Source organism: Strongylocentrotus purpuratus, unplaced genomic scaffold (assembly GCF_000002235.5).
Source record: "Strongylocentrotus purpuratus isolate Spur 01 unplaced genomic scaffold, Spur_5.0 spur5_scaffold_20, whole genome shotgun sequence".
Taxonomy (NCBI): Eukaryota; Metazoa; Echinodermata; class Echinoidea; order Camarodonta; family Strongylocentrotidae; genus Strongylocentrotus; species Strongylocentrotus purpuratus.
Window position 1 is genome coordinate 471,548 of NW_022145606.1, and position 144,179 is coordinate 615,726.

The 144,179-nt window shown below is 36.4% G+C and overlaps 6 long non-coding RNA genes across 7 annotated transcripts; 1 reads left to right on the forward strand and 5 right to left on the reverse strand.

Annotated features, from left to right (window-relative positions):
• Positions 1-60,609: 60,609 nt before the first annotated feature.
• Positions 60,610-89,926, forward strand: LOC115927136. Its single transcript, XR_004065441.1, has 4 exons — positions 60,610-60,632; positions 62,957-63,066; positions 63,466-63,596; positions 89,858-89,926. It is a non-coding gene; the product is annotated as an uncharacterized LOC115927136 (long non-coding RNA).
• LOC115927134 lies at positions 65,239-67,665 on the reverse strand. Its single transcript, XR_004065439.1, has 3 exons — positions 67,555-67,665; positions 66,944-67,080; positions 65,239-65,361 (listed from the first exon to the last, which is right to left on the reverse strand). It is a non-coding gene; the product is annotated as an uncharacterized LOC115927134 (long non-coding RNA).
• Positions 80,159-87,471, reverse strand: LOC115927135. Its single transcript, XR_004065440.1, has 4 exons — positions 87,351-87,471; positions 82,303-82,529; positions 81,649-81,874; positions 80,159-80,209 (listed from the first exon to the last, which is right to left on the reverse strand). It is a non-coding gene; the product is annotated as an uncharacterized LOC115927135 (long non-coding RNA).
• A 6,909-nt stretch (positions 89,927-96,835) lies between the features above and the next one.
• Positions 96,836-99,922, reverse strand: LOC105441634. The gene is made up of 3 exons (XR_004065732.1): positions 99,805-99,922; positions 97,400-97,515; positions 96,836-97,122 (listed from the first exon to the last, which is right to left on the reverse strand). It is a non-coding gene; the product is annotated as an uncharacterized LOC105441634 (long non-coding RNA).
• Positions 99,923-110,449: 10,527 nt separating this feature from the next.
• Positions 110,450-112,062, reverse strand: LOC115927137. Its single transcript, XR_004065442.1, has 2 exons — positions 111,913-112,062; positions 110,450-111,521 (listed from the first exon to the last, which is right to left on the reverse strand). It is a non-coding gene; the product is annotated as an uncharacterized LOC115927137 (long non-coding RNA).
• Positions 112,063-121,346: 9,284 nt separating this feature from the next.
• LOC115927138 lies at positions 121,347-124,352 on the reverse strand. Of its 2 annotated transcripts, none has more exons than XR_004065444.1 (3): positions 124,067-124,352; positions 122,651-122,799; positions 121,347-121,960 (listed from the first exon to the last, which is right to left on the reverse strand). It is a non-coding gene; the product is annotated as an uncharacterized LOC115927138 (long non-coding RNA). The 2 variants fall into 2 exon arrangements; XR_004065443.1 differs by having other exon boundaries at positions 122,636-122,799.
• Between the last annotated feature and the right edge of the window lie 19,827 nt (positions 124,353-144,179).

Genomic DNA, 144,179 nt, shown 5'->3' on the forward strand with positions numbered 1-144,179 from the left:
AGGTAAATGTTACGATATATGACACTATAGGTAATCTATTGAAGTTTCAACAAATTCCTTTGTACATTAAATCCTTTGACGCCATCTATTTTGAAGTATTTTTAATCACGACATGTTCTTCAACAGTGCGTGCATTACGTGCTGTATTTTCATTGCCTTGAAAATTAAAATATATTTTGTTGAATTGACATGAATATAATATCTGCAAGATACGAAAGGTCGGCCTATGAAACCGTTTTAACCTTAATCACCAATCTATTTTATAAAAAACCCCACTTGAATCAGGTTTGAATTATATTAATCTAAATCGTGAAATGATTAAGAAATACCATCTCACTCTCATTATGATATTTAATGAATTATGCAGAGAGAGAGATATATATATATATATGACGGAGTTAGGGTGGGGTAAGGGAGAAAGAGGGGGCATCGGTATTAAGATAAGAAGAAAACATGCGATATCCAGCACAACTGACGTCTGGAAATTCCAAGCAAAACGAGAACAGAACAGTACATACATTCTCACGTGAAATAGAAAGTGTTGAAATTGTTGCCGCGTAGAATTGATCTCATCAGTGGAGGCAATGAGAAATATATTGTTTCGGGGATATGACGAGTATAACCAAAAACACTGTCATACCACGTTTGTTAATCATATTTCTTTTAACATTATTATGAATGACATTTGGTAATATAAATGCAGTAAACTTCGGGTTAGAAAAGTCCGCTCATTTGTTTACCCTTCACATTTTTCAACACTGCCTTTCGTTAAAGTGGTAGAAATAAGAACCTTTTATAACACAAAGCTGTATTTTTAGAAAGGTGAAGGGGCAATTATTACGAGGGGAAATAACACTTATTACAAATGAAAAAAAGGACACTTGTCAAAGTAAAAGGGGCATCTATCAGATTTAGATAGAGACACTTATCAGATTTGGATAGGGACACTTATCATAGGTAAAAAGAGACACTTATGACAAATGGGAAGGGGCACTTTTTTGGAAGTAATTTTAAACATGTTTCCTTCGTAAAATGTGCACTTTTGGGGTACTTGAAAAAAGCTAAGCTCTATTTGTATTTTTCTCTTTCTTTAGTATTTACTTACATTTTCTCTCTTTCTTTTTTAATTCAAATTCTTTCCTAATTTCTTTTCTTTCTTACTTTCATGTAACTGACCCTATTTTTTTTAAATTTTTGTTGAGAGGGGGGGGGGGCATTTCGAATTAATTAAAACGCCCAATAAAATCATATGTGGGATAGAGAGATTCAACTTATTTTGCACCCAGACTTTCCGGTGAACTATCGTATTGTTTATTTTTGATTCCAAAAAGAAGAATCGTATAGCTTTAAATACAAAATAAACACACTATTGGCAAAGAACAGGTTATGACCTCCTAGGTCATAGCATAAGAAGAACACATGCGATATTCTGCTTCCGCAAACCTATATTCCTTAGTGAATATTATCTTACTAGCGACACGAGGAGGAGAAAGGCAGGCCCCTGTGTGAATGATTTATTTGCTCGTGCATTAGGGGGGCTGAGTGTATGACATAATGACCTGAGGAGCAAAACTGACGTCTGACAATTCCAGATCAAGCAAAAAAACAGAACAAACCAACCAAAAAATTAACCAAACAAAAGGTGAAGACTTAAACAGAAAACAAACCAATAAACATTAACTTGCACATCGATCTTGGAGGGGAGATGGGGGGGGGGGGGGGACTGTGTAACACCTTGAAAAAAAAAACATTCACCTCCGGTTCGCGCAGGCCCACATGAAAAAGGATTATGACGAATACGAGATTGGTTTTATTTCCTCTTATGTTTTTGAACTCTCATGATCTTTCCCCACCCGGAAGCAGAGTCTACCTCAGATTAATAAAAAAAAGAAAAAAAGAGAGAATTTACTGTTAGAGGAGGTTGACCATTGACGGCTTCCAAAAAAAAAAAAAAAAAAAAAAATATCTTTGTGGTTTGATAATTGTTTTCAGGATTGTTTGCATGTTAGACTAAGGGTGCGTTTAATCGACACTTTTTCACCCTAGAATCACGGTTTCTAAAGACGTTTAGTTTAAAACGCAATGCGTTCAAGCGATTTTTTCGTCGGTCTTAAAAATAAACGTGTTTGAAAACACAAACATGAAACGCTGAAAAAGATGCGTTTTGTATCATGATTCTGCAGAATCACGGTCGCTAAAATTCGATTGAACGGACGGAGTTCTCAATCATGATTGTATGACGGAGCCTGTTCCGGTTTGGGCAAAAACCGCGCGCCTGCTTTTCATGCAATTTGCGTTTACTATACCATGCTCTTTATCGTGGCCTGTTCCGTTATTTTATACCTTGTTTTCCATCTATCTTTTTCTCTTTCTGTCTTTCCTTATGTTATTCTTTGTTTCTTCCTTCTATTCTTATGTTATTCTTTGTTTTTTTCCTTCTATCACCTTCTCTTATGTTATTCTTTATTTTTATAATTCAATCACTTTCTCTTTTGTTATTCTTTGTTTCTTCCTTCTATTTTTATCTTAATCTTTGTTCTTTTCCTTCTCTCACATTCTCTTATGTTATTCTTTGTTTTAATCGTTCTATCACTTTCTCTTTCTGTCTTTCCTTATGTTATTCTTTGTTTCTTCCTTGTATCACATTCTCTTTTTGTCTTTCATTATGTTATTCTTTGTTTCTTCCGTTTATTCTTATCTTATTCTTTGTTTCAATCATTCTATCACTTTCTCTTTCTGTCTTTCCTTATGTTATTCTTTGTTTCTTCCTTGTATCACATTCTCTTTTTGTCTTTCATTATGTTATTCTTTGTTTCTTCCTTTTATTCTTATGTTATTCTTTGTTTTTTCCTTCTACCACCTTCTCTTATGTTATTCATTATTTTTATAATTCTATCACTTTCTCTTTTGTTATTCTTTGTTTCTTCCTTCTATTCTTATGTAAATCATTGTTCTTTTCCTTCTCTCAGCCTTTCTTATGTAGTTCTTTGTTTTAATAACTCTATCACTTTATCTTTCTGTCTTTCCTTATGTTATCTTAGTTTCTTCCTTCTATCACTTTCTCTTTTTGTCTTTCATAATGTTATTCTTTGTTTGTATAATTATTCTATCACTTTCTCTTTCGTTATTCTTTGTTTCTTCCTTCTATTCTTATGTTATTCTTTGTTTTTTACATCTACCACCTTTTCTTATGTAATTCTTTGTTTTAAGCATTCTACCACTTTCTCTTTTGTCTTTCCTTATGTCATTCTTGTTTGATTCTTCCTTATATCACATTCTCTTACGTTATTCTTTGTTTTAATAACTCTATCACTTTCTCTTTCTGTCTTTCCTTATGTTATTTTTTGTTTCTTCCTTCCATCACCTTCTCATTCTATGTGTTATTATTGCGATCTATGCTCAAAACAGCAGTCGACAGTCGGCCGTAAACAATTCCAAAAAGCGCGCGCCAAAGTTGACCTATACTTCCTGGGTCAAACTGCGAGTGTGACGCGAAGTGGCTGGGCTCGAAATAGCTAGAATCAGCGTTGATAAAAAATCGCTTGAACGCTAACCGCAGTGACCTTGTTTTTTGTAACGGCGTTTTGATTTGTGATTCATGTTTGTGATTCTAGCTTCGAAAATTCGATTGAACGCACCCTTAGAGGGTTAGTACGTAAGAAAGAATATAATAAGTAACATTTCATACAAAAATGCGCAGTTTTTTCATCGACCTACAACAATGCTACAGGTTTACTTTAATTCCACGCTGCCTTCTGAATATTGCTTAATTTCTTTCAAATTAGATGCCCATATAATTGTTCCCCTTTTGTCTTAATGCTTCTAAGAGTTTGCTCAACTGACTCGACGTGTCAAAAATGCAAATGCATCAAGAATCCGTCAGCATGTTTTGCAATCTTTAAGTAATCTTAGGATTGGGGATCTTTGTCTCATATTCTAAACAAAATCCTGGATTAAGCTTATGCTGCAATGATAATTATAAACCTTTAGGTCAGTCATGAATCCCATGACGTTTACAAGCTGATCGCCCATATGATTATCAAGATATTTATGAAAGGAACGCGAAATGTGAAAAACTGCTTTCCTAAAGGTTTTTATAACACTACAGTCTATTGGGAAAAATAAATATGGTGAAACCGGGTACCCAAAGTTTTTACTTTTTGGAGGCACTTCATGATCATTTTGAAACACACGTTTGTTAGGGCTTCAATATTACACCATATCACAACCATGCCATGATGGCCATGCATCTCAGATTTAGCATTGTTAAACAATGCCTTTAAAGGGATCCGGTAACTTTTTTCAGATTCTGAAACCAAATCATGGATTTAGCTCATGCTGCAATTATAATTATAAACATTTAGGTCAGTCAGGAGCCCCATGACTTTTACAAGCCGATCGCCTGTCTGATTATCAAGACAGTTATGATTTGAAATCGAAATCAAATGTTTGAGTTTTCCTAACGGTTTTCATAACACTACAGTCTAATGGGAAAAACAAGTATGGTAAAACCGGTCACTCATAGATTTATTTTTTTACTTTTTTAAGGCACTTCTTGATCATTTTGAAGCTCGATTTTGTTTAGGGCTTCAATATTATCCATATCACAGACGCTGATGGCACGTGCATCTCAGAGTTAACATTGTTAAACGAAAACAGGAATCATCAATTATAGGCTTAACATTGTAGACAGTATGAACATACATTAAAGCTTTTATTTCATTTGTTACAAGGAAGTAGGAAGTCAAAGCTCGTCCATTGTTATGGCTACGCAGAATCTGTTTCGTTACGTGTGTGCTTGCGGAGCAAGCAGTTTATATATGTGTTTGTCCTAATGGCATCACATGATGGGATTTATTATGTTTATAGATGATTTTTGCTCAAGATAACATTCTGATTTCTATATGGATTTCAAGAAGAAATCTGGATTAATTATCATATCGTGTTTTGTTAAGGCCATTAAGGCCATACGAACGAATATATTGTTTGAAGGATACAGTAAATCCTTTCACAATCAACTCAATCGTTTATTAAATAGTTGTTTTCTCGCGTCAAACTTTAAATCAAAGACATCGAATATTTGATGCTGATTATAATTGTTGCATATTTTAATGAAAATATTAAAATGTGTCTACATGAAGCATATAGTACTTCCAATTTCTGTTAACAAGATGACGTGCAATCATAGTAAAATGGTCATACTAGATGTTATTGTCCTACATGGCCTTTTACACGTTGATTTTGTTATCATAGATATGCTGTTCACAATAATAATTTATAACAAATAATGTAAGAAGGTTGTGAACAAATATCATCAAACATACTCTAGGTTCGGGAAAGTTCCACTACATCCCATTGAGTGAAAGATTTTCATTTTTCATAATTTCATTCAAATTCATGGACTGATCATTGATGAACCATTACGAATACAATAGATTTATCTTAAGCCTATTGTTATCATTTCCATGCTCATACTTGTTGAATGATATTTAACAAAAATGAAGACGAGTTTTATGTCAGAGTGAAACCACATGTTTACCATCATGTGTAATAAATTACAAGAATATTCAAATACGGGGGAAATGAAAAGACCACATGCTTATCAGTTCCAAACTCCGTTATTTGAAAAACAAACAAAGAACAACTAAACAAAAACACTAAAACAAAAAAGCAATGACAATATTATCTAAACGGAAGATTAAATATGTATCGAATGGAATTCAATTTCGTAAGTGGCATCATAAATCAGTTGAAATTAGGAATTAATAAGAAAAAATTTATATTTTCTTGTAAGATAGTACAAATAATTAACGATTATTCCGTTTAAGAACTCTCAAAACTTGTATGCAATTTAGGTGTAATCTTATATGAAAAGAAAATTAGAGAAAATGGTAAAGAAGATAACATGACTGGGAGGAGAAGAAAAAGGAATGAGAAAAAAAGGAAACAACGGATAATATATCGAGAATAGAAGAGAGATAATTAAACAAGGGATTGATGGAGAGAGGGGGAGTGAGGGGGAAGAAAGATAAAAAGATAGAAAGAGACAAAAAAAAAGGTAATAGAAGAAGAAAGAAAGTGAGTGGGTTGGGGGCATCATAAAGAAAGACAGGGAGAGAGGAAGGGGTGAAAGTGCTAGAATAGAAATGGATAAATTAATTCATGTATATTTCCAGGCGAGGCGAGTTTGCTCAGTCTGTAAAGCGTTGAACTGCCTGCCGAACCAAAGATCGTAGGGTTTGGAACCAACTAAGGGTATGTTTATGTTAAACTTTTTCTGGCCAGAATCAGACACCTGTTACGCGTTTAGTTTAAAACACGGTTGCGTCCTTTCTCACTTTTGTCGAATCACCGAAAAACGGTGATCACGATCGCCGATCGTAAACTCACAAAAAGGTGCGTTTACAATTTGTAAACGCGTTTAAATGGGGTCAACGCACTGACCTCTAGTGGGTCTACGTAGCATGCACAGTGCAGGTTTGCGAATCCAGCTGCAAGGCAATTAAGGCCACCCAGCGAGAATTGCCTGGAGGAGCCATAGAAGTGAGGATAAACAGTACACCGTGGAACTGCGATTACGATAATTTTTTTTTACGATGTGCGTTTCAAATCGCTCATTCCGCCGTCAAAATTGAGCTTAAACGCACCCTAAGGCGGGTGTCTAAAGACTGCATTGTGTGTTAACATGCCACTCCCCTGTTTTAAAGACGTTGGCTATATTACAGTGAAAAACATTCGATTCATCGGAAAGAACGTACATACAGGTACTGTAGAGGCAAAAAGCCACATTTGCACATTAAGAAGAATAAGAGTAGGGGAAAAGCTAACTGTACATCTAAATCATTTTTCTTTCGAATGAGATGATAAGAGGTTAACACTGATTCAAAATGCTTTTTCCTCCAAGGCATTGCTTTGATCTTGATACAAAAAAATAATATTAAATAAAAGAAAATTGATTAATAATGTTGAGATATAATTGTATATACACTGTCGTTCATAAAGTTGGAATATTTTTGTTTTACCCCAATTCATGGAATTATTTTAAAAATAATTTAAAAATAATAGTTCTAGATAATAATATACATTCTCAGATTTTATTGAATAGTAATTTGCCAATGTGTGTTTTGCGTGGCTGCTAAAGCATGTGTATTCTACTATGCTTATCAACTAGGGGCCCTACGCCCTTAAGGCATAAATGACAGTAATGAGGATTAATGCCCCATAAAAGGGTACTAATACAGCACATCGACACGGTTTTAATCCTGGGGCCACACAGTTAGGAGGCCATTGTTCTGTCACTGAACAATGACTGTACGCAGCGGGGGCTCGGGTAGGGGGCAGTTTCTATAAATTAAAAACAAAGGAAAATATAATAAATTTGCAATAATTTATTGCATTTTACCCCGGTTCCAAACATTAAACAAATCCTCTGTGTGCCCATGCCTTAAGGCCGTCCATAAATAAATAAAATAAAGATAGAAAGAGCAAGAAAGAGGTAACATAAAAAAAAGGAAACTGAGTGAAAGGGAGGGGTGCAACATAAATAAAGACAGGGAGAGAGCTAGGAGTGAAAGTGTTAGAATATAAATGGTTAAGTGAAATCATGTTTATAAGCAGGCGAGGCGAGTTTGCTAAGTCTGTAAGGCCAAAATCTGCCCTTAATTGATTTATTGGTCGTGACATAGCATTTTTTAACAATATATAGTTTCCGTTTTCATTAACGTATTTGAAATATATAAATATATAAATATTTATTTTTTGTGAATAAAGTAAATATATCAATACATAATTTGTCAACTTACAGTTTGTATAAGTACATACACTGTTTCTCTTCTGTCAAAGTAATATATTTTTCATTAAAATCAGCATTTGCATACAAAAGAATCACATGTCATTCAACAATAAAAAGGCAAAACAACTATAGAGACAAGACACTAACAAAACAAACTAGCCTATAAAACGAAGTTAAGCTCCATTACAAACCACAACTTGGATACTTATCACGAGAACTAGACACTTGAACTCATTAATTAAGAAATATAAACTGTTTGAAAAGACTTTCGAATACCACCTAAAGTTGATATGATATGCAGAGACCACAGAGAGAGAGAGAGAAAGTAAAAGATAGAAAGAAAGAGAGAGGGAGAGAGAAATAAAATACAGCCGAAGAAAAACCGTCTGATTTTTATCACAAAACAAATACAGAAAATGTTTTAATTGTAAGGAAAAAAGAGCAACATCCCCGTACACCATAGGGAATCCGTTTAATTCAATTCAATTGTAATATCATTGTTATTGTCTAATAGAAAGTTTTAAAACACTGGTAGGTACTATAAAGGTAAATGCGCCATCTAGTTTGATTTTTTTTTTCTTTGTGTTAGTTTAAAAATATTTTTAATGACGACATGTTGTTCAATATTTAGGGCAATACGTGCAGTTTTCTAATTTGTCTTTAATATTAGTATATATTTCAGTTGAAATTGACATTAAAGTCATATCAAAATTATGCAAGATACAGATTATTTGCCTTCGAAGCTGTTTTGATTTTCATTACCATTTTGTATCATAAAAACAAAACAATTGAATCAGTTTCAAAGTATATTAGTCTATTTCTAAAAGTTTAGGAATTGCCACGTCAATTTCATTAAGATATTTCCTTAAATATACTGAGGTTTAACTCTTATCGTGCCAAGAACACTGTTCTGTGCATGCGCTGGCGTGCCACGCACACATAATCGGGTTTCTGTTGACTTGCCATGGACACATAAACTTTCATCCGCTCGCGTGCCACGGACACATTTTCGTGCATAAGTACACAAGCTAATTGTTTATGCCTATTGTGCGATGCGCATTGCGTGCACGCATCAATGCTTACTGTATTTGTGGAGGGGGTTTATTGTTGTTTTGATTTTGCGTGCTTCACGTATACCGTTACATTGGATTTTCCTGAGAAAATTGCGATATTTTATCATCAAATTTGTCAGTTTTGATCATGGCCCCTCAGATGGTGTGCGGGAAATGAGACAACGGATTGGTTTGACAACTCACTGATAATGCTTATTTACTTTACCAAAATTACAGATTCATGAAATGATATTGGTATCAACAGAAAGAGGGTTAAATTTCCTACAACTTTAACGTACAATTCTTTTTTATACAATATACAGATGAGATGTTATAGTGGATCAAACATAGTAACAATTTAAACTACACGCACTTGAACCAACCCTAAATTAACTTAGCACACAGGAGATTAGTAGCGGGCACAATAGGGATTAGCACTGTGGCACTGGGTGAATTGCATAGGGGCAGCTTAAGAGTTAAAGGAGAAAGAGAGAATATTGTCCTAATACCCCCCAAAAGAGACCTCTCTGATATTGTATGGACAGATTATTTAATTCCATGTTACTTAAAAAGTGAATTTCAGGATTATTATGGAGAATTGTACAGCCGGAATCATGATTTGTGATATACTGCGAAAAAATGATACCATACTTAAAGTATGGTATCATTTTTTAGTGTCATATATCGTAACATTTACCTCTTTTGATTTTTTTTAATTCCTCATTACCAAAGTTTGGTAATGAGGAATTAAAAAAAATCAAAAGAGGTAAATGTTACGATATATGACACTATAGGTAATTTATTGAAGTTTCAACGAATTCCTATGTACATTAAATCCTTTGACGCCATCTATTTTGAAGTATTTTTAATGACGACATGTTCTTCAACAGTGCGTGCATTACGTGCTGTATTTTCATTGCCTTGAAAATTAAAATATATTTTGTTGAATTGACATGAATATAATATCTGCAAGATACGAAAGGTCGGCCTATGAAACCGTTTTAACCTTAATCACCAATCTCTTTTATGAAAAACCCCACTTGAATCAGGTTTGAATTATATTAATCTAAATCGTGAAATGATTAAGAAATACCATCTCACTCTCATTATGATATTCAATGAATTATGCAGAGAGAGATATATATATATATATATATGACGGAGATAGGATGGGGTAAGGGAGAAAGAGGGGGCATCGGTATTAAGATAAGAAGAAAACATGCGATATCCAGCACAACTGACGTCTGGAAATTCCAAGCAAAACGAGAACAGAACAGTACATACATTCTCACGTGAAATAGAAAGTGTTGAAATTGTTGCCGCCTAGAATTGATCTTATCAGTGGAGGCAATGGGAAATATATATTTTCGGGGATATGACGAGTATAACCAAAAACATTGTCATACCACGTTTGTTAATCATATTTCTTTTAACATTATTATGAATGACATTTGGTAATATAAATGCAGTAAACTTTGGGTTAGAAAAGTCCGCCCATTTGTTTACCCTTCACATTTTTCAACACTGCCTTTCGTTAAAGTGGTAGAAATAAGAACCTTTTATAACACAAAGCTGTATTTTTAGAAAGGTGAAGGGGCAATTATTACGAGGGGAAATAACACTTACTACAAATGAAAAAAAGGACACTTGTCAAAGTAAAAGGGGCATCTATCAGATTTAGATAGAGACACTCATCAGATTTGGATAGGGACACTTATCATAGGTGAAAAGAGACACTTATGACAAAGGGGAAGGGGCACTTTTTAGGAAGTAATTTGAACCTGTTTCCTTCGTAAAATGTGCACTTTTGGGGTACTTGAAAAAAGCTAAGCTCTATTTGTATTTTTCTCTTTCTTTAGTATTTACTTACATTTTCTCTCTTTCTTTTTTAATTCAAATTCTTTCCTAATTTCTTTTCTTTCTTACTTTCATGTAACTGACCCTATTTTTTTAAAAATTGTTGTTGAGAGGGGGGGGGGGGGGCATTTCGAATTAATTAAAACGCCCAATAAAATCATATGTGGAATAGAGAGATTCAACTTATTTTGCACCCAGACTTTCCGGTGAACTATCGTATTGTTTATTTTTGATTCCAAAAAGAAGAATCGTATAGCTTTAAATACAAAATAAACACACCATTAGCAAAGAACAGGTTATGACCTCCTAGGTCATAGCATAAGAAGAACACATGCGATATTCTGCTTCCGCAAACCTACTGATGATTTTCTTTTAAAGCAACATGGAATCACTAAAACAAATGGTTAAAGGGAACAAGAACGTACATTCTCTCGTGAAATCGAAAGGGTTTAAATTGTTCATATTCCCTAGTGAATATCATCTTACTAGCGACACAAGGAGGAGAAGGGCAGGGCCCTGTGTGAATGATTTGTTTGCTCGTGTATTAGGGGAGTTGAGTGTATAAGGTAATGACCTGAGGAGCAAAACTGACGTCCGAAAATTCCAGATCAAGCGAAAACAGAACAAATCAACAACAAAAGTTAACCAAACAAAATGTGAAGACTAAAACAGAAAACAAACCAACAAACATTAACATATTGCACATCGATCTTGGAGGGGAGGGGGGGGGGGGGGGGCTGTGTAACACCTTGGAAAAAGCATTCACCTCCGGTTCGCGCAGGCCCACATGAAAAGGATTATGCCGAATACGAGATTGGTGTTATTTCCTGTTATGTTGATGAGCTCTCATGATCTTTCTTTCCCCACCCGGAATCAGAGTCTACCTCAGATTATTACAAAAAAAGGAGATAATTTACTGTTAGAAGAGGTTGACCATTGACGGCTTCCAAAAAAAAACACATACAAATCTTTGTGGTTTGATAATTTTTTTTCAGGATTGTTTGCATGTTAGACTTAGAGGGTTAGTACATAAGAACGAATATAATAAGTAACATTTCATACAAAAATGCGCATTTTTTTCATCGACCTACAACAATGCTACAGGTTTACTTTAATTCCACGCTGCCTTCTGAATATTGCTTAATTTCTTTCAAATTAGATGCCATATAATTGTTCCCCTTTTGTCTTAATGCTTCTAAGAGTTTGCTCAACTGACTCGATGTTTAACAATGCAAATGCATCAAGACTCCGTCAGCGTGTTTTGCAATCTTTAAGTAAGCTTAGGATTAGGGATCTTTGTCTCAGATTCGAAACAAAATCCTGGATTTAGCTCATGCTGCAATGATAATTATAAACCTTTAGGTCAGTCATGCATCCCATGACGTTTACAAGCTGATCGCCCATCTGATTATCAAGATATTTATGATAGGAACTCGAAATGTGAAAAACCGTTTTCCTAAAGGTTTTTATAACACTACAGTCTATTGGGGAAAATAAATATGGTGAAACCGGTCACCCAAATTTTTTTATTTTTTGGAGGCACTTCATGATCATTTTGAAACACATGTTTTTTAGGGCTTCAATACTACACCATATCACAACCATGCCATGATGGCCATGCATCTCAGATTTAGCATTGTTAAACAATGCCTTTAAAGGGATCCGGTAACTTTTTTCAGATTCTGAAACCAAATCATGGATTTAGCTCATGCTGCAATGATAATTAAAACATTTAGGTTAGTCAGGAGCCCCATGACTTTTACAAGCCGATCGCCTGTCTGATTATCAAGATAGTTATGATTTGAAATCGAAATCAAATGTTTGCGTTTTCCTAACGGTTTTCATAACACTACAGTCTATTGGGAAAAACGAGTATGGTAAAACCGGTCACTCTTAGATTTTTTTTTACTTTTTTGAGGCACTTCTTGATCATTTTGAAGCGCGATTTTTTTTAGGGCTTCAGTACTATCCATATCACAGACGCTGATGACACGTGCATCTCAGAGTTAACATTGTTAAACGAAAACGGGAATCACCAATTATAGGCTTAAAGATAAACTTTAGTACTGGTAATGCGATTGCATTGTGAAAGAAAAGGTGTGGAAAGGATCAGAAACAGTTGATCATGTAGCATGTAAGTATTGGTGTGCACTGCAAGGTTCTGGAGTCATCAAAATCATAATAAATTTGACCGAGTCTTGGTAAAGTAACAAGCACTCACATAGAAAGCTATATATGGGACAACACACATGGTGTCGGGGCTAGTACTTCCTTGATTTCCTTGTCTTTCTATGCTCATTACTCAGCCAGTATACATTTTCTTCCGACATTGTTTGGCACATGTCATTTATTTGTAATCTTGAACATTCAGTGTAAGTTTCGTTTGATTCTGTGAGAATGTTTTTTTTTTTTTTTTTACCAGTACTGGAGTTTATCTTTAACATTGTAGACCGTATGAACATACATTAAAGCTTTTATTTCATTTGTTACAAGGAAGTAGGAAGTCAAAGCTCGTCCATTGTTATGGCTACGCAGAATCTGTTTCGTTACGTGTGTGTTTGCGGAGCAAGCAGTTTATATCTGTGTTTGTCCTAATGGCATCACATGATGGAATTTGTTATGTTTGTAGATGATTTTTGCTCAAGATAACATTCTGATTTCTATATGGATTTCAAGAAGAAATCTGGATTAATTATCATATCGTGTTTTGTTAAGGCAAAGGCCATACGAAAATGGTCATACTAGATGTTATTGTCCTACATGGCCTTTTACATGTTGATTTTTTATCATAGATATGCTGTTCACAATAATAATTTATAACAAATAATGTAAGAAGGTTGTGAACAAATATCATCAAACATACTCTAGGTTCGGGAAAGTTCCACTACATCCCATTGAGTGAAAGTTTTTCATTTTCATAATTTCATTCAAATTCATGGACTGATCATTGATGAACCATTACGAATACAATGGATTTATCTTAAGCCTATTGTTATCATTTCCATGCTCATACTTGTTGAATGATATTTAACAAAAATGAAGACGGGTTTTATGTCAGAGTGAAACCACATGTTGACCATCATGTGTAATAAAATACAAGAATATTCTAATACGGGGGATATGAAAAGACATCACGATCGCAGATCGTAAACTCACAAAAAGGTGCGTTTGCAATTTGTAAACGCGTTTAAATGGGGTCAACGCACTGGCCTCTAGTGGGTCTACGTAGCATGCACAGTGCAGATTTGCGAATCCAGCTGCAAGGCCAATTAAGGCCACCCAGCGAGAATTGCCTGGAGGAGCCATAGAAGTGATCATAAACAGTACACCGTGGAACTGCGATTACGATGATTCTTTTTACGATGTGTATTTCAAATTGAGCTTAAACGCACCCTAAGGCGGGTGACTAAAGACTGCATTGTGTGTGAACATGCCAATCCCCTGTTTTAAAGACGCGGGCTATATTACAGTGAAAAACATTCGATTCATCGGATATGACGTACATACAGGTACTGTGTAGAGGTGAAAGGCCACATTTGCACATTAAGAAGAATAAGAGTAGGGGAAAAGCCCTATGTACATCTAAATCAGTTTTCTTTCGGACGAGATGATAAGAGGTTAACACTGATCCAATAGGCTTTTCCCTCCCAGGCATTGTTGAGATCTTGATACAAAAAATAATATTAAAGAAAACAAAATTGATCAATACTGTTATATTGAGATACGGACAATCATTAGTCCTTGACGAATAGACGAAAATTAATATTAATGATAATACTGACAATATGATAAGTATAATTATTTTGAAAATAACAATTAAATATAAAAATTAAAAAGAGTAATTATATATACACTGTCGCTCATAAAGTTGGAATATTTTTTGTTTACCCCAATTAAAAATAATTTAAAAATAATAGATCTAGATAATAGTATACATTGTCAGATTTTAATGAATAGTAATTTGCCAATGTGTGTTTTGCGTGACTGCTATAGCATGTGTATTCTACCATGCTTATCAACTAGGGGCCCTGCGCCCTTAAGGCATAAATGACAGTTATGAGGATTAATGCCCCATAAAAGGGCACTAATACAGCACATCGTCACGGTTTCGATCCTGGGGCCCCACAGTTACGAGTCCATTGTTTTGTCACTGAACAATGACTATACGCAGCGGGGGCTCGGCTAGGGTGCAGTTTCCATAAATTTAAAAAAACAAGGAAAATAAAATAAATTTGGAATAATTTATTGCATTTTACCCCGGTTCCCAACATTAAACAAATCCTCTGTGTGCCCATGCCTTAAGCCGTAATGCATGGCCGTCCAGAGGATTTTTGTTTTTTACCAGGAAGAGGATAGCCCCCCCCCCCTTCCTTAAGGTAGTATGAATACGTGATTCCATTAAAAATAGCAGTTTGGATACGAAAGCAATGATAAAGGGATGAAAAGGCAGTCTTTCCATATCTGTCCATATTTAATGCATTTAATGGGTTGACTTTAGAACCTTCTTACATACAAAACTTGAAGTAGCCATAATGTAACAATCTAAAAAAAATCCTTTAATACAGAAGTACATAGAGGTAAATTAATGTTAACATGTATAGCTGTCATTAAAATACCATTTATTTTATAATTCTTTGCTTATAGATCAATTTCACTCAAATTTCAAGGAAAATCTTTCTTCTCAATCCTCAGTTTCATTGTATAAGATGGTAGCTGACATTGTTAAAATGTTTATTCATCTAATATTAGTTGTATGTAATTCTTTGAAAGTTGAAAAGATGATACATTTCTTTTGCTTCATTGAATGTGATATTCTACAAAAATATAATATAAATGGTGACTAAAAATCATGCAAATGTTAAAATGTAAACCTTTTTTGGTACTATAATCTTTAAGACGTAGCGTAGAATGCAGAATTTTTCTTTTGCATCACTGAAGTTGTTGCCTAGTTTCCATAAAGAACGGGCTGTAGTGATGACCAAAGCCTGCTGAATGGAAACATGAAATAAGGTATAAGAACATTCAACAATGATTTATAACATACACCCTGATACCTGATCAGATAGAGGAAGGACTGAAATGAACTTGGGGTACTAGTGGGCTAAACTAGTTTCCCTATAAGTAACTGACCACATCTGATATTATTTGTGATGATCACATGAAGACGATAGTCCTGCTGGAGCTTGGATTAGACAAGGTAGGAAATAAGTGATACAATGTACTTTTAATGTAAACTTGTGCTAATATGTCAATAATCCTTTGTAAAGTATGTATATAAAATGACTAAACACCTTTGACCAGAGAATGTATTGGAACATAATGCTACTGAAACATACGGAATGTAGACTTATTAACATTTCAATTTAATCTAAATCACAATTGTGTATTCATTTAAGTATTCTTTTACAAGTCAACAAGGAATGCAAAATATCGGTGTCAGATCTATGATTTTCTACATGACATCTGAACCATGACAGTTTATTGTGGGTATCTATATAATCTATATTAGATAGATAGATAGTCCTCAAACCTACTAGGTTCAAGGTTCATTTTATTTATTTCTTTCACAACATTTTTACATATAATAATAGAACAAAAACAGCATAAGAAAAAAACAATTTAAGTGCAATTTTAAGTCGATATATAATCCAAATGAAAGAAAGCGGAGACCTTAAAAAAGCTGGGCTTGAAAGATCAAGGTCCCCATATAACATAATCCAGCAATGTTTCACTTTTTTTAAATGTTTCAAAGTTATTAAAACTACAAATGATTAAATATGGGGGAAATATTTACAAAAGGGAAAGCTTGAAATTTGAAAAGGAGAGGATGAAAATATATACAAAAGGATCGAGAGGGAAAAAGCAAACTGGAACGAGAAAAACAACAAAACAGAGAAAAACAGAGAAAGAAGAAAGCTATATGTCTATAGGGGAAAATGGTATTTGGTGTAAAGAAAAAGAAAAATAGAAGAGAGGAGGGGGAGGGGGAAAGAGAATTTGAAATGCTGACATTTGTATTGAATAATCAAACATAACAAAAACAAAAAGATAATGCACAACAAGATAAAAACAAAAACAAAAGTACACTTACTCATATGAAGTATAGCAGGTCTGCATCTCTAAATAAGATCCCGTTAATTTCTGATCTTTGTTCCTCTCCTAAGTTTGTATCCCAGCATGCCTTCATCATCCACTGTAGAGAAGCATCATACTACATGAGAGAGAAAAATGTACTTCAATTAAAAAACCAATAACAATGGTCACATATTCACCATAATACATCCTATTAATATATTTGTATATATCTTATTTCGCATACTTCTCCATCTTCATTACTCAAGAAGTGAAAATACCCCTTCCCCCCTCCAAAAAAAATAAATAAATAAAATAAATAAATAAATAAATAAAAAATAAGTAAATAAATAAATAAAAAATAAAAAAAATGCAGGGTCCTGTTTATACCCACAGGTAGTGCTTTGAATGAGCATTACGTATGACTCTTCTATACACAGGACCTCCCTTAAATAAGGACAAATTGCATTTTTAAACAAAGAAAGTAAAAACATCAATATTTGTATGACGAGTGCAGAACTATAATAAAATATACCCTTCACTATATACGCGTGCAACGTAAACTTAGTTCAGTACCTTTTTAGTGAATTAATAGATGGTCGTTTTAATTTGTGTGGTAAATATCCTGAAAATGTTACGTGCATGCGACTTTCTGCTCAATCTTGCACATATACAAGATGTTTTGATGTCTACTCATCAGTCAACTCCTTCCAGCTCTTCAGTTGTAATCTGTTGGAACAAAAAAAGGGAAACAAATATGATAACAAGAGCAAGAAGTCACTTTCTCCTAGTAGTTGTACCTCTCATATAGATACATAATATAACAGATCTAGCAACACATTTATTTTGACCTTATGAAAGTAAAAAGAGTTATGTAGAAAGTGTTTGCAATTTTGACCCTTGCTAGAAAGCGGTGTTGTTGTTGTGTTTGTTTGTTTGTTTGTTTTTTGTTGTTGTTTTTTTGGCGGGGGGATGAAATAATATGTTTTTGGGCAATGAAAGTGTGTTAAGAGTAGATTCAGGGCATGATTACAAAATTAAAAGACAGTAAAGTTCGTTGAAAAACTAATCTCTCTCTCTCTCTCTTTATATATCTCCCCCTCAATCCTATCTCTCTCTCTCTCTCTCTCTCTCCCTCTCTTTCTGTATTTTTCGCCCCTTCTCTTTCACTCCCAGTTTACTTTGTATGTAACCATGAAATGAAAACATTTAGTAAGCTATTGTTTGTTAATTACATAAAATATTAACTTTATGAACATATATGCTTAAATGAGATTCTAATAATATGAAATCATAATTGTTTGTAAGTTTAATAGTGCTAAACAATTATTGCAGACTAAGAATACTTGCTAGTTCTGTGAAAATTGTAAGGAGTTCACAAATTATTAAAGGTTGTTAACAATGTATCTTTTCAATATCAGTAATCTCGCCGAAAAAAAAAGAAGTATTGGATCAAAGTGATGCAGATGACTATAGGGAAATACATAAATAGTATAGGTGGTGTTATAAGTTTATTCAGTGACTTGTTAATTTATGGACTAGTGAAGGCTGATGATAAAATCATTATAAGGGTCTTTGTGCACAAATGATCCTAAGTCTCAGAGCGTAAAGTGTAGGAATAGGAGTGGCTATGCTTACATGTTTGTATCAGGTCTATATGATTTGTTGATACAAACGTTAAGTGATGGTATCTCAATGTTACAGACATTCGTTGGGTAAGTTATTAGTAGCCGAGTATATATATATATATATTTATATATATATATATATAAATATATATACTTAAATTTTATGTGATTTAGTCTGCCTTATCCAATATATAAATATATATATATATATATATATATATATTCCGGAATGAAGACCCTCGGAGAGCCAAACCTTTGGCTTCAAAATAGTGCCACTAATTTAAAAGAAAAAAATGAATTTGATTCGATTAGGGGATCGTGTTCAAGATTCCGATTTGAAGTAAAGACTGCAAAACCTGCCATTGAGTTGGTGTTATTTTTCCGTCATGGATAGTCATTTATAAATGATAGTTGATATGCATAACAAGGGCGGCGGAGCGTCTTTCAAAGTGAGGGGCACCAAAAAAGGGTACTTTCTGGAAAAAATGGGGGCACTTACGAAAGGAAATTTCTAAGCGAAAATATACATTTTGTTTTACATTCGTTTATACCCCTACATTGTGATTACTTTATCAGGAAGGATTTCAATGTTGTTTTCTATCTTTACATGGTGTTGAATCGATCGGTTAAGATTGATCATTTAGCCTATACGTATTGGTGTGTTCTGCAAGGTTCAGAAATCATCAGATTGATAAGAAATTTGACCCAGTCTTCGTAAAAGTAACAAGCACTGTTCACAGGAAGATGCATATGGGACTACATAAACATGTTGCATCATAATGTTGTCCTCATTGTTAACCTGTTACATGTCATATTTAAAATATGAAGGCATTTGAAGACCCGTGCTTTTCAAGGAACATTTTTCCTCTGACGTTCTTCAACACTTGGATAATGACAATGAAGAAGCTCACAAATTATTCTTCACCTCTCCCCAGAACTCAACCTTCTGTTTAAGCGTCATATTTTGCAGTTGGGTGTGATAATCTGAATAGTTATTTGCGAGTGAGCGAAGCGAGCGGGCAATATTTTTAAGATTTGTGAGCTCTGAGTGCCAACAATTACATCTTATAAAGAGGAAAACTCAATCCTAATGTGGTTTTAAGCACAATCTACTCAGGAAATACTAAATAGATCTTTAAAAATAACAAAACAACATAATTGTATCAATTTTAAATGAGAGCGAACTTGGGGTGAAATTCAAGAAAATTTGCTCTTAGTGGCTTTAAATTAGGAGCACATGATATGGTCAAGAGGAAAAGGGGGCGCACATGCAAATGGAAAGGACACTTAAGAGCAAAGAAAAACAGCACATTTCCTATTAGAAACGGGGCATTATCAGAGGTGAAAATGGGGCACTTGACGCATCAGATAAGGGGCTGAAGAAATGTAGTTATGAGAACAGAAAAGAGGCAATTATCAAAAGGTAAATGGCACTAATTAGAAAGGATAACGGGCACGTGTCAAAATTGTAGTTGTAGCAGTATAGTATGCCGACTTCGGAACAAAGGCCTTATGAAAATGCATCAATCATAACACTTTGTGTCGCTCTAATCTTTTTAGTCACTCGCCCATATGGAAACGTTTGCTTGTATTTGTCTCATAAAAGAAGTTAACCCAAACTGACTCCCACACGATGTTGAGTGCTCAGGGGTCACAGGCCACTAGCTTCATCGGGTAGGTAGCTCCATTTTGTTAGTGGGTATATAAAACCCAAATGCATTTTGTATTCTAACAATTGGAGTACAAAGAATAATAACAGGTGAATGAAATGCATAAACACCACAAACACCTGGGAAGGAAGCATTCATAAATTTGAATACATAATTGATAAACGACTCCGATCAAACTATAAAACCAAAATGAAATTTGCGTTCAGGCAATTGGAGTACAAAGAATGATAGCAGGTGAATGAAATGCTTCAACAACACAAACACCTGGGAAACTAGGAAGCATCCATAAATTTGAATAATTTAGTTGATAATCGACTCCGCATGTAGACGTTAACAAAACGAACCCATTTAACAGAATGTCGGAACGTAAATTAAATTTGGCGCGGTTGGAAAATGCATCTTTCTACCCTGCGACTGTAATGGTATGATCCAGTACATTAAGACAGTAAAATGGCTCTTATTTTCAAATTACTCGTTAAATAAACCCACAACTTCAGTGATATCAGAAAAAATATTTTATATCTTACTAATAATTAAAAAAAGATGTATAAACATTGTGAAAGTGTCGCATTTTACGATAAAAGACACCGACTTAGCGAAGATGACGTCATTAGTGCGCTTTCATCAAGGAATTCAAGGTCAAAAGGTCAATTCAGACGCTGATAAGTTATTGGTCGAGCCTTTTTGTTTCCTTTATTCCGACAAAATTCTACAATCAATAAAAACAAGTTTAATACCAGAAGAAAGCTAACGATTAGTATTTTCATTAACCGCTTGCCCCGAAGTCGCTTGACCACAGTGAAACGAGTGAGAGCTTGCGAGAGCGACCAAAGTGTGATTGAAACTCGCTATTTGCTCTTCTCCAACGCAAAAAGAGACGGCATTGTGCTGGATAAATGTATTTTTTCCGACAAAAGTACAGAACATTTGCATATGGTCTTTTTTATATGATACTTTATGAAATGTTACCTGAGTGACTCCCGGGCGCCCCAATGCTGAAAAGAAACGCACATTTGAGAAAACTTCACTTTTTCATGGAAAAATGCTTATTTGTTCTATGCATGCAAGTCAGATTGAGCGGATGATACAACATTTCCATATGTATAAGATTTGCCAAGGCCAGGGAGAAAGTTTACAAGAGCTGCGCTAGCTGCATCATAACTGTCTAACAAGAGTCCCAAAAGTTTATAGATCTCAGAAACACTAGTTTGGGAAATTAACTTAACCTACTCGTACAGCTTTCGGTTTTTTGAATTGTGCTTACTTTCTTTCAAATAAGATGCAAATACAATTGTCCCGTTTTGTCTAAATGCTTGAATTTGCTCGATTGACTCGATCTTCTAAAAATGCAAATACATCAGGGGGGTGTTTCACAAAGATCCTAAGTAGAACTTAACACTAAGTTGGACTTAAAAATTATGGACAGCCATTGGAGCCTTAAAATGAAATATATTCAAAAGCAAAAATTCAAGTAGTTTAGACTTTTTTATAAATTCCACATCAAGAACATGAAATCTCCTTGATGATAGAAAATATGAATGATTTGAAACAACATTTTATGCCTTTCAAAAATAACTTTTACAAACTATTTTCAAATATGCTAATGGCTTTCCATAATGTTTAAGTCCAACTTAGTGTTAAGTTCTACTTAGGATCTTTGTGAAACACCCCCCAGGACTCCGTCAACATGTTCTACAATCATGAATAAATCATGAGACGATCAAGACATTCCAGTCATAAAACAAATATGAGATCAGCATTTAAATGCTGCATAGCAGTATAAAACGAATAATGGGACATCATTTTTGTATTATAGGCCTAATTAACGTTCACAGATCACCAAATAATTAAGGGAAATAGTGACCCTTGTGCAATCTTGAGCTACATAATCGGACTGAATCACGAGACTAACTATAAACACAGTTATATGCAACCCTCGCCTAGCTGGAATTGACAGCTACATGATAATGCATGTACATGCGGTCATTAATGTTATGTGTAGATTCACTACCGGAGGGAGGAAGTGACAAAAGCGTGGCTGCCCAAACAGCTGACTGCATTGTATGTTAATGGCGAGAAAATAAACACACGAACCAATGTAGCAGGAGCAGGGGACCCCTGTTGCGACCTGCTCACACAATAAACTCAGTGGCCGTCGTAATTTTCTGGAGCTGGTAGATGGACTGTAAGAATACATGTAGTTTTAATACTAAAAGGTTGTCATTAAATAAAGGGACTTGGTAACATTGTTAAGAAGAAAGAAAATGATGCTAAGGTAATGACTTCGAAGCTAGATGTACAATTAAAGATAATCTGAAAATTTGAGTGAAAACGGGCCATTATTCATGGTACAAATAGGGAAAAAACTGATCTGATCGATTCCTTAATTCTCCCAACTATATTATTACAATTTGATTACATTTTAGGTGAATGGAAATCGTCACGAAGCAATAAAATGGCTTTACATTCCATTCCAGACATTTAAGTGTTGACATATTTTTTATAGCCTGTTTTATGTCTTCTTTTCATGGAAAAACGGTTGGGAAATTTCAAAAATAGTTGGGAGAATTTACTGTTAATCACTGTTAGAGGGTGTCATACATTGACATTTTTAAAGAAAACCATAGATATCTTCGTGGTTCGAGAATTTTTTTCGGGATTTGTTGCATGACAGAGGATAAGTACAGTAAAAGGAGTATAATAAGTAACATTATAAACAAAAATTAGGCGAGGCGTCAAAAATAAATATACCAGCCAGCGGCAGCTAACTGCACTTGTGCGTCCTGGCTGCATTTTTAAAATTAGCTCAGCCGGCTACCGCTGGCGGTAGGAAATGGCATTCAAAAGCATGCGCCGGCTACCGCCTTTCGAATGGAAACCGAGCCTCAGATCCCAGCCTGGCGCAAGCCGGCTGGGCTAATAAGTGAAAAATAATTGCCCCAGCCAGGCTTCGGCCGTAATTGCAGCCTCGATGCGCCAATACGTGAGGCGGCAGCCTGCTGGTATCGATATTTTTGACGCCTCGCCTTAAGCAATTTTGTTCATCAACCTTCAATAATGTTACCAAGTCACTTTAAAGATATTATGTCCCTTTTGCAGCCAACCTCAAATTCTGTAGAACTTTGCAGGAATTATGAATATGTCACGTATATCCTATCTGTGAAATTTAAACCTTAGCAGTGTCCTTATATTCAAATTATGCAAGAAAACCCGTTTCCATGCTAGACTTCACTGTCAGACACTATTGTCACTATTGAGTGACTGACTGGCTTTTTCTTCTTCTTTGGTAATAACATACATGAAATGAGCTTTAAAGGATTTGTCTACTACAATGACCAATTTCTTGTAATGGCCAAAAATAAACTGATGGAATCTTTGCGCAGCATAAAATGTACGACCATGCGGCACAATGGTCTGAAAATCAAGACTATTACTTATTGGCTCTATAGCTCCTAAGTCGATTTAACAAGTAATAGTCGTTATTTTCCCACTTAACGACATTTTCAAGCCCCATTCTTTTAAGGGGAATTCTAAATTAGTATTATCTTTCAAATGCCATTGGAATTTTACCTTTTCATTTGTTGGCCTGCAAAGGAACATAGTACCTTTAAGGGGTCTAGTTACGGTTCAGTGCACTTCAGTGTTGGGGAAGGAGACTTGCATTGGTCAGCTGTTATTATTATCCAGGCCTTTTCTCGGAATTATCGGAGTCATTATCTCAGAGAAAGGAAGGGTATTTACGATTTCTATTATTGTTATGTTTCCTGACCAAAACCTGCTCCTACTCCTACTTTCCCTTTCTCGTGGTGAATAACGATAATATAATACTTAAATTATCCTAAATTATTGGCATATTACATTTTGCTTCCCCCTTCATTAATAATTGGTACTTACAGTTATCATCATCCATTACCTACAGTAGATAGGCCATTTTGTTTGGGGATAAAGTCGGAATATAATTGACGATTGACTATTAACACCATATATTGGTAACCGTCCCCTCATCATAACTGTTAACAATTAGAGCGATGACCACAGTCATTAATATGTTTTTAAGGGCGGCTCCAATCGATGTCCGTCAATTAAAAAAAATATGACATGCGTTTCGTTAATAAAAACAAACACCCGATAACCCAATGGCTGGAAGTGAGTTGCACACGCAAAGGTGCTAGGTGAAAAAGGGCCCCTATCCCAGTGATGGATTCAAGATTCTCTGACCGCGAAGGCAAGAGCCAACATAAACCATACAGCTTCTCTCCACCCCCCCCCCATCTTCCCACAAGATAATAAATAAAATAAATTAATGAATTTGAAACAAACGAAAGGTGATCATCTACATTTGTGTTATGACAAGCAAGAATATAGAAAGATTGTGTAAACGAGAAAGGGAAGAAGAGCTAAGGGGGTAATCAACATCCGGTGGTAGTGGTGCATTTTTGCTCCCTGAGCTCCTGTAATTCCCACCAGTTTCCAAAAGTAACTTATATTTTGAGGGGAAATATTTACAGATATACATAGTGTTTTTGTCTGTCTCAAGTTAAAAGGGCTGTTATTTTGTTCTTTCTATTGTATCAAATCGTCTGAACAATACGTAGCGATCTGAACTTTTGACTCTTTCGTAGGAAAGTACTATTTAACATTGTAAATTGTTGTCTGATGCACATATATCCGACTTGGATATCTTGGGAAGAACATCATGCCTGGGTTCCGGGAAAAGCAAATGTGGATTAAACATTATATAGTATATCTCTCTTTCTTTTTTTCCGTTTTCTCGTTACTTTCTTCTGGCCGCTAGGAACAACAGAGTCATTAAATTAATAACTCTGAATAGAGCGCTCCATCCGTTTTAGTTTTTAGTAACTATTTTATTTATTATGTTCATAAAAATTATGTACACTGTATGTACACTGTGCATTCTTTACGTAAAATAAAACAAAACAAAACCGAAATATTATCAACCGATCTTTTATTTGCGACTTTACCCCCTCTCCCCTTCTTCTTATGTCAAGGTAGGGGTCAATCTCTCAACCACGTGCATGCGTAAATTACAATCGTTTGTCATACTAAATTTTGTTCATAGAATACCTTAAAACAAATTCTCTCACAGTTATTGAGAAAAGGTAAATGGGCATAACAAAAGGTCTGAAATGATCAATCCTACATTTATAGACTTTTTGTATTTTGAAAAAAGCCATATATCTCTGACTGTAAGCCAATTGTGGTTTTATGATATTTGTGCAAAACAGGAAAGTCCTTTTTGCTTTCTCCTAGGCTCATTTATTGTTCCAGCTCTGTAGATGCAGTGTGGAAATAGAGATGTTTGTTTAATCATAAATAATAATCATCACCAAATGATTATTAGATCTTATGGATGGTAGACAAAACGGGCAGTTAAAAACCTGGGGCTTAGACCGACTGGCAATAAGACAAAATGTGTGATAGACCAAATAAGTAGAAGACTTATTGGAGATTAGACTAAATGGAAATTAGACCAAATGCTAAGTACACGAAATGATTATTGGACCATATGGATAGTAGACCATATGGGAATAGACCAATTGGGTAATATACGAACTAGTAGTGGACCAAACGGCTATAAACCGATCTGTCTTAGCTAATGGTCAAAGTGTTTTGAGGTATCATCAATTGTCATCGCATGTTATGAGCATATCTGTATTTAAAAAAGGATGATATTCAAATCACTTGCTGCAAATGATGTTAATACTTCGGGTTGTTCAGGCTTATCACATTCTTGAGCCCATGTTTATTTATGTCACATGATATCCAAGTCTTCCCCGGAAGATCGGAATGATACTTTTAATCTCCATGTCTCGTGTATGACACATAAATGGCATGACTTTCCCTTGGTTTTTCCCTCGCTCGAGCTCTGCCAAGAACTATAGGTCAACCAACTTTACGAATTCCTTGCTCAACAACATACTCGGCGGCGGGTGAACAAATTTGTTTTGTCAGAATTAACTGCATCGCTGCTTCCAACCTACTCCTATTTATTCCCAAACCAACATTGTTTGGAAATATGGTGTGAATATGCGATGCTATGACTTTAATCAAGGTGTGTACATTGTAAACGAAGTAAAACTTGATGGCCTTCAAGAAATTTGCGGGTCCTTTGTTCGCCGAGGGTGATTACCTACATAAATCATAATTAATTGAAACCAAGGCCCCGTCTAATAAGCAGTTGCGATCAATCGCAACTTCCTTGCTACTGATATCAATCCCAACTATGTACATGATAGATAAAAAGTTGCAAACTTGCGATTGATTGGAGGACTTACGATTGATTTAGATCGGCAGAAATATCGCACAAATACTAATGCAACTTGGACAATTATAACCGAGTTGCGATCATCTGCTCGATAGAAAAGTGCATGTTGATGTGTGAGTGCGTGTTTGTGTGTATAATATCAGTGATGGCAAGGCCATGGTCCCTACAAGACTAATTTAAATGGGATAGATACAGTAATTGAACTTTGTCAAGACAAAGGGAAAATCGAAAGAAGGAGAAAACGTGAATCATCAATTATAAGCTTAACATTGTAGACAATAATGTACATGCATTATAGGTTATATCTCAGTTGTTACAAGGAAGTAGGAAGTCAAAGCTCGTTCGTTGTTATGGCTAGGCAGAATCTGTTTCGTTACGTTGTGTTTGGTTTCGAGATATCACGTTACTGAAACCGCAGAGCAAGCAGTTTATATAATAGGTATCTTTGTTTGTCTTACTGGCATCACATGATGGGATTTATTATGTTTGTAGATGATGTTTGCTATTAACAGAAAAGGTTCAAATTACTATATGGATTTTAAGAAGAAATCTGAATTAATTATCATATCGTGTTTTCTTAAGGCCATTGAGGCCATAAACACATTTACATTGTTTGAAGGATACAGTGAACCCTTCCACAATCAACTCAATCGTGTATTAAATAGTTGTTTTCTCGTGTCAAACTACAAAATCAAAGATATCGAATATTTGATGCTGATTTTAATTGTTGCATATTTTAATACAAATACTAAAATGTGTCTACATAAAGCATATAGTACGCCCCTTTTTTAAAGAAGCTTACGTGCAATCACCGTAAAATGTTCATAAAAGATTTTTATGTCCTACATGGCCTTTCAATGTTGATTTTATTATCATTGATATGCTGTTTACAATAATAATTTATAACAAATAATGTAAATAGGTTGTGAACAAATATCATCAAACATACTCTAGATTTGGGAAGGTTCGACTACATCCCATGGAGTGAAAGGTTTTCATTTGCATAATTTCATTCAAATTCATGGACGGATCATTGATAAACCATTACGAATACAGTGGATTTATCTGAAGCGTATTGTTATCATTTCCATGCTCATAATTTTTAAATGATATTTAACAAAAATGAAGACGAGTTTTAGATCAGAGTTCAAGCGTTTCGTTAATAACAATGCAGCCACTCTCTCAAAGTATTCATTCATTTATTTTAAAAACTAACTTTATTTTCATTATTGCAAAGTTGAAATTTTGATTCGACAAAGTTATCAAAATTAAATGCTTTGGAACATTCGAAGTAACGATTATTATAAATTACAAAACGCTTAAATACAGCCCCGGCATAGCACCTGAAGAGCTCTCTGAACGCTGCTGAGATGTGTGAGATCACAGTATGGACATGACTTGAACAAGCAGACGATGTCTCATTACATCTCACACATTTTCAGTGCCTGTGTTTTCATCTTCTCTTGAGTTCTTTCTCTTACTTCACTACCGTCAGGCTAAATGTATAATATATTAGGGACTTTTAGATGTGCACGTCGACAGCTTTGACTGCAACGTGTGACGTCATTTTAGGGCAGTGCGCATGCGTTACGTCGTCTCAGTCGGCGATCGAGAATGCGTCAACCTTGATTTACCTAAATCTAGTACGGTACTAGTATGCCGCGTGCGCATAAAATATACAGTTCCTCAGGTAGACAAAGGAACATCCCTTTACTGCTATTATGTAAGAAAAGGTGAATATGCATGTGACACCTGTTCTACACATTTTTACATAATAGCAGTGAAGGGATGTTCCTTTGTCTACCTGAGGAACTGTGTATTTTGTCCGCTTTCTTTGTCAGTCATGTTCATAGTGTGTAATTGTATTTTTTTATAAATCACCCGATATGTAGTGGACCTAAAACTTGTACGATGGCCATCTGTTAGCTTACCAGTTTCTAGTGATACATTAGTTGACATATTTGTGATTTTCTTTGAATTTCACCTTTAAGAAATCTAGCTTCACCACTTGTTTATCTTCTATTTGTATTATAATTATTCATGTATTTATCTTTTTGTGATGGAAGCCCAGGTTTCTCTTTTGTCCGGGAAATTTAGCCATTCAAACTTCGTAACCTTTGTTTCAATTTACACGGAGAGGCACGCTTTACTGTCAGCTGCTGAAATACATTAATATAGTGCGAGCAGTGTCGAATTTCAAGTATGATATTCAGTTTCGGTTACGCCAAGCCACGAAGTCTGGAGCGTCGTCCATGGATAGTCTGTCACGCATCCCCGATTCATCCACGAGGAAAAATTGCTGTATTAAACGGACGGGTGCACCTGTCCAATAAAGGCACCACTATCTTTCTCAGCGATTTACGTAATCTTTTGTTTGAAGAATGACTATAGTGATGGGGGGGGGAGGTGTATCGTGGCGATTGTATTAATATTTTCTGTCCTTTAATACTGATACATTTGTATGTGTAAAGTGCTTGTAACTTTACAAAGACTGGGCCAAATTTCTTATCATTTTGATGATTCCAGAACCTTGCAGTACACACCAATACTTATATGCTAGATGGTCAACCTTTTCTGATCGATTCCACAACGTTTCCTACACAATGCAATCGCATGACCAGAACTGACCTTTATCTTTAAGCGTTTGCGGCGCCATCTTTAAAACAAATGTGAAGGGGCCTCCTAGGCCCCCACCCAATTACAGTAAGAGTTCAAGCCCCTCTAAAGTGTTGGGAGCCCCAAATTCGCAAAAATTGTAAGGCAAAATGTCACTGATATTGTATCATAATGTGAAAGAGGAAGTTATTTAAGACACAGTTTTGCAAAGATTTCCACCAAAAAATGTGTTCGAAGACAAATATTGATGAAAGAATACATAATTTGGGTGTTCTGTTGTACGCAGAAAAACCTAAATGTTTTATTCTTACATCAATATTCGACTTCAAACACATTTGTTTTGAATAGCCTTGCACATATATGTCTTAAATGACATCCTCTTAAACATTATGGGTGGTATTCTCATAAGTTAAGCCGGGACTAAGTCCAGACTAAACAAGAATTTTAGTTCACACTTCTATGGAATGCTAGGTTTCATCTTCCTCCTTCTATATTCATGACAAAGATAATATACCAAAAACTTTGTTGAAATTCAGTTCATACTCATATTATCTTTTTCTTCCCATTTCATTGCAAAATTAATTTTTTGAACACTTTTTATTGAAGGATTAAAATAATCTGTACAGGGTAAATTAGTTTGCAACAGGCACTCCATAGAAGTGTGAACTAACTAAGTACGCGCTAACTTAGTACGCGCTACCGGAATACCACCCTATGATAACATTTACGTGAACTTTTGCCATCAAACTGTTGGGGCTCCCAATACTTTAGAGGGGCTTTAATCATGAACATAACATTCTCGAATCAGGTTCAAAGTGTATGCATTAACAACTACCAAGTTAACCAATTTGACCTTGCTTGAAATATGTAGGTCTGTAGATAACGAGTGAATAGACCTCCAAAGAAATAGAAAATAAGTTCAAAATTCGATAATTTGTTTTTCCAATGTAGACAAATACTACACAAATAGGGAACATTAATTACAAATTGAAATATATTAGTGTCCAGCAAAAAAAAAATAACTTAGACGAATCCCACCGGTTATAGACAGAGTCAATTTCTGTTATGATATAATTCAAGGTCAGTACCCTGACTTCTGAATGATGTGCGTCTGGAAAAAGAAATACCATTACACACATAGGCAAACGCATACTTACATGCTCACACCCCCACATCCTTTCTCTCAAGTCTAATTCAATGGTGATGAACGTAATGTCTATGTTTGGTGTAGGTTCTAATGACGGTGGGTCTTTTTTTTTCTTCTTCAAAGCATTAGCATTAAAGCCACCTCTGTAGTAGCAATTAGTATTTGGGTCGGAGTATTTATTGAACGATGTATTTAGCATAATACAAACCGTTTGTGATAAAGCTTGCATATTTATATAAAACAGTATTAATTGCCATTAAATACAAACAATGTAATTATGCTATAAACATAATTTCATAATTTTGTTAAAGAAAATTATCGATTTCCATACACCTAAAATACAATACCGTCCAAAAACTAAATAGTAGGCCTTTCTTTATATTTTCAGCTGTGTGAGTATATTTTCTTTTATTATAGAAGAAAATATACTCACACTATAGGCATGGCTGCCCGAACGATTTAGTTGCACTTCCTATGGGGCATCGATCATATCATGCTTGGGTTTGTAACTAAAGAAAATGGCTCATCCCGATGAAATCAATAAAACATCGAATAAGATTTTGAACAAGAAAGAAATTACATATCCAGACCGTATGCTGTTCAAAGGCCCATTTTGAACTGAGTGAACTCTGCAAAGTTTACACATTTTAAACACGGATATTCAGCGAAAGTCAGAAAAGTCAAGTTTTCAAGCACATTAAATTAATATCGTTTGTTTTCAGCTTTTCCTCCGATTTATGCTCTTAATAGTCAAAGTGAAATAGGCCTACATGTATTGGCATTTTTAAAGATAATATTGCTCATATAATTTGCAGCCGGGCACACAGCTGGTTCCCTAATGATATTAAACATTATACTTTAAATAGGCCTATTTAGCCCAATGCAGCCCCATCCTGTGTCTTGTCTTCTATTTTTTAGCAAAAATGCACGTTTTCTTTCTGAAAGGTGATTCTTTTGCAAATTAAGTAACCCCCCCTGATAGATTGTTAAAAGGTCTGCATTTTACGATTATGATACATCCATTTACCTCCATGTACAGATAAACCAGAGAGATGATACACCCATATTCTCCCCAGACCGTCGTTAGGCGGTAAGAAAGGGATTATCAGTTCTATCTATTCACCATCTCAAACCTAGTCTGTAAACACACACTCAACTTTACTCTTGAATAAAACCATATGAAATAATCAGGAGAATCAGATTCTGCTTGATGTGTTCTGTTTCCTTTCCAGTATTTCACTGTGTCAGAAGCAGCTACATGACATAACTCAGTACTTTCATGTTTGAAATTTAGACATTGTTTTTACTCATATGGCTGTCAAGGGTCTGTGTCTGCAGACTAGCTACAACCAAAGAGAGAACAAGGAGAACAATAGCCGAGCGCGGGCAATGCGTCCGTTGTTTGTAAACAGATCGAGCTCTGTCTAATAGTATATACAAAGTTTGGACACGAACAACACACGCGCCAGCACCAGATTTAAGATCACTCTTCGATTCGACGTCATCACTCGTGGTAGCTGTTGTCCATAATCTGTTAATTTTTCCTTTTATAACGCGTTTTGAATTTGATTTCATTGACTTCGGAACCTGCCAGAGTTAGTTTCGCTTTCGTCTAGATGGCTACGACGAAGAAGACGAGTTCATTGTGCATGGTCGCCTTCGTTTTCCGGTATCTTCGTTAACACAGTTTGATGAGGATAAATTTATCTTAATTTAACAGCTAAATGAGGATAAATTTATCTTCTGTTAGTAAATGAAGATAAATTTATCCTCATTTAGCTGCTAAATGAAGATAAATTTATCCTCATTTAGCTGCTAAATGAAGATAAATTTATCCTCCTTTAGCTGTTAAATGAAGATAAATTTATCGTTATTTAACTGTGTTCGATACCGGAAAGCGACCACAGTGAACTCGTCTTCTTCTTCCTCATTTAGCTGTTAAATGAGTTGTTCAATGAAGATAAATTTATCCTCATTTAGCTGTTAAATGAAGATAAATTTATCCTCATTTAGTTGTTAAATAAAGATAAATTTATCCTCATTAAACTGTGTTAACGAAGGTAAATTTATCTTCATTTAGCTGTTAAATGAAGATCATTTTTTTCTCTCTCTGCCTCTTAGAGGTGTTTATTCAATATTTAAACAATAACATCTTTTTGCTTACAATTTAGCGAAACAAAACATTAATAATACAAACATTATTTGTTCATGTGTAACAGTGTAAATTCGCAGGAAATGTCACATTTTATACTTTCAAATGATAATTTATTTCTATTCTGTTAGTCATTTCTCTCTTAAATTAATAAATTAAATTCAAATATTTACTATATACACTCATACTTATTACGAAAAATATTCGTTTTATAAATAGACCAAAAAGCAGTCGTCATTGTCAAATCGACTTCGGTTTGCGAATTCGTTTTGAGTAATTAAACAATATATATATCTCTATTTTAAGATTGAAAGCTTGTAAAAAATAATTCCTTAAATATTCAAAGAAGGTTTCGTTTGCCTTACATGAAATAAAAGCATGAAGAACATCTTTAGTTTCTTTTCATTTTAATCAAAGGTCATCGTTTAAAAAACTCCACTTGAACGGATTTTACGAACTTGTAGTATATTATAAAGAATTCACGTAGACGAAATTCTTTAATCCAAATCAAATTTCTATTAAAAACAGAGGACCATTTAACGTCCTTCTGCAAGATATTTTCCCAATACAAACAACATTTATTTATTTTAATTTGTTTAAAACTTATCATACTATACCACTGTTTACTACTCAAATGGCTAACATGCTTAACTGTTTTTCCAAATACCATGTGGGAGATAATTCAATTATGATTTTTGAACCCCAATGGTACCCTATGCTTGCCATTTATCATTTTTGGGGGAATTGATTTGTGTAGCTTCGTATAGTAAAACAATCAAAAGTTGTTTCCTTCGTCTAGCTCTAAGACGGATATAAAATACAAAAGTTCCATTTCTAAAGATATCCTTAAATATATCATACCGCTTTTATACCAGTCTTCACTAAACAATATTTTGATTATACCATCAAATATACGTGAACATGTTTCTGTGCCTGACATCCAACGAATGCGTAATTTGTTTTTGAGGTACCATGCATCTAATATTCAATATACAAGTGTGGCACATTTTTAAGTTTATAGGGATAGATTGCATCATCACAAAAAATGCAGTTCAGCAGTAGATACAGCCCTCCCACACAGTCAAACCGACATTGACTCATATCTTTTCAAATTCCTTTTGTGTTATATAAAATCATTTATTGCCACTTCAGCCTAAAACTGACCATTTGTCTTTTAACATCGATCATTCTCATTTCTCTTTCTCAACTTACCCTCAGTAGCAATATACCGTTTCACCCTTTTAAGTTTACGTTCCCAAGGAAACTTGACTATTAAGCTATGCAACGTTTTGGGAAATTTAGAAAATTTGATGGATAGTAATTGTTTTAATTGTTGACATATTTGTATGCCTCTGTGGAAGTATTATAAGCACTAAGCACATTAACCCCTACACACAGAGAAAAAGAGGTTTAAATTAAAGAAACCAGACCAGAATCTCGAGTTATATGTCGAAAAGCTTAAATGCTTACCTAAACAACAGTTAGTGTGAACTCAACACAAGTGCAGACTGTAAGAACCAACTAAGAGGATGTTCACACCGGCAGAGATAGCGCGCTAGACCGCGCTATCTCTGCGGTTTGGAAGGTAAAACGTCGTTTCGGTCCGCCCAACAGCGAGCCACGGCCAGCCAAAACGGCGTGCAACTGGAGCACCTCTTGGGGGTGGTCCACGAGAGAGAGCGCGGTCTAGCGCGCGCTAGAAAAAAGAGGGTGTTACGATAGACCGCGCTATCTCATTGCGGTGTAAACAGCCTCTAAGAGGCTGTTCACATCGGCAGAGAAAGCGCGGTCTAGAGCACGCTAGACCACGCTATCTCTGCGGTGTGGAAGGTACAACGTCGTTTCGGTCCGCCCTACAGCGAGCCACGGCGCGCCGCGACGAGCCAAAACGGCGTGCCACCTCATGACGTCACGCGTCATGGCAACAGGACCTCTCAAAAAAGGGGGTGCTACGATAGACCGCGCTATCTCATTGCGGTGTGAACAGCCTCTAAGTTAGCCTCGGTGAGGCTGGCCTGGTTGGACGTATCGGATCAACTTTAGTGGAACTACCTAAATACACAATCCTGCCCTCCCGAATATCTTCCATTTACTTACACGTATAAGAAGGCAATTATGTACTATTGTTAGTATTTTTTAAATTTGAATTTGGATTTATTAACAACAACATAACACAATGTTACAATATGTATTAAAGTGGGTAACAAAAATAACGTGTCGTATGCACATCCATGTACATGGGTTACACAAACAAAAATATCCATAGTTGAACCATAATGTACAAATTAAGTTAATCATGTATCATGTCATATCAAACCTGTGAATTAGCTATAACTTAGTATTATACGTAGAGATTTGTGACTGGAATTGCAATTCACAAAGTTCCAATAACGTATAAGTGATTCAAATAAAGGCTATTTTTAAACTTAAAAATGTAAAATGTTGTTAAAGGGAGAACCAAACGTTAGCACTAGTGCTAGTCGGGACTGGTTCTCAGAGTTTCTAAAACTCATACTCAAGTCATATTAACATTTATTTTGTCTTAATATCTTATAGTTTGATCCTTATGATTCATCTCTGCTTAGGAGTTTAATTCTGAGATTTTGACAAAATGATGATCTTTTGTGTTCTTCTCTTATATTTATGGGCAAATTATTCCACAGCTTTGCTCCGATGAAAGTAAAAAAGTCCCACGTGTCGTACTAAATTTAGGTAATCGTAGCATTAAATTGTCTCTCCATCTTGTTATATACATGTGATTCATTAAAACAAAGTAATCCATGCGACCAAGAAAATTAAAGAATATGTAGTTCTGATATATAATTTACAAACGGGAATAGCAAGTCAATCGATTGTAGTTAAGAAACATTGTTTTAAAGCTTAAGTAATATCAGTCTTGAGGGGGCTCTATACAGCATAAAGAGTTTATTATTTACAATTTCATCACTTCAGACTCGATTTCAACCATGACAACGATCATTGGGCTCACTTTGAAACATTTCTCCCTCATGCCTTTAACACACTGTCATGTAATAAACGATGAAGGCACTATATATTCACTGTGTGTTATTTGCTGTCCTCCGATATGATATCATAATCTGACCGTTAATATAAATTTACAACATCATATTTTAGTAATCAAGCTTCTACATCTTTGCACTCTGGCTCGTATCTGCACATATCTAAACTATTCATCCAAATTTATTTCTATAAAGGTATTCATACAATCTACAACATGTTTTTATATTGTCCTGTCATTGTTCTATCGATCAAGTAAAAAAAAAACGTTTGCACTAAATCGCAAAGGTCGAGCTCTGGTTTTAATTTCTCTCTGTGTTTGTCACTTGGATGTTTAAATATTTCTCATAACTGCTTTAAAGGGATAGTTGAGTTTTGTTTTCAGACCGCAATTGCCTTCAAAGTGCATGGTTATTGCTCTTATTCTTATCTATGACATTTCTAGTGCCCTTTGAGGACCTAAAGTTGCTATGAGGTAATTTTAAACCCCAAAATGTGTGAAATTTAGCCAATACGATCATACCGATTCAGCTCCACTTTCGAAAAAATACGGTGACCATTAATTAATTAATTAATTAATAATAACAATTCATTGGCCGACTGGTTTGGCTTAATACAACCAACACGAAAGAACCAACAAAAGAGCCAACATCGACATTGGCTGAAATTATAGGCGCCTTGGATTAATTCGAGTGGCAGTAAACACGCGGCTTATTAACCTGAGAGCGCATGCATCAAAGCTGTCGGAGTTAATCCCGGATGCACGATTTGCCCACGAAAAGCCGCATTGTGTGTGTGCGAAGACCGTGACGTCTTTTTTAAGCCAGAAAAACCACGATTAATTTTCAACCCATTGAAAGATTCGTCATACTTGTTTAGCTCCCTCTGCGGCTAAACTAAGTTATTTAGCTTAGCTTGAGTTCGTGTCCAATTAGCACTGTACTCTGTATGTTTGGAATGGATCATTATGCACAATAAAACACGGTAAACACCGTTTAAAAGGGTTGTTTACAAGTAATAAGACCTGTTTAAAAATTCAACAAGCTGTTGTATTGTAATGAACTGTTAGCATTTTAAACAATTACGTTTTATCTGTGTATATATAACCGAATGAATTTTTAAAGTAGATTTTTTTCGGGGAGGTAACTTGGAGGTGTCAATCTAAACACATTATGGGAGCCCCATTGAAATTTAATTCTCCAGCATTTAATGGAAATAAAGACTAGTGTTTTTTTTTTCTCTCTCGCCGGTATAAACAATTGCGTGCTCGCCATAACGCCAAGTGTTGATTCATGAATTCTTGTTTGGAGACTATGCTATTCCACTGTCATGTAACTCATAGAGGCAAAACACATTTTACGAAAGTTTTTAAATATTATTTTTTTCTTTGAACTTGGTATAAAGCCCTCTCCAAAGAAAATATTTTCTCTTGTTCCTGTTCATCTCTTTTCCTCCCTCTCTTCTCTATCTCTCTCTTTTCTCCCCACTCTCTCTTTTGTTTCTTCACTGGCCACCCATTATGGGTGCAGTCTGGCTCCCTATCCGCATTCTGCCCCGTGCCCCCCCCCCCCCTCCCCCCGTACGATAGTGTTTCTCCGGCTTATTATTATCATTATAATCATCATCATATTATTATTATTATCATTATTTAGATGGGGAGGGTGATGAATAATGAAAGGAAAGCAATTAATAATTATAAAAATTCGTTTATAATCGTTTAAAAATTTGGGTTGATTTTACTCTTCCATTCAATAAATCTCATTAAAATGTGAAAACTGCACTCATTATACATTTTTTGTCTTCCTCCCTCCCCCAAGTATACTAATGTGTCTCCTGCTTTTTGTTTGTTTGTTAGGTGGGGGTAATGGAAGGAAGGTAACAAATCATTGATTGACATTCGTTTACAAATTAGCGTTAATTTTGCTCACATCACAACAAAAAAATCTTATTAGGATAAATCAATACTCTTGCACAAGATTCAAGATTACGATTCAAGATACTTTATTTCTCCAATCGTGCAACATATAAACTAACATTATCAATTGCTCCTGTGTGTTGTACTTTCATATTCTTCGTTATAATCGTTTTTTGTTTTCATAAGCATGTCCATTTTTCTTTCACATGAAATTCGGATACTGCTGGTACTTCGTTGGGAGCAGCGTAATCCGCGCTCGCCCTGAAGAAATCTCATGACGGCAAGCACCCTAGTACCTCATAATCCGCCCTTCTATTGTTCGAGTTTATAACCATGACAACGAACTCTACCTTTGGCCACGTTCATTGTTCCTCTAACGTAACATAGATGTAGATAGGCCTCAGACATAACTCTTTTCGTATAATCATTCTATATACCGGTAGTTCTAAAATGCTTTCAAATATTTTGTGTCGTTTTTGTTTGTATATACTTTGTCAATTTACTTTCAAACTATTTTTGTCAAAATTTGCCAATACTACCAAACTATTACGTTTTCCCTATCATCTTCCGCTCTAGAATCCTATTATTTATTTATTTTTATTTGTTGGGTCCTTTTCACATCTTTCTTGTCTCTCTCTCTTCAAGATTTCTTCTGTTTTTGTAAGAGTATTTATGCTGTTAATTTTTGTATAAATAAAAGAGAAATCGTTATTCTTTCTCTTATAATGTTGTCCACCTTCTTCTATAGATAACTTTTTTGTGCTTTGGTATAATGTCCGATGTATATTACTTTTGTCAATAACATACAATGTACGTATAATTTTTTTTTGATGCAACAGAGATTTTTATTTTTATTTAGGAGTACGTCGAATCGTGAACTCATTTAAAACCTTTGTACACGGCACGCGCGGGTACACCGTACGATGCATGAGCCTTGACCTTATATGGTCATTGACGCCTATTCATGGAACGGGCCTATTATTGAAAAGCTTATATAGTATATAGTACAGTCTCGCTCGACCTAGCGCTCTCAGCTCAGGTCACTCATGCGTACGTATACAGGGTACCAGGTCGGCCTATTATTGAGGAGATTAGCTAGTCTCGATATAGTCCATCCCATTGTTTCAATTCAAGATTGTCGGCTTTATTTACTTATCGTGCTATAAAGTGTCGGAGTTTTGCTATTGAGTACAGCTTTTTGATTTTCATGATAGTTGGTTGCACAAATTAGTTCTCAATTCTTTGCTTATAACTGCTCTTTATCTATGTAAGATAGTACCCCCCCCCCCAGCTCTGATTCTTTCTTTAGTTTGTCTCTTTTTTGTTTGATTATATCTTTTTGCTAAAGTATAACGTCAAGTTTATGTTATAATAATTACTCTCAAGGAAGGGATGGTGTCGGCATACAAACAAATGGCGGAATAGACAACATTATGAAAGATGAAGATGGAAAACGACATAGACAGAGAGACAGACGGACAGAGAGAGGGAGAGAGAGAGGGGGGGGGGTAGGAGATAGAAAGTTGGACGTAGTCTGTACTGTTCTTATTATAGGATTTCCTGGTCAAATTCGCGTGTTTGTCATTCGAATTCATTTACTTTGCATTTAAGTTAGCGCAGATCGGCTTTGCCATGCCAATTATCATTCAATTTTCCAGTTTTTGTATTTAATTTAAGATTTTGGTCGAAGGTTTCATAGATCTGTCATTCAATTTAGAAACTGCTCAACTAGCATTCAAATTAATATTCACTTGTCTAAGCGTAATTTTTATTATTCAAATTAACACCTGTCATTCGTATTCGTAATATTGTTAGTCAAGTTAGGAATGTTAGGGGGAAGAATTGCAACAAACTTTTACAGTTTTTAAATAATGCAGTTAAAATGCATGCTTTGCCATTGGGGTCTATTAGCTGTTATTCCATTTATTTATTTTCAGGACAATGCAGATGGGTGTAGTCAGACATAAAGTAAAGAAGGGGCGAAATCAAGGGATATGGCATTTCTGCACGGACATGTTCATATACCCGGGAAAGGTGGGGGTACCCTCTATCGCCCCTTTTTACTACAGACTCAGAATTTTACAAAAGTAATTCACATCGTCTCTTATACCCAGCACACCCCTCTGTTTTTCTAAAAGAGTTTCATAGTTTACTTGCCCGCAATCAGATCGATGGCTAAAGACATGGCTAAATAATTAATCATTTTCCAATTCTTGACTCTAGTTCCTACCCCAGTCACAATATTGTACCCTTCTTCCATAATGAAATTATGATGAAATTATGATAAATTTATGATGAAACAAAAGACAAACAACTTCCTTACATGAACATTTACAAATATACTGAGACCATCAGGTCCGTAGATGCAAGTCGTTTTTTTCTTCTTAACAATCAAACTTAAATGCTGATGAATATCAGATAAATCTAATAAGTATAAGTGTATAAATGCAAGAAAATGAAATATGATGAAATACACATGAAAAAACAATCTTGAAAGAAAAAGAATGAGCTATAAAAAGTGTGTAATAAACGAGAAATGTATATTGACCATCAATTTAGGTGCACAAAGTGCTAATTTGAATGCTACAAATTATGAATTAGAATGCTAAAAGTACACCGTCGCGTTGTCAGAAAGTCGTGTTGCGCCAAATCGAATGACCAAATAGCGAAAGAAGCACATTGTTCATTAATTTGAATGAAACATACGTAGATTCTAACGAAAATTCCATATATTTGAAAACTAGAAAAGGGAATATAAACCCGAGATATACCTGACTGCACTAAAACCGTCGAATTTGAACGCAAGACAAATTAATTTGAATGACAAACCTGCGAATTTGGCCCGCGGGAAATCCTATATTATCATATTTTTCTGACTGACTCCCCCCCCCCCCCCCCTAGCTCAGATTTTTTCTTTCCATTTTGTTGTTTTGTTTGTTTATATCTTTGGGCTAAGGTCCCCGCCCGCTTCCTTTTTGGGGGCCGCCTCCTATTTTTTTTTTTGATTTTTTTTTTTTTTCAAGAAAAAAAACATGAAAAACACTGCTAAAATGGATCTATATCTCAGTGATTTAAAAAAATAAAAATAAAAAATATCGTAGGCGATCTTGAAAAATAGCCCGACTGTCAGGGAAAATGTACCGAGCGGCCATTTTAAGCGGCCATTTTGAAGGGGGGAAAAAAAAAAAAAAAGGGCCTCCTCCGTCCTATTTTTCGAAAAAACAGGACGCTAAACGTGTTTTGTTTTTTATTTGGCCTAACAGAAAAGACCCTGATGGCAAATCATGCATTTAATTTTTTTTCTTCAAACTGTAAACGTGTGTTGCATTTCTTCCCCCTCACATTCCTAATTTGAATAAACATAATTCGAATACGAATGACAGGTGCTAATTTGAATGATAAAAATGACGTCTCGAAAAGTGACGATTAATTTGAATGCTAGTTGAGCAGTTTCTAAATTGAATGACAGATCTTTCAAACCCTTCGACCAAAATTCTAAATTGAATACCAAAACGGGAAAATTGAATGATAATTGGCATGGCAAAGCCGATCTGAGCTAACTTAAATGCAAAGTCAATGAATTCAAATGACAAAATAGCGAATTTCGCCGGAAAATCCTATAATAATTAATCTCAAGGAAGAGATGCTGCCGGTGTACAAGCAAACACTATGAACATGACGGACAATGAAAGCGGACAAAATATACAGTTCCTCAGGTAGACAAAGGAACATCCCTCTACTGCTATCATGTAAAAATGTGTAGAACAGGTGAATATGCATGTGACACCTGTTCTACACATTTTTACATAATAGCAGTAGAGGGATGTTCCTTTGTCTACCTTAGGAACTGTATATTTTGTCCGCTCCCATTGTCCGTCATATTCACAGTGAAATGGCGGAATAGAAAACATTATCAAAAAAGGTGAAGATGGAAAACGACATTGCCAGATAGACAGAGTGACAGAGATAGAGAGAGAGAGAGGGAAAGAGAGAGAGAAAGAGAGAGAGAGAAAGAGGGAGAGAGAGAGAGAGAGAGAGAGAATGATGGGGGGGGGGGGCGGGAGAGATAGAAAGTTGGACGTAGTCCGTCCTATATTTATTTATATATTTGTCTCTCCGATCACCCCCCCCCCCCAGCTCTGACTCCCCCCTTTAGTCTGTCCTTTGTTTAAATAGATATCTTTTCGCTGAATTATAATGTCCGACATATAATAGCATTGTCAATATAGCATAATAAACATTTTTTATATCAATTTGATGCAACAGAGATTTTCATTAAAAAGTTTTACTTTGTAAATATAATGATTGTACAGTATAAATATTCTTCGCATTTCGACATTGTCAGCCGCTCGTTTTCTATTTCGCTCCCTATAATAAAGATAAGGTTTAATAAATTGTGTACATCATCATTATGTTATGATAATTTATCTCAAAGAAGGAATGGTGCCGGCAAACAAGCAAATGGTGGAACAACATTGGAAGATAGACAGAGAGACAGACATACAGAGAAAGCAACCGAGCGAGAGGTAGAGGGAGAGGGAGAGAGAGAGACACACACACATAAATAGAGAGAAAAATCATTTCTTATAATTATCTATTTGTCTGTGAAATTCTATCTTATTACATATTCTAGTCCATTCCTTTATCGTGCATGATTGTTGTCTTTGAATGATTGTTTCAGATATTTTTGAGTATGTCGGAACGTGATCCCATTAACAAATTTAAAAAACAGCAACGACAACTGCAAAAACAACAAGATCCCCTACCCCCCCCCCCCCTCAAAAAGAAAACAGGGTCATACATGTAGTACATACAAGGATCAGTTAATTGTCATTCAATTATACCCTTACCTTACTTCCGCTCTTCTATTGTAGGAGTTGATAACGACCATGACAACGATCTACCTCCACAACTTTAATTGTTCCTCTTACGTAACTAAGCTGTGGGATCATGGGCCGAAGACAAAGACATAGCTCTTTTCGCATATTCTATATAGGTCCCAAATACTTGCAGACATTTATGTGTCGGTTTTATTTGTATGTACTTTGTCAATACATATACTTAAAAACTTGGCAATATATTCAAAAAGCACCTTTACATAAGCATGCTCAAAACGCTTTTTACATTAGTAAATTTAAAAATAAAAAAAAATTTTGCTCTCCAAACAATACTTACAAACTATTTTGTTTTCCCTATATCATCTTTTTAGAGAGCGAAATAGAGAGAAAGAGAGAGAAAGACAGAGAAAGACAGACAGATAGACATATATATATATATATATAGAGAGAGAGAGAGAGAGAAAGTTGGGTGCATCGTATAGTCTGTACAGTATTATGCTATTTTGTCTCTCCTTTCACAGATAGACATAATATATATATATATATATATATAGATAGAGAGAGAGAAAGTTGGGTGCATCGTATAGTCTGTACAGTATTATGCTATTTTGTCTCTCCTTTCACCCCCCCCCCCCCCCCCGTTCTGGATTCTTCTTTAGTTTCATTTTATCATGTTTATATCTTTTCGATAAAGTATAATGTCCGACATATATTATAACCGTCAACTTAGGCTGATAAACTATTTCATATTAATTTGATGCAACAGAGATTTACATACAAATCTTTTACATTTTATATATTGTGTATTTTTCTCATAAAATTGAGTATCTAAATAAAAAGAGATGAAGAAGAAGAAGAGGGAGAAGACGAAGAAGACCAGCAAGAAGAAGAACAAGAAGAAGAAGAAAAAGAAGGGGAATAAGAGTGAGAAGAAGAAAGAAAAGATGCGGAGGAGAAAGAAGAACAAAACAAGAGAGAGACAGAGAGAGAAAGACAGACAGACAGACAGAGAGAGAGAGAGAGAGGGAAAGTTGGGCGCATCGGTATATAGTCTGTAATGTATTTATTTATTATTATGCTATGTTGTCTCTCCTTTAACGGTGAGTTTGATAGAGAGGGAAAGGGAAGGGAGGGGGGGGGGGGGGTCTAGGAACAAAAGGGAAGCGTAAACCCGTGTATTGTTCGTGACATCCAATCAATAAACTACTGTTTAATGCGCGGAGTTGGGCAAAGGCAACGTTGAATGTCCAAGATAAAGTCATTAGGAGCCAGAGCAAATAACACTGAGTTCCTATAGGAAATATATTTATTCAGATGGTCATATCTTAGCCAATACTTCACATATTCAATTGTTATCAATATTAGGACATTATTTTGTATGCTCCTTCGAAAAATAAAGAAAAAATTGAGAAATTCAAAACATAGATTATTGACGACGTCACACTTCATCACTTATTCTTAATTTGTTTATTATCCGTGTAACTGTGTTAGATTCTTTTCATTTCATATACCTGGGGACAAACCTTTGATAGACTTTTGGTCTTTTTTTTGTTCCTCACATTTTTATATAACTTCAAGTTGATTGTGTTACTGAATTCTCTCCCACGATTTTTTTTCTATTGTTTTGTCTTAATTCATCTCCTCAGTACCTCTCTTTTTCCTTCCTCTCGATCACTCCTATTGTTTCATTTCATATTGTTTATTTCTGAACTCTAAATGTAATATCCATTTTCTTCGTTGATAAAATTTTACGTTAAAACGATTGTCTAGTCTGGGTCGTTGGTAAGATTTTTTTTAGGCATGATTGTGCAATCAAAGAAAATAATACTAAGCTGGTAGAATTGTTGTATATACTTTAATGTTTATGTTATTTTTCACTCGTTTCACTCAATCATTGAGTTAATAATGTAAATATGTATTGAAATGATGGAAATAAAAACCTCGCTTGAGGATAAAAGAAAAAATGAAGGCTGCTGCAGTTGTTGTTGTTACTTTTTTTTTACGGCGCTTTCATTTTGCGCCATTCATTTATAACTATTAAACAATCTTTTCATGATTAGTCAAGCGTATTGCCCATAAGTTTATAAATGTTCCAATAGTCAAATATTGTTTAAGATAACCCAACACAGATTAATGAAGTTTGGAAACGAAAACGAGACAAATGAAGCTACAACAAAGCGAAACATATTAAAGGAAGAAAAAGCATTAATGTATGACTTGTATAAATGTGTGATAAATAATTTTTCTTAATAAGTTATCCCTTTGAGGAAGGGAATCTGAATTCTAACCCTAAATAGCAGGGACCGCGGAGCGTTTTTGAGAGTAGGGGGGGGGGGGGGGGAGGTCTGAGCATGCGAACAATCTATAAACCCCTTTTTTGGAGCTTTTATGAAACGTGTCTACTAAAAAAAAAAAGCCCTAGCCACCCGCCTTCGCGGCCCCTGCATAGTTTGAGAGTTACATGGCCTATAGAGGGCGGTCAACTGGTATCAGTTGAAAGCAATATGAGAAAGTCGTGCACTGTTCTAAAGTCGTTGGAGCGTACGGTCTTTTGTGCGGGATTTTCGCATGGCGTCTTCTCAATAGAGGGTTTCGGACAATTGTGGCTTTCACGCAAACTAGGCCGTGTTGCATAAAGCCGCGTGATTACTGCCACTCGAATTGATCCAAGGCGCCATAAACGTAAAACTAAAAGGCGCTATTATGTATTTTCAACGGCTTTTTCAAATTTTCGAATATTTGTGGTGGTACAAACATATTATGAATCGTTATATATTTATTGATATTTCAGCCGTCTCTGAACCGATTTTGATCAAACAAAAATGATTTTGTCATTTAAATTGTATGTTCTTTCAAATTTTAAACTCAGTTTTTCAATATCTCACAACAAAATCGTTTTGTGTAGCGCCCTCTGCAACAGAACTCAACTATCCCTTTAATTTCCCTCGCAGATTTTGCATAGTTAATGTTTTTGTTTTGCCCAATCAACATAGTATCACTTTATACACATATTAAAAAATCAAATGTTCTGTAATGAAGATGAAAGGAGAAACAGTAAGGGCAAATGGAGGACATTAAAACAGAAGAGACAGAGAGAGACATAATGCAGAAAGAAAAAAGAGAGACAGAGATCGAGAGAGTGAAAAAAGGAGTTAGAGTAAAAGTTAGAGTGACAGAATGCAGAACGTATCAGGAGCTGCAAATAATGAACATTTCTTCTGAAAAGAAAATATTGAAGAAGATATGTGCATAATAATATACAATATGCTTGAAGATCACACGGGAATCAAAAAGTATTAATCTGAATCTAAAGGTACTATTTCAATCTGAAAGAGCTTCTCCTATCTGGTAGAATCGCATTAACTCTGTTTCGAGGAGTTAAGTTATTATACCACCGACCAAATAATGAATAAGAGAAAAACAAGAGCTGCCAGACAGACAAATATTTTGTTCTCTTTTGCCACTCCTGCTAGTCGATCTTTTTCAATTTTTTCTTGTAACACCAATTTTACTTCTTCATCTATTTTCTTTTGCACTGCTTCCTCCTTTTCTTTAGCTTTTTTTGCCTCTTCTCTCTCCCTCTCCAGTCTTGCCTGTAGCTGTCTCGCTTCCTCGGCCTCTCTCTCTCTCTCTCCTTTGCTTGTTGCACCTCTTGACTCTCAATATCTTCTCTCAATTCAAATATGCGATCCCCTTCCTTGATACATCGTTTCATTAGCCTTAGGAGATTCAGCTGATGGTCTAGAGATAATTCTCTCCTCTCGTCACAATTGTCTTTGTCGCTGGCGATGTTGGCAACCTCGTAAGTGTCAACCAATCCAGCGGAATTGAGAACAACATACATGTTCTCAAGCTGATCCGGCGTTGCTACGTCTACATGCGTGATAACGCCAATTGGGTAGCGACCTTCAGAATGAGAAGGAATGCATAAAGCAAAAAATGTAAAGAAGACATAAATATCGGACAGAAGTTTTGGAAATCCAGCAAAGTGGCAATATTAGATTTTCGTATATTCTGAAAAAATCTTAAGGTTCTACGTTTGGCACAGACAGTTTTTGGAATCAGCACCATCGAATATGACACGAAACTATTTCATAAGCGGTCAATGGCCTTAGGATATGGTAGATGTAGGGAATTGGAGACCACCAAGCTTGAACCCATTACCCAATATTGCTATAGCGCCATATATGGCCTTTAACAACACTACTGCATATATCCAATTCATTTCGAAGAATGCGTTTTTTTTCTCCGAGAAAATTGGCGAAATTGACCAAGATGAGCAATTTTGATCTTAAAATTTGGCTCTGATATAAAAACACAATTTTCATTGAATGTTGTAGTGTATGCAAGTAATTAGGGGTTGCTCTTAAAAAGTAGTTTTAAAAGGAAGTTTATAAGGTGTGCCAACCATCGCAGAAAAAGTACGGCCATTGTGTGTTGTGAATGGGTGTTGCAATGTACAGTATGAATGGTGTCTGATCAGAAATGTGTGTTGGCAATGGGGTACACCAGGTCCAAAAAGGGGGCTTCCTTTCCCCCAGTTGTTCATTTCATGTTGAAAGGAACTAAAATGGAACATATTTGGTTGTTCGTGTCACCATTCTTATTTGAATGCAATTCATTTTAAAGATAAACTTGAGTTCTGGTTACAAAAAAATGAATTCTCACAGAATCGAACGAAACTTACACTAAATAATCAAGATTACAAAATGTAATGAGTAATGAGTATAGAAAGATGAGGAAATCAAGGTTAATAGCCCCGACACCATTTGTGTAGTCCTATGTGCATCTTTCTGTGTACAGCGCGTGTTACTTTACCAAGACTAGGCCAAATTTCTTATAATTTTGATGACTCCAGAACCTTGCAGTACACACCAATACTTACATGCTTCATGATCAACTCTTTCTGATCCATTCCACACCTTTTCTTTCACAATGCAATCACATGACCAGAACTCAACTTTATATTTAAGAAGTTGTTTTTATGCTGCGAGTTTGATTAATGTAAAAGTCACATTGCCAGAACATTATTCTGAAAGTATTTAAATATAGTTTAAAGCACCTTTATTACTGTTAACAAAAACACAACATAAATATTTTGGGCCACATTGTTTTAAAAGCGGTTTAAAATTTAAGTAAGTTCATTGGCTGCATTTATTTCTTTTAAAAAGTGTTTGAACTAACTGCAACAATCCCATTTTCATTCAAATTGTATTTTAAAATGTCTTGATTTGTAACTGTCCCTTATTACCTGCACATGTAGGTAATGAGAGACCTTTGGTGATGACGTCATTAATCACTGTTATCTTATTAATCAGTTACATCATGACTACACTTTTGTTACCAAATAAAGAGAAAAAGTTACTGAAGAGAATACAGAATTTTCTGTACACTGTTAAACCAAGTATTAAAAAAACTGCGGGTTAAAAAATTGTTGATTAAAAAACGCTCAACCATGGTTAAAACTGTAGTGTTGATTAAAATTTACTTTAAATCTTGCGTTGGTTAAAAACAGTGTTGATCAAAATTATTCCTTTTAACTTATGTTGGTTAAGTCTAAGACGTTGGCAAAAATTGTAACCCAGCATGGATTAAAAACAAAATTCCGGCAGTAATGATAGCCCCCTTCCGGTTAAAGTTTCATCAATGTTGATTAAAGTACTGGTCACGTGACCCAACGGAACGATATCGAAGCGCGTAGCTAGCGATCGCTCGACATGCAAAGTGCAGTACATGCAGTTTACGCGTGCGACAAAATTAACAATGGAGGTTGTCGCGAGGACCTGAGAAATGGGGGTTTGGACGGTCTTATCTCCGTGTTTTTAGGTAAGAAATTATTTTAATTTTATCATCATCAATTCTAAGATTGTAAGGAAGAAGTGAAATAAGGTTCTTGCTCAAATCAAAAACGATTTGTGTCCCGTAGGCTGTACGTAGCTCAACCAATAAGTAACATTTTACTTGCACCGTGCACCTGGCTCTCTCGTAAGCACACACACATTCATCAGTCTGCAAGAATCTTCAACCGTGAAGGAGGCAGACCCAATTACAGAAGGAGAAGTGTAGGCCTAAATTACTGATCACCTATCCAAATTGCATGCATGAATAATAATCTTATTTTTAAATCTAATTGTATTTAATTGTTTAAAACAATTAAATATAAAATAAGATTTCATCATAAAGTGAAACGTCTTTATGCATGCAATTTGGGTAGGTCATCCGTTATACTTACTGGCTGAGCTACAACCTACGGGGCGGGACACAAAGCGTTTTTAATTTGAGCCCGGATTTGAGCAAGAACCTCATTTCACTTCTTCCTTACAATCTTAGCATTGATGATAATCATATTAAACAATTTCTTACCTGCAAACACGAGGATAATACCTCCAATCCCCCTTAAGTTTAACCAACAGTGGTTATAATGTAACCAACAACCCACTAAAGTTTAACCAACATCGTGTGAATCAAAAAAGAATTAACCTACAATGGTAACAATTTTAACCAACGACCCATGTAAGTTTAACCAACATCATGTGAATCAGCCCCAAACAAAGTATAAATAACCAATAAAAAGATTTTTAATCAACAAATGGTTAAAGTTTAATTAACACCATTTTAACAAACATTGAGCAAATTTTTTAAACCAATAATTGATTAAAAATTTTAATCAACCACAGGTTAAATTTTAATCAACAGGCTGTTGGTTAAAGTTTAACCAACGATTGTGTGATTTACCTGGTAATTCGTGGTTGATTAAAATTTTAACCAACTTGATTAAAAATTGTAATACTTGTTTTAACAGTGTATGTGTAACATTTTTTATGTTTATGTAAATTATGCAAATGTGCTTACGGGTCTCCAAAACTCTACACCTATCCTAAATATTTTCATAAATTGGCGGCCATTTTGAATTTGTGCAATTAACGGGTAATGCTGAAGGTTTTGCGTCTGGCATTCATTGGATTTGGTTTCAGCACCCTCGAATTTACAATGTAACATCACATAACCTGTTTAATGGCCAAAGTATATGCGTTTTTCATGATTTGGCGGCCATTTTGAATTTCCGCATTTTACGAGAAATGCTCAAGGTTTTGCGTTTGGCACTCATCGGATTTTGAATCAGTACCATCGAATTGACAAGAAACCATCAAAAACATTGTATAAATAACAAAAACAAGGTTCGGGCCCTTTCCTAGCCTGGACTACTTCCTCCCTCTTCCTTTCTCTCTTGACTCTCTCTCTCCTCTTCATCTAATTCATCTCCTTCTCTCCCTCTCTCCTTTTCTTTCTGTTACTTTCCTCTCCTTTATCACTTCCTCGTTCCAGTTCTCTCCCTAGTCTCTCTGTTTATTCGTACTTGTTTGAAGGAGAGTGAAGCCCGGGATGAGGGAGGGGGCGGTTTGCTCTTGTCTATGTCTCCCTTCTAGTCTTCTTCCTTTATCCTTATATGTTCTACGTAATTTGTGTTTATTTATTCATACTTTTGATGCATTTTATTTTTTTATTTTTATGAATGTACTTATTTTATAAATCTTGTATAAGTTGTGTAATGTTATGTGCTATGATTCACGTTCATAGGAAGTTTCTTCTTTTATTTTGGAAGAAGACAATAAATGATATATGTATTACAGGAACATGTATACTCCTATCATGAAGAATTATGAATAATGTGTAAACAGAAATTTACTCATACATGCATATTGTATAAGTAGGAATTTTCATTGCATATGTCTAGAAATAATGACTGTTTAAAAGTGTCCTGTTTTATCCCCCAAAAGGGGAAAATATTCGAAAGAGCTCGGGGTATTTTGTCGTAGTTTTCATCACAAAAAAGTATATTTTAGACCTATATCTTGTGTGCTGAGTCGCTCGTATATTATTTGACTCTTAATATCGATTTTTAAAAAATCGCAAAAAAGGGAGAAGTGATTAGTAAACACACGGGCATAACATTGTGGTATAGCTAGAGATGTATTCTTTAACATTTCTTATCCTTTGTCGAATATATACACAACTTATAATAACAATAGTTACCTTTTAAGTCAGACAAGGTGTACAAATAAATGTATTAAACATTTGATAAATCATTTTCAAACCTAATCCAAATCAATTATTTAGAGTAATATTCAAATGATATCTAACATTTTCAGTTTTTTATGTTAGGTACTCCTTCCCTTACAGCAAGGTTTTGTATGTTTTGCCCTTCACTAAATTGAATGCATTTTTCAAAGTTTGCACAACAACCTTGCATTGTTTGTTTGTTGTCGCCTTCTTCTACAGCAAATAGAGCAAAATTGCAGTGGCATTACACAAAAAGTGAATTACACTGCTTTCTAACTTAACACTGTACGTATACCATACGAATCGACATGTAGCAGATAGGTGTCAGAACAATTAACCCCTGAACATTCATCTCCGGAAAATTACCCCCTGGATGATACCCCCCCCCCCCCCCCCCCCCCCCCTCTGGAAATTCACCCCCAAAGACAACCACCTCCCGAGGACAATTTCCCCCAGATAATTCCCTCTAGGACAATTCCCCACCCCTACAAATTACACCCAAGGAAAAATACCCCACCCAAAAGGAAAACAAGAACAACCACCCCGAGGACAACAACCCCCCCCCCCTCCCGAAAATTCACATCCCCTTGTTCATTTAAGGGGAGGTCTACCTTTAAGTTGATAATTGGTTGGTTTTGACGAAAGCAGATCTTTTTTTCTAGGAGCAATTGTCCTCGGGGGGATGGGGGGATTTCCCGGGGGAAATGTCCTGGGGGGGGGGGGGTCGCCCCGCTGGTAAGTGTCCGGGGTAATTGCCCAGGGGATTATTGTCCTAGAACCAGCAGACATTGATTGGTATTGCATTATGAAATCGATTAGTCTTCACATATCAAGACAGAATTCGAATTTAAAAAATGAATAGAATAAAAGAAAGACACCCCAATGATTATATTGTAAACTTAAGTTTTCTTTAAGACTTGGACTTATGCTACGGTAGGCAATTTATGCCCTTTAAAATTATTGAACCAGATGTGGAATTAGAGGGGAAAAAAATCTTAGAAATTATGATCTTTTGATAAATTTTTTCTTCCTTCAATAATAATATTTCGAAAAAAGCAAAAGGAAATTTAGTAGATATGTGACCACGAGCTCTACGTCACATGAGAGACCAATGTCGGGAATTGTGAGAGCAACCAATGGCAAGAACGGCCTGCCACACTTCAAGTCCAGCTTAAGTTATTGACAGCAAATTACTAAATATTGCTGCGCCATTTTTATCAAAAAAACTAACTACTATTTTCAACTACTTATTAAAGAATGGATTTGTTTTTACCGACTGGAAATATGCGCGTGTCACCCCTATCAATAAGGGAAAAGGAGATAAGAGTGTCTTTTCAAACTATAGACCATTTTCTGTTGTATCCCATTTAGCTAAAATTCAGGAGAAGCTGGTTCTAAAGCAATTTAGTTCGTATTTACTCCAGCATGATATTATAACACTTGAACAATCAGCATTCTTGAAAGACCACTCCACTGTTACGTGCCTACAGATAGTAATAGTGATTGGTTTGAAGCATTAAATGCTCGTGAAGTTGTTGCTGTCTGTTTCTTTGATATATCTAAATGCTTTGATGCTATATCTCACGAATTGTTACTTTTAAAACTATAATACCATGGTGTACAAGGTATAGAATTGCGCTGGTTTAAAAGCTATTTAAATGGAAGAAAACAGGCTGTCAGCCTAAATGGTAAACTGTCAAAACCAGGTGAAGTAACGATCGGAATTCTTCAGGGTGGGGTACTTGGCCCCAACTTTTTCCTTCTTTATATTAATGACATTATTCAAAGTGTAAATGCTGGCTCATGTAGTATTTTTGAAGATGATGTAGCAATTTATACTACTGGTAAAACTATGAATGAAGTTGAGCCTAAATTGCAGATTTGCATCAACGGATTAGAGAAATGGTATAATAATAATAGTTTATTTTTATTATTGATAAAACTCATGTTATGGTTGTATCCTCGAGAGCTAATTGCAACCAAAATGAACTAAACGTATATTTAAATGGCACCAAACTAAAACAGGTTGATTTGGCGAGATATCTAGGTGTCAATATTGATTGTCATTTGACCTGGCATGAACATGTCAAACAAGTGTGTAAAAGCCTTGCATATTAACTTTTCTTATTACGAAGATAAAGTAACACGCTAAACACGTCCCTGCTAAATACTTTTTATAAAGCAACTATTCAACCATGTATTGATTATGCATGCTCAGTGTGGGGAAATTGTTCACTACCGTGATTATATTCGTCGCATACAGAAAAGAGCTTCCCGTATAGTGTCGAAACATTATGGTTCACGCGATATCAGCGTCTCTAAACTATTTAAAAATTTGAAATGGCAAACTTTGAAACTAGGAGAGATTATTTTATTAATATGCTTATGTTCCGATGTATACATGTCAATGCTCCAGTAAGACTATGTAATGACATTGGAATGTTCTGTGATAGACATGGTTTCAAAACTCGCAATCCTGCCTCACTCAATATGGTCTTACCAAAACCAAACACTGAATTTTTCAAGCAATCGTTTAGATATTCAGGCCCGAAAACTTGGAATTCTCTTTCAAATGAAATGCAAAATCATCATATTCTTCCCCCTTTCAAAAATAGTTATAAACGCACATTTTTCTGAAATAAAAAAATAAATTGTACATGTTCTGGCCCGCCGTACTTAATAATCATGATAATCGTTGATCAAGGATTTTTTGTTTCGATTTCATTTTTATAATATATTTATAGTTATGTATTTATTGTATATTGTATTGTAGATGCTTTCTTATGTATAATATTTATATGGATTATTATATTCGTATTTGCACTTGTTATCTAATTCTAACCATGGGGATTCTTAACCGTCTTTATTGTTGCTATTATATTTGTTCAGTCAACAAATAAGATTGGTCATTCATTAACTTCTTTCAAACGAATTTCTGATATTGTGTTTTTCTTGCATTTTAAAGCATTTTGTGTATTTTTTTTACTGATGTAGTGAAAAAAAAAGATTGATTAGAATCGAAAATTTTTAATCATGTTAACAGGACATCGATGAAAACATTTTTTTTCCTGTATAAATATGTCAAATATATATATCCGTTGCGACTGGCTGATCATTTTCAAAATATACAGGTTGAATCGTAGAAGACTTCTTCCTTCATCCATTCTTCAATGGGTCTTATTCTAGGTTATAAAGGGCTGGGGGTACTGGCTTGCCAGCAGCCACACACAACGTCACTTGATAATAGGCACGCTGGTAATCTGGCCGAAAAGCGGCCATAGTTGGTGGAAGACTCATCAATTTGAAAGGGGCTAGGCGCTTGCCACCAGCCTTCCTTGCGAAAATGATCCTTCGCATTGTGTCAAGAGAATCATTTGGTTCTTCTCCTTACATGGATGCCCCTTATGTCAAGCAGGATTTTATTACTTCATTGAGAAGGGTTTCAGTATTCCCAAGGGGTATAGAGAATCAGGATAGCTATGGCTCCAAATTCTTCAGTACAGAAGCCTTTCCTACTCTGTATTAAACAGGAAACGGTGTCACTTATACCTAATGTATGGGCTCAAAGCATGATTTTCTTGTGTTTCTTTGATAACCTCATTGATATCTATGACTGCTCGAGTGTGAGATGTTGATTCCATTACCACCTTTGTTGTGCGTGGTATGCCATTAGTTTGAAAATGTAGATGGTGTGCCAGAACGAACAGAAAATCTGTATCATCGCACACAACTTTGATAGGTGAGTGACCATTCTCAGCCTCCTTTATCACGTGGTAGGCCATTATTACATCTGCTTCTTCTTTAAGTGCCCCAACAATAATAATTATTGGATGAGGATCGGGTCTAGTTACGATCAGTCGTTTGCCCTCTTGTGCTTGCATGGAACACAACTGATCTACGATCACCTTGATGACTTGTTGCTTGCTTGCAGAAACATTTAGGATGACGTTCTGTTTTGGCAGAGGATACTCACTCTTCAGCTATTTTACACGGCTGCAACCTTTTGCACGTGCTGTTCGTAAAAAACGGGCTTGATGCTGAACTCATACTATCTGTCTAAAACCACATGAATAACTAACTGGTCATCTGTCTGCATATTTCATGAATGTTGCTACAGCAACATCTACAAAAGTACAAACCTTTGCAGGAGAAGCAGGACACGGAACTATCCAAAGAAGAGCACATCCATCAAGCCTGATATAACATCTGGCACCTGTGCATTTTGTTGACTACCTCAACTTTGCTCCTTGAATTCAAGGCAGACTTACTTGTGGAACGTGCATCACCATTCTTGTCGAACAATGCGGTAGGGTAGGGAGCCAATTCATAATAGAAGAAAGTTTTGGTTAAAATTGCTTCCCTTGATGTAGCCATGATCTCGATTACTTGGTCGTAGATCATCCCTGTATTGGCAACTGTAGATACCTCACCTCTTGACGACATATATCAGAAGCCTTTGCCATTCCTGTGACTTTCTTCTTAATTGTGCCATGGAACCCCTTCAGCAACTTTCTTTCGTTCTCGTTTATCTGATCAGATCCAATTTTGATTGGATCATCGGCATTTACTGCTGAATCATACACAACCTTTCCAGTGTAGATGTTCACCAGGCTTGAAGTAGGGTGCTTCTCACTGTTAAATGCATCTAAACAAGTCGATAGCGCCTCACGAATTCTCTTTCTGTCTTGTACTCTCTCCTTACGGTGACAAGTGACACCTTTCTGGTCTTCCTCTTCTTGCATGGCTTCGAAGTCATTCTTCAGTTGTCCAAAGAGGCTGAGAGACAAAACCCAAAGAGCAAGGGTAGAGTCATTCAAAATGGAAGGTCCCTTTCCATAGCGCATGTACGCCGTTTCAATGTACATATCGGACCAGATGGTGCATCACATGTTCTCTATCTGAGAACTGCTTGAGTAATGCTGGTGGCAGCTAGACTTTGCATGGAAAGGAGATAATACAGCCCATACCGTGCAAAATTTGTATGCCCTGAAGTGAAGAAATAGAGCAATATTTCCTTGACAGTTTGCAGATGGAGAGACCAGTCACCCTCCCTTCCAGCTCTAACAAAATCCCTACAGATGATCATGGGTGTTACAAGACAGTTCATTCACAATTTAGTAGTTTGACTGCCTTGACTGCTGGCTTTTTCAAACAACTCGTCGAAGTCAGTGAAGTGGTGGTCTTCCAGTACTTATCTCAATATTTTCTCAATGACAAATTGAAGCACCCTGAAATTCTGTGGGAATCTCTTCCCATCAGACAGAAGTTTTGGAACTCCAGCAAAGCGGCCATTTTGAATTTTCGCCGTTTACGAAAAATGCTCAAGGTTTCGCGTCTGGCACTCATCGGATTTGGTTTTAGCACCCTCATATTGACAAGAAAAACATAAAATTACCTGTTAAAAGGCCAAACATTTGCAAAGACTAAGCCTTTTCATGATTTGGCGGCCATTTTGGCGGCCATTTTGAATTTTCGCCATTTACGAGAAATGCATAAGAGTTCGCGTCTGACACTCATCGGATTCAGTTCAGTTCAGTATTTATTTAATTCCATAGTAAAAAAAAACAAAAACGGTGACATCAAAATATTACTTTTACATAAATATGATTAACATAGTACAATATTGACAGTAAAAACAAACAAATAGGAATTAGGTTGCTGTATAAAAACCCTAGAGGGTTTGTCTGGACAGCCACCTGAAAAAAAACAGTATAGGAATCATACAAATGATATATGGTATTTGAATAAACAATAACAAAAAATAACAAAACAAAACAAATCAAAGTAGAACATAAGCAAAAACAAAAACATACATGTAGACCGCACAACCCTAAACAAATTTGCATTGTGGAGTAATTGAGTGTTTTTATGATGTAAGATTATTAGAAATAAGATATAATTTAAGCTTTCTTTTAAATGAGTTCAGGCTATTAATAGAAGTAATGTCTGACGGTAAGGAATTCCATACAGAAGGAGCTTTGTGTCTAAAAGAGTGTAATTCATATTGTTTTGTAATAGCAGATAAATAATAATTCATTTTGTTTCGAGTATTATAATTATGAACTGAACAGTTTAAAGTTAACATAATGCATAAACTATTGGGTAATAAACCAAGCTTGTGTTTAAAAAGTAGTATTGCATTAAAATAATTATTTAATTTATAAATGTTCAGTATGCTTAACTTTATGAATAAGGGTTTAGTATGTGCCAAGTATGAAGATGATGAGGCAATTCTAACAAATCTCTTTTGTAATATAAAAATGGCTTCCAATTTGGAAGAATATGTATTAGCCCATACAACATTAGAGTATGATAAGTAGGGCAGGACTAAAGTATTATACAATGTTATAAGAATGCATTTTGGTAGGATATGGCATAATTTGCTGATGACACCGATATTCTGTGATAACTTCTTTCTGACATAAGAGATGTGAGTCTTCCATGATAAATCATGATCAATGTAAACACCCAGACATTTTGTACAATATACACGTTCAATTGATGAATTATTGAGTTTCACAACTAAGTTTTGCAAAGTACTATACTTTTGTTTCTGTTTCACAGTATAAAATAACATATAATTTGATTTATCTATATTTAATGTAAGTTTATTGGCATTAAACCATTTAGAGACCTTTAGTAGCTCGTTATTTAAATTAGTTGACAATGATAAATGATCATCTGTTGAGTATAAGATATTGGTGTCATCAGCAAACAATATAAATTTTAATATTTTAGAACAATTTGGGAGGTCGTTGATAAACAATAGAAATAACAAAGGACCTAGGATCGATCCTTGAGGAACACCAAATGAAATATTAGAAGAATCTGAAATGACATTGTTGTAAGACACAACTTGAGTTCGATTATGTAAATAACTTTTAAACCATGAATAAGGTAGTCCTCTAATACCGTAATAACTTAATTTATGTAACAATATTGAGTAATCAATTGAATCGAATGCCTTACTCAGGTCGAGAAAAACACCAACTGTATATAATTTATTTGCAAAAGAATTAACAACATAATCATGTAAGTCAATAAGTGTCATTTTATTAGAAACATTTTTCATAAAACCATATTGAAATTCATTTGATATAGTATTTTTATACAAAAGATCAAAATCCTATTATAAGCCAGCCTTTCTAATATCTTAGAAAAGACGGGAAGAACAGATATTGGTCTATAATTTGAAATATCATGGATATCTTTTTTTTGTAGACAGGTGTAACTTTTGCTGTTTTTAATTTCAAGGGTACTATTCCAGATGAGAATGATAGGTTGTAAATAAAGCATAAAGGCTTCACAATACCATAAAACATTTTTTTCACAACAAGGGGACTAATGTCATCAATGCCACTACTACTTGATGAGTTCATATTTTTAGTAATTTCCAATATTTCAGTTTCTTTAACAGGTTTTAAAAATATGGTGTTGTTACATCTTCCAGATAAAAAATCAACAAAGTTATCATCTAGTTGTATAGAATTAGCCATAGAGGCTCCTATATTTACAAAATATGTATTAAAGTTATTAGCAATATCCTTTTCATCATGTACATCTATTCCATTTATAGTAACATATGATGGTAAATTCTTCTTATATTTTCCAAGTAATTCATATCTATAAACATATTATAAACTTGATCAGTATCTGTACAGTTAAATACATCACTCCAATCAACATTATACACCTTTTCTTCAAAAGCTCTAATAGTACTTTCATTTATACGACGAAATTTACGAGTAGGAGTACATTGTGCATGAAATTTAAAGTGGGTTATTTGAAAAACTGGGAAATGATCTGTAATATCATTGTAAAATAAGCCAGAAAGCACATTTGATCCATAGTTATTAGTAAGATTATTATCAATTAAAGATGAGGATGTCTCTGTAACACGCGTTGGCTTATCAATTAAGGGCACAAAGCTATTCAAATGTATTGCACTCAAAAATTCATTCACAGAAGCATTATCATGATTCAGTAGATTAATATTAAGATTTCCCATTATATATACATGTTTATGTTCAATATTCAATTTTTCTAAACAAGACTGAAGGTGTTTATTAAAATCCATAACTTTTGATTGAGGTTTTCTATAAATAACACCGACAATAATATTTTTCCCTCTAGGAATAACAATTTCTATAAATAAAGACTCATAATATTCAGAACATTCTAAGATATCACGTCTAATAACAAAATCCAGAAGATCAGATATTAACAAACCCACACCACCTCCTCTAGCATGTTTGCGATCATTATGTATAAACGAATATCCAGGTAGGTTAAAAGTATGTGGTGTGTTTTCATGGATCCAAGTCTCTGAAAAGCCATAGATGGAGAAATCGAAATTAAGAGAAAATATAAAATCGGATATTGCATCAAAGTTTTTAGACAAGCTTCGAGAATTGAAGTGAATAATACTAAAATTTTCTTTGAATTCAAGTGCTTTTGTTAAGAAATCATCATCTAAATAATATTTACAGTCCAAGACATCAAGATTATGATCCATGTCATCAGAGTAAACATCTTCAATGTTTTGGAGATTATTTAAAAGTTGGTATGGGTAAGTATTGACATTCCTTTTAAAAAGATGTTCAAATGCGATATCATCAGTATTATTAAAGGCAAATATGTTATGAAAACAAGATGGAAAAGGACAATTGCAGAGATCCTTTTCTACAGAGGTACATACTTCAAGACATTTTGATTTTTTGTAAAAGCTATCAGATTGAGAACAACATATGTGGCAAGATAGAGTTTTAGGTTCCACTACACAATTACATATAACACAGAGCATACCTAAGTTATTAGGATTCAGCACCCTCAAATTGACAAGAAAACATAAAATAACCTGTTAAATGGCCAAACATTTGCAAAGAATAAGCCTTTTCATGATTTGGCGGCCATTTTGGCGACCATTTTGAATTTTCGCCATTTACGAGAAATGCATAATGTTTCGCATCTGGCACTCATCGGATTTGGATTCAGAACCCTCAAATTGACAAGAAAAAATAAAATAACCTGTTAAATGGCCAATTGAAAGAATAAGCGTTTTCATAATTTGGCGGTCATTTTGGCGGCCATTTTGAATTTTCGCCGTTTACGAGAAATGCTCAAGGTTTCGCGTCTGGCACTCATCAGATTTGGAATCAGCACCCTCGATTTGACAAGAAACCATCAAAAAACATTGTTTATATAACAAAACAAGGTTCCTTGCTCTCTAGCCTGGACTAAGACCCTTGTAACGTGTAGGACCGTGTATCTCAGATTTAACATTGTTAAACGATCCATTTAATTTGAATGCTAGTTAAGCAGTTTCTAAATTAAATGACAGTAATATGAAACCCTTCGACCAACATTTTAAATTGAATACCAAAACGGGAAAAGTGAATGATAAATGGCATGGCAATATGAGGCGCCGTTTGTAAAACAATTATATAGACAAATGATATGTTATATAATCATTATTTAACAAATAATAACCATTATTTACATATAATGCAAGAAAATGTACGTTTTTATTTGTATCTAATTCTTAACACATTTGTATTATTTATAAATAATAACAAAGAACTTTGCATTATTTATATATAATTGCCATTATTTATAAATAATTACAATTCACACTTTCATTATTTATATATAATGAAAAGCATATTTCCATTATATAATATATAATGAAAAGCACATTTACATTATATAATATATAATGAAAAGCCATTTCCATTATATAATATATAATTTAAAGCATATTTCCATTATATAATATATAATGAAAAGCACATTTACATTATATAATATATAATGAAAAGCCATTTCCATTATATAATATATAATTTAAAGCGTATTTCCATTATATAATACATAATGGAACGCACATTTCCATTATATAATATATAATGAAAAGCCTATTTCCATTATATAATATATAATGAAGGGCACATTTCCATTATATAATATATAATGAAAAGCACATTTCCATTATATAATATAAAATGAAAAGCGTATTTCCATTATATAATATATAATGAAAAGCACATTCCATTTATAATATATAATGAAAAGCGCATTTCCATTATATAATATATAATGAACAGCGCATTTCCATTATATACTATATAATGAAAAGCGCATTTCCATTATATATTAAATAACGATTGTGTATGCAAATGTCAATGGTTGGTAACGCCCATAATATGCATATTCATGAGCTTGACTGATATTATTATCCTCTATTCCAGGCACCTTTCCATTTTGTGTTCTTTGTGCATTCTTATCAGAAATCCTACGTGCGGTAAATAAGTCTCTGTATCACCATTCTCCTTCTTATTTGTATGCACATTTGGTTATAATGATTGATAACTGTAATCATCCTCATTGTTTTAATAAGAAATGTTTCTATCTGTGATGGAAGTTTTTGTGTACGATTGCCTGATCTGAAGACAAGACTTTTGCTGCATGCATATTTAATGACGTCACTCAAACAGAGTGAGAGCTACAGGTTTTCTTTGAAAGTTTGATGGTGAGTACAGCTGTAATTACGTTCAAATCTCGTAAATTGAATCATATGTATAAACATATCTGCTGTAGGTATGAATCTGTTGATTTGTCTGTACATTGTGAAGTGGTTTAAAATGGTTATATCTGATGAATTTAGGTGTAATCTACACTCGAACTTTTGATTCGTTATTTATCGTCGTGAGAAATATTTCAGCTCGATTGCCATCGTCACTCCTTGATCCTTGGCCCAAACTTTCGGGCGAGACCCTCTCTGAAAATTAGATAAGAGTATAGGGTCTATAGGCAGATCACTTCACTAGCGCTAGCTGCATCAATGATCCAAGCTTTTTGTTGCTTTTAGGTCCAACTGTTGAAAAACTACTTTCATAGTTGGGTCAGAAGAAAGTTAATAGCTAACACTAAAAAGCATGGTCACAGTTGACATGAGTTGTGAACAAGCGCCAAAATTTGGACCAGATACCGAGATAGACGAGTACGAGAGTTGAAAATTTGAGGCCTAGGCCTACAGACCAGTAAATAATTGGACTACCTGTGAACAGGCGCGGATCCAGGATTTCTTGGGGGGGGGAGGGGGGAGGGCCCAAATTTGAAATTATGCAAGCCAAATATTGGTACGTAATAGTGACACCGGCAGTGGCGAAATGAGCAAAAACCGGGAGGGGGGGGGGGGGTAGACAAAAAAAAATATGCACCACCCCACTCTTACATGCAGGTTCCGCTAAACGTTTCTCTAAGTAGGTGGGGGGGGGGGTATTTACGATCAAGTAGAGCGTTGTGAAATTGGCGTGGTGTCTAAGGGCGAAGAACCTGCGGGGGTCAAGGGGTGGAACCCCCAGAAGCTCAGAGGTATAGGCATTTAATTGCGGTCAGATGAGCATATAAGCATACTTTATTTGTGACACTGTGAAGACACTAATTGGCGTTACTATTCTTTCTTTCTTTACGAATTTGCCATTTTCCCACAAACGCATTTAAAAGTATAATTTATTAAACATTGAGGAAAAATCTCGGAAATTATGTCATTTCAGCAACATTTGTAAATCACCGGTAATCACCGGTATCGAATTAGAAATAAACCATGTTTGAATTATATTGGGGGGGGGGGGGGCATCTGTCACCCCCCCCCCCCCCAAGTCCCCTTCCCCATCAGTACGCCAGTGCCCCTCCCCCCGATCTACACGTAACTGATCTCCCCTACCTTTCTTCTTTCTCCTTTTTCTTTCCCTTTCTCTCCTATTTCCCTTTCCGTTCCCTTCCTACTCTCTGTTTTAGGTTTGCTAGGGGGAGGCAAGGGCCTTTTGGCCCCCCTCCCAGATCCACACATTGTTGGCGGTTTAATCGCAACTGTTCTCCCCTTCTTATAACCCTTTTCTTTTCTTCTTTCTCTTTTTTGTTCCCTTTTAGCACTCCTCTATCCCTTTCCCTTCCTTCTCCCTTTTTTTTTGGGGGGGGGGAGGGAGGAGGAGGCAAGGGCCTTTGCCCCCCCCCCGAACTACAACTTGTTGGGAGGAAAATTGCAACTGATTTCCCCCTTCTTTTCTTCTTCCTCTTTTTTCCTTCTCTTTATCCCCTCTTTGCTTGTTTTCTTTCCCTTTCCTTCCTTCTCTTTTATTTTTTGATAGGGGGAGGGGGAGAGGTTACAGCTGGGAGGCAAGGCTCTTTCGGCCCCCCGATCTCCTTCTTTTCCCCCTTTTCTTTTCCTCTTCCTCTTCTTTCTTTCCCTTTCTCTCCTTTTTCCCTTCTTTTTCTTCTCTCTCTCTCTCTCTCTTTTTTATTTTTTGCGGGTGGGGGGGGGGGGGGCGGCCCCCCTGGATCCGTGCCTGCCTGTGAATGTGATACTCGTAGTCGTACAGAGTCTCATAGCTGTCTAACAAATTAAAACACGATCCCCCCAAATTAGACTACACTGTATACATAACAGGGTTACATAATTGTAGTGGTGCCTGTGTGTTCTTAAACTCTTTGTTGGCTTAGCCTAATTTGCCTCTGCTCTAGGCTCTATCTTTGAATTTTTGTTTGCTGTAAACACGATTAAGTTTTCTCTGTCATATATAGATCTAGGTCCATATCTATTTTGCGTTTTTTTTCAATTTGATAGAATGGACAGTTACGAGACATGCATCTAGATCATCTAGAGACTGTAGATCAACTAGATCTGGATCAAGGAATTGAATATAAATTTCAATGTTAGATAATGAAGGAGGGCTTTTTTGGTAAAGAGAAAATCCAAAAGAGAACAGTTAATTCTGCAATTGCTCATCAATGTTTTAATGATCATGCTCATTTCCTTTTATTCTAAGAATTAAATCCCCCTCTCTTTTACAGGAAAATGTACAGAGACTTGTCGCAGTTAATGCAGTACCAAATGCTTGGTTTCTTGGAGTATGTGCTTGAAACAAGAATGTCCTGGAGAAAACAGACCACCACAAGAGAAGGTAAACATATTTACTTTTGATCTAACTTGATCTGTTTAGTTTTTTCAAGTAAAACAAAATTTTGAATAGGTGAGGTCAAGGTCAAACTGAAGGGGATGCAAAGGGCTGGTTTGAGAAGTATGTATTCATGGGATGGCTATGTATGAATCCACATGTCTACTAACACGTTGCTGAACTGTTTCTCTTTTTAGAATTAACATTTTAAAGCTCATGTGCAGGGGGAAAAAAAAAGGAGGGGTCCAATACATGACAAGGAACGACAAGCAAAAAAAAAAATATAACAATTGACCTTCAAATTTTGCTGAAAAAGTAAACGTTAAAGACAACTAAAATATTAAATAGTGCTATTTACTTCAAATTTGGTTAATATTTATTGAATTGTTTATAATTCTGTTCCAGGGATTGAGAAGGAGGGCTTCCTGTTGACAGATAAGGGGGTGCCTTGAGGTTCCACTCTTGATGTTCTGCCCCTTACCTGAAAGCGATGGCCTCTTGTGCCTGACATATTAGGAGCAAAGCACAATGGACTGGTAATTAATAATGTATATTACAATGTTGTTGTTTTTTAAATCTGGTAAAGAAACAGATAAAGTCATAGCAAGTGAGCCTGTCATGGCACCCGATACCAATACAGTAACAGTAAAGTATCGAAGGAGATTACCCAAAGTTGCTCAGTAATATCAGAGCAGAATATGTAATCTGAAACCCAGGTGACAAGGTTGCTATGGTAATGTACTGGAACTATTGTCACCTAGGTTAGATTTATAGAACAGTAGTGAACTGTAGGATTGAGTAATTTGTGCGCCCTGATAGTACACAGGTCTGAATAGTTTTTTTTACTCCAGACTTTACCTATTTTTAATCGCATGGGCAATAAAAATATAAATGATATAAAATAAAACGCGTGCATGCTCCTCTGTGTAGGTTGTTCATGTTGTTTAATGTTCACTTATTAATTTAGATTTTGTTGGCACTGACATAACATTTTTTAATTCACTTTTTAAAATATTTTTAGGGGGTAGGGGTAATGCTTCATGCATGCATAAACAACGAGTTAAGCAAGATCATAGCTTTAAAAGAACCTAGCGGTAAAGAGTACCAATTAATCACCAAAACAAAGGTTGTAGTGAAGTTAGGAGTTTCATTTGATTATAGGCCGATTGTATAACATTTTAAAAGAGCTATAGATTGATATTATCCCTATTTATAGACCCTCGATTAACATAAAATCGTCTTGTGAGTAGACTATTACCTCTTACTTTAATGTTATCCAGATTACGGTTGCCACAGTAACGCACTGTTCCTCTTTATCACCTGAGTATTATAGTGTCTCTCCTTCTTTCCTCGTCCCCTTCTATTGTCTCAATCCCTCATCCCCATTCTCCTTTGATTTTCCCCTGCCCCCCCCCCGCCCCCAATGCACCCCTTCAGCCATTTCCCTCTCTTCGCCGTAAACCCAATTATCTTTCCCCCATCCTCTCTAAACTCGTTCTTCCGCCGGGTTGCTTGCTCATCTCTCCCCTCCCCTTCTCCCCTTGCCTTACCGCTTCCCCTCTCTAGCTCTCTGTTTACCACTCTCTCCTTCTTTCTTCTCTCCCCTTTCACTCTCTCCTTCCTCATTCACCTCCAACTTTCGTCTTCTACCTTCTTTTTCACCGCCTTTAATTCGCTCTTATCCGTTAATCCCAGTTTATCCAATCCTTTCCCATAGTTCATTCACTCCCTTTTCCCAAACCTTCATCAACTCATTCTCCGGTCGGCCTGCTTATTCCGCCACCCGCCCCCTCCCCCTCCTCAATCTTCCTTCCCTCCATCCCGCACGCGCTCTTTCTCCCTCTCTCTTTCCCTTCACTATCCTGCGCTAGCTCTTCTTATTTCCCCTCATTTCCTAAACGCTCCACGGAGTATACGCCCTTATTCCCTTACCCGGCCGGCCGCCCTCTTAAATCCAAAAAATGCCCCCTTTCGCCTTCTCCCCACCTACGCTCCCTTTTCACCGCGTCTCATTAATGTTGGTCCCTCTCTCGATCCCCCTTTCTCCCTGCTCCCCCTCTCCAGGCGCGGATCCAGGATTTCCTAGGGGTGGGGGCCCATTTTTTTTTTTTTTTTGCTCCCGGAAATTTGAAAATCGCGCCAGCCGAAAATGCGCTCAGTTGGGGGGGGGGGGGGGCGACTTACTTCAGACACTGTCATCTGGCCTCCGAGCTTTAGACAGCAAGGTCCTTGTCTACCATATCATTGTGAGCTTCTCATTCTACCCTTCATTTGCATGAAATACATTACATGTACAGGCACCTGTTTGTATAGAAACATAAAATAAATTCACTTTTATGGCATGTTCATGAAAGCAATGTACAGTACTAATTATAAAGTGAACAGCAGGGTAGGGTTCTTGCAGAATTTCTAGAACTCGCAGTAAGGGTGTAATAAATATAAACTTTGAACAATACTGGTATGTAGAAAGGGATTTAGGGTAGCCCGAAATTTGGTCTGGCAATGTTTAATACATTTAGGGTTGACATTATTACCCCATTCACAGTGGCCTCAAACACCGCGACAGCAGCGGGACTGTCCCGCTGCTGTCGCGGTGTTGTCTTCAGTGTGAAGGCTCGGACCCGTTATAAACTATCGCGGGATAACACCGCCTCGCGATAACGCCGCGACAAACTATCGCTAGGTTCGCCTAGCTACAGCAGCGGGACAGTCCCGCTGCTGTCGCGGTGTTTACTCAGTGTGAAGGCTCTCCGCTATAACACCGCGACAAACACGTGTGATTTGTTTACTTACCTATCACTGACCTCTTTTCTCCAGCAATGGGGAACATAAAGTGAAATAGAAATAAAGTAACCAGTGGATTCAAATTGATTTTATTATTATGTAGATATTATAATTATCCAAATAAAAATATTTCACACTTCAAAAAATTAAAATATTCTGACTGGAAGCAATAAAAATGCTAGTTTTTTAAAAAGTAATATGATCGAGGATACAAAAAGCAACTTGACATGTTTACCTTTTGCAAGCTTGCCTCAATCGAAAACCCCGCGCTGAAGTATTTCTGGTCATATCGGGGTCACTCGCGGGTCATGAGCCATGCATACACGTGTTTGTTACGGAGGTAATAAAAATCACCCGCTGCAGCGTGAATGGGTACATGATATTTATCCCGCTGCTGCAGCGGGATAACTTTTCTACTGTGAATGCATTTGTAGCGGTGTTATGGCGGTGTCGCCGCTCCGCTACAACGCCGCTACAAATTTCAAAACCACTGTGAATGGGGTATATGTTTAGCAATGGATCCAGGATTAAAGTTAAGAATTCATTTTGTGTTACAACATAACCAGTACATAAATGCCAATAGAGCACGTTGTGAAAATCGCTGAACTCTTTTAATTGGTAATACAGTGCTACATGTTTCACAAACTGCAGGCCAGTGTGTTTTTACTTTATAAAATCTATTGTAAATGATACTGTGTTATATACTTTTTCCCCTTCCACTCTACATCATGTTTCTGCTTTCACAATACAGAGGAATATTTTAAAACTACCATTGATGAGTAAAAGATACATGCAGCTCCACCAGCACCTGGAAAATCCAGTTGTACAACACCTTCTCCTGAGACAATTGCTTCACATAATTTTCTACACTATTAAACTTCATCCCTAGGCCTAACCCTAAACCTAAACGACCTTAATCACAATTCCAACCCCTCAGTCTAACCCTACACCTTTGACAAAATAAAGCCTAGAGTAGTCGTTGCAGGAGCAAATGTTGAGTTACTAAAAATGCCATGACAGACTCATATCCTATGAATTTATCTCTGTTTCTTTCCCTGATTTGTTAAAAAAAAACATTGTAATATGCATCATGAATTACCAGTCCATTGTGCTTCGCTCATATATTGCCAGGCACAAGAGGCCATCGCTTTGAGGTAAGGGGCAGAACATCAAGACTGAAGGTGGAACCTCAAGGCACTCCATGATCTCTCAACAGCAAGCCCTTCCTCTCCATCCCTGGAACCGAATTATAAAAATATTCAATAAATATTAACCAAATATGTAAGAATACACAAAAATTGCATTATTTTTTTTTCTTCAATTGTCTTCAATGTTTACTTTCTTTTTCAGCAAAATATGAAGGTCAATTATTTTCTTTTTGCTTGTCATTCTGTTTCGTGTATAGGAGTTCCCCCCCCCCCCATCCCTTCTTCAAGGCCTTCAAATGTTAATTATAAAAATATATACATTGGAAGTTAAAATACACTTTAAATAAACACTACAGCAACTTGTTAGTAGACATCTTGTTGCACACATACCATGTAGCCACCCCTGAATCGATACTTCTCAAACCAGCCCTTTGCACACCCCTCCAACTTGGCCTTATGTAATGCCCTCACACATTTAAAAATTTCCTTTTACTTGACAAACTAAACAGGTCCAGTTTTAAAAAGTCCAAGTTAAACAAAATAAAAAAATAAAAAAAATTACCTTTTCTTGTTGTGGTCTGTTTTCTCCAGGACATTCTTGTTTCAGGCACATACTCAAAGAAGCAAGCATATGGTAATACACTCTGTATATTTCCTGTAAAAGAGAGGGGGAAAATTTTATTCTTAAAATAGCTAGGCTCACATTCAGACTCAGTGACTGAAAACAACAGTCACTGCTACAATGTTTGCAGTCTAAAGACTGAGAGCAGAGACAGAGTCTTGACGTAAACTAAGAGACATAGAGTCAAGACTGCGCCAAAAAAAGATCAATACTCTAGAGTAAATTTAGAAACCACTAGCATGACTAGGCACTAGACTACACTACACTGCAGAGTGCAGTATACTTCTTCTCCTTCTTGAAGATAATCTGCCTCCTATCCTTCAATACCGGTACTGAAGATTCTTGCAGATGCCGTATATACATGTATATATATATATATATATATATTCGGCCTGATTGGGGTTTGCAGGTAGACCACTACACCAGGTTTTTCCCCTATTCTTATACGAATAGTGCCGTGGGTTGTTAACGTGCAAGGGTAGTGACTATCCTGTACACGGGGTCTCCTTTTAACATCCTATCCGAGAGACGGATTGTTTTCCATGTAACATAGCCTGCGTCTATGAAACAACAAGGGGAGGGGCACGTTAACACACAACGCTTGCTTCAGTCATCCGCCTGGGTGAGATTCGAACCCAAGATCTTTGGGCCGACAGGCAGACGCTTTACCGACTGAGCCAATTCGCCTCCTAGTCCTCCTACTGTCTACCGACTAGACTCTAGATTATTTACATTTCTATTTTAATTCTAACTTAACTAAAGTCTAGTGAAATCTTTACTCCAGGGAGCTCCGTCACCGAAGCCCTTCGGAGGCCGTAGGCTCTGAAGCATGTACATGTAAAGCATGGTGTTAGTGAAATCTAAACACTGTTTGGGGGTTCGCAGTTTATTGCAGGAGTTGTTGTTTTAGCTGCTTACAGCTTAGCCTGCCCTTGAAATAAAAATGAAATTTTTCAATTCTAAATTTATTAAATCCGACAGCCAAGTCCGGATAACAGCAACGGATGACAGTAGATCTACTACTACAGTATACCACTCCAGCAAAGCATAGACTGATATAGACCGGAAGCTTCAGTCTCTGATATCGACGGTTGTTCTGCTGAAATTGCATCTGGCTCATCTGACCGCCTCTATACATAGACTGAAGTACGTCCTATGGTGAGTGAGTGGAACAAATGGTTTGGTTCGGCAGGACCGCGATGGATGAGATATGCAACAAGATTTTTACTCTTTACATCCTCATATATTCACTTTGGCTGTAAAATTACGTTTGATTATATTAACAAATAAAAAGTAACACAGAAATATCTACTTTGACTTACGATAGCTTGCTCATTTAGATCCTACATTAACAAGTCAACGCAAAGCGTAGCATCCCCTCGCAGGGTACAAATGGCCTATATACATGTACATGTACATCAGAACAAGTTACCTTCATTGGACTATACTATTATATTACTAGGCAAGGAAGTTAAGGCGAGGCGTCAAAAATAAATATACCAGCCAGCGACAGCTAACTGCACTTGTGCGTCCTGGCTGCATTTTTTAAATTAGCTCAGCCGGCTACCGCTGGCGGTAGGACCCTCAATTAACTCATGATGTCATCATAATGGTCTCCGAACAAAAGCATGCGCCGGCTGCCGCCTTTCGAATGGAAACCGAGCCTCAGATCCCAGCCTGGCGCAAGCCGGCTGGGCTAATAAGTGAAAAATAATTGCCCCAGCCAGGCTTCGGCCGTAATTGCAGCCTCGATGCGAGGCGGCAGCCTGCTGGTATCGATATTTTTGACGCCTCGCCTAACCACATTTTCACATATATAATTAGGTGCTTTTGCATATTTAATGAGATATGACCTTTCACCTTTCACCTACATACTCGGAAATTTAACTTAGCCTGTATTTTGATATCATGTACCTTCATATCAAATTTCATTAAAATCCGTCAAACATTAGCGAAGTTATTGATCGGAATCCAAAATTGTTACGGACGGACGGACGGCAGTGTTTCTATATCCCCTCCAACTTCGTTGCTAGGGGATAATGATTAATCCGAGAAAGTCTCGTAGTCAACATGATTCGTTGTCAGCCACCTGTTTTTTAGATGATGAATATTCATTTTTTCTTTTTGAACGTCCAATAGCTACGTACGAGTCAGCCCGTCTTGACCCAGTGACGTATGCATATTCATAAACCCAATATTAAACAAGTGCTCTGATTGGCCATTGGCTATGTTTTGGTAGGTTGACCCGGAAATATATCGGCCGGGTCATGTCATAGATTACCAGAATGAATGCATGAAGGTACCGTTTCACGGTTCTGAAATCAAAATTGGACAACTCATACACGTACTGTACATGTAAGTCCGTAAATTTCACTTTGAAAATAAGTCATAACAAATAACTGTGAATAGGAGAAAAATATACATAGGGTCTAGCTTTTTTTCTATTTGCTTTATAAATCAGAAAATTAGATCTAAAAATAGAAAATCGGGGGAGCAGATTTCAGAGTAAAAAGAGGTACAGAATAGGCTCAATCTATCCCCTCCCCCTTCCCCCCCCCCCCCACCCCTGTGTGAGTCGTCTGGGTTACGATCTGTGTATGGGGAATGTCGACAAATGTCAGTTTTATTAAAGAAATGACCCATATCAGACGGTTATTTCTGTCTAAGACTGATAGAGAACCCCCCCCCCCCCAGTGTTATTTAGGGTACACATATGCTTGTTCTCTCTTTATGAAAGCACCCCCTATTTGAGGACTGCCAACATTTCTGGACGCCCCTTATGCGGACTTTTCCTGCCTTTGAGACCCCCCTAAATCCGGAACACTGCTCAATGAACCCCCTATCTCAGAAAAAGCAGACCCCCCCCCCCTTTACTCAGATAAGCTGTCTACTGGTTGGCTCACACACCCAGGGAATACCCCAAATAACTTAGCCTGCATTACGTACAATTAGCACATGAAATACATACAACATTTCTGTGCTCCTGTTTTCATTCATACATATACCTTGTAAGAATAAACAAAGTTTGCAAATTAGTTCTATGCTCACTTATCTGCATAATATATCATTACCGAATAATTAATTTAGTGCCTGATATTGAGACTTAGTTAGAAATAAGCCTTCCATTATTCTTGACTGACATCGCCTGTGCCTGCATAACTGTGTCCTTTCACATAGGCCTACTAATGTTTGTACCTGTCATAATGAATGACTTTGTAATCAAACTCTGTAACTAAGTACTTTATCCTCGTAAAGATACTCTTTAGATTTAATGAATCAGTAATTACTGCTATTTAATTTTAGGTATCATCAATCGTCACTAAACTGAAGTACTGATTTTGAGTGAAATCAGTTGAGTTTTGTACAGTAGTGTTTGAAATGTTGAGAATATAGGTTCAATACACAGGACACAGCCAGGATAGTAATGCAGCTGTGTGTGAATTAGGATAGACTACAGTATAAAAACAGTCTACATCAATCCCTGGATTTGATCGATTTTTTTATGTTCGAGATATTTTATAATCCCCTTTTTTAATTTCTCAGGAGTCCAAAGAGATGAGAGAAAAAAGAAAACACCCCCTTCTTAAAGAAATCTCCGAGGTGAAAAGTCAAATACACCCCTTTTTTTTAGAATTCTCGGGCCGGACCTTGTCGCACAAAAAGTACCCCGTTACTGGACATTTTGGTAACACGCATGGTATCCTTCCGTTTTCGGAATGGGGGGGGGGGGGCAGGATAGAGAGTCAATGCTAATGCGTATTGACCTTAGCTATTTAGCACTGCACTACGTGTTAATACTTTAATAGGCAGAATTGCACACACAAATAGTCCATACACACCTAACAAACGAATGCACGCAATAAAGACGATGCGAAGTGGCTGATTGGCAATTTTGACAGTAAGCCCACGCTTAAAATCTTTAAATTATTATTTCTAACTTCTGTAAATTATATTTTACTGCTATTTTAGACTAGTAGCCTAGTATTAGTAGTAGGGGTGTCATCAATTGTCACTAGATCTAAGTAAAGTACGAATTTTGAGTGAAATCAGCTGAGTTTTGTACAGTGCTGTGTGAAATGTTGAGAAACAACAGCACAGCTTTTAATACACAGCCAGGATGCAGGAGGCGAGTTTGCTCAGTTAGTAAAGCGTCTGCCTGTCGAAGCAAACATGAAGATATAGGTCACGTCTAGTCTAGTCTAGATCTAAGAAGGGAGATCCCGGATTCGACCCCAACCCAGGCGGATGACTGAAGTGTGTTAACGTTCCCCTTCCCTTGTTCATAGGCGCAGGTTATGTCAAGTGGAAAACAGGATAGGACGTTAAATGGAGGCCCCGTGTACGGGAGAGTCACCACCCTTGCAAAGAACCATTTCATTGCACTATTCGTAGCTATAAATTATAGCTAGAGGTCTAGTAAGTAGTAAAATCTAGACCCTACTAATGGTCCACATGCACACCCCAATCAGGCCTAGTAGTAGTAGTAGGCTATATTACATGGTATAGATCTAGATTCTAGGGCAGGCATCTTGAAGAATTCAGTATTGAAGGAGGCCGGAGGCAGATTATCTTGAAGAAGAAGAAGGATAGTAATATTTATATATTTGTTGTAAAGCACTTAGGCCTAAAGGCGCTGACAGACATTTGTATTAATTAGCGCTATATAAAAAATTAAATATTACTAGATTATATTTATTATTATTAATGCAGCTATGTGTGTGCAGTAGACAGTAGGCCGTAGGGACTGTTGAGAAAATGCCCGGGAGTTCTAGGGCTCTAGTTCAAAAAACACATAAATATCACCTTATGAATACGAAATTACGGAATAAATATGACATGTACTTACATAATTTCTACAGAAAACCGTGTCCAGCACCGAAGTTGCCTGTTAGGGTCATTGTCACAGATAAGGTCTATATTTAGCCTTGTGGTTGTTTTAGTATATATAGGCGCAGAGAGTGCGACAGTGCAATTAGACTCGTTCGCGAACTATCAATACATTATTGACTATATAAACTTGTTATTTGTTTTATGAAACGGATTTTTACTTCTATCGCAGATTGAATTCTTAATTAGATGTGTTATAAATAACAATTTTTTTTTAATATTAATTCGATTCTGAGTTCAATGCTGCGGATATATTCGAGTCTCTTAAGACATCTGGTGCATTTGAGTCTTGAACAAGACTATTCAGACGCTACCCCTTGGTAGCTGTTCCTAAAGAAAATATCCGCAATTGTCAACGACTGCTTTGTGTCGATCACGTTGTCATTTAAGTTGTAGGCAGTTTTGTTTGTTAAAGTTCTGTTTCAAAGGGAAACAATTATCTTCATAAGCCAATTAAGTCGAATTCAGAATAATGTTAGATGGTGCAGAGGTACAGCTCAATTAGACTATACAGTGAAACTAAGGTCAGTATAACGATAATAATAATAATAGTAATAATAATGATAATAATAACAACAATAAAAACTTACAATAATGATAATAAACCATATGTTTGAGGCTTGGAGCTTTTATGTCACTTCAATTCAGTTCGCACCATTTGACAGTCAGTTTGGTTAAAGTATGCTCTCGCCAGATCAGACATATTGAATATATATTTTTCAAATTAAAACTTTGTATGTATTTAAAAACAAAATTGAATAGCGGAACTACAATTCATCGCCCCAGAATTAATACTGCTTGAACACTCATGCTGAGGATCAATTTACAAGAAACATAATAGAATATATATACCTCAAAGTTAATTGTGCTGAAAATAAAGTTTATTGAGGGGGTGCATTAAAAGAAAACATATGGAGATAATGAATAATAACATATGCAAGGTAAACCAAAAAAAGCCCAAATCTATACCATATAGATGAATACCAAGGTTTCATTGTTCTAAAACGACTGCAGGATTAAATAAATTCCTATTATGCGAATGATTTATTTAACATGAAATGGGTATACATAAACATTGTTAATATCGTGATATCCAATAATTATACAACTTAAATAGTTTCATATTATACACACTAAGCAGTGGCAAACTTCCTACACACACAACAGCTCTTACATCTATTTGTCACATATTGCAGCTATAATCTTCTATAGATTTCTTGTGTTAGAATATTCACCACATAATGTGTATAATTTTGTTAGTTTTACACTAAGTATTATGTTTGTTGTTTATGTCAATGTTAATTGTTATATCCCTGGTTTGTATGGGTTTTTTCTTTTTTATAATTGTTATTTCTATTTTCTATTTAGTATGTACTATTATTCTGCTTGGTCTAATTTCATCCTATGTATTAACTTTACTTCTCATCTTGCCTTTCTCTCCTTCAATTTTCCTTCCTCTTCCCCTCTCTCTCTCTCTCTCTCTATCTATCTCCCTCTCTTGTTTCTCTCTGACCCAGCTGTAGCTGTATATGTATTCTCTCCCTCCTGGTGTTGTACATGCAACAGTATACAATGCAATTTATTTTTATTTTAAGGGGTCGAATTTACAAGATCTTTGAGTAGATCTTTAATCTGTCCCCACTCAATTTATGTTATTTGTGTTGTCATCTACTGATTTTGCTATGTCCATCTTTTTATATTTGTTATACATGTATGCGCTTATTCGCAATTCTATGTGTCTGTTTTTTTATATTGAGTGAATAAAATTATTTGAATTTGAATTTGAACGTATTAGGTTCAACTTTGCATATGAACTGCATAATAAATAAATGGCAGGAAAAAAATATCTGAATTCGTCTAATTGCTACGCAAATTCTACCTTTAATTCAACGGAATTACACGGCGTGATCCACCCTTTCCTGCATGTAAAATACACGACGTGTAAATCGATTTCCACACAATCTGTCACGAATGGGATCCACCCTGAATGGCAAAATGTGTATGAACGAAGGTTTATAGTTCGAGATGGTGTTATTGTCCTGTTTAGGTAGTTTGTTCAACTTTTTGTCTTGCGCTTTAAATTGATGATTCAAACTTTGCAGAGTGATAGTTCATGCCATTACATATTTTTAGAATCAATTTTTGAAACACGGTTACATTAAAAACACATTTTAAAAATTAATTAACCTAATCTATTTTGAAGAGCGCCCTCGCTTTTATCGTCGTATCGACGTACCTAATAATATTGCACTTTACTTTTATGTCAGCTTTTTTTCTGGTCAATAGAGAGGTTTCTTTCAGCTAGATTCCTTTCGTGTGCATTCAACCTTCTTTCAAATTGGTCTTACAACTGATTGGATTCAAATGTTTGTCCCTAAACGGAAAATGTGCTTAAATAGCGCATTGTTCTTAATATGTTTGCCATGTTTTGTCAATGGAGGCTTCTTGTAGTACTGCCCCCCCCCCCTTTTAAATATAAGACGGATTATCTACAAACTATATTGAAACCGTGTAACAATTTAGGAAATTTATCAAGGAGAATTACAAAAAATGATTATAGATTATTGAAAATAAAATGTAGCCATGCCCATACATTCAGTAGAATTGCCTTAGTAAGATATATTGAATGTCTTAAATCATAGATGTAATTTTAATTTTAACGGGGCATTGCAGGAAAATGTAAAAAATAGTATTTGACAAAATATTGTGCATCAGTTTATAAAATGTACATTGTATGAGTGATGAGGGGCAGCATTGTAATGAAAAGCTTGACAATTTTGGCCCTGGAATATAGTTTTTGATTTTGTTGTTACATAAGAGGGTTTTCATGACATGCAGTGAAATCACAGGGTTATATCAATGCCCTTCTAATTCCCAATTTGCGACATAGAGTAGAGAACGCCGATGTGTTTTGAACAGCTATCGTGTTTCTGTGGAGATCCAGAATATAATCTAGCTCTGAGCAGATGTTTTACTTTTCTCGGAATCTCACAGCCCTTAGTCCAAATATTTTTACTTTACGTTAGCGGCGTCCTACCGGTTTCTCGTAATATGATGGACCAGGACTTCCCTCTCCAAATCTCAACAACCCATTTCACATCAAGTCTCTCTTAATCACACCAAGGCACAGCTGGCAGCCATTATACTTAAAGTATGTGGCGTCTACACTCAGGGGCGGATCCAGCCGGCGAAAAGAGTGGGGGGGGGGGGCAAATCTTGAACAAACAATTTAGCGCCGACTAAGCCGGCCGGTGAAAAATGCAAAAAACTGGGGCTGGGTGTAGAAGCACATTTTTTTTTGGTACAGTTTTAGAGGAAAAATTTAGCGCCGACTCGGCCGGCTGTTAATAAGCAGCGGGGGGGGGGGGGGGGGGGGGGGGGGGGGGGGGGGGGTAAGAGCACATACATATATATTTTTTTAAATATATTTTTTGGGGGCCCAATTCGTGAGAAAATATTTAGCAGCGATTCATCCAGTCGGTGAATACGCAGGGGGGGGGGTAATATTTTGTTTTGGTGTGGGTGCAATTTTTATGTTTTTTGGGGGCGCCGCTTTTGTTTTTGTTTAACTTTTGTTTTAAAAAAGGTTAAATTTACGTTATTATCCTATTTTTTTAAATATTTTTTTAGACTAGGGGGTGGGGGGGGGGGGGGGGGAACCGGGCCAGAAAAATCGACACGTGGATCCGCGTTTGTCTACACTGACTTAATAACACAAACGAACAGTTCAAAGACATGAAATTGCAAAATAATAAATCTCATCCAGTTTGAAGTACATCTAGTACAATACTGATAAAATCGTTTATTAAAGATATAATTCTTCTGTCAATATTGTTAGAAGAAACACATTCTTGGTAATAATATAACGTCGGGTATTTAGGGTAGCTGAACAACAACAAATGTAAAAACACATAGATGTTTATACAGGCAAAAAAAGTACAAATTGCATTCAGAGAAAGGATCCATCACCAAAGAAAAAAAACGAATTATAATAGGACCTACAAATGTACTCGTTATTACACATCACATGATTGCAATTAATATAAAGATGTCCATACAAGTTGATACTATGAAAGAGAGAAAAGACTAATGCACATGCCTCTCAAAAAAGACATACAAAAGACATAACCTCGCACTCATCAGAGCGAAACTGGAGAACATAGAGCCAAAATAACTATACTACTTTAACCCTAATAAGGCCGGGCTATTTGAGGTCTTAGTACGGCCGGGGGGGGGGGCATTATGGCCCCCCTTAAGATCTCGGCCGATCGCCGCAAAAATTTGCACGCCTGTCAAGTGAAGTATATAAAATAATATGATAATTTCAATTTTTTTTGGAAAAATTCACTCATTTGCATATTTATGGTAATTTATGCAAATAAAGTTAAACAAATCACATTTTTACCCATAAATCATATTATATTCATATTAAGGCATTCTTTTTCACTGCATATATTCATTAGACCATTCTGAATAATAATACGACAAAAAAAATCGGAAGAGCCATCTTATTCCTTATGTTATCCCTTGTTTTGATAATTTCTTATGTATTTCATTGTTTTTGTTGTTCTATTTCATTTCTTACTACAATTCAACTATTTTGACTCCAAAAACAACCACCTTAACGTTAAACAAGACCCAATAACCCATGTTTGATCTGTTTTTAGGAAAAATGACTTTTCCATATGTTTTGTACACAAATCACGAAAATGAGCGATTTTCGGGCTGACATGCAAAGACAAAAGGTCACGTGACCTTGTAACCGTAGGTCCGATTTTCAAAAAAATTATTTTAAAAGTTGCGCAAGACTTGAAAGAAAAAAGTCCGCGAGCGGCGGGGCGCCATCCATATGCGTTCACGAGCAATTGGAAAAATCGTGGAGGGGGGGGGGCATAATGCCCCCCTACCTTATTAGGGTTAAGATCCTTTCCTATCCAATCCAACAAGTCTGAAAATTTGAGACAAAAGGCATCATTTTGTAATTGCTGAACTAACCCGATAACACATTCCTCTATCGATTGATTTGCTTGAGAGGAATACCTATAGGGGGGGGGGGGGGGGTATCTGAAATGATATGTGACATTCCATCAAGGAGTGAAAAGAAAAGTAAAGGAATGCAACATGACCCCTCCCACATATGCTCCAACTTGAGATTCCATTTATCTGTCTAAACAATTAATTCAATTAATAAGAGCAGCAGCCCCCCCCCCCCCCCCATGACATCAGTGCCCTCTCAGTAACTCAACCCATGCTAAACTATTAACACTACCGATTAATTATCAAAAACCAAGATCATGACAAGATAGCAGTTGAAAAGTCTTAAACTGCCTATAACAGGAATATCAATTATTTAAGTTAAACTTACACTGTACATGCACTATGTATTTTCTGAGAAGACTGTAGGTACTTGTTAACCTTTTCCCTCATAAAAGATAGAGAGATTATATAAAACTTGCACACCAGAGAATTCGAAAATTTACCAGCAATTACCCTTAGCTTAATTACCTAATGTGATGGGTGTATTTTTGCTACCAAAGAATACATGCCAAAATAAAATCAATATGATTTTAAAGAATTATATACATTTGAATGTGGGCAATTCAACTAAAATTGACCATGAGCCGAACTCATGAAAATTGGCAATGACTTCAAAAAATTATATTTCCTATAATGACAAATTTAGTACCAAACACAGGAAAAAAGGTATACAAATAGGAAAAAATCACACCGTTCTTTTCTTTGAGTAGAATAATAATATTGAAAATTGTTTACGCATGACTTTTCATAGGATTAACATCTAGCAAGAACTTTAGTACCCCAAAAATGCTCCAAATAGAAATTGTATAGCAATTGTAAATAGTATAACCTTATATTTAAACAATTATGTTCAGAGTATAAGCTTTTGTTGATACCTAAATAAGACTTATTACTTATTGAGCTCTAAAACTCATACAGTATTGAATTAAACCGACAATGGGTAATGAAAGAAATGAAATCCCATCGCAAACACAAATAAAAGCAGTCACAAAAAGTCAACACCACCCTCTCAGAAAATACATGCCTATAATTGTGATTTTAAAATTCTGTAATAACCGATACATTGGTTAATTGGTGTGAAAAACCTAAATACAAGCTAAACATAATGAATAAAAAGATTGATTAAAGGTAGAGACCAGTAATGGTCATGCGATTGCATTGTGAAAGAAACGTTGTGGAATCGATCAGAAAAGGTTGATCATCTAGCATCTAGCATCTGCAAAGTTCTGGAATCATCAAAATGATAAGAAATTTGGCCCATTCTTCGTAAAGTTACTAGCACTATACACAGAAAGATGTATATGGGACTACCCTATATCTCTCACACGACCACGAGATAAACAAATTTACCAAATATAAGAATTAGTAGGCGGTTTCCCGGCAAATTTTTTATCATCATGTACATGTATTAGTCAAAACATATTCTTTCACATGATTGGTAATGAGAGTTTCCATTTCATTTTTTGAAATTGGGGCGTGTCCAATACTGGTCTTTACCTTTAAAAAGATACTTCATTCTGAGATGACTCTTTGTAATTAATCAAAAATAAATAATAATCATAATGCATGTGAGTACTTTAATTCCTGATTTAGAGAGAAGGAGAAAAAGTACATGAGAGGGGAGGATAAAAGAATGAAGAATGGAAAAGAGAAGAATGAAAAACAATAATATGGTAAGCAAAAATAAATAAATACAAACATGACAAAGATAATTAAAATCACAGTTAGTTGTTAAGGAGTCGTACGATAAAGGGAATAATTGAAGTGCGGTGTCTCTCAGTTCTACAATAGGGTATAGTTATGTGTAGAGAGTTTCAGAGTTCATGGCAAGAGGTTTGGCGACGAGTTGGCGGTAGAACATAATTCGATCTCGTGATGACTTAAACAGTTTGAGAGAAAAGGATTCAAGAAGGGCAAGACGGCAAGAAGTTAGACTCTGGAGAGAAATGAGTGGTTTCATACAACTGTTCTTATCCAAGGATAATACAGCAGACACGTTTCTGCACTTTCTTCAGACTGCAAGATAACTGTTCGGGAAATTGATGTGGACCAAACTGGAGAAGCGTATTCTAGCGAAGATCGGATGTATGTCGAGAAGATGCCTGCTAGATCTTCACATGATACTCTGAGATGTCGTAAATGTATAGTCGCTAGCCAGCACTTGATATCATATCAAACACTTGGAAATTCCATTTGAGATCTGACTGTTATATAACTCCCAGAATTGTCGGAGTGGTGCAGTTATGGATGGCCTTGTGGTCCAGGTGCAGCATTTAAAGGGCTGGTTGGATACACTTGAGGAAAACTTACTTGGATTCGGTTTTGAACTGCTCACGTGAGTAAAATTCCTTGTCCATTACTAGCTAGTACTTCTGTACTTGTCATGTCTAGTATAGTTACACAGAGTCCAGTTTCTCTCCAACTATTCAGTTACATACTGTGCAATGCAGTGAATGCTCCTGATGGTAAAATGTATCTAAATCACTGACTGTTCTTGCCCCTTTTAATTCTCCCGCAAGATGTCTGAAATGACCATGGTTATTTCAGAATCGCATGTCTTTTCAACTGGAGTTCACCATTCTTTGGGATGTGCTGTGGTGAATATTGCTCCACTGATACATTTGGTCGAGCCATTTGATGCAGTGTTGAAGTTGTTCCTTTGCTAGTAGCTCTATCAAATAAAAGAAAAAAAGAGAAAAGAAAAAATTCATTAAATTTTGATAAAAAGTGAAGGAATAATGTAATAATAGATGCTGAGCTCGAGCAAAGCTGCAAAGGAGATAAAAAAAAAGGGACACCAATCAGACTACTGTAAGATAATTTTTCATTTCAACACTTCGACACACATTTCCTAACGTGCTTGAGGCTCTATTTTGTTTCCTTTGCAGGACTTTATCTGTTTCAAAGTATTGCAGACTGCTAGCCTTAACTGATATTCACATTACTGATTTTTTTTTAAATAAATAGTGTATAATATAGGCTTAAACACTATCATTTTAATCTTGAATAAATACCCTTTTTACTTTGTACAGATTAATGTGGCACATTTAAACATTAATATGAATATCATAAGTAGGTGTTTCTTCTAAATGATCCAACAGATGCAATACTAATTGGTAAAGATCGAAAATTACATATCTTGAAAACAGTCCAACATGAAGAAAACTGCACGTTCTCGCAAAACAGTTTATGTTATGCCTCAACAATAACGTTTGCTGTAAAAAGTGTGTGACCCTTTAACACTCTATGCTAGTGGGAGGTGGGTCCGCCAAAACATATATCTTGAGATCAAAGTATCATTAGATTAAATTTTCATTCCTGGATTTTGTACAGTTTTGGGTTTCAGAGATTAAAAAATAAAAAATAAAATCCCTCCATTGTGTAAATTCTATAAAACGTTATTTGTATTAAACAATGTGAGAGTTTTTTCTATTGGCATAAAGGGAAATCCTTATGTGACCTTTGACCTACTTACCCCAAAATATAATCAGATTGTCTCCCTAAAGTGATACATACTATTAGCAGGTTTGAAGTTCATACCTCAAATGATTACTAAGATATCGCAATTACAAGGCTTAAAACGCATTCATTAAAAAAAAGTGGCAACAACCAAAGGAAATTGGAAATGCCCTTAAGGCTCCCTGCACCAAAAGTAGGCATGGTGTTAAGACTTGTATGTGACAGAAGTAATTGTGAGGCAAAAGAAGCTGTGAAGGTGGAAGGATAGCGAGGATATCGTACATGTTCAAGAATGTCAAATGCAATCAAATCTATAAACGAAACTTAAAACAGAATTGGGTGTACAGAATCATGCTACTTGTATGACATCAAAGTATGACCCCCCCCCCCCATGCCCCATGCCCCATGTTAAAACAAAATTCACTCAAATGTGAAGATGCAAGGAAATTTATAAAATTGACTTAATCTCTGGGAAAATCACAAATGATGGGAACACTGGATGTAGAATTAGGTGTATAGGTTCATGCTACTTGTATAGCATCAACGTATGACCCCCGCCCATGATGATTATACGACTGAGAGTACGTCAACCATGATCACTGCTGTCAGTGAGACAGCCCCACATTCCCATTGCTGCTTTAATGTACTTACCACAATATGTAATTTCTTTCATAGCAGGTAATTAGCAGGCAAGTGGTTGTGTCTAAGGGTTGTATAACAGCTTCAATTGAGGCGAAGTGTCCCCAGTGCTGTCATCTGCACCAGAATCAGGCACGGTGTTTAATAGAACTTGTGACAGAGGTAATTGTGAGGCAAAAGAAGCTGCGAAGGTGGATTGATAGCGAGGATCTCCTACATCTTCAAGCATGTTTGGTTTCTATTCATAATAGATGCAATATTAACATGAAATAACACTAATTTTATGACAGCTAGCATTCAAATCAATGTGAAGATGCAATCAAATTCATAAACGTAACTTAAAACAGAATAGGGTGTACAGAATCATGCTACTTGTATGACATCAAAGTATGACCCCCCCCCCCTCCCCCTCCCACGCCCCATGCTAAAACAAAATACACTCAAATGTGAAGTTGCAAGGAAATTTATAAAATTGACTTAATCTCTGGGAAAATCACAAATGATTGGAACACTGGATGTAGAATTAGGTATATAGGATCATGCTACTTGTATAGCGTCAACGTATGACCCCCGCCCCTAATGATTATACGACTGAGAGTACGTCAACTGTGGTCACTGCTGTCAGTGAGACAGCCCACATTCCCATTGCTGCTTTAATGTACTTACCACAATATGCAATTTCTTTCATAGCAGGTAATTAGGAGGCAAGTGGTTGTGTCTAAGGGTTGAATAACAGCTTCAATTGAGGCGAAGTGTCCCCAGTGCTGTCAGCTGCACCAGAATCAGGCACGGTGTTTGATAGGACTTGTGACAGAGGTAATTGTGAGGCAAAAGAAGCTGCGAAGGTTGATGGATAGCGAGGATCTTCTACATCTTCAAGCATGTTAGGTTTTCTGTTTGTATTAAAAAAATGCAATATGAAAATAAAATTAAAATATTGCTAAAACGGCATTCGATCACTCCAATTTGAAGATGCAAGCAAATTTATAAAATTGACCAAATGAACCACTGGATGCAAACTTGGGTGTATAGGATCACGCTACTTGTATGGTGCAAAGTATAACCCCCCCCCCCTCCCCCTTATGGCTTATATTCATGACTGAGAGGTCAACCTTGATCACTGCTGCCAGTGTAAGGATTGAATAACAGCTTCAATTGAGGGTTAGGGGGGGGGCTAAGTTTTCAGAGGGGGGGGGGGGGTAATAGTCTATAGAACCCTATAACAACATTCACTCCAATGTCAAGATGCAAGCAAATTTATAACACCACTGGGGAAATCGCAAATGATGGGAACTACGTACTACACCAATGCAGAATTAGGTGCATAGGATCATTACCCCCCCCCCCTCCCTCCCACTATAAATAGCTTTCCCTGAATTGTTCAAGTCAGTGCTTATTGTGTACTACTGTATACGCCCTTTGCTTGTTCGTATTGTTAGATTACAACAGTAATTACCAAAACAATAACATTTTTTTCTTCAAAAATAAAGTTGGGCCAGTGTATGAACCTAAGAAACAATTTTACCCCCAAAAAATTACATTGATAACTCATTTCAATGAAAACATATAACATCTGATTGATTAAAATATGATGAAATTATAACATAAAGAACAATTAATATATTCCATCTAAAAAACATTTAGTGAAAAATCCTGGTAATTATGTGTTTGATTTGATTTGATTTGATTTGATTTATTCATCATCAATAACATCAGTGATTAAACATTTGAATACATCGTGAATGGTACATGTTCATAAATGAATATTATAGATCATATTAAAGAAAAACCTAACAAAGTATTGATATGCTAGACATATGTCTTTTCTCATAGAATATAGAAGGTGATGAAAAGGAGCCAAATAATAGCACATGTGCTAGTCGAGTCTGGCCCCTGTTCTTAGCACACACTTGGCAAAAATAAATATATCATTATCAAAAATAAAACTTGACAGTAGAAGTATACATGTTGAGTAATACCGTAGCACAATTTCTACACTCCAAATATAATTATGAAGAGGATATACCAGGTTAAAAAGTCATAGATACATGTATCTACAGATTATTTATACAAAAAATTGCATTTTTTTGACAAAAAAAAACAACAAAAATGTAATATGGAGATTATTTACAATATATACATGTGTACTTGCATAATTCAATCACTTATTCATCAAGTAATCGTTGAGATGTTTACGAAAAGTGTTTCTAGACCCTTTGTTTTTGATTTCATCGGGAAGTTCATTCCATAATCGGGTTCCTACACAAGTTACTGAAAATTTGCCTTGTGTTGTTTTATACAGTGGTATACGTAGATGGCCCTTTTCTCTTTTTCTTGTATTGTATCTATGCTCAATTTTATCACAATAATCCGTCAAACAGTGAGGTAAATTATTATGTACTAGGTCATACATAAATGTACATAGAGACAACTCATAGAACTTGTTAATATCTAAGATTTTCAATTCGTAAAACAATGGTGCTGAACGACTCATAAAATGGCTAAATGTGATTGTCCGTATGGCCATCTTCTGTGTATACAGTATGCAATTTAAGTGAGACTTGTAAGTGCTCCCCCACACTTCAATTCCGTATGATATATGAGGTTGAATAAAGGTTTTATACAACAACACTAGGATATTTCTAGGCACAAAATGCCGTAAGCGGAAGAGGATTCCTACTTTTTGTCTGATGCATTTATTAACCATTTGTATGTGGGGTTTCCAAGTCAAGTGTTTATCAATCTTTATCCCAACAAAGAGCGAAGAATCAACTTCTATTATTTCAGCTTCTGATATAGCCAGTTGCCCTTGAACATTAATCTGCCGTCTCTGGTTTCTTATTAGCATATAACTCGTCTTTTGTAAATTAATTGTCAGTTTATTAGCATTACACCAGTCTGAAACAATTTGAAGATTTGTGTTCACTTCAGTCATATCAATTTCTTTTTGCCCTTCAGGAAATGTATGGAATAAGTTTGAGTCATCCGCAAAGAGTCGAAAGTTAAAGTAACGTGTAGCAAATGGCATATCATTAATATAAAGTAGGAAAAGCGTTGGGCCTAGGACAGAGCCTTGCGGTACACCACATGTTAAAGGCAGCATGGGAGATGTTACATTTCCGTACTGTACAAATTGAAATCTTCTATAAAAATAGTCCTTAAACCACTGTAATGCTATTCCTCGTATTCCATAGTGTGAAAGTTTGCTGTATAAAATATCATGATTAATTGTATCAAATGCTTTCTTAAAGTCTACAAATATCCCAAGTGTGATTCTTCCCTCATCCATTGAATTCCTCAAAGTGTTAACTAAATTTATCATTGACAATTTTGTACTGTATTTTTTACGGAAGCCATACTGGTGCTCATATAATACATGATTTTTTTCAAGAAAGTCAAGAAGCCTATTATTTACAATTTTTTCAAAAACCTTCCCAAGAACAGGTAATACTGAAATAGGTCTATAATTTCCTGCTTCATCTTTAGGTCCTTTCTTATAAACAGGTGTCACTTTTGCTATTTTAAAGGCATCTGGGAATTTACCAGAGGTGAAAGACAGATTGAAAATAAATGTAAGGGGAGAAGTTACATAGTGCACAGCATCTTTTATCAGCTTGATTGGCATATTATCATACCCACTAGCTTTCTTTACATTCAAGGCTATTAAATGGTTGTTAACCTCAGTCTCAGTAACTGGTTTCCAGAAGAAAGATTTGTCTACACCATCGTCTAAAACTTTCTCTGTATTACGATTTGTGTTTGGTATGGCATTCGCCAAATTTGGACCAACATTAACAAAGAAGTCATTAAATGCATTTGCAATATCTTGTTCATTACACAGGGTTTCATTAGTACCAGTATCATTCACACACAATTTATCCACCACTGTTGGCTTAAACGAATTGTTTCCACCACTTAAAATCTGATGGCCAAGAACATGCTGCCTGCTCCAAAATGCATCATCATCCCATTTTGCCATTTAATAGTCCCAAATAGAAAAATAGATAATGTTTGCATTTTTGTTCAAATCATATGTGATGTGTATTTTTAACAATGAGTTATTCCTATTATTCTCTATCTTTATGAAAAAGAAAAAAATTATAATTGCAAATTACAATGGATTGGATGTGGCCCTTTTACTTGTCCTTGCATGGCCCTAGCTTGACTTCGTGCAGGGTACTTTGTGCCAAGTTATTTCTCTAAGAGTGGAATTGATGTGAGGAATATTGCCATTTTCAGTAGGGGCACTGGTCTGAGAATGAAGATTGTCCGCATAAACGAAAATATCCAGTTAAACGCGGACAAGTCTCGACCTAAAAAAATAAGGATTGTCTGCAATTTTCACGGACGTTTTTTCTTCTTCGGTGTTCTGCAGGTACAGGGTTCCTGATCCGCATGCTGGCAATTAATGCGAAAAACGGATTCCGCGTAATAAAATACCTCCAGTTCACCGTCTATACTTTCTATGGGTTGTCCGTCTTCCCTAGGATTTTTTGTTCATGACGTGAAAGTCTCTGCGTAAGTGTAAAATGCATTATGGAGCATCATTGCAGAATCCGTTTTTCGCATCACCAACGCGCGGATCGGGAATCCGGATCCTTCACGAAAATGCGGATGATCCTTATTTTTCTGGATGCGAATGGTCTGCATTTACGAGGGTATTGTCGTTTATGCGGACGATGCTTATTCTCGTACTAGCACCCCTACTGATTTTGTGAATAAACCATTTTTTTTTCTTCGTGTAGGCCTATATAATCTACAGACATAACATGTGCAAGCATTGCGCACAATGAACCGTTAGGCTTTACTGTGCAGAGTCCTTGAATGAGTGGTGGAATATTTCACAAGCATGCCAAGAATGTGTAGACAATATACTAGTCATTTTGACTTTATAATAATTATTTTAAATGAAATACCTACATAGTACATTGGCTATAGCGCCAAACATGCCAAATGAGGAGAGTGAGCAGCACAAATAGCCGCAGTTTCATCAAGGTTTGCCCAAAATTTCTTAGAATTTTCTGTTGATCTAGATAGAGTCTATCATAAAGTCTATCGATGCGCAAACCCCAGTGAAACAAAGTGCAATGGAATAAAATCAAGGGGCAGTTTCTTCAGTTTTTCAACGCGATTTTGAGCTGTGAGTGTGAATCATGAAATTAAATAAGAGAACTGATTTTTTTAGGTTATTTAAACTGCAGTATGATTTTGAAGCATCATAATGATTCATATTCAATATTCAATTGAACAATAATTTACATGTTCTCCTATTTATAATTTAGTGGGCCTAGATCTAGATCTAGATCTAGGCTACCGGTATTCGTTTTGTAGACCTAACTGTTAGATCTACATGCAAGCCAGTGTGTGGAAAAGTAATTTGTTAGTTTAACTAGTAAAATCCAATGAGTTTCATGAGGTTGATACCGGTTAATTAATGGCTAGACCTTATGCATTGAAATTATAGGAGTGTGAAGTGGAATTTGGTATGCTCAAGTTGGATGAATTTTGATTGTACAACACTTTTTCGTAGAAAAATTGCCAACACACACACACACACAATTAACGATGGAATCACACACAGAAAAGTTTATATTTGGGACTATTCATGAAATACAAAGGCAAATGTTTTTCAAACAATATCAGACTAGGCCTAACGTTAGTCCTTATCGATTATTCCTCTAAGATGAATATCTATAGACATATTTAAAACTTACGGTATACATTGTAGATATTTTTGGAGTGAAGACAAGGAACCACCAGCAGCATAGGCAAGGCTAAAAAGCTGCGCCGACCAGCTGAAACTGTAGCTGATGCTATCTGCAGGTACGGTATCTAGCTAGGCGCTCTGGCGGGTCTAGCGGCGGCGCTGGCGGTCGACGCCAGTCCTGGGCGTACTGCAGAGAGCTAGCCCTGCCGGATCGCGTCGAGCTAGCTAGCCTTGCCAGGGCCGGACCCATGGGGAGCGTTGGGGTGCATGCCCCCTTTTCCTTCCGAAAAAACAGGGAAAAGCCCAGAATTTTCAAATAAATGTTCAGTTTACGCATTCAGAAATGCCTCAGAATGTACCATAAAGCATCTTATAGTTCAATTTTTTTCCGGGGCCCTTTGGCCCCGTGTCCCATGCCGATATAACACTTCATGCCCCTCCTTAAAAAAAAAAAACTCTTGGATCCGCCGCTACAGCCGGTCGAGCATGCAGGATGTATATGGCATAGGCTGCCTAATGGTACGCACGCGTATTCCGCACAAGCCTTCCACAGTAAGTTACTGTTACAGAATATAATCCAGAGGCAGTGATCTACAGTAGCTGAGTAGCGCGCGCGCGCTGGACGACTAGTTTTACAGTATCTTACTGGGTCATCAGTATAATCCAGGAGACAATATAGTTCCAGTACATAACTATTGCAACTATGTCACCTGGGTTACAGAATATATATTCTGCTCTGATATATACTGAGCGACTTTGGGTCACCTGCTTCGATACCTTACTGGCTCGATTATTGGTATCAGGTGGTCATGGCATTTCGAGTGACCAAACATTTGCTCCTGCAACGACTGCTCAAGGCTTTATTTGTCAAATGTGTAGGGTTAGGCCGAGGGTTGCAATTGTGATTGAGGTTAGGTGTAGGGTAAGGTCTAGTGTTGGATCCCGGAATGAAGTTAAGTATTTGGATAATAATGTAGGAAATTGATGTTGAGCAAATGTCTTGAGGAACAAGTGTCGTACAATCAGATTTTCCAGGTGCTGGTGGAGCTGTATGTATTGATACTCATCATTGGCAGTGTAAAAATCTTCCTTTGTATTAGTAAACTAAAAATACGCTGACCCCCAGTTTGTGAAACGTGTATCTGATTTTTACGATAGTAATACATGTATGTACAGTGCCATGAGCGTCAGAGCCTGGCGGATACCGGCGCTATATAAATATCCATATTATTATTATTATTATTATTATTATTATTATTATTATTATTATTGTTTAGTGGTTATGTTGTAACACAAAATGAATTCTTAATCTTAATCCTGGATCCATAGCTAAACGTAATATTAACCCTAAAGCTAATCTAAAACCCTATCACAACTTGAGCAATAACCATATATCTTGATGAAATAAAGCTTGTGTTAAGCATTGGCAGACCCAAAGTCAGGTTATCCTAAATTCCTTTCTACATACTGCTATTGTACAAAGTTGATATTTAAGTACATCCCATTGCAAGTTCTAAAATTTCTGTAAAAACCTTACCCTGCTGCAAGATGATAGTGTGTGAAGTAAAATGGCTCATAGTGGAGCATGAATTATTACCTGCAATTCTCAAGCAATACACCCTTGCCACCTGCAATCCATCTCACTGTCATAATATATTCTTTAAACAACATTAACTGAAGTTCAAAATTTTGATTAGTGATTAAAAAAGGCTACAAAGAATTGTATTCTTTTTCACACTCGTATAATAGAGGGGGAGGGGGGGGGGGCAGCCTAGTAGTACAAGATCAAATTATCTTATATGATTATATCCAGCTAGTGTGATAAAGAAAAATATGTTTGTGTACTAAAAGTGAAACAAAAACAAATCACTGGAAACTTTTGGTTGTTAATAACTCAAAAGTTACACTCAAATTAAAACGAGGTTTTCAAAGCTTAAAGTTTAAGGATGTAAATTCTATGCCATTTCTATGAATGCTAATTGCTATTCTTAAAGCCCCACTTTCCTACTTGCTCTCTCTATATAGAAAACTTCCCCAATCGGTGTCTGTTGGTCCCCCATGATCCTCTCTTTCTTATGTTAGTTGAGAGCTGAGTTGATGAGATAGCCACCTGTCAGTGACCTGGCTGGGTGGTCTAATCCCTTCTGGCCCAGTAGTATTGACGGTCTTTAAAACAATGGTCGGAATGTTTGATTAGATCTTTTACTCAGACATGTAGTATATTAGTAATAAAATACATGTTTGGCAATATGGTATTTCATTTCAGACCATAATGAGAAGTAATATTTTAATCTGGGATCTCTCGTTGGCACGGAAAATAAGGAATGTACTCCTGTTGAGCAAACAGTGAATTTATATAAAACTAATAGCCCTTTGAAGATTACTAGAAGAAGAAAAACAACAAGAAAGAAGAAAAAGAAATATACTTGTGATGTCAGCTTTAGATCTTAAAGTGCTTGTAACAATATTGATTTTTTCTTTTCTTCTTTCAATTAACATTTTATTCATGAACAGCTGGCTTATTGGAATTGGTTACAAAGATACAAGTGGACTTGTCTGTAGTAGTTGCTGAAGAGGAGCAGTCCAAAACAACGTGGGAACTTCTTCCAAGTTCATCTCAAATCACAAGGCTTTTCAGGAATCAAGATGTAACAATGGAGGTTGAGAAGGAGTTTGCGACCCTCCTGATTTGGACTACTCGCTCTTTACATTCTCAAACAATGGATTGTAGCACTTCTGCACAAAACTCAACAAGTCATGATTGAGGAAAACGCGACAAATACTCAGTTGAGCATTGATTTATGTGACTGGTATTAGGGTAGGTTTCAGCTTGGTATATAAACTATGTCCCAAAAGAATCTCATTGGTCCTTATGGTTCCACGCCACAAGCTGCTCCCTCCCCTGTTTCGGTATACCGAACCCAGACTATCAAGGGATCAAATGAATGAAAATCCACACTTGATTACAAATGAATTGATCTTTTGAATATTGTCATCATTTCAGGGTGGTTTTGGTTACGGGTTAGTGTGAGTTTTATGTGCGTAAAATTGAGGGTACTTCGTGCGGAGATCGGTGAATGGATATTTCATGTACAATGCAAGAGAGGTGTCTATCTTCATTGGAATTCAGGATGTGAGTTCCAATGAAGATGGCTTGTTTATAAGGAGAGAAGCAAGATAGATTGATGTAAACTTAATGACATCAGGGAATGTTTGCCTGTATTGTTTGTATGACACGGATATTGAATAACATGAAGTTTAGTGGAAAGAATGGCATAATATATTTGATTTGTACACCATCCTATTGATTTTTTTTTAAATAGCATTATATGATAACAAGTGGCATATACAATAAGATCATTTACCGCAGCTCAAGGAATACCGTAGATATCACTTACCGCAGTTGCTGCTATTTGTGCCCACATGCATATTAATATCAAACAGTTGAAGCTAAAACTAATATAATCTAATTAACAGGGTTTTTTTCTCCAATTATCATAACAAGAGAGAAAAACATACTTTTATAATAACTTCCATTATTTCTTTATTTGATCCACGAGACCGAGTAGTCCAGCCCTTGTGAATCTGTATGTTCTCCAGATTTCATTGCCAGGGCCTATCGGGGGGGGGGGGGGGGGCGGATCTAGCTTTTTGCTAAGGGGGGGGGGGTTGTCCCTATGACGATGCAGAGCATCGCCCACGAGCCGCATAGCGGCGAGGCGATTAACGCATTTATAAGATGGATTTTTTTTATTTGTTTTCTCTCTCTCTCTCGCTGTCTCACTGCATTATAAATTTTTCATTTTCACGACATCAACATCTCTCACCATTAAACAGTTCTCTCATTTCCTTTCTTTTCTCTTTTGCTCTCTCTCTCTCTCTCTCTCAACTCTCACGTTCTGTTTCCAGATTTGTTCCACATATGATTCTATTTATCAACCATATATGCACACTAAAAAGAAAATATATGAAGGGAATACTGTATATAAGATAATAAACATGTTTAATTTATTCATTTTATTACAACAAACTAATATGTTTACAGATTATAACATTGATGGTCAAATATTAAGCACAAATGACCTCATCTGCTACTTCCATTTGTAGATTACTTTTTTCTTTAAAAATTCAACAAAGCATACTTAGGCTAAATCTGAGCACTATTTTTTTCTCCAGGGAATGTATTGTATCATGACCTGCACCCTTATTATAAAACACATTATAAAAACATGCTGATTTCTTAAAAAAAAAAAAAAAAAACCTATGACTCAATGATTGCAATTTTTTCCAGAGAAACAATAATACTGTACAATAGTATATAACATCCATTAGTGTGATGGTTACTCCGTGGTCCACACACGCACCAAAGTATATCAGACCTTTTATTAACAGTTGCTTGTTTTATACAATATATAAATCATACTCATAGGCCCATTCCCAAATGTTATAATTATTATCAATCAACAGAAATTGATAAAAGATGACCCCTCCCCAAAACTCTTATATTCCAAAAGTTTGATCTTGGCTGACAGGTGGTAACTTGAGTACTTGACTACACCTTATTTGCCCTATAGACACATACTTAAAATGGATGCCTTGGCAAAGCCTCAGTTTCATAAATGATTGCTTGACTTAGACTGCCGATGAACATATTTCTTGTGTATTTATCTACACCATTAACTTTTCTCCACATCGTGCTGTCAGATTGAGATGGTTTGGTGTGATATACTTAATGTTTTACATCATGTTTTTAATGAACTCCTACCTTGCTTAGTTATGCAGACATTGGGCTCTTTTTTAAAACTTGCGATAGCAGTGGAAAGGATGTGCATAAAAGAAGAGGCGGGATATCCATACTACTATCATGTACTACTACAACATGGGTAAAATTGCATCATTGTATTATACCTTGGTTCCTGGTTATCTCTCCTTGGTAGTTTGAAAACTATGTTTCAGTACCGGTAATCATTGTAATAGTGTTTCTGTTTCATGGTGTCACTGGTGTGGTTGTGCGTATGATGGCCAAATTTTCTATTTTCCTGCTTCGCCTGTCCACAATCACTAAACAATTTGAGCTGAAATACAGGGCCTAATATACAAGGTGATTAAAAAATTAAACATACTGCTTGCAAGGTGAAGTTACACGTACTGCTTGAAGAGAATTGTGAATGATATTTATCTATTGGGAGTTTGACCAAATCCAGGTTAAAAAATGTCAGCTTCGGAGGGGGCACATTACCCCTCAACCCCCCCCCCCCCCCGTGCGCGCTTTTGACTGATGTGTCCCCCCAGGAGTGGCGGAGCGTCTTCCAAAGTGGGGGGGGGGGCACAAACAAAATAGGCACTTTCTGGAAAAAAAGGGAATCTCAAAGCGAAAATATCCATTTTTTAGACAATGGTATATACCCCTTCATTGTGATTACATTATCAGGGACGATTTCAACATTTGTTTCTCTTTATACACCATACAAGATATTGCTTAAGTATCAGTTTGGTGTGATGGTATGAAAATTGATTTGCGAGTGAGGAAAATTTTAAGTTTTGTGAGGTCGCACTACAAAAAATTGCATCTTATTAAGAGGGAAAAACCCAATCCTGATGGGGTTATAAGTACATTCTCACAATGGAAGACTGAAAAGACCTTTAATAAGTAACGTAATTATATCATCTATAAATGCGAGCGAGCTTTGGGGAAGTTACTCTTAGTCGCTTTAAATTAGGGGCGCGTTTAATGATGAGAGGAAAAGGGGACACTAAAGGGATAAGGGGAAAAGGAGCATGTGTCATGTAAAAAGGGTAATTATCAGAGGTGAAAATGGGGCACTTCTTAGACCTACAGAAAGAGGCACTCACCAGGAATGAAAAAAAGGCACTTATGAGAATGGGAATTCTCACGTGATTGGGAAGGTTCCATGACACATGCTCCGCCGACGATTGCTCCGCCGACATTTACTCCGCAAAACGCGACAATTGCACCGCGACATTTGCTCCGCGACATTTGCTCCGACGTCAAATGCTCCGCCGACAGGTGCTCCGCCGACAGTTGCTCCGCCGACAATTGCTCCGCCGACAGATGCTCCGCCGACAATTGCTCCTTCGACAATTGCTCCTTCGACAATTGCTCCGCCGTCAATTGCTCCGCAAAACGCGACAATTGCTCCGCCGACATTTGCTCCGCCGACATTTGCTCCGCCTGAAGCGACACTTGCTCCGCCGACATTTGCTCCGCCGACATTTGCTCCGCCGACATTTGCTCCGCCGTCAATTGCTCCGACGACATTTGCTCCGCCGACAATTGCTCCGCCGACAATTGCTCCGCCTGAAGCAACAATTGCTCCGGTGACATTTGCTCCGCCGACAATTGCTCCGACGACATTTGCTCCGCATGAAGCGACACTTGCTCCGGTGACATTTGCTCCGACGACATTTGCTCCGCCCAAAAAGTGTCCCATTAAATACAAATGCTACTAGTACTACGACAAATGCTTCACCGACAATATTTTTTTTTTCACGGTTTGTTTTTGTTTGTTTCTTTTTTCTTCATTTTCTGAATGCATTTCATGAAATTATGTAAATGAAATGAAATGAATGAATGTTGATAATGTGGGAGGAAAAAGCAGTTGCCTAAAAGTCATTTTGAATATACTGAAATAACTTTCCATCTATCACTGTACGTCCCACATAATGTACACTAAACACTCATTACATGTCATGGGAAGTTTTTTTTTTTTTTTTTAAGTAGAGCAGCAAGCCACATTCCCCAATACGCGCATACCTCCTAGTTAATTTCAAACAGCTCATCAATATGTAAGACCTGAAATTACCTCAATGAAAGAAGACTAATAACATGAGAGGAAAGAAAAGAGCAAAAAAGACAACCGTTTTTTGCTATTCCCCATAATGTTTGATTTAAAAAAATAAAAAATAAAATTATAGCTCCTTACGCAAGTTCTCCGGCGAAAGATAATTACTCCGCTCAAAATCTGTTTCATGCATTACTCATTAGCTGATCCAAAGCTCAAGGCTATCTCTCTCTCTCTCTCTCTCTTTCTCTCTCTCCCATGCTCCTCCTTTTCCTGTTTACACCGTTTTCTTGTCTTCTTTGCTCTTTTCTTTCCTCTCATGCTATTAGTCTTCTTTCATTTCCATCACTTCTTCTCTGCTCCCCCTCTCGAGTTCTATTTCTCTCGTGAAATTGAAACGTAAAGTAATACAATCATGTAGTACATTCTTGTTTAGAATAATATCCAGTCCATTTTCTAAAGGTTTCTTTCCTTTAGTTAAGTGTATGTAGCTTTAATATATATATGTTAGTGTGCAAAACACTCCGTTTCATTCGAGTACTTTGTTTTCACTAAATAATTTAAGGGACTCACGAAGCAACCGGAAGAAGAGCAATTGGCTTATCATGAAGAACTAACATCAAACTGCAACAAAATGATTTGTATAAATGTGAATAAGCAGAAAGGCTGCCATCTCATTTTCCCGTCTGAATGGGTTCTCTTCCTTACGTATATAAGTGCCCTTATTTTCTAAACTTTTTTTTTTTAATATTTGTGTGTTTATTAAATTTTCAATCATATAAAAATTACATATTTACAAGTCATTGGTAATAATTAGACAAACAAAAAAAACAATATGTATAAGAACAACTAACAATAATGAAAGGACAAGAAAGTTATAAAAAAAAAACATTGTAGTAAAAAAAAATACACTGTACACATATAAATCATAGTTTGAACTCCAGTGCATAAAGGGGAGTGAGGGGGCACAGGAATAAAAGTTAAATCAACATGAGTATCATAAGTCAAATCGCCATTTCTTAAAATGCGAAACGAGCTTGTTCCTTTTTTTTTCGCTGAGAAATATTCAATATCTTTTTGTTTCTTTATAAAACTCTTAAATAGATCAACACTTGGTAAATCCCCCTTACTTATTTTCTAAACTTCCATGATGACCTATTACATTGTATAATGCTTTACCTAGTAAGATGCATTGATCGAGGTAATTTCAGGTATTACATATTGATGAGCTACTTGAAATTAACTAGGAGGTATGCGCGTATTGGGGAATCTGGCTTGCTGCTCTACTTTTTTTTTAAAAACTTCCCACGACATGTAATGAGTGTTTAGTATACATTATATGGGACGTACAGTGATAGATGGAAAGTTATTTCAGTATATTCGAAATGACTTTTAGGTAACTCCTTTTTCCTCCCACTTCATCAACATTCATTCATTTCATTTCATCTACATTATTTCAAGAAATGCATTCAGAAAATGAAGAAGAAAAAAAAGAAACGAAAAAAATAGGTGTAAAGAAAATATTGTCGGCGAAGCATTTGTCGTAGTACTAGTAGCATTTGTAGTTTATGGGACACTTTTTGGGCGGAGCAAATGTCGTAGGAGCAAATGTCGGCGGAGCAATTGTCGCTTCAGGCGGAGCAATTGTCGGCGGAGCAATTGTCGGCGGAGCAAATATCGGTGGAGCAAATGTCGGCGGAGCAAATGTCGGCGGAGCAATTGTCGCTTCAGGCGGAGCAATTGTCGGCGGAGCAAATGTCGGCGGAGCAATTGTCGATTCAGGCGGAGCAATTGTCGCGGAGCAATTGTCGGCGGAGCAAATGTCCGCGGAGCATTTGTCGCGTTTTGCGGAGCAATTGACGGCGGAGCAATTGTCGAAGGAGCAATTGTCGAAGAAGCAATTGTCGGCGGAGCATCTGTCGGCGGAGCAATTGTCGGCGGAGCAACTGTCGGCGGAGCAACTGTCGGCGGAGCAACTGTCGGCGGAGCAATTGACGTCGGAGCAAATGTCGCGGAGCAAATGTCGCGGAGCAATTGTCGCGTTTTGCGGAGTAAATGTCGGCGGAGCAATCGTCGGCGGAGCATGTGTCGGGTTACCGATTGGGAATACTTGATAACCCTATAGTCTAAGTTTCATTGACTAAAAACTTAAACTTTGAAAATTATATCAAAAATTCAAAAACTTAACCTTAGGTTAAGTTTTTGATGTTGACGCCGTCGCCGCTGCCGTCACCGGAAAAGCAGCGCCTATGTCTCACTTTTTGCTCGTAGGCGAGACAAAAAGGGGGGTGCAGATCAGATTTTAATAGGGGCATTTATTGGTGGTGAAAGGGGCTATTATGAGAACGGGGAAGTGGCTCTTATTAAAAAGAAAAAGAGGCACATGTTAAAGTAAACAAGGCACTTATGAGAGATGAAAAGGGGTAATTATGAGAAGGGTAATGGGTACTTATGATCAGAAAAAAGAGCATTTATTAGGAAGGAAAAGGGGGCGTGTCAAATAAAAGTGGCAGTTATTAGAGACAAAATGGGACACTCATCAGAGATGAAAAGTGCACTAACCAGGAGATGGAGGGGGCACTTATCAAAAGTGAAAAAGGGCACTTACTAGAGATTAAAAAGGGCAGTTATGAGAATGGAAAATGAACACATATTGCATAGAATAATGGGAACTTGTCGAAGGATAAGGGGCACTTATCAGAGGTGAAATGGGCAAGGGGCAATTTTACAAATTAATAGGGGAACTTGTCAAAGTAATATGGCACTTTACCTATGTGAAAAGGCCATAAAAGGGGCATACTGGGGGTACTTGAAAAAGTGGGGGGGGGGGCACTGACTCCTCCCGCCTGGCTAACAAGATATCTCCGCCACTGGTTATGAAGTTTATAATACCAAGGTTTTGATACCCAGTCGCAGCTCCAGCAGTTCATTGAAGAGGCTAAGTAGAACTTCATAGTCCATACCGTACATGTATGTCTGTTGAATGAAAAGAGAAGAGAATGAAAGTAAAACATTGATACCTACATCATACATGTATCTCTGTTGTAACATAAAAATGTCTTGCATGTACATTGTAGGCCTAGGCCTCAATTTTTTTCATGTGGAATCATACATAGCCATCCCATTAATACATACTTCTCAAATCATCCCTTCGCATCCCCTCCAGCTTGGCCTTGACCTCACTCATTTCAAAATGTTGTTTTACTTGAAAAAAATAAACAGATCAAGTTAGATCAAAAGTAAATATGTTTACCTTCTCTTGTGGTGGTCTGTTTTCTCCAGGACATTCTTGTTTCAAGCACATACTCCAAGAAAGCAAGCATTTGGTACTGCATGCATTAACTGCGACAAGTGCCTCTGTACATTTTCCTGTAAAAGAGAGGGGGGATTTAATTCTTAGAATAAAATGAAATGAGCATGATCATTTAAACATTGATGAGCATTTGCAGAATTAACTGTTCTATTTTAATTTGGATTTTCTCTTTACCAAAAAAGCCCTCCTTCATTATCTAACATTGAAAGTTATATTCAATTTCTTGATCCAGATCTAGTTGATCTACAGTCTCTAGATGATCTAGATGCATGTCTCGTAACTGTTCATTCTATCAAATTGAAAAAAAACGCAAAAAAAGTATGGACCTAGATCTATATATGACAGAGAAAACTTAATAATGTGTTCACAGCAAACAAAAATTCAAAGATAGAGCCTAGAGCAGAGGCAAATTAGGCTCAGCCAACAAAGAGTTTAAGAAACACACAGGCACCACTATACGTATCCCTGTATACAATGTAGTCTAGACTGAATATTTTTGTGGGGGATCGTGTTTTAATTTGTTAGATAGCTACAGGACTATGTACGACTACGAGTATCATATTCACAGACAGGCGCGGTTGAGCGGGCCTTGCCCCCCCCCCCCCCCCCCCCCCCCCCCCCCCCCCCCATCCGCAAAAAAAAAAAAAAAAAAGAGAGAGAGAGAGAGAGAGAGAGAAGGAAAAGAAGGGAAAAAGGAGAGAAAGGGAAAGAAAGAAGAGGAAGAAGAAAAGAAAATGGGGAAAAGGAGATCGGGGGGCCGAAAGGGCCTTGCCTCCCAGCTGTAACCTCTCCCCCTCCCCCCATCAAAAAATAAAAGAGAAGGAAGGAAAGGGAAAGAAAAAAGTAAAGAGGGGATAAAGAGAAGGAAAAAAGAGGAAGAAGAAAAGAAGGGGGAAATCAGTTGCAATTTTCCCGCCAACAAGTTGTAGTTCGGGGGGGGGGGGCCCTTGCCTCCTCCACCCTCCCCCCCCCCCCCCCCAAAAAAAAAAAAAAAAAAAAAAAAGGAGAAGGAAGGGAAAGGGATAGAGGAGAGCTAAAAGGGAACAAAAAAGAGGAAGAAGACAAGAAAAGGGTGATAAGAAGGGGAGAACAGTTGCGATTAATCCCGCCAACAATGTGTGGATCGGGGAGGGGGGGGGGCAAAAGGCCCTTGCCTCCCCCTAGCAAACCTAAAACAGAGAGTAGGAAGGGAAAGGAAAGGGAAATAGGAGAGAAAGGGATAGAAAAAAAGAGAAAGAAGAAAGGTAGGGGAGATCAGTTACGTGTAGATTGGGGGGGGGGGAGGGGAATTGGCGTACTGATGGGGAAGGGGACTTGGGGGGGGGGGGAGGGGGTTGACAGATGCCCCCCCCCCAATATAATTCAAACATGGTTTATTTCTAATTCGATACCGGTGATTACCGGTGATTTACAAATGTTGCTGAAATGACATAATTTTCCGAGATTTTTCCTCAATGTTTAATAAATTATACTTTTTAATGCGTTTGTGGGAAAATGGCAAATTCATAAAGAAAGAAAGAATAGTGACGCCAATTAGTGTCCTGCCAGTGTCACAAATAAGGTATGCTAATATGCTCATCTGACCGCAATTAAATGCCTATACCCCTGACCTTCTGGGGGTTCCACCCCTTGACCCCGGCACGTTCTTTGCCCTTAGACACCACGCCAATTTCACAACGCTCTACTTGATCGTAAATACCTCCCCCCCCCCCCCCCCCCCTCACCCACTTAGAGAAACGTTTAGCGGAACCTGCATGTAAGAGTGGGGTGGTGCAGATTTTTTTTTTCAAATTTGGGCCCCCTAAGAAATCCTGGATCCACGCCTGTTCACAGGTAGTCCAATTATTTACTGGTCTGTAGGCCTAGGCCTCAAATTTTCTAGTCTCGTAGATCGTCTAACTATCTCGGTATCTGGTCTAAATTTTGGCGCTTGTTCACAACTCATGTCAACTGTGACCATGCTTTTTAGTGTTAGCTATTAACTTTCTTCTGACTCAACTATGAAAGTAGTTTTTCAACAGTTGGACCTAAAAGTAACAAAAAGCTTGGATCATTGATGTGATCTGCCTATAGACCCTATACTCGTATCTAATTTTCAGAGAGGGTCTCGCCCGAAAGTTTGGGCCAAGGATCAAGGAGTGACGATGGAAATCGAGCTGAATTATTTCTCACGACGATAAATAACGAATCAAAAGTTCGAGTGTAGATTACTCCTAAATTCATCAGATATAACCATTTTAAACCACTTCATAATGTACAAACAAATCAGCAGATTCATACCTACAGCAGATATGTTTATAAATATGATTCAATTTACGAGATTTGAAGGTTACAGCTGTACTCACTATCAAACTTTCAAAGAAAACTTCGAGCTCTCACTATGTGTGGGTGACGTCATACATTAAATATGCATGCAGCGAAAGTCTTGTCTTCAGATCAGGCAATCGTACATAAAAACTTCCATCACAGATACAAAAATTTCTTATTAAAATAATGAGGATGATTACAGTTATCAATCATTATAACCAAATCTGCATACAAATAAGAAGGAGAATGGTGATACAGAGACTTATTTACCGCACGTAGGATTTCTGATAAGAATGCACAAAGAACACAAAATGGAAAGGTGCCTGGAATAGAGGATAATAATATCAGTCAAGCTCATGAATATTCATATTATGGGCGTTACCAACCATTGACATTTGCATACACAATCGTTATTTAATATATAATGGAAATGCGCTTTTCATTATATATTATATAATGGAAATGCGCTGTTCATTATATATTATATAATGGAAATGTGCTTTTCATTATATATTATATAATGGAATGTGCTTTTCATTATATATTATATAATGGAAATACGCTTTTCATTATATATTATATAATGGAAATGTGCGTTTCATTATATATTATATAATGGAAATACGCTTTTCATTATATATTTTATAATGGATATGGGTTTTTATTATATATTATATAATGGAAATGTGCTTTTCATTATATATTATATAATTGAAATACGCATTTTATTATATATAAATAATGAAAGTGTGAATTGTAATTATTTATAAATAATGGCAATTATATATAAATAATAAAACGTTCTTTGTCATTATTTATAAGTAATAAAAATGTGTTAAGAATTATATACAAATAAAAATGTATATTTTCTTTCATTATGTGTAAATAATGGTTATTATTTGTTAAATAATGATTATATAACAAATAATTTGTCTATATAATTGTTAACTTAACTTCAATGCAAAGTAAATGAATTCGAATGACAATTTGGCCGGGAAATCCTATACTAATTTGGAATTCCCTTAAAAATGGGAGCTTAAACATGTCTTTAAGTGGGAAAATAAAGAGCTATAGAGGCAATAAGCAATAGTCTTGATTTTCCGACCATTGTACCGCATGGTCGTACGTTTTATGCTGCGCAAAGATTCAATCAGTTTAATGTTGGCCATTACAAGAAGTAGGTTATTGATGCAGACAAATCGTGTACAGCTCATTTTATGTATGTTATTACCAAAGAAGAAAAAAAAACAATCTCTCACTCAATACTGACAACAGTGTCTGACAGTGAAGTCTAGCAAGTAAACTAGTTTCCTTGCACAATTTGAAAAGTAATGGTAATACAAAGTTTTGGGAAATTTCGAAAATTGGGTGAATATTGATTCTTTACAATTTTGATATATTTGGATGCCCCTGTGGATGTATTATAAGCACTAGAAAATTTAGCCCTTAAAACACTTTTGCTCTCGAGAAAAATTGAATACCGGTGCTCCTGGTAAATTTTGATAAATTTCAAATAGCGCCTATGGTCGTATAATGGTAGCGACGATTATGAAAATCTCAGAATATGTAGTTGTGATATATAATTTCCAAACGGGAATAGCTAATCGTTCGATTTTAGTCAAGAAACATTGTTTTATAGCTTAATTGATATCTTGACCTTGAGAGGGAGCTATACAACATAAAGAGTTTATTATTTACAATTTCATAACTTAAGACTCGATTTCAACCTCGAAAACGATCATTGAATATTGTAGGATCGCATCTGCTTCCAATATGTTCATTCGAACCAAATTCATTACCTTTAAGGCACTGCTAACGTTTAAATTTCACAGATAGGACATACATGACATATTCATAATTCCTGCGAAGTTCCACAGAATTTGAGGTTGGCTGCAAAAGGGACATAGTATCTTTAAAGGATGATAAATATCAGATAAATTTAAAAGTATATAAAGTGTATAAATGCAAGAAAAAATAAAATATGATGAAATGCACATGGAAAAAACAATCTTCAAAGAAAAAGAATGAGCTATAAGAAGTGTGTAATAAACGAGAAATGTATATCGACCATCAATTTAAGTGCACGAAGTGCTAATTTGAATGCTATAAATGAATTCGAATGCTAAAAGTACACCTTCGCGATGTCAGATATCGTGTTGCGCTAAAGCGGATTACCAAAATTAATAGCGAAAGAAGCACATTATTCATTAATTTGAATGAAACAGACATAGATTCTAACGAAAACTTCATAGATTTGAAAACTAGAAAAGGAATATAAACCCAAGATATATCTGACAGCACTAAGACCGTCGAATTTGAACGCAAGACAAATTAATTTGAATGACATACTCGCGAATTTGGCCGGAAAATCCTAAATTATGAGTTTTGCTAGTAAATCTAAGTTGATTATTGGAATGTCTCTGCTATTATGTATGAAGTACTCGCAGTGAGCTTCCTTTTAAGAATTGATTATTAGTCGTTGTTTTTATGAAAAGAATAACCAAACATTTGTTATATTCACCCTGCCATTCGAAGATTTCTTTAACAAGCTTGTTGAGCACCGTGTAGACTGACTCTGCGTTCTAAGCGCTGCATTAGAAATATAACAGAAACAATTCGTTCCATTATTATGTTATAGATTTATATTCCATGACTGAATAATCCAATATAATTAACAATAACAACAAAAAAAACATCAACATCAGTTATAACAACAATGACGATAACAATGATGGCTATGATAATAATAACAAGGAAAATGAAAATAATATAAATAATAATAATGATAATGATAATAGTATAATAATAATTACAATTATTATTATAATACAACTTAATAACATTGGAAATGATTAAAATAATCTTCATGACTACTATTACTAATCATATTACTAATATCGTCACAATTACCGTCATCACCATCAACAAAAATATCATGATTAATAGTATAAATAATCAAAACAATCTATTTATCTGAGTACTATCATGAGGCAGTCTGTCTTTTAATATGTCAAATTATTACGTGCAAGACGGTGGCGATAGTAAAGACGATAAAGTGAAAGCTATTATGAATATGACAGTACTTTATTGTCAACAAATTGATAATTGTATCAGTATTTGAAATAATATACAAGTATTACATTTCTAATTAATTGACTGTGGCATTTTAAGATAAGCCCACACGAAAGAAAAACGTTGTGATACTTTATTGATGCAAATATGGTGATCATAGTAATAACGCTTAATATAACAATTCATTACTGCCACTAAGTTCAGCTTCATGGAACATACAGTTTGGAAACAAAATGGCATTTAGACTGTACTTGCCAAACGTTTTGTTTTCATTGTAGTATATCTAGGCTGTTATTCGAAATATTTACGTTCAAAGTCGTGTTATCTACTTTTATATACTATTTTTTTAGCATTAAAACTATATAACAAGTGATATCTTTTATTGTAATTTAGTATGTATACCTAATATATTCCAGATAATGATTACACATAACTAGTTTACTGCGATATGTACGTCATTATGTGGAGGATATTTTCACTCACATTTACATATTAAAAGTCATGTGTGTAGGATATGTATATTTACTAAAGTTTCCAAAATAAAAAGACGGTTATCGTCAGCTATATATATAATTAAGTTAAGAAGGGAGCTGCCATTTCGTATGGAATACAGGGACCCCGTACGAAGTCATGACGTATAGTTACGCTGTACACGCTCTAGCTCTACAGCTGACACGCATGCACTCTGCAACTATTGCCTGGATTACATTTGGCCTGCGATTAGTCTACGTAGCCCGTATCCTGCCCGTATCCCCTTTCCGTGCCGCCTCCGTGCGTGGACAGGAGGTGGCCGTGAGATATTCGTACGGTATCATGGGCTCCGCGTCCATTGCCGTTTTGTTTCGCGAGAAGTTAAACAAATTTGAAAAATCGTAGACATGTCCTAGGTGACATTGACAAATCCCCGCACGGGAATCGCGCGGGCGCCTTGCGCTGATCGTGTGGCAAACGCAAGATTTTTGCTCAAAAACGGCAGGGCGGCTGCACGATCACCTCGCCTTCTCCGCAAAACCTCTGCAAGGAAGCCGTGCGGGCTCCGTACGATTTCTGTTCGTGGCCGGCCTGCAGAAACTGCACGGCTACTGCACTGAAATTGCACGATTTACGTACAATCTCCAACCAGCCTCTGTACAGATTTGCCCCGGACTGCCCCCAAGGGCCAATACAGGAAATGGCACGCTGCTCGTAAATAATGTAAACACGAACATCGTAGCACGTAGCCTCCTTCGATGCCCCCCGAATCGCACGAAAAATCGTAGAATAATTTATTGTACGGCTCCAGGGGTAAATGTAATCCAGGCATATGGCGCGCCCGCACCTTGCGTGCACAGCACATATACAACAGTACATGCTCTGCATTTTGAGATCTGGCGTTCTAACATTTTAAACAAGTAAAGATGCCGTAATGTCACACTTCCAGTTATACGAATATTGCGGTAAAAGGCGTACACAAGCCATTTTACCCTTTCCCAAACCTGTAAAACACCACGATCTTTTTCAGAAGTGTGTAGCAGCCGTTTAAATAGAAAAGTTTTTAAAAACTTCTTAATATCTATAGCCGATTGGGTGCAGAGAGAGGGGGGTTTTATTAAATTATTAGAGAGAAGACGATTCATTGTACCGTTCTAGACACTTTACCTAGTTTGATTTCAGTTTGGACCCTTTGATGTTTTATTAAATTATTAGAGAAAGAACACGAATCGTTGAACGTACTGTTCTCGACTCTTAATCCTTGTCTGAATTCTGTTCCCCACCCCATCTCGCGCGGAGCGTGGAAGCTTTGACGTTTCAATAAATTATTAGAGAAAGGAGGCTATTCGTTTTAACGTTCTCGACTCTTAATCCTTGTCTGAATTCTAAAAATGTTTCTTTTCTACATACGTCCTCTTACTTTTTCTCTTTTTTTTCTCTCTCTCTCTCTTTTGGCCGGCATTTTTTAGTTTTTTAATTTAATTTATTTTTATTTATCTATTTATTTATTTTTTTATTTATTTATTTTATATATTTTTATTTTTTATTTTATTTATTTTTTATTTTTTTAATTATTCCCACTCTGAGTCAAATGAAGAAGTCAACAAATTTGTGTTTTGTAAGTGTGATTGACCATGGTCTTTATTGAGAGTTGATTACCATAATTAACTCGTTTCAATCAAACTGGTCAGCAAAGGAATTATAGTGAAAACATAACAAACAACAATGAATGCAAATCATTACTTCGAGCATTATAATATGTCGAGAGCGATCTGTAAGGAACCAATAGGGGGCCCGGTCGGGCGACAAAGTAATATCTCTTGACTAGCCGTAACAATTCTTCCATTCGCCTGGCCATGCGAACGGGCTTCCCCCATCTCTTGCTGGCTTTTTGCACAGACAAAAGGCATGGGTGAGCGAAGATGACTTCCAGCCGGACACCCTGAGCGTTACACACGGCATAAGCCAGGCAATCTCAGCTTCAACGGACAGGAACCCGCTCACCCCCCCTATACCCCAACCAAAAACGTGGTGAGCACAAACGACTTCCCTGGGCAATACTAATTGTATTCCCAGCTTACGGACAAGTCAGGCTCGTAAAATTGTATAAATACGGCAATAAAACAATCCTCTAATAACATCAAATTTTGTCTCCCCTTCCTAACAGACCGCTTGCTCTAGATTTACATTACCACAACAATATATTTCTTGTATAAGCGATTATAGGCGTCCAAATTCGCAAGAATGCCGCGAAATGGACGAATCAAATACAGATGAAGTAAATAACATGATGTTCTCCCAAAAAGTCTTTTGGGAGAACATGAAGGCAGGAGTTTGATGACAATTTCTACTACACCCTAATGCGGGTGAAAACCAGTCTCTCGAAAAACAGACTCTTTTGGTCAGAAAGGCGATTAATAGAAAACAAAGGTAATAAAGTACGCCAATTGTATTTTCTGACCGTATGAAAATTTCGAGTTCTGGAAAATAAGATCGGGGAAAAGCCCCGCAAGGCCCGTTTTATGTTATCTGAACGCGACCAGGCGTAGCCCTTGCGAGAGTAGATTGTCATCAAACTATGCCACTAAACACTGTAAAGATAATTGTCCGAAATTTGCCCCATCGGGCTTTGAATTGAATAAATCAAAATATAACATGCCATCGAGAAAAAGCGCTCGAAGTAGCTTTTGACGCCCCTAACAAGCGGAAAAATATATGTCAACGAAAATCCTGTTATACAAGTGAAAATGAATCAAAAAATGACTGAGAAACAGAATTATTGCTATTGCAACCCTGAACTGGTAGCGAATCGAATAAGATAAACAAACGCATAAAAAAGCGGTATCACAGGTTCGACCGTACATTTATAGTGCCAGCCGGCCCAATAATGGCGGCCGGGGCGGTAAGAAGGTAAACAAAAATTGTTCACAAACCAAAATTGTACAAAATTCGCCCCATCGGGCTTCGAATCGAATAAATAAAGACATTTACTTGCAATTGAGAAAAAGTGCTCGAAGTAGCTTTTGAACGCCTCTAAAAAGCGGGACTATTATATGTCAACTAAAATCATGTTATACAAGTAATGATGGATCAACAACAAAACAAAATTGGACTGAGGTACCCTGATGCAACCCTAAACTGGGAGCGAAACAGGTAAAATAAGCAAACACATGAAAGCTGTATCACAGCTGCGACTGTACATTTAATTATCATCAATTTTATCCATTAGCTTAATGTCATGCCAGCCAGCCCAATTTAATGGCGGCCAGGGGCGGGAAGGTGGTAAAAAGTTTGTTCACGAATCTGACCATCTCTCATGAAGACCATAGAAAGAATGAAGCGAGCCGAGAGCACGCGGAGTATGGCGCGAACCTTTCTGGTTTTATTGCTGACGCCAATAAAGTCTTTCACGACCCCCCTCCCTTGACCACGCGGCGTGGGAATAACCTGTTTTAGCTACTTTCGAAAAGTTCGCTAAAATGTATTATTATTATTATTTTTTTTTTTTTTTTATTATTTATTTATTTATTTATTTTTTTTTTTTGGGGGGGGGGGGGGGGGCACAGCCGCTATCACCACAGCCTTGGTTACGTTCCTGCAAACATATCGAAAACGTCAGAAAGACAGTTTGGGAGCCTGTTCAGAAATACTCATTAAAGAGGCACCCTATTCTCATCATGATAGTTAAGCATTAACATTACTTATGTACCATTATTCTAACTTGGTGCCAACAAATTTGACCGTAGCAGTTGAGTTTAGCTCCCATATCCCCCTAAACATAACTAGAAGTCGGGTCAATTTCAGCCTATCTAGCCAATGCATGCAACTTTTTCAGTAGACAGTGATATGACTCGACATTACAAATCATGCATAAAATGAGAACAAATATTACGTACACCTGGGGGGTGTTTCACTAAAGCCCTAAAATCGATCTAAAATCGATTTGATCGATTTTAAGGGCCTAAAATTGATTTCGATTTTAGCAGCAGTTTCATTAAATAAATAAAATCGATTTTGGCCTTAAAATCGATTTTAAGTTAGAGTGTGATCCATATCAATTTTAAATCAATTTTATCCTTATTCATTGCATTATTGATATGCTATGTTCAGCATTCATTGGTTTTAAAGGCGCAAAAATGAATAAATAAACACCAACTTATAACAATAACTCACCAGCATACAAACACACCATTCTTGAATCACATCATTGCTCTTTAACATCATGTAATTATTATCACCATGCACTAGCACAATCTCATTTTTTTTCTCTCTCTCTCTCTCTTTTGGCCGGCATTTTTTAGTTTTTTAATTTAATTTATTTTTATTTATCTATTTATTTATTTTTGTATTTATTTATTTTATATATTTTTATTTTTTATTTTATTTATTTTTTATTTTTTTAATTATTCCCACTCTGAGTCAAATGAAGAAGTCAACAAATTTGTATTTTGTAAGTGTGATTGACCATGGTCTTTATTGAGAGTTGATTACCATAATTAACTCGTTTCAATCAAACTGGTCAGCAAAGGAATTATAGTGAAAACATAACAAACAACAATGAATGCAAATCATTACTTCGAGCATTATAATATGTCGAGAGCGATCTGTAAGGAACCAATAGGGGGCCCGGTCGGGCGACAAAGTAATATCTCTTGACTAGCCGTAACAATTCTTCCATTCGCCTGGCCATGCGAACGGGCTTCCCCCATCTCTTGCTGGCTTTTTGCACAGACAAAAGGCATGGGTGAGCGAAGATGACTTCCAGCCGGACACCCTGAGCGTTACACACGGCATAAGCCAGGCAATCTCAGCTTCAACGGACAGGAACCCGCTCACCCCCCCCTATACCCCAACCAAAAACGTGGTGAGCACAAACGACTTCCCTGGGCAATACTAATTGTATTCCCAGCTTACGGACAAGTCAGGCTCGTAAAATTGTATAAATACGGCAATAAAACAATCCTCTAATAACATCAAATTTTGTCTCCCCTTCCTAACAGACCGCTTGCTCTAGATTTACATTACCACAACAATATATTTCTTGTATAAGCGATTATAGGCGTCCAAATTCGCAAGAATGCCGCGAAATGGACGAATCAAATACAGATGAAGTAAATAACATGATGTTCTCCCAAAAAGTCTTTTGGGAGAACATGAAGGCAGGAGTTTGATGACAATTTCTACTACACCCTAATGCGGGTGAAAACCAGTCTCTCGAAAAACAGACTCTTTTGGTCAGAAAGGCGATTAATAGAAAACAAAGGTAATAAAGTACGCCAATTGTATTTTCTGACCGTATGAAAATTTCGAGTTCTGGAAAATAAGATCGGGGAAAAGCCCCGCAAGGCCCGTTTTATGTTATCTGAACGCGACCAGGCGTAGCCCTTGCGAGAGTAGATTGTCATCAAACTATGCCACTAAACACTGTAAAGATAATTGTCCGAAATTTGCCCCATCGGGCTTTGAATTGAATAAATCAAAATATAACATGCCATCGAGAAAAAGCGCTCGAAGTAGCTTTTGACGCCCCTAACAAGCGGAAAAATATATGTCAACGAAAATCCTGTTATACAAGTGAAAATGAATCAAAAAATGACTGAGGAACAGAATTATTGCTATTGCAACCCTGAACTGGTAGCGAATCGAATAAGATAAACAAACGCATAAAAAAGCGGTATCACAGGTTCGACCGTACATTTATAGTGCCAGCCGGCCCAATAATGGCGGCCGGGGCGGTAAGAAGGTAAACAAAAATTGTTCACAAACCAAAATTGTACAAAATTCGCCCCATCGGGCTTCGAATCGAATAAATAAAGACATTTACTTGCAATTGAGAAAAAGTGCTCGAAGTAGCTTTTGAACGCCTCTAAAAAGCGGGACTATTATATGTCAACTAAAATCATGTTATACAAGTAATGATGGATCAACAACAAAACAAAATTGGACTGAGGTACCCTGATGCAACCCTAAACTGGGAGCGAAACAGGTAAAATAAGCAAACACATGAAAGCTGTATTACAGCTGCGACTGTACATTTAATTATCATCAATTTTATCCATTAGCTTAATGGCATGCCAGCCAGCCCAATTTAATGGCGGCCAGGGGCGGGAAGGTGGTAAAAAGTTTGTTCACGAATCTGACCATCTCTCATGAAGACCATAGAAAGAATGAAGCGAGCCGAGAGCACGCGGAGTATGGCGCGAACCTTTCTAATTTTATTGCTGACGCCAATAAAGTCTTTCACGACCCCCCTCCCTTGACCACGCGGCGTGGGAATAACCTGTTTTAGCTACTTTCGAAAAGTTCGCTAAAATGTATTATTATTATTATTATTTTTTTTTTTTTTATTTTTTTTTTGGGGGGGGGGGGGGCACAGCCGCTATCACCACAGCCTTGGTTACGTTCCTGCAAACATATCGAAAACGTCAGAAAGACAGTTTGGGAGCCTGTTCAGAAAAACTCATTAAAGAGCCACCCTATTCTCATCATGATAGTTAAGCATTAACATTACTTATGTACCATTATTCTAACTTGGTGCCAACAAATTTGACCGTAGCAGTTGAGTTTAGCTCCCATATCCCCCTAAACATAACTAGAAGTCGGGTCAATTTCAGCCTATCTAGCCAATGCATGCAACTTTTTCAGTAGACAGTGATATGACTCGACATTACAAATCATGCATAAAATGAGAACAAATATTACGTACACCTGGGGGGTGTTTCACTAAAGCCCTAAAATCGATCTAAAATCGATTTGATCGATTTTAAGGGCCTAAAATTGATTTCGATTTTAGCAGCAGTTTCATTAAATAAATAAAATCGATTTTGGCCTTAAAATCGATTTTAAGTTAGAGTGTGATCCATATCAATTTTAAATCAATTTTATCCTTATTCATTGCATTATTGATATGCTATGTTCAGCATTCATTGGTTTTAAAGGCGCAAAAATGAATAAATAAACACCAACTTATAACAATAACTCACCAGCATACAAACACACCATTCTTGAATCACATCATTGCTCTTTAACATCATGTAATTATTATCACCATGCACTAGCGTACAATCTCATCTATTCATCCCCCCCCCCTTTTATCTTCTTAAAAGACAAAAAATACATACAAAATAAAATTAACACAGATTTTAAAGTATAATCAATATGTTTATGCTTTAATGAATGAAATCTACATTTTGTAAATGATGAGCATAGCAAACACATTCAAGGGATACAATTACAATATTTTAAATGACACAAATAAAAGTGCTCCTATGAAAGTATCAGCCAGTTGTTAAAACTACTGCAGCTGATATCTGCCACTCTCTATTCGAGTTACCTTTATGGAGATTAAAAGAGTAATACTTGTCACAAATATTTCTGTTACTCATACGGTTGTTAATCTAAGGATCATATACATCGTCATGTAAGGTCACGCAGTCGGTGAGAATGTGGTTTCTTGATGCAATAGTTTGTCTATATGAAATTAATCATCAATTCCTTTCTATCAGCTTTGACAAAAAATTATAAGGACAACATAAGTAAGAGTTAATATATTTCCTGCAGGAAAAATCTGTTTTCACTCAATCACAATGTTCTGTTGTTTATTTTGTATTTGTTGTTGTGCAATTGCTACAATAGCACTTTAAGCACCAACAGGTAATTATCGATACATAGTCATGCAAGAAGTGCCTCTAGGAAGAGTTCCAAATAGGTCATCAAACTGCTGCTCAGATGAATTGCTAATTAAGAAATTCCAATTTGATATTTTAAGATTTATTGCCATGAACAAAATTATCTATGTAATGTGAGTTTGGTAACAATAACCTCCATGACAGAATAATAGCTTTTATTTCTTCTCTTTTCTTCTGCAAGATTCTGAAATTCTGTTTAAAATATAGGAAATCTTGGAAGTATCATTAAAACGTTTACTTCCTTTAAAATATTTTATGTTAACATTTTATCAAACCCAAAACCTCAAACTCGATGGCAAAATTTTAGTACCTTGACCAGAGCATTTTTAATAGCTTATAGGAATTAATTTGTAAATCTTATTTTACAAGTAGTGTTGGTTGTAAAAAGTGACCAGTCCATGATACCAAGATCTGTATCCCATTGTGGTTCCTCTTGCTTAAAGCTGGAAAAGGGAGCTTCTATTTGTAGGCTGGCTGATGTTTCATAAGAAGCATAACGTGGCAGGTAATTCAGGCTCTGCAGTCTAGAATAGGAATTGAAAGTTATGTAATAAATGAATCAATTACTAAATACTAGTACAACTTTTAACCCTTTGCTTACGGGAACCTGGTGGTCCCTGTGTTAAGCCTATGGGACCTTTTTTTTTAATCCAAAGTCAACAGGTTAAATCAATCTTCATTTTTTTGTATTTATGATTATTTCAAATACTTTAATTGCTAAATAAATAAAGTAGGAGAATAAAAAATAGTTACAGAAGATAAATGATTAATTGTTTGCTTTGGATAAAAAAAAAGAATATCCTTTCATTACCATTTGTGTATTTTTTATCTAACAGAATGGGTAAGATGGGTATTAGACTTCTTACAAGGATTATGAAAAATGATAGATCAATTTTGGTAATTGATACTGCTTACCTTTTCAATTTGAAGAGATGGACAATAAATGTTCATTTGTCATGAACTAGCAGTACATGCAGATGCCATAGCTCTTTATTTTGCAACCTAGGATTTAAAACAGAGATACATATATTTGTTATGAAGAGAGCACATCTATTTTTCAGAAAAGTTATTGTCACTGTATCAAATGTGTTCAATAGAACATAAGTACATTTTTATCAGTAAATACAACAGTAATTTACATGTGTTCGGTCCAAGACATTGTTACCAACCAAATTGTAAGTTGTTAGACTTTTGGAAGATTGACTATGGAGTCTAATCTTGATCTCGGATACCCTGCTCTTGAACCAAAGAGGTATAAAACAAACAGAGCAGCTTTCATCATAAATATATTCTCATTACAGTTTGTTCAATCACCTCTTTATTCATTAATTGCTGCCCTATTATTTGTACAATATTAATCAGGCTGGCTGATGAAGTAATTTATCTATGATTTAGACATGTCATAGTTGACTTCCCCCTCACATGGATTTATCAGTTTGCGATTGTACGTAGAAAATTTAATGAAAATCAAGATTTACACACTCAACAACAAATAAATAGGTGTAGAAGAACCACACACCAAAAAAAATACCTTCGTTTTATTATTGGTGTGCAAATCTTACTAGTAAGAAGATCACTCCAAAAGTCCGCTTAGCACAGTAGGATCTATAGCTGTACACCTAGACATTGAGCTTGAGTACATTATGCATATCCAAAGCCTTTCCTTGAGCCTGAGGCCAAGAAAGAATGAGAAGTCCAAGACTGTAGAGACCCGGCAGAAGAGAACTTTTGAGTCTTGGACTAAAGCCAAGGTCTATTTGGTGGATACGACTTGTGGTCCACTCCACCTTTTAGTCCGACTCTGAAATTATTATTTATTTTTTTTAATTCTAGTATAGTCTAGTGTAGAGCTTGGATTTGGACTGTGTTAGGGACTCTAATACCAGGGACGGATCAAGGGGGGGGGGGCACAGGGAGCACGTGCTAGAAAATCTAGACCTAGACTAGACTAGTCTCTAAATTTCTAAGTAAGGCCTAACGTTAGATCTAAATCAACAAAAACAAGACAATGCTAAAATAAATAAGGGATAGGGCCTAGATCTAGGCCTAGATCTTGATTCTAAGCCCAAATCTACAACTAGTAGCATAACTAGTAAAACCACAATACTACTGCAAGAATAAACTAGACTAATAAGTTTGTACCTGTCTGTCCTAACCGAATAATAAACGTTGTTAGGAAATTACTATTGAACCTGCATGAATTTATGTGAATGGGACTGAAATGGTTGAACCGGTGCAATTCGTCCACTTGGAGAGTGATATCAATTGATTTTATTTAAGATTTCGTTCTTCCAAAATAACAGATTTGATATCGACAGAATTGATATTTTCAAAGAAAAACATATTTTACTTACTTTTCAAGGACTCTCACTGTAGTTAAGCAAGGCCATTTTGTGATCGATTTACCCCAAATTGACTAGTCTTGATTGCAGACACCTAAAAATCTATTTTAGCTTAAAATCGATTTGATGAAACAGCTCATATGTATCGGTTTTAAGCTAAAACTGATTCGGCCTTAAAATTGATTTTTAAAATCGAAATCGATTTTAGTTGATGAAACACCCCCCTGGATAGGGACCAGACTAACCCTTAGTAGTAAAATTAGGTATTTCCCCCATTTAATTAAGGGCGTACATTACACAAATATGAACCAGAAACTGATAACATCATTCATCGGGAAGAGAGTAACATTTGTTTTTTTCCGGGAAAAAAACTAAACAGTGGCCTTTAACCAAGCTTAATTACTGCCAAAAAAGAGGACGGTTTAACTTTACATGCTGACCTTAACAGCTCACAGATGTTTGCCATAATTGTGTTGAAATTTACAGACTATTAGAATGTTCGTTAGATGCAGTTTGGTGTACTAAATGTGTTAAATGAAAATCTCGTCATTGATTCTAGGACACCTACCCCTGGAAATCCAACCCAAGACATACACCCAATATACCCCCCCCCCCAGTGAACTACCAACTAGGACAACTACCCCCTAGGGCACATACTCTCTAGGATGAATATCCCCCAGGGCAACTACCCCCTAGGACAATTACCCCAGGACAACTACCCCGGACAGCTACCCCCGGACAACTCCCCCTACGACAACCATCCTCTAGGACAACTACGCCCGGACAACTATTCTAGGGGGTAGTAGCCCGGGGGCAGTTGTCCCAGGGGTAGTTGTCTTAGGGGGTAGTTGTCCCGGTGAGTAGTTGTCCAGGTGGGCAGTCGTTCTAGAGGGTGGTTGCCCTAGGGGGTAGTTGTCCTAGAGGGTAGTTAACTGGGGTGGTTATCCGGGGGTTGATGTGTAGGAGGTAGGTGTCCGGATACGGTCATTATTGATTACATTTAACGAACTGTACTACTTTCTCAACGAGCAAATAGCCCTAACAATAATTACTGAGACGACAACTATGTCCAAAAGAAAATGGTAACAAGTTTAAAAAGCCTACTTACTCAAATACCTCGCGGCTCACGGTTCGTAGTCTCGCCGTATCAGACGTTCTGCTTAAGGTTAGTCTAGCAGCAAAGAAAAAAGCTCGGCACTCCGCCTAGATTATAGGCTATCAAATACCAAGACCGTGCAGTGGATCCGTTTACTTTTGATAACGGGAGTCTTCTTACTAGACTTTTTGCGCCAATCCACCTTATCGGCAAAGGATGATCTACCCTCTGCAAAAATAAATCCGAAAAAATAGAATAAGTATTAATCTTTAAATTCCTTGTAAGAAGAAGAGTAGCAAAATGACATCGATAATGACTGATTCAGGACAAATCATTAATGCACAACTAATCGCCCATGAACTGAATGAATATTTCACCAATAAAGGACTAGCTTTAGCCAATAAGATAATAAGAGATGTCATGATACTGACTCACAAGGTCGCGTAACACAATCCGCGTTGAATTGTCATTTTAAACTTACTAATGTTACAACAAATAGTGTAAGCAATTTATCTAATAATAAAGCCATGGGTAATGCCCTGCTACCGATTAGATTGATTAAACTTGCAATACTTTTCATTAAAGAACTATTGACGAATATAATAAATTTGTCTATAAATTCTGAAATTGTTCCGGATAATTGGAAGTTGCTCGTGTAGTTGCATTGCACAACGGTGGAACAAAAAAAGTATGTAATTATAGGCCAATTTTGTCAAAAATCGGAGAAAGAATTGTGTGTAATCAACCTTACGAATATTTAAACGGAAAATGTATAATTAACAAGTATCAGTCAGGCTTCAGACCACTTAACTCTACGACCACAGCACTATTGAATGTAACAAAATTAATGACTGGCTGAAGTTCAGTATTGGAGGTGGAAAGGTCGCAATTGCTGTAATGTTAGATTTTTAAAAGGCATTCGATAGGGTGGATCATGATCTCGTTCTCCAAAAATTACAACACTATGGGATACAAAAATCGCCCTCTAGGATGGTTTGCCAGTTATCTGAACAAAAACAGATCACAAGCAACATGCGTTAATGGTAAATTGTCTGATTTTTCTTCATTGAAATGAGGTGTCCTTCAATGGTCAATATTCGGCCCACTCATGTTTGTTAGGCCTATGAATATTAATCCCGAAGGATTTCGATATGGTAAAGTAAGCATGTATGCTGATAATACTGTCTTATAAGTTTCTTACAGCGATGTGTTTTGTTTTAATGCAGCAAATTAATGAGGATCTAGAACATGTAAAGCAATGGTTCGTTCATAATAAATTAAGCTTAAACATAAATAAAACTGAATATATTGTGCTGGACTCAAGAAAGCGTTTAAAAAGAATACAGGAAGACACTCTTCAGAGAATTCAAAACCGAGGTGCTCACATAATCAACAACACCTCCTGGTTTTCATCAGTAAGGGAAAAACTTGAACTACTAAATTGGGACCATCTCACCAAGAAAATATAAAAATGACACTGCAGTAATAATGTATACATCTATATAAAAAAAAAAGAACCTCCTTATATTGGTGAAACATTTACACAACGAACGCATATTTATAACACGCGACAGAGTAATCTGTGTGCAGATGTACCTCGCCCGAAGACTGAGTCAGGGAAAACTTAATCATTGAAAATGTATCCAATACCATTAATATAGCTTTGAAGAATGACTGTCAGATTCCCTGAGAATGGATATGATATAATGATGTATTTGTTTGTTTTTGTTTATATGTTGACGTAGTCAACGTATGCATTATTTTCATCCCAAAATCAGATTTCCGAGAAAAAAAAAGGCACACATACTTACACATCATTTACATTATAAGAACAAGAAACAAATGACTGGATAATTTGTTATGGCGGTATTGTGCTCTAATGCAAATAACTATTTAGTAATTTGTCTACATAATTGTATATTCAGAAAAAGCGGAGAAATAACAAGGATATCATATAAATATTTTGAGCTGGAAATATTACGAAATTGAATTTGAATTAAAATTCAATAACAAGCATAGTTAAGAAGTCAATGAAATATAATACAAATCAATAAGAAAGACGATTAGATACGGAAACAATGAAAAATAGTGTGAAATTAAGGAAAATTTGAACTAAATGGTGAAAATTGACCGGGGTGACCTGCACTTTTGGGGATGAGTGCTTAAACAGTGTACAAAAAGCAAAAATTTTAGGAATAACTGTGCAGTCCGATTTGAAATGGGACAGTCATATCTCAGACCTTTTATGCCGTGCTAATAAAAAACTTTTCATGCTTCGTATTCTCAAAACATACAGATTGCCTTTCTGTGATCTAGTAACAATTTACAAGGGATATATTCGCCCAATATTGGATTATGGAGTACCTGTTTTTAACGGAAACCTCACCCAAAGTCATATCTTAAGTTTGGAACGAATCCAGAAAAGAGCATGTAGGACCATACTAGGTGATCAATATATTAATTATGACAAAGCTCTTGAAGTGTGTTCTTTGCAGACCCTGTCAGATAGACGCAAGCAATTATGCACTAATTTTGCTTCATCTCTTGTCAACAACCCACTTTGTAAACATTGGTTACCTGTTAACAATAATGTAGATTATTCACTGCGAAGAAGGACCAAGTATCGTCAATTTCATTGTAAAACGAACCGCTATAGAAATAGCTCAATTCCATACCTAATAGACCTGTTGAATGCATGAATGAATCTTAATTGTCTACCTGTAGAATGGTCCGGTGTCTCATTGTCTGCATACATTTTTACATTTTTACATTTTTACATTTTACATTCCGCATTTTAAATTTTAAATTCTATGCTTCCATAATTACTTGTAACATCTTTTTAAAATGTACATTGAATAGTGATAAGGTTTTGTAGCAATCATGACATGGCAATTCAGATCAAATGGTGTTCAAGTTTTTAATTCATTTGCTTATTTCTCCCCAATTTACGAAAGTCGGGAAGGAACTTACTTGTTTTGTTGTTTATTTTTTTTAAATACCCGACGCTCCTTGACACGAGAGGTCCAGGGATGAGCGAGCAGACCGTTAGCTAGTGTATATGGGAGTGTGAATGGGAGTGTGTATAAGAGTGTGAATGTGAGTTTTTATGAGAGTGTCCAGGGTGCGGGAGTGAGGATGGGAGCGTGTGTGGGAATGAGAGCGTGTATTGAAGGGCAAAGGGCCTGCTTGCTCATCCTTTGACCCACTCTTGTGTCACCTCACAAGATATATTTTAAACGTGAATTAATTTACCTGTTATTGCCTTGGTCGTATTAGTTATGAACTTTGTTATGAATTTTGTTATATACTGTATATTATACTTTGTGACAATGTCAACCACATTTGTATGTATTATAATTCATTGCCAATGTAAATTGTTCATAATTCAGCCATCTGGCTGCGAAGTGCAATCAATAAAACCTTTTCAATCTAATCCAATCAATCTAAATCTGATTTTGATTGATTTTCTTTATGGATATATGAAAATGAATTTAAAACATTGCTCCTTGATGACGTGATGACCTTGACAACTTATTGGAACAACATCTCACATTTATGATTAAAACACGTGCTATAACTTTCTTTGAACATTATAGATTTTCTACCAGATGTAATTACCCTGATAGCAGAGACTGGTAAATATCACGTCATATTTACGTCTTGTACTACGTCTTTAAGACGACATAACACGACGTCAAAAAGACATGATTTTGCATCCGCGCACGTCGTCATGAGGACGTCATATTTTGACGTGATTTTTACGTCTTATTAGTTAAAGAAAGACGTCTTTAAGACGTCAACTTGTACCTTAGGAAGACGTCGTATGGACGTCATATTTACGTCTTACTAGTCAAAGAAAGACGTCTTTAAGACGTCAACTTGTACCATAGGAAGACGTCATATGAACGTCATATTTACGTCTTTTAGTTAAAGAAAGACGTCTTTAAGACGACATAACACGACGTCAAATAGACATGATTTTGCACCCGCGCACGTCGTCATGAGGACGTCATATTTTGACGTGATTTTTACGTCTTATTGGTCAAAGAAAGACGTCTTTAAGACGTCAACTTGTACCATAGGAAGACGTCATATGAACGTCATATTTACGTCTTTTAGTTAAAGAAAGACGTCTTTAAGACGACATAACACGACGTCAAAAAGACATGATTTTGCACCCGCGCACGTCGTCATGAGGACGTCATATTTTGACGTGATTTTTACGTCTTATAAGTTAAAGAAAGACGTCTTTAAGACGTCAACTTGTGCCATAGAAAGACGTCGTATGGACGTCATATTTACATCTTTTGGTCAAAGAAAGACGTCTTTAAGACGTCACCTTGTACTACAGAAAGACATCGTATGGACGTCATATTTTGTCGTGATTTTAACGTCTTATTAGTCAAAGAAAGACATCTTTAAGACGTCAACTTGTACCATGGAAGACGTCGTATGGACGTCATATTTTTTTCTGGTCTTATTGGTCCAAGAAAGACGTCTTTAAGACGTCAACTTTTACCCAAGAAAGACGTCCTACAGACGTCATGTATACGTTGTATAGACATCAAATTTTGACGTGATATTTACATCTTACTGGTCATTTCGATGTACCTTTTATCCTTACATGATCTTTACGTCTTTTGTGTCCTCTAAATGACATCTATATGACCACCTGATGAAGGAAGAAAGTGTAAAAGTCACTTCATGAATACATTCTGAACATTCACACAGTAAAAATAGAGCAACAGATATTGCATCACATAATATAAACACATGCCAGACAGAAAGTAATTTTCATATTTTTAATGTTCATTTATATGGTATGAAAATGGATAATAAAAATATAGAATACTTATGTTTATACCTTCTTCTATCTAACTTGTCTTCTATAAATACAAAATCTTTCCATCACCATCCTGAAACTTCTTCCAAAACATGCTGTATAAATACCTAGTGTATTTCTGTCAGTCTCATAATTGATTTTAAGAAAGTTAACAGGCCATCACAAAGATATTTGTTTTTCGTTATAAATTGTGCTATTTCATTTCAAATTTAATTCAGTTACAAGAAACTATGATATATATTGGCTTAACTTATAAGTCTTGCGGTTGTGAGAAGCAGGTTAGCAGCATAGAGACTAGGTAAAGCTACACTGATACCCGCAGTTGTTTAGTAGACAAGAAAACATCAGACTGGGGAAGTTCCTCATATTCAGTAAAACAGCATAGTGGAAAGCTGGGCATTCATCAGTGCAGCTCTATTTCTTCTCCATGCTGCAACACTGCTCCTCACAACCCCAATACTTTAATGCAGATAAAGACTATAACATAAAACAAAAGGTTGTTGGAAACAATTCCTGAGCATGAAAGATCAATACTTGTTACATACAAGGAGAATATCTAAGTTTATGGCAAGAATTCAGTATAAAGTATAAAACTATACAATCTAAATCACACACAAGAGAAAAATGGCACAAATGATAAACACATGGCTTAGCTAAGTTATTTCTTACACTCAAAAGGAACAAGTTGGCAGCAAGGGGAACAGGGACAGCTTCACTGATACCTGCAGAGTTTTCTGATGATGGTTGCTTGCCCGTTGAAACCACGATGTTCACATTTGGCGATACAGCATATTGGAAAACTGTGCAGATATCAGCTCAACTGTACCTATTTTCTGTGCTAGAAACCTGCTTCTTACTGGCACATGACTTAAATACAAGAAAAGGCATTAGTGGCAACATTCATATTTTATAAATATCATCCAAAAAAAAATTGTTGTAAATACAGAAGCTGAAGTTCAAGTATAAAAATACAATTTCTATCAGATAACATTCTCGCCAGTACGAGTGGCTTAGTTGGGCAATTCCAAGGTGACTGTGCAATAATTATTCAGAAGATATTTCCAAGTTTAAGATAAAATAGCAAACATGCTGAACAAGTTTAGCACAAAGACTACATTCTATTGCTAATGTCACAACATTCATTGATTCCATGACATTTGCTCCGGCGACAATTGCTCCGCTGTAAATTTCATACACTAATCGAATGGCTAACTTCAACCCTGGATTCAACACTATACCCTACCCTAAACCTAACCCTAAACCTAACATAAAACCCTATTGAAACCCTAACTCTAACCCTACATCTTAGACGAAATAAAGCCCGGAGCAATTGTCGCAGGAGCAAATGTCGTGTCACCCATTCATTTGGCACGTTTGAAACTCCTGGGGGGAGTTTCACAAAATATTAATTTAACTTAAATTTTAACAGCGAATTCAATAAAGGTAAGCCATATAGTGCTCTCAAAATCACAGATACAATCCAAGAATTTTATACTTTTAACTACCAAAAAATTCTCAAACCACAAACTTATTTATGGTTTTCTTTGAAGGCGCCACTGTGTGTCACTCTTTAACACTTCATTCTCCCAATAAATTTTTGAATTTCCCCCAACCGTTTTTCCATGAAAATAAGATATAAAACAGGCCTTTAAAAATCTAAGGTATTATTAGAGCCAATTCTTTTCTTTGTGATGATTTACATTCACCTAAAATTTAATTAAATTATAATAATATAGTTGGAAGAATTAAGGAATCGATCAGATCAGTTGTTCCCAATTTTTATCATCAATAATGGTCTTTTTTCACTCAAACTTTCAGATTATCTTTAAGTGTACATATAGCATTGAAGTCAATACCTTAGCACAATTGTCTCTCATCTGAACAATTTTACCACGTCCCGTTAAGGCTTGCTCAGATATGATGCTGCAAAACAGTCAAAATCGCAGAGTTTTTTAAATGCTGACATAGAGTTCAATACGCTTTACATAGTGTATATTATTAAAAAGAGCTCACTGAATTTGCGCAGTCCAAAACATACAAAGACACGCACCGGTAGGTCCTTTGTTGCCATTCACTTTACACATAAAACCAAACTGCATCATTTTTGAAATTTGTTGGAGGTTCACGTGCCGTACCTGAACAAGTCTTAATTGCTTAATAATGGATTCGATTTGTATTGCATTTACCTCACTCAATTTTTCTCTACTACCAACAATGTATATATAATTTGCAACATGTTTTAAGAACTGATATGAAGTGGATGGGGTGGGGGGAGGGGGGTGAGCATAAGACATTATGAAACAGGTCAACTTCATGAATAGTAATTACAAATATCCTCAAAATACTGGAATCTTTTAGACTTTTACCCAAATCGTTATTATGTCAGTTCGTAAATCCTGTAATTCATTAAAATTGCAAGTAACATGACTGGAAATTTCAGTTCTACAGCTTATCCATTCAGGTTTGTGGCTACACCTCACCCCTCCCTCTCCCCCAATCTCTCTCTATAAAGTATAATGAAGTGAAAAAATAACCTTTCTCTAGCAGTAAAGCTATCGGGTGAGTGTAGATCAAATTTTGCGAAATATTCCACTTCAGCTTGGACTTGTGGGTTAGCTTTTGGGTGGAATCTCCTGCATTATGCACTGTTTTCAGATCCAAGGAACATAGACGCAAGGAATTCTTATGCATGAATAAAGCAAAAAGAAAGGAATACAATTTAAGAAAAACTTTCATATATTTTAAAACTGGAACGTAAATAATTAATTCTGTCAGAAAAGTACTGCTTGGTAAGATTTATCAGAAATAATTTCTTATTGCTCACAAACATAAAGTCAACACACCTTTGGGTTTTAAACATTTGTGGGCAATGCAAAACGTGATTCAGGATTTTGTTTGGTTAATTATCAATACAATTCTAGTTTCAGGGATGCCAGTTAGAATTGATCAGAGGACCTGAAAAATCACCTAGAATGAGCTAGCTTGTACACAAAAAACCTAAACTATGGTATGAAAATAACTCCTCAGGGCCTGAATTCAGGCTATTGCCTGAAAACTGGTATTCCTGTAGTTTGCTGATGAGGGTAGAATGAAAGCTCCTTGACCTATGCTGAAGGGTAAAAAAACACTGTTTGAAACTCACATAATATTGTCGGTTATTGCAACATACCTGCAGGTTTTAGTGATCTAAAATTAATTGAATTATAAATATATTTGAAACTTAGGACAAATAACTGAAATAAGCCTTTCAAATGAAATGAACCATTATGTAGTGTCTAATTCGTCAGTGTCTCAGTGATCATGCACAATATGACAAATAAATGCACAGAAATAATACAAGTACATGTACACATTTACCGATAATGGCTTCACCTGTTTCAAGAGGCTGCTGATCCTTAGGGAAGTAGGGAACATCCACAAGGTTGAGAGAAAGTAGCATTTCTGCATGGTTTCACATCAATATACTGCTCACAATGTGCTTTGAATCCACTTCTTTGACGAAAGAAGTTAAAAAAAGATGCCTACAAATAAATGAGAAAATGAATAAAGTTAAAACAAAATGAAAGGTTGATAATGTATGCATGTGCAACACAAATACTACAAGCTTCTTTGAACAGCCTGTGGGGAAAGAATTTTGTTTACCATTTACAGGTCTAACCGATTATTTCCAGATAAGATTTCTGTATACGGTAGCCTATAAGCTAAATTTGCTGTCTAAAGACTATAGAAACAAATTGTTTAAGGTTACATGTTTGTGACACAAGTCACTGCTTTATTCCTCTACGTATCGACACGCAATGTTTGTGACACAAGTCACTGCTTTATTCCTCTACGTATCGACACGCAATGTTCAATTTTCAAACATTTGGGCCTGGGCCGGTACTATAGTACACTTTCTCACAGGTTTCACTGTAAACCGCTGCACATTACAAGTGCATACCGATGGTGGTTGCGGGCGGGTGCACGCCTGTGTGAAGTTATCTACCGTACAATGAGGAGGTAGATCACTTCACGCAGACTTACGTGCCCCCGCAACCCTCCATCTGTATGCACTTGTATTGTGCAGCGGTTTGCCGTGCAACCTGTCAGAAAGTGTATACTACAATCAACGTTTTTCCCGAAAAATACTCCCCCCAAAATAAGAAAAATTGACCAGAAACAGGTTAGAAACATAACGACTTTTAAATCATGACCGGCATTATTTGAACATTTCATGAATATTTGCTTGATTTGGGGTAGGCCGATCTAGACCTATGTTTTAGATTTTTAGGACTCTCACCGGCCACGCCATGGGTCACTGGTCAAAAAGTCTGGATATGATTCTGAACTAGTAGTAGATCTACAGTATTGCTTGGAATAAAGGAGTGACTGCATGTATTATCCATCTTAGGTGTGACTTAGCAGTAGACCTACCTAGTGCCAAAACTTTCATCAGTTTGCTTCTCTTATTTTTCTGCTTTCTTTCAGTTTTAGAGCAGTTGTATATTCGAGTTAGATTTCCCTTTAAAGCCATGCAGCCCATGTGTAGGCAAATGAGTAAACTTTTTTGCTTTAAATGATGCCCCATGCCATGCATCCCATCAATCAAAACCCTACATAAAAATACATATATGGGATCATACATTTCGAATCTAGTCAGCAAATGTTGAAAGGCCGAGCTCACTATCACTGACATAAGATCATGCATTACAGTAACAAAGAGTCTACATATCAACTTTTCAGAATAAAAAACAGTAACTATAGATTTATGTACTTTTCGTAAATAAATTAGGTAATTCTAGGACTTACCCATACTGTAAATTTGCAGGAGAAAACGAGAGTATTCAGGAGGACGATACTTCTTGCAACGGCTTTTTCACTCTGAATTCAAATACATTACATACACATCGTATAGTGCAATGCAATGCATTGTAGTCCTACGCATTGCCTTGAGTGCTGAATGTACCTGTACACACACGTACGTACACATTCCCGTTTGAAATAGCAAACTAGATGCGAGCATGTATAGTCTTGATCGATATTGCAGACCTTGGTGTGAAATTGGTCCACTATTAATGACTAATGACATTTGAGGGGGGGGGGGCGGGGGGGGGGGGGTTGTTCCCTATTTTTAATTCTGATAATTGCCCTATTTACTTTGACTTATGCTCATATTAGATGTTGTAGTCTTAACCCAATTATTATCTTGAAAAAAAAAGTTATTAGAGACGTCACAATGACGTCGTTATAACGTCGTCCTTACGACAATAAAATATCTTGGAAAAATAGTCTTTAAAAGAGGTCATAATTACGTCGTAATGACATTGTCAATACGACAAAAAATATATTGGAAAAAATAGTCTTTTAAAGACGTCGTAATGACGTCGTCGATACGACAACAATTATCTTGGAATAAATAGTCTTTAAAAGAAGTCATAATGACGTCGTAATGACGTCGTCAATACGACAACAAATAGCTTGGAAAAAATAGTATTTTAAAGACGTCATGATGACGTCGTTATCACGTCGTCAATACGACAACATTACATTGGAAACAAAATAGTCTTTTAAAGACGTCAAAATGACGTCGTCGATACGACAAAAATTAGCTTGGAAAAATTAGTATTTTAGAGACGTCATAATGACGTCGTTATCACGTCGTCAATACGACAACATTACATTGGAAAAAATAGTCTTTTAAAGACGTCATAATGACGTCGTCGATACGACAAAAATTAGCTTGGAAAAAATAGTCTTTTAAAGACGTCATAATGACGTCGTTATCACGTCGTCAATACGACGACATTACATTGAAAAAATTAGTCTTTTAAAGACGTCATAATGACGTCGTCGATACGACAAAAATTAGCTTGGAAAAAAGAGTATTTTAAAGACGTCATAATGACGTCGTTATCACGTCGTAAATACGACAACATTACATTGAAAAAAATAGTCTTTTAAAGACGTCATAATGACGTCGTTATCACGTCGTCAATACGACAAAAATAAGCTTGGGAAAAAAAGTCTTTTAAAGACGAGAAAATGACGTCTTTATGACGTCGTTAATACGACAAAAATTATCTTGGAAAAAATAGTCTTTTAAAGACGTCATAATGACGTCATTATCACGTCGTCAATATGACAAAAATTAGCTTGGAAAAAATAGTCTTTTAAAGACGTCAAAATGACGTCTTTATGACGTCGTTAATACGACAAAAATTATCTTGGAAAAAAATAGTCTTATAAAGACGTCATAATGACGTCGTAATTACGTCGTCCATACGACGTACGACGTGTTTACCACTTTACGACCAATTTATGACGTCTTTAAGACGTCAGTCTGCTATCAGGGTACTGATGGTCATAACATAAACAATTGATATTATCTGTACCTTTAGAATGAAATACAAAACATAGCCAAAGTTTGAGATGAGGTTAGTACAAGAGGGGGGGGGGGGGGTTCTTTCCTATAAGTCATACAGTTTTATCAGAATGAATTTAAAAGAAATACGTTTTTTCATTATCAATTTCAAGCATGCATTTATTAATACAGACGACAAAGCCGGAAATACATCGCTTTCGACAAGTTCGTTTAAGACGGAAGATGAAACAAAAGAGTCGCCTACAGGTGAGCAGATCAAACTATTCAAATCAGAATCATATCTATCCATCCATTTCTATATTCTCTCTCTAACGCACAGAGCATTACCTTGCAGACGCTAATTACTAGTATATGCACCTGTAAGTACTCGGAAAGAAAATGGCTCGCAAGGATATTGCCGTTAGAGTTCAACCCTGATTTGTCTGCAAACAATTGATCACACACACACACACCAAGTTCCATGCCCGGATATTTTTGTAATCGAGAATGCCAACTAAGGGTTTGGCGTTTGGCTGTCTTGTGCATAGTATGTGAATGTGTGTTAATACTTTTTCAGTTGTAGGTACTTGGTTCTCGTTAAAGTTACCCATAGATATAATTGTTAAATATAGTTATTCATAATTCGTACAGTCCAATAAATATGAATATTTTTATTTATTTGTTTTAATTTTTTCGGGGGGGGGGGATATCTGCCAAATAAACGAGGGACATTTTCAGTAGAGCAGTCAGAAGTAAAAACTCTCCTGAAGTAGTTTCGGTATACACCCATAAAATATATACAAGCCGTTCTTAGACCTGCGCTTGTGCCGTTTAGTATTGTATAAACTCTTGAAAGCCTTAAACGGTAATCCTTTGTTTATATCCCTTGCCAGTCGTTTTAGTGACGGATGCTTTAGGCTTCATAGGCTCTCATATCGTACACCAACTCACACGGAGAGGAATCAAGATTCGCGGGGCGCTTGATTTCAAGAAAGGGGCACTAGAAAGAGACGGCGCTCTATCAGAGCAGTTGGCTAGGGTTGGAATGATCAAAATACTTTTCCCTAAACTTGATCTGATTTATGAAGCTGGCGTTCGTCATTATTTCGGATGGATGAAGTAAGTATTATTTTTTTGTTAAGCTTCCATCTGAAATCGCCGACACTGCTAATAGAGATCAAATACGTTTGCCATTACCCAACCCCTGCCCATTCAGGGTGGCCCGAAAGGAACACAACGCCTGAGATCTCAAATTTCAATGACATCATTATTACACTGTCGTTGTATTTTTATGTTCTTTTATTTTATTTTATCTTTTATTTTCTTGTTTGGGGGGGGGGGGAGAAAAAATACATCAAGATCTTCAATTTTGGGTAAAGCGTTTTGAGTTAGTTTTCAGAGGCAATGCCGTTCGCAGATTTTGCTACTATAGCAACCGTAGTCATGCTTGAAGTTGCGAGAAATATCCATATGAAGGTTTCCCATACTATCAGCTTTGTTGACAACATGTTAATGGTTGACTAACGCATGACTGCTCTCTTTTATCGATTTTCTATGTAATGGCAAACACATTGTTTATAAAGCAAACCCTTTTTTAGGGATTGGAATACCCACAGCCAATTGAAAGCAAGATTTTGTTTTAATCTCTCCAAAATGTTCTTTCATGCACTCTCGTCAATTAGTTTTGAGACACAACCAAACCTTTATATACCTGTGAATGTGAAATTGTCAATGTATACGTTTAGACAACGTCATCAGGCTTGTACAGAGGCAAAGTGAATGATTCGAAATCAAATACATTATATGGACTAAACAAATTCACAACTCTCTTCGATGTTGCATGTCATCAAGTCCGCAGAGCGAGATTAAAATATTACCGCACGAGGGTAATTCTGGAGTCTAAATGTGAATATAGGAATCCCAATGTGAATATAGGTTATCATGCATGTTTTTTATGCATTAAGCTTTAATATCAGTACTAGTTTACGGGAGGAATTAGAGCACTCTGCAAGGTCACTGGACAGGTGGTTATCTCATCAACTCAGCTCTCAAATAACATAAGAAAAAGAGGATCATGGGGGACCAATGGTCACCGATAAGGCATTGTTTTCTATAGAGAGAGCAAGTAGCTACAAGTAGTGCAGTAAGCCTTTAAATATATATACGTCATTCCATGATTCTTCTGTTCTATTTTTGTTCTTCAATTTTCTTGAGAGACCTCTCTAATCAGATTCGTGTTGCTTTCCTTGTTAAATGTTCATGGCCAAGACAATCTTGGGCACGAACAATGTGTCATGCACTTTTGGGTGTGATATACCATGCATAATAATTGCTTTAAAATCCTCGATGTCCATGTTTTAGGGCGGTAATAGGATGCACCCATGTGACTCATACAAGTCGTTTCCAGGACACCAGACCAGCAACAGAGGACGACATAACGAAGCTGCTGCAAGTATGCCAAACCGCTGGAGGAATAAAGCGAGTAGTTCTGACAGGAGGAAGCGATTTCATTTCGGGTACGAAGCATCTTCCTTTGGTTCGGTCACTCGGATCCGATAGTGTATTCATACTTAAGATAAAGCTTACGGTCATCGACCTATTACATGAATCAAATTAAATCAAATGAAATATATTGAAAGAGGAACGAATCATCTCTGTCCTTTGAAAACGGAAAGAAAGAAAGTTTGCAATACTGACGCGATGCTGGGAAAGATTTTAATGTATATAATCTATATATATTTATGCATTTTTAAAACTTTTTCTTCTTCTTTAATTGAGAAAAAACCGATTGAATTTTAAATTAAAACCCCTTTGATGATCAAATCTTGTAAAAGAAAATCTATCGAGAATCATTAAAATTTAGCTTTTCACAAAGTGTTAAATTTTGGTTATACTTCACAGAAAATAATTTAAATTCCTATTGAATTTCCATATTCTTCCTTTTTTAAGGTTTTATTTTTGCGTATGTTATTTTGTTGAAATGTTAGTAATCCAAATTTGTCAAATTTATGATCTGTGCATTTAAACTCCAGTTTTATTTAGTAAAAACTAATTTTTTCTGATTCAAATTCCTCTGTAATGTACGCTTTTTGCCAGGCATTCTTTAAACAAAGCATGGCTTAATATCATAGCATAGTGCATAGATAACCATCTTGTATTAAATTTGTTTTGGTCAAATACTGTGGCTTGCAACATTTTGTTAAATTAGACATCTACAAAGAACAAACACTTGAAAAATCTTTTATCACCATGGTCATATATCTTGTGTATGAAACGATCATCGCGATTTTATTAATTGATTTATTATATTTAGAATCTTCAGCACTGAAATAAGGACAATAATTGCCTGTACAAAATTGTGATTTTAGCATTTTTCAGAGTTTAGTCCAACTTCACCCGTAGCACTGTTTGTTATGATGGATTACACTGAAACTAAAAAGGAAACGAGAGGATTGTATATGTTTATTGTGTAGCCTTGTATTAGTATTACATTTGATTTTAAGGTAGTGAGCCTACAACAAATATCTACAAGGTTACAAACTAAAAGGTCTGACATCATGATTCGTGTCCCACTTCACCCTGCTCTTGCCCTATGTGTACAGATCAGGGCAGACTGAATTTTACTGGATGAAAAGTGTATTAAATTGCTATTTTCCTCTAAATATTCACAACGACACAGACGATGAACCCTATCATTTTATTGTATGAGCGACATGAAACAAATTATACGACATTTTGTAATTCCTGACACTTCACATTTTTGGAGACGTTGGTTAATTACAACAGTGTTTTGCACCCCACAAAACAATGGGGATACACTTTGTAGTCTCTCTAGTTTCCACGGAATGACGTCTTCTATGATCACTCCATCCACCTAAACAAATACATTTAGTTTATTTTGATTATAAACAGATTCTGTTTTTGCGACTTGAAATTACAGGGATCACATTTCTGCAAGTACCGATACATTCAAATAATTGTTGGTATATGCGCTAGACGGAATGAATTTGAATGCCCGGTATCTTAAATGTAATAGAGTACAATTTTGAATGACATTCTGGAGAGAGAAAAAAAGTGTTTGCGCTTTATTGTATGAGCGTGTTTTGAACTCGCTGAAACAACATGTAAATTGCTAAAGTTCTTACAGCCCTAACAATCAGAGACTTTGTATTTGAACCCTTGGCTATATCATTTTAAATTTCTCCCAAAAAATTGTATATATATATACATATATATATATATATATATATATATATATATATAAAAAAAAATGATTTTAAAAAAGTTCACATTTATATACATTTTATCTGTCTTTCATTTCAATATCCAATCTAAAGAGGAGAAGCTTAGGGATGGAAAATGGATGGTCATTAGCAGCGCACTAAAGGATGCAATCTGCAAACATGTATCCGAAAAGGCAGCATTAAGATTCATGAGATGTCAAACAGGTAACTCCACTTCATGTCTACGATTTATCAAACAAAACTTTGTATATCTATGTGTGTATACACATGCCATACAAATAATTTTGTTGTTAATCATGGACCATCCTCTTCTCAAAAATGAAAGTAAAACAGCACATGAAAGACATAATGATGCACATTTTCAAATTTTCCTTTACTATTAATAATAAAATGTGAATTAATTATTATGTTGTGGGATATTGTCTAAATGATCAGGAATAAATTGATACTATCAAAACCCTTACAACACGAATGTTTATATTCATTTCAAAGTATGTAAACATTGACATCATTGAAAAAGGAGGTAACTTTTCTGTGAATGTATATATTGTACATAATTATTTTGAATTGGTCTTTGGATCTTATGGAAGATGTAATATTGATATTGTTCCATTTGAATGCAGTTACGCTTTTTTTTAATGCGGTTATGTGCAGTTGTATATGGGAAAAAGCGAGTAAAGCAGGCATTATTTTTTCAGAATTTTCAAAAAAGAAACCGACGTTTGGGTTGAGCATCATCAAGCCTCCCGTTGTCTTGGGGCCAATCCTCTGCGAGTTAGCTGAGGCCAATGTTGAGATCGTACGTCGTAGAATGGAAAGTACTCCTTTGTTACGGTCCGACATCTCTATTCCCGTATGTGACGTACGCGATGTTGCTAAAGCCCACATCATGGCCCTGTACGAAGATGCAGAAGGTGAGTTCATTGTTTATATATATATATATATATACAAATAGGTAAACAAATTTATAGAAAAAGGCTTATATTGCATACAATTTAAGGGTTTAAGGAAACAGGCACCTTCATTTAGAAAAGCTGAAGGTCTACTGAGATTGAGAAGAAAAAAAAATCCAAAATTAAAATGAGTCTGGAGCTCATTTTCCTAGAATTTCAAAATTTTGATCGTATAAGCTTTCTTAATGAATTTATTTATAACTATTATTTTGAGAAACCAAAAAAGTGTGTGTATTTTTGTAATCGTAAATTTATGATAAATGTATTGAAATGCTATGAAATATGGTTGTTATGATTTATATTGGGTAAATTATTGTTTTCTGAGTAAAATAGCACCAAAATCATCGATTTGCGATTAAGCGTTTTGATTCTATTATTTTACAGTGCTTATCAAAATGAAGTTTACCCATCTTTAGTAGCTTCGAATTGAAAAGTTAGAACCTGTGTGACTTTTACTCGTATATTATTGTTAAGAAAAAAAATACTGCCTTGTGTAATAGTACCATTTTCTAAACGAAGCTTCCAAGGATGACTGAACAGCAGGATTTCAAATACGTATTGTCAAAATCCTCTTGTATCAAGTTTAGGCTGAGGCAATAAATGTGGGTCAAAAGCATTTATTGTGTGTGTTATCTCATTCCGAAACACTTGCTCTATTATTTGCATTGACTATTAGGCAGTCGAACAAAAAACTGTTAACATCAACTCTAATTCAAGAAATGCTTATTGCAAGCAATACTTATGATATCTCTTCGCTATGATGATTACAATCTTGACTTCTTTCGCATCCCTCGTTTCAGGTAAACTTCTTATTGAGTGATCCAAAACGAATAAAGTTAATATGGGATGTTTTAATGAATGTATGCTGTTTAATTTGTTTGACATTGATCATCATACATTTTTTTCTTGCATTTGGGTTTAGTTAGCTTTGAGTTTCGCTCGCTTTTTGAAATATACACCTTATGCTTCTTTTGCCTGTTAAGTGGTGCAGTAGACACGTGAGCAGAGAGAACTTAGTAGGCTGTTAATAAGGCTGCAAATAATTAAAGGTTTTTCAAGGTTCAATGAAAGCCTAGGTACGTTGCATCATTCTAAACACTAAAAAGCACTATAGCATGAGGCACAATTAATTTTAACACTTCAAAACATACTATGACCCTTTTGCAGCAAACCTCAAATTAGGTAGAACTTTGCAGGAATTATGAATATGTCATGTATGTCCTATCTGTGAAATTTAAATGTTGGCAGAGTCCTTATATTCAAAATTATGCAAGGAAACCCGTTTACTTGCTAGAATTCACTGTCAGAAACTATTGAGTGACTGACTGGCTTTTTCTTCTTTGGTAATAAAATACATACCAATGAGCTGTTAAGGGTATATGAGCATTTGTCTACATCAATAACCCACCTCTTGTAATGGCCAACATTAAACTGAATGAATTTTTGAGCGGTACAAAACGTACGACCATTCGGTACAATGGTGTGAAAATTAGACTATTACTTACTGACTTGGTAGCACTGAAATCGAATCGACAACTAATAGTCGTTATTTTCCCACTTAAAGACATTTTCAAGCCCCCCCCCCCTCCTTTTTAAGTGAAGTTCTAAATTAGTATTATCTTTCAAATGCCGTTGGAATTTGAGCTTTTCGTTTTTTTGCTGGCCTGCAAATGGGACATAGTACCTTTAAAAGGATTTAGGACGAAAGAAGCAAATGCATATAGCCTACCCCCATTGGTTTCTTAAGCCCAAACTTGGAACAAGGCGATTTCGACAACACTTTTTAAAGACCCTTGTGGTCATTCTCCCGTGGCAGAAATGTTATGAATATGGTATCATCGGACAGAAAATATTTAATTTACATCATACAAATATACTACGTATTACACAGTAATTCTCCTTCTAGCAGCGATAAATTTGCCTACGGTGGCTACTCGTATTATGATGTGTTGCCAAACGCTTCTCCTGTCAACATAACTAATAGTATGGAGAGCCATTAAAACAGATAATAAAACGTTGGCCTCGTAAAGCCGTCACCCAATATGGCATGTCATGTATAAGGTCTGGCCATCAGTGGTGCGAGCTGTAAAACACAGGACGAGGAACGTACGTGGTCCTCAAGCAATCGCCAACTTTTCTGACGAATGTTGGCGAAAGTCAGCGACTTTTAGTGACTTATAGCGACAATTAGCAACATTGGAGCGAATGTTTCTGAAAGTGTTTTGCAAAAGGCATTTGGCAACTATTACCGACTGTAAGCAAATGTTAGCGACAGATTTTGCGAAGATTAGCAACTATTTGCCGATCTTTTGCCACTATTTGTGAACCTTTGAGAACTTTTGAGAACTCCTGCACTCTAAAAAAAAAAGATACCCAATATTGGGTAAATTTTACACTTTACGAGGGTAAAAAGGGAACATGCATGTTTGTTGGGTAAAATTTGACACAGGGGTGGTTGGGTAAAAAGGGAACATGCATGTTTGTTGGGTAAAATTTGACACAGGGGTGGTTGGGTAAAAATTTACCCAGCAAATGTTTAATGTTTTACCCAACTGATGTGCAATATATTTGACCCAATGTAAAAGGTAAAATGTTACCCAACGACAACCATGTTCCCTTTTTGACACAACATTGGGTAATTTTTACCAAACTCATCCTGAGTACTCGTTTACTTTGTTCTTGTGTAATTTTTTACCCAAAAGTTGGGTAAAATTTTAACCCAACCTTATTGTATGATTTTTTTATTTTTACACAGATTTGGGTAAAAAAGAAAATTTGTCCGAGGAGTGAGCTGGAAAAGTACATGCTATATGTAGTGTAGTGTATAAGTAGCAGACCTCTCTCTCTCTCTCTTGGCTAGACAGTTTTTTGCTTGGCCTGCTCGCAGTAGGTGACTGCATCGCGGAAGACATTATCCGTACAAATAATGTGTTGTCCAGAATCATGAGGAATTTCATGTCCAAATTGAGAAGATTTACACGCATTCATGCAAATAAATGCGGAAAGACACAAGTGCATGATCGTAGTCTATTTCGAACAAAGTCGTCCGTCCTCTGTCGATCTTGAACACGATTAATTCGATGAACAGCTAATTCGAGACGACCGACCACGCTAGCGCTTCAATCATAGTTTTTAACATCAGTTGTGTCATAAGACCAACGTTTAGGTGTCAAAACTTGTGTTTACCCAACGCGTGGTTCAAATATTAATCTGCATCGTTACTTTCTTACCCCGGAAATGCGCACAGTCGAATTTTGATATGACACTATGGCAAGTGTAATGAAATTTCGAAGGGACTTGGTGTTTGGCACAAGGTTGGGTAATACTTTACCCAACTTTTTTAAACAGCGATTTTGCACAGCAAAATTTTGCACTCTATTTTTAGAGTGTGGTAATCAATGGGTCGATTTTATAAAAGAACCATATGGTAACGTGGTCTTTAGCATTGGCGAGACACAGAGAACTGACGATAAAAAGAGCAACACCGTCCTGTAACCGTTTGAAAATGCTTACGACTGATTTGCAAACGCCTGCAACTGTTTGTGGAACAATGCATTTGCAAAGAAATTTTGAACATGTCTTTGCGAAAAGAAAAACTGTTTGTGACAATGAAAACTGTTTGCGAACCTTTTTACAACCTTTTCCAAACTTTTACGAGCCCCGGCGAAACCCCAAATTCGCTACGTTCGCAATCATTCGCCACTCACTGAGATAGGGCCTCACCAGGCGCGGAGCCAGGATTTCTTAGGGGGGGGGGGGCACATTTGAAATTATGCGAGCCCAATATTGGTACGTAATGGTGACCAACAGTGACGTAATGCAGGGGGGGGGGGCGGGGTCGGTGCAGGGAGGGGCGAGTTTCCCCCTTCCTCCTCCGCGAACGCGGACGTTTTGACGTTTCATTAAATTATTAGAGAAAGAAGACGATTCGTTGTACCGTTCTCAAAAATAATTCTCGTTTGAATTTAGTTTTTCCCCTCCCGCGCGAGGCGCGGAAAATGTTACGATTTATTAAATTATTACGATTCTTTGGAGAGTTCTCGACTCTTAATCCTCGTCTGAATTCAGGTTCCCCCCCCCCCCCCTCCCGCGCTTCGCGCGGAAGCTTTTTAAGTTTCCTTTAATCATTAGAGAAAGAAGACGATTCGTTGTACCGTTTTCATGTCCTAATCCTCGTCTAAAATCAGTTTTCCCCCTTCCGCGCGAAGCATGGAAGCTTTTACGATTCATTAAATCCTTAGAGAAAGAAGACGATTTGTTATACCATTCTCGAAAATAGTCCTCGTCGGAATTTAGTTCCCCCTACATCCCGCGCGAAGCGCGGAAGGTAACATTAAATCATTAAAGATTCGTATTACCGTTCTTGCCTCTGAATCCTCGTCTTAATTCAGGTTCCCCGTCCCGCGTTTCGCGCTGAAGCTTTGACGTTTCACAAGAAAATGTTACGATTTAATAAATTATTACGATTCTTTGGAGAGCTCTCGACTCTTAATCCTCGTCTCAATTCAGGTTCCCCCCCCCCCCCCCTCTTGCGCGAAGCGCGGAAGCTTTTACGTTTTATTAAATCATTAGAAGAAGAAGCCAATTCGTTATACCGTTCTCGAAAATAATCCTCGTCGGAATTAGTTCCCCCTATATCCCGCGCGAAGCTCGGAAGGTAACATTAAATCACTAAAGATTCGTATTACCGTTCCCGCCTCTGAATCCTCGTCTGAATTCATGTTCCGCTCCCCCCCCCTCCCGCGCTTCGCGCGGAAGCTTTGACGTCTCACAAGAAAATGTTACGATTTATTAAATTATTACGATTCTTTGGAGAGCGCTCGACTCTTAATCCTCGTCTGAATTCAGGTTCCCCACTCCCGCGCCTCGCGCGGAAGCTTTGATGTTTCACAAGATTATGAGAGAAAGAAGACGATTCGCTGTACTGTTCTCGGTTCTTAATCCTTGTCTGAATTCAGTTCCCCCCCCCCCCTCCCCTCATGAGCGAAGCTTTGACGTTTCATTAAATTGTAAGAGAAAGAAGACGATGCGTTGTCCCGTTCTGTATACTCTTAATTCTTTTTTCAAAGGTGTTTTTTGTCTGCTCCTTTTTCTTCCTACATCCTCTTCCGATTTTTTTTTTTTGGGGGGGGGCCCCCCCCCCCCCCATCCCCCTGGCTACGTGCCTGCGGGCAGATAAACACATTTTGATACCTTGTCCGACCCCGCAAGCTCAGGGGTTTAAGACAATAAATTGCGGTCAGACAAGCATTCAGGGGCCCGCCTTAGGGTCCCTGGTGGGGTCGAGGCGGCTAAGCCGGCCCCGGAAGCTCAGGGGTTTTAGGCGTTTATTTAAGGTCAGATGAGCATTTGTTTATACCTTATTCAAATTCAAATTCAAATTCAAATTTATTCATGTTTCCAACAAAACATTACAAATCAATTATAAGCATTTAAAACAAATTTAAGAAATACATGTTGGAAACAGAGGGGTCCACTAAAAAAGCAATGCTTGTACAAGTGTGGACACCTCAAATGAAACTTAGGAATAATGAGTAATTAAATTATCTAATATGTAACTACAAAAGGAACTATAGAATAGGGGAAATAAAAGGGGAATGCCAACAGAGACGAGAAAGGGACAAGACAATACTTTACACGACAAAGATAGAAGAACACGGTCATAATACAAAGAGTAGACAATGAAAAAAAAGAAGTGAGAGATCGAGGGTACAGAAAATAATACTAAAAGATGAGCTGCATGTGGGGTTGAGAAGACGATAAGGAAAGAGAAAGGAAAAAGAAGTGCGCGTTAGAAATGAAGTAAGCATGAGAAGGAACAATGTAATATATCACATTACATCTTGAGTCAGTGAACGGAGAATGATCGTATATTAAGCAAAAAGCAATAACGGCATATAATTCAATGAGGTGTATATATTTTTTTAATAAAAACAACTTCAATTTTTTCTTAAAAGTATTAATCGATGGAGCATTTTTTATTTCACCACTTAATGAATTCCAAAACTTTGGACCTTCATATATAAATGTTTTTTGAGCTGAGAGGGTCCGCAAGAGAGGTAAATGGAAATCATCTGAGTGTCTTGTTGGGTAATTATGAACTGAGCTATTTTTAAAAAACATTTCTTGAAAAACAGATGGCAACATATTATTATTATAATTATACATAAATTGACCAAGTTGGAAAAAATATAAGTCTTTTACCTTAAGTATTTTATTATCAAAGAATAGAGCGTCTGTATGGGAGCGAAAGGGGGAATTACAAATAATACGAATAATCTTCTTTTGTAATAAAAACACTTTATCTAATAACGTTTGATGAGTGTTAACCCAGACTAAGAGACCGTAGTTCAAGTATGGGAGTATCATAGAACTATAAAGCATAATTAAGGAATTAAGAGGAAGACATGTCTTTACTTTGTAAATAATACCAATATTTCGAGAAATAATTTTACAAATATTGTCGATGTGATTTCTCCAAGAAAGCTTTTGGTCAACCGTAACACCCAAAAATGTATTAAATGAAACACACTCCAATGGAGTATTTTCAAAAATTATGTTTGCTGGCAATGAATTTATAGATTTACTAAATAACGTATACTTCGTTTTCTGGATATTCAAAGATAATTTGTTCTCTCTAATCCACGATAAAATATTATGCATTTCAATATTAATAATTTCAACTAATCTATGAGGGTCTTTGTGGAATCCAGGGGCAGAGCCCCCGGGAGCTTAGGGGTTTTAGGCATTTAATCACGGTTAGATGAGCATATTTAGATGCCTCATTAGTTTTTAACACTGGCAGTTAACTATTCTTTCTTGCTCTCATTCTATTTTATTTCTCTTTAATAAACTTTTTCAAAAAAGTGGGGGGGGGGGGGGGGGGGAGCTCGAGGCTCCCGATCACCACCCCACCTCGGGCCTGACATGTAGGAATCTCAAGAATCATATTTCTTGCCTGGCTGTAAATTTAGTAATTTGTCATTCTCCAACAAACACATACAAACGTATTACTAAAAAGTGAGGAAAAATCTCGGAAATTATGTCATTTCTTTCCCTTTCCTTCCTTCTCTCTTTTTTTGTTTTGATTGGGGGGGGGGGGGGGGTCAACAGCCTGGGAGTCAAGGCCCTTTTGCCCCCCCCCCCGATCTCCTTCTTCCCCCTTTTCTTTTTTTCTTCCTCTTCTTTCTTTCCCTTCTCTCCTCTTTCCCTTTCCCTTCTTTTCCTTTCTTCTCCCTTTTTTTTTTGCGGGGGGGGGGGCAAGGCCCGCTCGTCCCCCCCCCCCTGGATCCGCGCCTGGGCCTCACTGAGCGGCGAATGACTATGAACGTGGCGAATTTCGGCAATTGGCGTCTATTAGCGACTGCAAGCAAGTGTTAGCAAATGTATTAGCGAATACCAGCAACTATTTGCCAATACTTTGCCACTGTTTGTGAATGTTTGGGACCTTTTACGGATCCTGGCGGAACTTCAAATTCGCCTCATCCGCAAGCATTCGCCGCTTAGTGGGATAATAATAATAATAATGATAATAATGATAATAATAGTGGGTTCTTGTATAGCGCTCATGTCAGTCAGATTTGATACACCATTTAAACGAGAAACGGACAAGAAACGCATTCGAACGGAGACGAACGGTTAACAATAATCTTCCTCTCCGTTGTACATCCGTCAATATGTATTTAATTTGCAGAAATTATACATTTTGAAAGAGAGAGAGAGAGAGAGAAAAAAAAAGAAAGAAAGAGAGGGGGGATACCAATTTCATGTCACGCCTTCTAAACTTGATTACTATGATTATAACTCACAAGGAAAACTTTTTTGTCCACTCTGCCCTCAAAATATGTTAAGAGACGTGACTATAGACTGTTCCATGGAATGAATTACATTTTCTTTAGCATAGCTCATGGACGGAAACTGGGGGTGCTCCTCTGAGACTCACTGGGTCGAATTGATAGATAATCACCAATGCAGATGTTACCTAGTCACGCAACTTACCCAGGCTGTGTCCTGCTTATAAATATTTTACGAATATAAATCATGACCAAAGGTCGCAGGAAAACGTTGTCGGAACACCTAAAACATACTTCATCATTAAATATTTATCGTACAATACCAGGGACTCCAAGCAGAATTTGAAAGATTTAAAATTACTTTTAAACCAGTTTTTCCTGGGAAAATCCCAATTCATATCAAGTCCGACAATTCTAAGAACATTTCTTTCCTGCCACCATGCCATGCCACAAATTATCTTGTTTGTGATTTCTAAATATTAGATTGTGTTTAAAGATATAGACCAGTAGGGGTAATTTTGCGGTTCAAGGGTTTGGGGTTAAAAATATTCATTCAATATTGTTTAAACATTGCCTCCAGAGGTTTAGATGGCAATACTTGAACCAAATTCGCCCCCCCCCCCAAAAAAAAAGAAAAGAAATAACTGCCCAATCGTCCAATGTTGAAGTGCATTCGCGATATCTAATTTGGGGGGGGCCTCGTGTTTTTACACATTTTTATACCAGGGGGGGGCGGCCCCCACCCCCTTGGATCCGCCACTGAATACGACAACCTATTTAAGCACTAAGTCTTACTCTTAGATAAAAAGATAAGAAAGGTTCTTAGATTTCTACTTAACAAGTTTATTGAATACGGGCGTTAAATATCATCAGCATACACATGATATTTAAATTCATGCTGTCTTAGGCCAAAACATAATTGTTTGGTTGTCCTCGACCGCGCCCGCTCGTCATTTTCGGGCCGCTCGTTTTTTTTTTTTTTTTTTTTTTAAATATTTTGTTTAATTCATATTTTTTCTTCAATAATTTTTTTTGCGAGGAGCAATCTTAAATACCAACCATTTTATGCATTTGAAAGGATAAAAATGCGTCCCGTTGCCGGTTTAGTCTTTTCAGTACGCAATTCTGTATTTATTTAACTTGCCATTTATATTTTTCTATGTCAAAATACCGTTCATTCAAATCAGGTCTGAGTCTTCTTAAACTCAATTTAAAGCCCATCTGTACTAGTTTACAGGAGGGATTAGCACACCGTCCAAGGTCACTGGACAGGTGGTTATCTCATCGAATAATTCACCATAAAAAAATAAAAACACAATAAAGAAAAATGAATGATGAGATCCCGATGAGAGTAGTTAAGGGTTATTAAGATGACCATCAATATACACATTTTGCTATCTCATTTTCATAATACATACATAAATATATAAATAGAAAACGAAGTAAATGAGACAACTGTATATGAGAAAAGAATGAATTGAATTCTCGCTCTGACGGCTTCATCAGGAACAACATCATAGAAATGCAGTGCGCCAAATGCAAAACCACATCGTTAAAAAAAAAACGAGCTAAATGTTAAGCGCGAAGCGCAACAGTGCAAAAAAGAAGTAAAGAGTGGGAGAGAGAGATAGAAAATGATAATAATGATAATAATAGTGAGCACTATTTGTTTTTGTTTTTTGTTTTGGCTGGGAGGGGGGGGGGGGCACGTGCCGCCTGTGTCCCCTTCCCTAGATCCGCCACTGGGATTAATAGGATTAAATTTGTAGACATTGGGACATTTAATTTTGTCGATAATTGGTGGCAAGTTTTGTCGGTAATCGCTGGCCTCTACACCCCCCACTGATAAAAGTCTACTCTCTAAAAAAAAAAAAAAGAGTGAACTTTCACAATCACGGGCGTCATTCCTCTGGAGAGTAAAAATGTAGTGAAAATAGAGTGAACATTCACTCTTTTCTTCTTAGAGAGCATCTACAATCAATAGATTTTCACTCCCAAACAAGTGATCACGGACGTCACTCCCAAGAAAGTGAAAATAGAGTGAAAAATTCACTCTTTTTTTTAAGAGAGTAGTGACGCCCCTGGGTAGGCCTACATTGCAGGCAAAAGTCAGGTATAACATTTAGCATGTTATTAATTTTATTACCACTCTTATATTCTCTGAAATGTTATCTTTATTGAGGTTGACTTTAAAAAGTTAATAACTTGGAAGGGAGGGGGTGCAACCTGCCACACGCTTCTACCTCTTGGTTGCTTTAATCCATTGCCGAATATCTTTTGGCACCTATCACCCCCCCCCCCCCCCAACCACGGATAGAAATCGACACCCCTGCCAACACCCCAATAAATTGCAATGGCTTCCTGTTGATAAGCTTATTATAACCAAAGTCACATTGCTGACATCCGAGGCACAACGTGGTTCTTCTTTATCATACTCATAGAAAGATGTCATACATCAATTTGACCACAATGCAGATATTCTCGAATGCAATAAATCAGCAAGTTTATGGCATGATTTGGATAACTTCATACCTGTATATTGCAACTATATAATATGCAAGCATCTAAATCAATCCAATTATCAATTTTATACCTCTATCCAGGTTACGACTTTTCCTCGTGGTCATTTAGCTGGGACAGCATGGGCCATTGTCTACACGACTTGTACGCTAAAGGAACTAAATCAAGCGTACAAAGGGTGAGCAATGCAACTCTACATGTCTCGTGTAGAGTTGAAAGAAATATAGCAAAATACAAACGTAGAACTCAGGCCATTGACCCTCATAAATGATCGCAGAACACAGAAATGAGTGTTTTAGTGCAAGACCAAAAATAAATGTCCAACGGCATTTGGGCGCAACTCAATTTATCACAAGGTGAAATCCTAATTGCACATGAAATACTTATTTTATGCAACGAGAGTTTAATTGACAATGTCTATACAAAAACAAAAATAACCATCATCTATGAAATTTCGTAGGTAATGCTTAAGATAAAAAAAAAAGATTTTGAACTGAAGCTACAAATGTTACAAACACACGAACAATAGGCAGCATTAGCACACATAAATAGTCAAAACACTTTCAATACCAAAATGCACAAAATCATCCCGATGTGGTTGATCGGCAAGTTTGACAGCAGACTTACGATTTTCTTTCTAGCATCAGTAAATTAAATACATTGTATTTTACTGCTCTTTAGGTGTCATTAATTGTCACTAAAGTACTGATTTTGAGTGAAATCAGTTGACTTTGGTACAGTAGTGTTTGAAATGTTGAGAATCAATAGCACAGCTTTTAATACAAAGCCATGATAGTAATGCAGCTATATGTGGCCTAACTTTGCTTTATTGCATGCGTGTGAAAGTGTCTGCTTAATATTTCAAAATATAGACCGTAAAAAGTTATTTTTATATTCTTATGATTGTCATGAGGATAGCCTACCTACATGTATAGTACCTGTGTATCTTATGAACGTAATAACTAGTTTGTGGGTAATATCAAGATATTTAAAAAAAAAAGATAAGGCCTCTCAGGAGAACCGAGACCTTAACACTAACACAAATACCAACACATGGGACTGTATTGTAAACAAACTGGGCCAACAATCTTGTGACTAACACCTGATGAAAACTTCACTGTTTAATCATCAACATGCTTTTGAAATGACAGCAATTAATTACTTTCCTGTCCTGATCTTACTTGTTTCTTCCTGGCCCTCTCAATATTAGTTTTGTTGGTGAGTTACATGTAAATATGCGCGATTATACAGCTGCAGTAGCAAGCACTGCACTCGCTCCATGGCAGCAGACACTGCATGCATACAAAGACTCAAGCGTAGAGGGATTGTGATTGGTATATGGGCCTTAAGACCCCAGCTGTGATTGGAAGATTAAGAAACAGCTATGACATCATTGTAGAATGGCTGTCTGCTACATCTTGCAGCTGTATACTAAAATTGTGAATAAATGTACAAATGTGGAGATGGGAACATTTGGCCATTGTTCTTAGATATATGTCTATTGATCATTTAGGAAAAAATAAAGTACTTCCCATGGGGAGACCACGGAACTAAAAAAAATTGAGGCTTGGCCCATCGTCTAACGTCAAGTAACAAACACGAACACACACACACACACACACACACACACACACGCACACACGCCAACAAAACCAAAATCCATCTTACACGGAGTATGAATAATTTATGCTTTTAACTATATTTCTAAACAATATTGTTAATTTTGTTGGTAAACAAATGACAAAAAGATGTACATGTATAATCTCATATACATAGTATTACAAAAACGTTAAAATAGTCTAAATTCACAGCACATGCTCTGAGGAAAAGATGAATTATTGAATAAATAAACTGGTTAAAATGTAATGAAACTGACAATAATGAAAAAGTCGAAAATATTGAAATCCTATTCCACAATACACAGTAGTATGTGTGTATTGTTTATTACTTAAAATGTTCTATACTTGTGATGTGGACCTACACTCACAATTGCTTGTATAGACATGGTAATACCTACTGGAAGATGTATACGAACTTGCAAGCTATGATATATCTTTAATACATACACTGTTGGTCAAAATGGTGGAATGTTTTTTTAAACCCAAATTCATTGGATGATTTTGACAATGATTTATATCTAATAAATCTAGTTAATATTATACATTTTTAGATTGTATTGAATAATAATATGCGAGATTTTGTTTTTCGTGACTGCTAAAGCATGTGTGTGCTACTATGCTAATCAACTAGGGGACCTACGTCCTTATGTCATAACTGACAGTGATGAGGATTAATACCGCACAAGAGGGCACTAATATAGCTGATCGACATGGTTTTTATTATGGGGCCTCACAGTTACGAGGCCATTGCTTAGCCACTGAATCATGACTGTACGCAGCGGGGCTATTGTACGACGCGTCGCCGCCCCCACATATACAAACAAACTAAGAAAATGCAATAAATTATCAATAATTTATTGCACTTTCCCCCGGTCCCCAACATTAAAAAATCCTCTGTAGGGCAATGCATTATCGGTCAAGGCATGCCCACGTAGAGGATTGGTTTAAAACTTAACACCGTTTCGTTGACAATGAGCCATCCATGAGGTCTTTTTTTCTATGGCTGATCTTCAACGAAACGAAGTTAATTCTTCTGTCTTGTCAATTTTGATTGTTGCTACGGCAGGCAGCCAGCGAAAGCGAATTCGTTTAATCATGGACCTACTACAAATGGAACCTGATCAGTACCATAACACATGCATGCATCTGACTCTGTCAAAAGTATGATAATGACATTCCAAACATGCTTCCAAGCTTTGATCTCATCACGACCGCCGCCAGTCAGCCATCAAAAAACAGAATTAGGCCTGGAACTCTAAAAAAATGACTGTGTAAAAGAAGCTGAATCGCTTAAAATCACGGAAATGCATGTGCAGTTGTGACGTACATATGAATATTGACGTATATGAAGTCTTCAATACAAAATTAGAAGTAGTTTACAAGAAAAAAACTGTAAATTTGGCTGTAACACGATGATTTTAACCTTCATTTT